The sequence below is a fragment of the Hylobates moloch genome, unplaced genomic scaffold (assembly GCF_009828535.3).
Source record: "Hylobates moloch isolate HMO894 unplaced genomic scaffold, HMol_V3 SCAFFOLD_3, whole genome shotgun sequence".
Classification (NCBI taxonomy): domain Eukaryota; kingdom Metazoa; phylum Chordata; class Mammalia; order Primates; family Hylobatidae; genus Hylobates; species Hylobates moloch.
In genome coordinates this window covers 37,989,178-38,117,561 of record NW_026652278.1, presented here as the reverse complement: position 1 = coordinate 38,117,561, position 128,384 = coordinate 37,989,178, and the positions used below count along the sequence as shown (strand labels likewise).

General features: G+C 42.2%; 2 protein-coding genes across 8 annotated transcripts; both read right to left on the bottom strand.

Moving 5' to 3' along the window:
* Positions 1-9,046: 9,046 nt before the first annotated feature.
* On the bottom strand, positions 9,047-60,115 carry ALDH18A1 (aldehyde dehydrogenase 18 family member A1). 4 transcript variants are annotated; one of them, XM_032135849.2, is made up of 18 exons: positions 59,630-60,110; positions 56,737-56,852; positions 46,767-46,981; positions 41,081-41,230; positions 40,887-40,991; positions 37,242-37,400; positions 36,710-36,800; positions 32,102-32,226; positions 31,176-31,320; positions 30,438-30,511; positions 28,774-28,867; positions 24,570-24,790; positions 19,683-19,820; positions 17,171-17,366; positions 16,947-17,068; positions 14,446-14,632; positions 13,368-13,463; positions 9,047-10,064 (listed from the first exon to the last, which is right to left on the bottom strand). In XM_032135849.2, the coding sequence occupies exons 2-18, from the start codon at positions 56,822-56,824 to the stop codon at positions 9,883-9,885; spliced, it is 2,388 nt and encodes a 795-aa protein (XP_031991740.1). In that variant the 5' UTR covers positions 56,825-56,852; positions 59,630-60,110; the 3' UTR covers positions 9,047-9,882. The 4 variants fall into 4 exon arrangements, 3 of the variants coding, with proteins under 3 accessions (XP_031991740.1, XP_031991732.1, XP_031991752.1); XM_032135841.2 differs by having other exon boundaries at positions 59,914-60,110; XM_032135861.2 differs by having other exon boundaries at positions 37,248-37,400; positions 59,914-60,110.
* A 6,433-nt stretch (positions 60,116-66,548) lies between these two features.
* On the bottom strand, positions 66,549-96,530 carry TCTN3 (tectonic family member 3). 4 transcript variants are annotated; one of them, XM_032135816.2, is made up of 14 exons: positions 96,108-96,527; positions 95,817-95,940; positions 95,385-95,503; positions 90,026-90,153; positions 89,681-89,789; positions 89,478-89,593; positions 88,929-88,964; positions 87,994-88,074; positions 86,888-87,013; positions 85,898-86,005; positions 85,478-85,557; positions 85,025-85,178; positions 82,868-83,005; positions 66,549-67,441 (listed from the first exon to the last, which is right to left on the bottom strand). In XM_032135816.2, exons 1-14 carry the CDS (start codon positions 96,478-96,480, stop codon positions 67,208-67,210), a joined length of 1,926 nt encoding a protein of 641 aa, XP_031991707.2. In that variant the 5' UTR covers positions 96,481-96,527; the 3' UTR covers positions 66,549-67,207. The 4 variants fall into 4 exon arrangements, with proteins under 4 accessions (XP_031991707.2, XP_058292148.1, XP_058292149.1 ...); XM_058436166.1 differs by lacking the exon at positions 66,549-67,441 and adding an exon at positions 80,226-81,244 and having other exon boundaries at positions 96,108-96,530; XM_058436167.1 differs by lacking the exon at positions 66,549-67,441 and adding an exon at positions 81,180-81,293 and having other exon boundaries at positions 96,108-96,530.
* Positions 96,531-128,384: the final 31,854 nt, after the last annotated feature.

The following is a 128,384-nucleotide window of genomic DNA, read 5'->3' as shown; positions in this document are numbered from 1 at the left end:
TTTCTTTCTTTCTTTCTTTCTTTCTTTCTTTCTTTCTTTCTTTCTTTTCTGACTCTCTCCTTCCTTCCTTCCTTCCGTCCTTCTTTCCTTCCTTTCTTTCTTCCTTCCTTCCTTCCTTCCTCTCTCTCTTTTTTCTTTCTTTTTTATTTCTTTCTTTCTTTTTTATTTTTTTCAAGACAGGGTCTCACTCTGTGGCCCAAGCTGGAGTGCAGTGGCATGATCTTGGCCCACTCCTGAGCTCAAGCAATCCTTCCACCTCAGCCTCCCTAGTAGCTAGTAGCTAGGATCACAGATGTGCACCACCACGCTTGGCTACTTTATTTATTTATTTATTTATTTGAGACAGAGTCTTGCTTTTTCACCCAGGCTGGGGTGCAGTGGCGCAATCTCAGCTCACTGCAACCTCCGCCTCCTGGGTTCAAGCAATTCTCCTGCCTCAGGATCTCAAGTAGCTGGGACTACAGGTGTATGCCACCATGCCCGGCTAATTTTTGTATTTTTTTTTTTTAGGAGAGATGGGGTTTCACCATGTTGGCCAGGCTGGTCTCAAATTCCTGACCTTATGATCTGCCCGCTTCAGTCTCCCAAAGTGCTGGGATTATAGGCATGAGCTACCATGCCCGGCCCGTCTTCAGCTACTTTTTGTATTATTTTTCTTTTTGTAGAGACAGGGTCTCACCATATTGCCCAGGCTAGTCTCAAACTCCTGGGCTCAAGCAACCCTCTGCCTAGGCTTCCCAGTGCTGGGATTACAGGTGTGAGCCACCATGCCTGGCCTGCACCAATAATTTCCCATAGAAAGAAATATTAGTAGCTATGAAAATTTTAAAATAAAGTAGAAAACTTAGAAAAGTATAATGACAAATAAAACTCACTTTGTCTCACTGCTCAGGAGAAATCACTCATTAGCCAAGCACGGTGGTGCGTGCCTATAGTCCCAGCTACTCGGGCGGCTGAGGCAGGAGAGTCACTTGAACCCGAGAGGCAGAGGTTGTGGTGAGCCGAGCGAAGATCACGCCACTACACTCCAGCCTGGAAAACAGAGCGAGACTCTCTCTCTCTCTCTCTCTCATATACATACATATATATATACACACACACACACACACACATATATATACACACATACATATATACATACATATATACATATATATACATATATACATACATATATAGATATATACATATATACATACATATATACATATATACACACATATATACATATATACACACATATATACATATATACATACATATACATACATATATACATATATATACATACATATATACATATATATATATATTTTTTTTTTGAGACAGGGTCTCACTCTGTCACCCAGGCTGAAGTGCAATGGCTTAATTATTGCTCACTGTAGCTTCGACCTCCTGGGCTCAGGAGACCCTCCCGCCTCAGCCTCCTAAGCAGCCGGGACTACAGGTACACACAACATGCCTGGCTAAGTAAAAAAACAATTTTGTAGACATAGGGTCTTGATATGTTGCCCAGGTTTGTCTTGAACCCCTGTTCTTAAGTGATACTCCAGCTTCAGCTTCCCAAAGAGCTGGGATTACAGTTGTGAGCCACTGTGCCCAGCCCATAATATTATTTGATACATTGTCTTCCAGTCTTTTTCTAACTAAATATATATAATTGAGAAATTTTAATTATACTGTTTTATAGCTTAGTTTTTTCCTATTCAATATTTTCTAGTGTGTCTCTTCTCCATGTCAGTAAATATTCTTCAAAAACAAGAATTTTGACTGGGTGCGGTGGCTCATGCCTGTAATCCCAGCACTTTGGGAGGCTGAGGTGGGCCGATCACGAGGCTGGGAGCTCAAGACCAACCTGGCCAACATAGTGAAACCCCGTCTCTACTAAAAATACAAAAATTAGCTGAGCGTGGTGGCGCGCACCTGTAGTCCCAGCTACTCAGGAGGCTGAGGCAGAAGAGTCGCTTGAACCCGGGAGGCAGATGTTGCAGTGAGTCAAGATCGCAATACTGCACTCCAGCCTGGGCAACAGAGCGAGACTCAGTCTCAAAAAAAATAAAAAATATAAAAAAATTAGAGACAGGGTCTCACTATATTGCCTAGACTGGTCTCAGACTCCTGGGCTCAAGTGATCCTCCTGCCTTGGCCTCCCAAGATGCTGGAATTACAGGCATGAGCCACCACTCCTGGCCAAGTTATGCATTTACTAGTTAGGGTCAATTTACACCACCAATTTCAATGGAAATCAACATGATTTTTTATATTTGCAAGGAAAATGGTCCACTTCTTACAAATAGACTTCGGGATGAAAAATGAAGACGAGGCAGACACATCTACAGTGAGGAAAAGGATGATGCCTCCTTTTTCCTCATAGGCAACTGTGGGGAGGGGAAAGGAGGTAAGTAAAGGCATGTTGGGGAAGTCAGAGAAGCATCCACACCCGCTCATTGTATCAAGTGTCTAGAGACTCTCTAAATAATTCAGGCACAGTCGGCTCCCTCCAGGGGCAGGTGTTGAGGAGAGTTTCCAGACAAGCAGCTCCTCTTGCAAAACTGGAGCAGACCGAGGATCTGATTACGCGAAAAGGGGTCCAGTTAGTAGCTATGGCAACCTCCTTCTTCAGCCTTACAACTTGCCTTTGGGATAAGGTACAAGAAGCTTCTGGGAAAACGCTACTGCTACGCCCCCTGTGGTGGTGAAGAGTTTTGAAGCTCTGTTGTCTTGGGTTCAAATCCAGGTTCCTCCACTACAGTGCGATCTTGGGGAATTTACTGATCTTTAGGTTCTATACCTGTAAAATAGGGGTAACAATTCCCCTACTCAGATTATTGTGGCATCATACATAATTCATCTAGCCCCCTTACTATGATGCTTAGTACATGGTGCTTAGTACATAGTAGATCTGTCCTAAGAATGTCCTCACATTATGTCCTAGGAATTGATGCTTGGACTTTAAATAAAAGGGAAATGTAGGGCCTGGTGCGGTGGCATGCACTTGTAATCCTAACTATTCAGGAGCTGAGACAGAAGGATTGCTTGAGCCCAGGAGTTGAGTTTGAGACCAGTCTGGGTGACAGAGTGAGACCCCTGTCTCAAAGGGGGAAAAAAAAGCAGTGTCGAAAACTAAGAGAAAGCCATTCCTTCCTTAGAAACATAAATAGTAACAGCCAGTAGTTATTGAAGGTTAACCATATGCTGAATACTGTGCTGAGTGCTTTACATTTACTCTCGCAAAACCATTTATGGATACGTGTTATCAAAATTCAGAGAAGTTAAGACAGTTTCCCGAGGTCAAACAACTAGTAGGTGTTAGAATCAAGGTCCAAACCCTATTCTGCCTCTAAACTGAAAAGGCCTGTGCTCTTACCCTGTAGGTAAGAGGATCTCTGGAAGTTATTTTACTGCTCCCGCACTTCATTTCCTGGAGAGCAGCCTGAGGATCAGGAGGGGATAATTTGCTGGGCATTGAGGAAGAGCAGGCCGACTTCCTTAGGTCCATGGGACCCGACTGCCCTCTAGCGTTAGAGGAATCCTGGGGCCAGATGGAATAAAGAGCGAGTTGGTTTTCTTAAGGCGTGGTGAATCCTCTTGCCTTCAGCATGGGATCATATCTGTCTAGTTTGGTGTTTTCCTATTGGCCAAAGCGTTTCTCCTAGGGATTAGGGTAAAATAGGCTGTAAAGGGCGGGAGTTAAGGATAAGAATTCCTGAGTTTAGAGTAGCAATTCTCAGACAGATCAATGTTTGGACCATCAGGTGGAGGGAATGTCTCTTATCCCCAGCATCTGGCACGTAGTGGGTGCTCACTGGATACTGAATGAGGCTTTAAAATCTCATTCTCACTAATAGCAGAGTTCTGCAAAATAGTAGAGATCTGCAAACTTAAATGAGGTGCCCTTACGAGTGGTTATGAAGTTATTCATCGATTTTTGCCAGAAGTGCTAGTGGAAAAGACATTGTAACATTTAACTCAATGTCTACTGTAGGAGACTCCACAGGGCACTTTCATAAGGAAGAGAGAACAATGACACTCCTCAATGGTTTATAAATAAGTTGGAGTCAGGGAAGACATGATCGTCTTAGACTGCCAGCCTCATACCAGTGTCCCTAATGGTCCATGGATCTCAGAAAAAGCCCCCTCCATCTCTATAGCTCTGCCCAAGTAGCCTGTTTCAAAGCTACTCAGTGAGCATCTGTGTGCATTGCGCCTTGCTGGGCTCAGTGGGGGATACAAAGACAGATATACCAGATGTGGCTAATTGTGGCCAACATGGATGGTGCTTCTTCCGTGAGCTAAGTGTCCAGTCCATTACCTGATTATTTACTGACAGGAATCTTCAAGGTAAGTATTAGCTGTCTACTTTTTTTTGCAAACAAGGAAATTGAGGCTCATTGCAGCAAAAAACAATCCTGCAAGTTCCTACAATTTACAGATGGCAGTGCAAGTCATATGACTCCCAAATGCATACTCTTTCCACTATGCCACTCTGGCCAATTCTTTGAAATATTAGGACTCCTTTTCTAAAACGCAGGTATCTCCAAGACAATTACTCCTGTCTTTGTCTGCTTGGGCTGCCATAACAAAATATCATAGACTAGGTGGACCAGACAACAGAAATTTATTTTTCAGTCTGGAGATTGGGAAGTCCAAGATCAAGGTGCTGGCCAGTTCGGTTCCTGGTGAGGGCCCTGCTTCCTAGCTTGCAGGAGACTGATTTGTCTTCTCACTGTGTCCTCACATGAAGGGCAGGAGGTCAAGGTGTCTAGCGTCTCTTATTTTACTTTTTTTTTTTTGAGACGGAGTCTCGCTCTGTCACCCAGGCTGGAGTGCAGTGGCGCAATCTCGGCTCACTGCAAGCTCCGCCTCCCGGGTTCACGCCATTCTCCTGCCTCAGCCTCTCCGAGTAGCTGGGACTACAGGCGCCCGCCACCACGCCCGGCTAATTTTTTGTATTTTTAGTAGAGACGGGGTTTCACTGTGGTCTCGATCTCCTGACCTCGTGATCCGCCCGCCTCGGTCTCCCAAAGTGCTGGGATTACAAGCGTGAGCCACCGCGCCCGGCTATTTTACTTTTTACCCAACAGTTTGTTGAGAGATGTGGCGTCACTTACGAAAGCACCAATCCCACCACGAGGGCCCCACCCTCATGACCTCTTCTAACCCTAATTACCTTCCAAAGGCCCCATCTCCAAACACCATCACATTGAGGGGTACGGCTTCAATGAAGGAATTTGGGAAGGGCACAAACATTCAGTCCATAACAACCCCCATCAAGCCATCAGTTTAAAAACAGATGGCTTTCCCTGTATTTTTTTTTTTTTTTTTTGAGACATTGTCTTGCTCTGTCACCCAGGCTGGAGTGCAGTGGCGCAATCTCGGCTCACTGCAAGCTCCGCCTCCCGGGTTCACGCCATTCTCTTGCCTCAGCCTCTCCGAGTAGCTGGGACTACAGGCGCCCGCCACCACGCCCGGCTAATTTTTTGTGTTTTTAGTAGAGACGGGGTTTCACCGTGGTCTTGATCTGACCTCGTGATCCGCCCGCCTCGGCCTCCCAAAGTGCTAGGATAACAAGCGTGAGCCACCGCGCCCAGCCTTGTTTCTTACATTTAGCTTTCTCTAGCCTCATTTCCTACTGACCCTTAGTCTGTAGCCTCTGCCTAGGGCAAGTCTACAACTCACTTTTTTTCTTTTTTTTTCTAGATGGAGTTTTGCTCTTGTCACTCAGGCTGGAGTGCAATGGCACGATCTCGTCTCACTGCAACCGCCATCTCCCAGTTCAAGAGATTTTCCTGCTTCAGCCTCCCGAGTAGCTGGGATTACAGGTGGTTGCCACCATGCCCGGCTAATTTTTGTGTTTTTAGTAGAGACAGGGTTTCACCATGTTGGCCAGGCTGGTCTTGAACTGCTGACCTCAGGTGATCCACCCGCCTTGGCCTCCCAAAGTGCTGGGATTACAGGCATGAGCCACTGCACTGGCCTACAACTCACTCTTTCCTCTCCAAAACTGCCTGGGAATTTTGTCTTTTCTCCACCTCTTATGGAGCACTTCAGCTTTCCCATATAAACCTGCATTACAAAACTCATCAATGAGCTCAAGGGAACAAAAGAGCCTTCCAAGAAAATCTACTCTTTGGAAAGTCACTAGGAGTAACTGTACCTAACATTGCTACCCCCTGACGTAGTAGCTTACCCGATTTTTATCTTCTCCTCTTCCTCACAAAGAGGATCTTGATTTTTGTTTGAGCAGGAATGTGCCAAGCTGTAAAACTCTATTTCCCAGTCCTCCCGGCTACAGTTGCTCATGTGGCCACAATAAACAGTTCCTCCTGATGAGATGTAAGGGAAGTCACTGACTGGGGCTTCCAGGAAAGCTCTTTAAATGTGGGTGTGTTGGGCGAACTCAGCTGTGCATGCCTCTTTCCCCTGCCCTTCTTCCTGACTGGGCCGTAGATGGAACACAGGTGTGGAGATAGAACAGCCATCACGGTGCAAGGGAAGCTGCGGAGTTAAGAATGTCAGGGCTGAAAGTTGGAGAGTCTGGGTTCCTAATGGCATCACGGAGTTGCCCTGTTGGTCTTGAGCTACTTCTGGACTTCTCATTATGGGAGAAAAACAAAACTCTCAGGTTACTTATAGTAGTGGTGATGCTGGGATAAATCATATAAGGGGCTTACTAAAAATTCCAATTCCTTGCCCCACTCTCAGAAATTTTGGCTCAGCAGGTCTGGGTGCGGAAATCTACAGTTTTATCTAGCCCCTGTGGTCATTCTGTTACAGTGATCCTTGAACCACAGTTTGAAGTAGTCTGAGGCCCACATATACAGCAAATAGCAGAGGGTGTGTGTGTGTGTGTGTGTGTGTGTGTGTGTGTGTGTGAAGAGCGGGTCAGTGATGTTGGGTTTTGCTTTCAATGCCTACCAAAGACTTGGCCAGCTGTGGATGTCAGATATAAAAAACACCTTGTTCAGCTAATTTGCAACTTAGTGATGAAGAGCTTCCCACACCCCCATCTAACTAGAAAGCTTATCCAAGCTCCCATTTCATGAGTGTGGAAACTGAGGCAAAAATGTTTGAGTAGTTACCCAAGGTCACAATGCCAATCAGTGACAGAGCTGGAAAAAAAATTCTAGAGTCCCAGTTCAGTGCTCCCTCCATTACACTGGGCTGCAAATAGCACCATGAACCTTTAGAGTGTCTGCTTACCTCTCCCTCCCATTTCCTCTCTGTGAGGCAGTGCAATGAGACATTGTGGCTACCTCTCTGGCTGCCATCCCAGCCCTCTTTTGTTCTCCAGCAGCCATACTGTTTAGGTGAATGAATCCTGCTGTCAGCTCCATGAATCAATTAGGATAATCTTCTTCCCCTATCCGATTTTCCTCCTCCCTTACCAATAGAACCCTTACTTTCTTGGAGCTGCAATGTGCCCAAATAAAAAAGCTACACCTCCCAGATCCCTTTTAGAGAGGGTAGGCCATGAGCTAGTTTTGGTCAAGCCATTTGGGATGGGGGGGGTCTTCCTGGAATGTCACTTAGAAGGGGCAGCTGGCAGACACTCCTCTGCCTATGGTTCTTCCTTCTTCCTGCTGGCTGGAATGCAGTCCTGATGGTTGGAATGCCACTACCATGTGGACAAGAGCCTTACCCTAGGACAGAAGAGCATAAACCAAAAGCAGCCCCAGTGCCTGATGGCCTTCATGGAGGCATTACCTCAGCCTTGAAGCTGCCTACCTCCAGAGCTCTTTTTACATGAGAGAAACAGGAATGATCAAGTTCAAGCCCCAATTCTTTGAAGTTTCTGTGGCATGCAGTTCAACTCAATGTGTGCATTTATAGCAATCATTGATGCAGGCCAGTTTAATGAGTGAAGCTTGGGTTTTTTTTTTTTTTTTTTTTTTTTTGAGACGGAGTCTCGCTCTGTCGCTCAGGCTGGAGTGCAGTGGCGCAATCTCGGCTCACTGCAAGCTCCGCCTCCCGGGTTCACGCCATTCTCCTGCCTCAGCCTCTCTGAGTAGCTGGGACTACAGGTGCCCACCACCACGCCCAGCTAATTTTTTGTATTTTTAGTAGAGACGGGGTTTCACCGTGGTCTCGATCTCCTGACCTCATGATCCGCCTGCCTCGGCCTCCCAAAGTGCTAGGATTACAAGCGTGAGCCACCGCGCCCGGCCATCAAAGCTTGGGGTTTCTGTCTGATGATGGTGGTCTTTCTCAGGGCCCAGATGCAGGCCTGCCTTCTCAGTCAGTGGTGTTCCCCAAGGGCCCCAGCTCTCTTGGGCTGCCTTCTATTTAAGATTCCTGGGCATTTGTTGTCTGGTTGGGAGCTCATTGTGGTATTTGTGACACAGTTTCAGGCAGGACTGTTTATAGCCTTTTCAGGCAAGCTATGCCAGAACTCCTCATCCAGAGGGCAGGGCAGTCAGGGTGACTTGCCAGACCATGTAAGGGTCTGGAGAAGAGGCAGGCTGTGCAGCCTGCCTGGGAACATGTTCCACACGACACCATCATTCTTGTGCTGGTAAAACATCCTCAGAGGAAAAGCAGCAGCATTGTAAGCGAGTGCTTATTTCTTTAGGAGGCCCCCATGAGACAAGAAATCTTTCAACTGCAGACTGTCAGGCACCAGGGGCCCTAAGGACAGGAGCTAGATGGAGAGTGGGGGAGGGTCCGAGCTGTCAGGTGATCCTGAGGCAACAGGACTGGCAGGGAGGAGCTGGAGGGACACATTGAACTAAGGATGTCAGCTGGGGCTATATGCCACTGTGGGAGCTCGCTCAGGTTGGACCCCACCAACTTCAGACCCTCACTGTACTTTTAGTCTTCAAGCTCGTGGAGCTTAATCACCTGTTTTCCTTTCCTCTCTCCCCATCTGAGTCCCTCTGTGGGGTCTGCCTATGTTGCTTCCACCAACAAACACTGTTTAGGCAGATGTCTTGTCTCCCCAGACAGCTTCCAGAGAAGAGACCGTGCCCGCAAGCAGGGCACGAGGGTCACAAGAGAGGAAAAGGAAGGGGGTAACAACAAATAAGGGAGAAAACTTTAGTTATGGACAGGCTTTTCATAAAAAACTTTATTTCTCAAAAAAGGGGGAAGAATCCAAAGTATTAAAATAATCCTCTAATTTTTGTTTTGGAGGAAAAGGGTAGGATGACAAAATAATTCACACAAAAATTTCAAGCATCACTGCTGTAGATATTCCTCCGGCTCAGTGGGGAACATCCTGAAACTCACACCTCCTGTCTGCAGCTTGGGTTCCAGCTGCATCACGGGGAACACAGCACAGCATCTCCTGGATGCAGGAAGCTGCAAGCATCTGGAATGCTTATTAATTTACCCCACAAATAAATACAAAAGGTCGATCTTCCCAGTGGAAATGATTCCATCGATTTTTGTGACTTTCTGATGAGAATGCTAAAAAGAAGAGTTGCCCCTTTTCTAAAATTCCAAATCTTCCTTTTTTGAAGATGACTACGTGTGAAAGAAATAAAATGTGAAAAGATTTGTTAAGGATGACTGGCTCTAGTACCAACTAAATGCCAAGGGGGACTGTAACTCACTGAGGTGATACAAAGCAGCCATGGGTTTTCCTCGCCTTTTATATGGGGAAAATGCACCTTTCAATCCTAGAAGACAATTGGACTTGGCAAAGTCCCTATCGGTAGCAATTATTTTCTTACTTAAAAAAAAAAAAGGGTGAGCTGGGAGCCAGACTGTGTACATCAGCCAAGATTGCTATTGCCAAACGGAGCCCAGAAGCATCCAGGTACACTTTCCAACAGGCAGACCCCACCAGGAACTGGGAGACAAGAGCGGGCTCTCTCCTGAGATAAGACAAATTCAACTGTGAAGACCTTTTGGAACATTCCCGGGTTTTCCTGGCTCTTTTCAGTTGGTGTTTCTCTGAGGAATAGGGAGGTTCTCATGAAGATATTTTAAACTTCCATGCTCTGAGAAATCTGAGACCACGTGGTCCTTCCCTCGCAGCAGCCACTTAGTAGTAAGCAGTCCCTCAAGTCCTACTGGTCCCCGGGCGTGGATTCTCGATGTACTGATTCCCACTTCAGCTCCTGTGAAAAAGCATGAATAAAAGATGTAGCTTTTCCCAGCCTCTGCTTCCTGTCCATGCCCCAGACCCACCGTGCTGCTTTCCCCTCACTTGGTACCCTCTCTTCCTGCTAATTCCTCACCCATCCTCCCCAGGAGAGCTGAGTCACCCTGTTCCCATAAACATGTTCTCTGGTTACTACAAATCATGATACACCCCTTCTCGTGAAACAGTGTGTGGACCCCTCTTCTGTATTTTATCCCCAGTGCATTTTGACAATGCTATTAATACAAGCGCTGTCTCTTATATCAGTTTAGCATCTGAATTGTGTACTATATTTTGACATTTGGGCATGTTTTGAGGGGTACGACAATGTTTACCATGATGGTTTCACCTCCTCAAATACTCTTTAAATCTTAGAAAGAAAGAGACATGTTCTTGGTATCCCCTAGAAATCTTAGCACAGGGGACTCATTAGACAGTTACCAAATACATCAAAGGGTTACTGTTCATTCCCTTTCCTCTTGCTCCCAGCTCAGACCTAGGGAACGTCAGGGGTTTTCCTGGGCCTGGCTTGGTGTTCTGCACTGTATACAGTGGAGGCAGGGTTCCCTCATTCATCACAACTTTACCGAGCATGTACTATGTACTAGGCACTGTGTTGAGCCCTGGGGATAAAGTGGTGAATAATAGATACAAGGCCCTGTTTTCGTGGAGTTGATATTACAGCAGGCGAGGCAGCCAAAGGACAGGTGAGTAAATAGTCTCCCGTGGTGCTCAAGTGCAGTGATGGGTGCTATGACAGAGGTTGTGTGGTGGAGCTGGGGACACGCTGGGTAGGATGGCCAGGGAAAGCCTCCCTAAGGAATTGCCTTTTGGTTGGGACCTGAACAGTGAGAAGGAGCTGGCTGGAGAAAACCAGACAGAGGTGCTGCAGGCAGAGAGAAGATCAAGTAGGAGACACGGCGGGGGTGGGATGTGCTTGGGGTAGTGGTTGGCAAGGAGAGTGAAACCAGCAGGATTCAAATTCTGGCTCAATAGCATAGAGACCACATGACTTTGGACACACTACCTAACTTCATGTCTCATGCCTCAGTTTCTTCATCTGGAAAACGAGAATTCATTTTGTAGAATGAAGTGAGAGCATGCTTGCGACACATTTAGCACAGTGCTGGGAATGTAGCAAATGCTCAGTAAAATCTGTTACTGTCATTAATGCATTTTCACAAGGAATTTAACTCAACCAGCTTTCACTCTGAGCTGGTGTTGGAAGGATAATGAAATGATCTTTTGTTCTTCCTTCATCCTGGCTTTTCATCTGAATGCTGGGTGCCCCAGCCCTTAAAAATATGTTGCTATTTCTTTTTCAAGTACATGGAGTATAAAGATCAGTGCAAGTGATGTGATAATTACATCAAAATCCCAACATAATACAAATGGGGAACTAAAAATAAAGAGTATAATGATTAAGAATAACTGAGTTAAATTCCCTTTCATAATCTTTAACAATTTGGTGAGAATTATTTCTCCAGGCAGATCATCTACTCAAAAAGTTCAGAAGGATTAAAATGTGTGTCTTTCTGTTTTGTTTTGTTATACAGATAGGGCCTCACTCTCTCCCAGGCTGGAGTACAGTGGCACCATCTTAGCACACTGCAGCCTCGAACTCCTGGGCTCAAGGGATCCTCTTGCCTCAGCCTCCTGAGTAACTGGGACTACAGGCTCACGCCAACACACCTGGATAATTTTTTCATCTCTGTAGAGAGGAGGTCTCGCTGTGTTGCCCAGGCTGGTCTCGAACTCCCCAACTCATGAGATCCTCCTGCCTCAGCCTCTCAAAGTGCCGGGATTACAGGTGTGAGCCACTGCACGTGGCCTAAAATGTTTTGAGTGGTTGAAATAATTCTCAAATATTCAGAAAACGTGTCATAAATGTATTATTGGAGGGTTTTTTTCTGTTTTTTTTTTTTTTTTTTTTTTTTTTTTTTTTTTTTTTTTTTTTTTTTTTTTTTTTTTTTTTTTGAGATGGAGTTTAGCTCTTGTTGCCCAGGCTAGAGTGCAATGGTGCGGTCTCAGCTCATTGCAACCTCTGCCTCCCGGGTTCAAGCGATTCTCCTGCCACAGCCTCCTGAGGAGCTGGGATTACAGGCAAGCGCCACCATGCTCAGCTAATTTTGTATTTTTAGTAGAGATGGTGTTTCTCTATGTTGGTCACGCTGATCTCGAACTCCCGACCTCAGGTGATCTGCCTGCCTTGGCCTCCCAAAGTGCTGGAATTACAGGCGTGAGCCACTGCACCCGTTCTGGAGTTTTATATACTGGTACCCCTGAAAACCAGAGACTGTCCAAATAACCCCAACATGACAGAGGGCTGGAAATGTTATATCTAATGGAAGGGGACAGAAGTGTCCTTCTGAAGCTTTTAATTTCAAAGTCTGCTACAGAAGGTAACCTTGTACTTCTGGCTGGCCTGTTTGTTTTGATGCTGGTACTTAGGCCCACAGCACCTTCTTTTGTCCTACCATTGTGGGGTTTCCTATCTCTGAGGCAACCTGGCTGTGCCACTTTGATGAAATAAGTCTGTAAAAGGAGTACTCTCAAGGGACGCAGCATGTACCTCTGGCGCAGCCTGTGCAAAAAGGCAGGCTGTGGTCTGCCCACGCTGTAGCGGGAGAACCCAGGCTTTGGACTTGCACAAGTTTGGGTCTGAATGCCAGCTGTGGGACTTTGGGCAAGTTACTACACTTCTCTGAATCTCATTCTCCCTCTATGAAAAACGAATACAAGTACCTGCCTTCTTAGCATGTGAAATGCTTAGAAGATAGGTCTTCTACCAACTCATGGGAGGTTTCATTAATTATTCTCCCTGATAATCCTACCTTGCCAGAAGTCTGTCTCTTTTTTTTTTTTTTTGGAGATGGTGTCTCACTCTGTCCTCCAGGCTGGAGTGCAGTGGCGTAATCTCGGGCTCACCGCAACCTCTGCCTCCCAGGTTCAAGTAATTCTCCTGCCTCAGCCTCCTGAGTAGCTGGGATTACAGGTATCCGCCACCACACCTGGCTAATTTTTTGTATTTTTAGTAGAGACAGGGTTTCACCATGTTGGCCACGCTGGTCTCGAACTCCTGACCTCAGGTGATCCACCCACTTCGGCCTCCCAAAGTGCTGGGATTACAGGCGTGAGCCACCGCACCCAGCCTGTCTCTCTCTTATCTTGACCAAGCATGTGACAGTCAAGGGGAGGTGTCTTCCCCACCTCAACATACACCTGGACCCCACAGTGCTTCACAAGGAACTTCTTTCTTCCCAACCAGAGTCTTTCTTACCCAGTCCAAAGCGGTAACCATCAGAAAAGCGAGTGCTGGCATTCCAGAACACACAGGCACTGTCTACATGCTGCAGGAAGAACTCCGCTGTGTTTTCTGCAGGGTAAAGAAAGAGAAACCAAGTTAGGATGATACCCAGAGAACATCTCCGTTTCCAGCCATTCACTGGTGACAGATCAGGGCAGGGTCTGGGTCCCCACTGGGGCCTCCCCATGTGTTCTCACATATTAAATATTCAGGCTTGTGAAAAATCTCATCAGGAAGAAGACAAGTTAGTTTCATCAATCATAGTGTTGTGGAAAGACTGGGTTGGAATCCAGATCTCCCATGCAGGTGACCTGCCTAAACTTCCTACTTACGGGCTCCAGAGCCAGACTGCCTAGGCCTGAACTCCAGCTGTACACCTGCTAGCTTTGTGACCTTCTGCAGGTGTATAAAACTCTCTGTGTCTGGGTCAAAAGGGACTTACAACATTACCTAGCTGATAGGGTTGTAGAGAGGATGAAACACCTGGGGAGTACTCATCCTAGTGCCTAGCACACAGTGAGTGCTTGGTAAATGCTGGCTGTTAATACGGGCGGTACTGCTCTGGTGCCCAATTAGCTGACTGTAAATTCCTTGAGGGGGCCCTACTGGCATCCTCCACCATTGAGGCTCCAGTATCTGACACCCAGGAGTGTCCCTGCATACACATTTGTGGAATAAATGAATGAATGAATGAATGAATGCGCAGAGTTGGTTCTGCCCTTAATCTCCTGGGCCTTGGTTTCCTCAGCTGTAAAATGGGTTTATTTTAACTACCTTGTAAGATTTGTTGCATGCATTAAATGATAATGCCTCTGACAGGGTTAGTCATCTTCAAAGCAGAGCTAATCATCCCTGCCCCTCCTCCTCCGGCTGTGACAACATAATAAAGTGACGTGAAAGCACTCATCAAAGTACCAAATGCAACCACTACTAAACATTACCATAAGTCTACTCAAATGATGTTTTTCTGCAGCCCAAGATGGGCTAAGAGGAGCAGGATCAGAAAGCAGCAAAGGCAGACACTGTATGTGGGAAGCATCTGGACACTGACCATTCTCTGTGATGATGACATCCGTGTGGGAGCTGCCGTACTTGTGGATGTGGTCAATGGCATCCTGAACGTTGTCCACTACTTCAATGCATAATTCCAGGTCTCCATACTCAGTTCGGAGTGACTTCACTTCGGAGGGGCTGAAGGTCAGATAGGAGGCAAATTTGGGGCCTGCGTGAATTTTTACCTGGAACAGAGGAAGTCCAGGGGCAACAACATAAAAACAACTGAAATAAGCAAGTTCTAGGATAGAACAGAAAGGTGAGCCTGTAAAACCACAGCCCAAAGTGGCTCTTGTGGCCTCGACAACTGAACTAGTCCTACTTTCCTCCCTCCAGCATGATCTGACTGGCCACTTGCCCATTGCTGGCAATGGGCCTCAAGACAGTTGGAACAGGGATTGAAGCAGGAAGCCTTTGAATGTTAAGGATGTGCAAGGTGGGCTGGGCGCGGTGGCTCACACCTGTAATCCCAGCACTTTGGGAGGCTGAGATGGGTGGATAACTTGAGGTCAGGAGTTCAAAACCAACCTGGCCAACATGGTGAAACCCCGTCTTTACTAAAAAAATTAGCAGGGCGTGGTGGCAGGTGCCTGTAATCTCAGCTGCTTGGGAGGCTGAGGCAGGAGAATTGCTTCAACCTGGGAGGCAGAGGTTGCAATGAGCCGATATCGTGCCACTGCACTCCAGCCTGGGTGACTGAGCAAGACGCCGTCTCAAAAAAAAAAAAAAAAAAAGAATAAAAAAGAAGGTGCAAGACGTTTAGTGGGTTATCAACATAAGGCCTTGACTTCTGGCATTTTACTAAAATGAATACTTGATAATAAAGATCCCAGTCCCTGCATATGGTACCTAGGCACTGGACTCGTGTGGAAAAAGGGAGGTGCCACATATACATTCCTAATCCCTGTACCCTGGCGAAATCCCAAGTTTGCTTTAGAGGTAAGCAGTACTTGGTCAGGTTCTTTCAGCACCTCAAACTGTGGCTACTCGTTTGATTTCCAACTGTGTCAGTCTGGCCCCACTTCTAGGTTCATCTCAGCCCCAGGCTCTGGCTCTAATCCTGCTGCTGGTTAGAGGAATTTAAGGATTCTGAGGCTGGTCACTGAGGATCCCAATCACAAGATGGATCCCACTTAAGCCTTGTTCTCTGAGACATCCCCAGGACAGGGTTCATGCCTTGACTTTTTGGGATCAAGCTTTTGCCTTGGCTCAAGTTATAAGTGGTGTCTGCCTTATCCTCATGATTCCCGAGGCCCTGCCATTGTTTCCTAACTGGGATCTCACTTCCGTGTTCCTCAGGGACTGGAACCCCATCCCTGTGCAAGTCATCCTTCTAGCTTTACTTTCTGCCATCCAAAAGTGCTGCATGAAGTACACACAGTGACTCATTTCGATTTGGAATTTCAAGGCCATCCTCATTTTAATGACTGAGGATACCACTGGTGTGTTCAAATTAGGTCGGGGGGGGGGGGGGTTTAGTCCTGGCTAAACGAGAGCTTTCCTCCTGTCTAATCCAGTTCACTGTGGTGCTTGGCAAACACAGGTGCCCAATCAACAGGCTTCCTTACCAAAGTAAAGTAAGGCTCCCGAACATGAATGACCATGTGATCTAACTTCCTTGTAATCCAGGGAGTACAGTTTCATTTTCAAAACAATTCTTTCCAGTTCTCACTGGGACCATGCCACATTTATAAGCCAACGGGAGCCTTCCTTTCCAGTCATAGGATGGAAGTGAAGAGACACATGTTCAGAGTCAAAGCAACCAAGGCCAACAAGCACCTTCTCTACTGCCATGCTGGTTTATACAATTCTGAAAGTGTACTGTGACATCAGAAATTAAAGCTTAAAATGCATCCATGCAGAGAGTTTAACAGATTGTCCATTTTTGCCTTGAGGGCATCTATTATATTTTCTTGCAGGCATGAATTTAGGACACAGCACAACTTTATATTTGAAACTTACGGGCTTTTGGTTTGTTTACAACCTTAACAACATAGTAAAAACATAATCCAGGGAGACATTCTACAAATTACTGAATCCCAAATATCACTGCATTAAGTACACTAATATTGGTAACCAAAGACACTGGGGGCAGGCAGTGAATGTACATAAGTTTTTGGTTTGAAACATTTCTGCACCATCTTTTCAAATCAAATCCAAAAGATAACATATGCTTGGGAACACCTTGACACGTGAATAAAAGGTTGCCAGAAACAATTCAGTCAGCATAGTGCCATGTGGTCTGTCTTACCTTTAAACCCTCTTTAGCACACAACACATTCCACTTTGTAATAAAGCTATTTGTGTATTGGTTTGGTTCGACTACTAGAGGGCAGGGGTTGTGTTTTACTCACCTCTGTACTTAGCATGGAACTTTGTACACAGGAGATATTAAAAAATATTGTTTCTTAAACTGCCTTATATGGTATGGCTGTGCCTGGTCTAATTCCACAGGCTTCTAAGACAGGAAGTAATGTACTAGTCCTGTGGAACTCTTACCTGTTCCACTCTCAGCATATCAATGATCTGGTCAAATAATGGTGTCCTGAGCAGATCCCGGTGGATTAGCAAAGTCTCCAAAGCATTACAGGCAGCTGGATATTCACATTTAGAGTCTCTGACTGAAAGAAGATGAGCAAAGAATTGTTTCCATTGACATGATCCAGAGCTGCAGAGAATGTAATATTTCCCCCTTGTAAAAGAGGAGACCCCATCCAGCTCACCGAGCCTGGTGACCTTATCGACACTGGCCTCGGAATCCACATACATGTGACAGATCCCTTCACTGTGCCCCATCACTGGAATCCCCTTAGCAGCTTTCTGGATGTCTCTGACCAGCTGGGAAGAGCCACGTGGAATGATCAGATCTATCATTTTGTCTAGGCGGCAAAGATCTTCAACTTCTTCTCTGGTATTCACCTTTAGAAGGAAAGAAGAAAAAGATAAAGATGACATCTGACCACACAAAATATAAAAACAGCAGCTTCCCTTTTACAGATAAACATCTGTACACTCTGAGAACTAAGTGAGACACTGTGAAAACTTATTCTAAAAACAAAATTAAGTTCCCGATCATGGGAATCAAAAAGTTGTCCAGCAAATGCTTATCAAACACTATATATTCGGGGCTGTGCTCCACATCACATATCACACAGGACACAGTGTATGCTGTCAAAGAGCTCAGCGTTGAGTAGGGAAGGCAGCACTAGGGTACTGCTAGCCATAATATAGGGCAGACAATTTTTAAAATGCCAGAAGCAGCACAAAGGGGTATCTATGGAGGTTAAATGCAGTACACTACTCCAGGCCATGAAGATCACAAAAGGGAGTGGCTTCTCTGTTGGTTTTCTATTTACAGCATTGAGGAAATGTTGGGTTGGTCTTGCTAGGGAGTCATGGTTCTCATGACTTCTGATGGCAACTTCTACCCTGGGATGTGAATTGGAATGACTTAAAGAGCCTGTGTGAGGATACTGAGATTATGGGCATTTTGTTTCCTCTTGACTTTTAATTTTTCTCCATATGGTCATATTACTTTTATAACAAATATATATGTGTACCAGAATGTTCACAGCAACTTTATTCCACATAGCCGAAGACTGGAAACAACCTAAATATTCATCAACAGAAGAAAAGATGAACTGTAGTATATGCAGGTAAATGGAACACTACCCGGCAATTAAATGAGAAAACTACTGCTACATGCAGCAATGGGAATGAACGCCACAGACATAACGAACAAATGACAGGCAACATAAACGTGTGTTTTGTTTGATCTCATTTATATAAATTTCAAGAATAGGCAAAAGGCTGGGCGTGGTGGCACATTCCCAGCACTTTGGGAGGCTGAGGCAGGCAGATTGCCTGAGCTCAGGAGTTCGAGACCAGCCTGGGCAACATGTCTCTACAAAAAAATAAAAAACAAAAAAACCACAAAAGTTAGCCAGGTCTGGAGGCACACACCTGTAGTCCCAACTATTAGGAAAGTTGAGGTGGGTGGACTGCTTGAGCCTGGGAGGCTGAGGCTGCAGTGAGCCGACAGCCGAGATTGTGCCACTGCATTCCAGTCTGGGCAACAGAGCAAGACCATGTCTCAAAAAAAAAAAAAAAAAAAAAGGCAAAAGTAATTTAATGTGACAGAAGACAAAAAAGTAGTTTGTGGGGAAGGGGACTACATATTGACTGGGAAGGGCACAAGGGGGCCCTCCAGGATGTTGCACTGTTCTATATCTTGATACGGCTGCTGGTTATAGATGTGTGTGTGTGAACAGTCACAGAGTTGTTCACAGGATCTGTATACTTTACTGTATGTATGTTACATATCAATAGGAAGAAAAGGAGGGAGGGCACCTGTGTAAGCTAGGAAGTGGTGGGGCTTGGATTTGAATCCCTAAAATCTGCGCTCTTTCCAACCACTATGTTGGCATAAGAAAAAAACCAGATTCTGGTCATTGAGTGTGTAATGAGCAGGTTTGTAGACATTCTCCCAGTAGCCAACAGAATCCTGCAATGTTGGAGCAAATGAGCCAAAAAAAAAAGGATCTGGAGTCAGCCTAGGTCCAAATCTAAACTCTATCACACACCATGTGACTCTTGGGGAATTACTTTACCTCTGAATCTGTTTTTTCCCAATGTAGAAAATGAGTCTAATAATTAATGATATTTTCCTTATGGGACTGTTGTGACAATCAAATGAGTTAATGGATAAAATGAGCCTTGAACATAGTAGGTACTCAACAAGTAGTAGCTATTATTATCAAACTTCATTTGACAGTTGAGGAGAATGAGAAATGGCCAGTTAAAGTAATGACCTTAATAATAATAGTGATAACAGCATGATCTCATACTCAACACACTGCATGACAGTTTATGACAAACTTTCGTAAAGTTTCTCATCTGACTTACCCTAGATCACTCTGCCAATGACAGGAACCCAGGTCTCACACTCTAGGTCTGGTACTCCTGCTGCCTTGTGACCCAAAGAATGAAGGTCTAATTGACATTCTTGTAAATAAACAGTGCCAAGACGCAGCTATAAGGGAGGGGCCTTCCTAAGCCACTGAGGACCCATCTGGCTCTGCAGAATGGCCTAGTCTGTAGGCTCACAGGCCTGCTGGAGTGTCAAATCAGCTTGTAATAGTGTCTTGGCTCTATGTGGCCTAAGTTTTGCTTTAAATTCCCAAACACCTGATCTGGCCCCTCTGGGCCTGACTTGGTGCATTTCCAGGGACCTACCAGCTGCACGGCCTCCTTGACTCCATGGATTGAGAGAGCCTCCTGGGTCAGGAGGTGGAGAATCCGGTTGCTGTGTGCAGCCTCCTTCCCTCCTTTGAGTAACAAGCCGTTACCACTTGCGATAGCCAAAGCTGCCACCTGCAGATCAAAGGGAGAGCAGTGGATCAAAGGAGACAAACAGTAATAGCAACAGTGATGTTAGCATTCACAAGCACTCCTTCTAAGCTAAGCACTGTGTTCATCATTTTATAAGGCCTATGCTGTTTCATCTTCACAACACTGCAGTGAATTAAGTGCCTGTTTTATCCCCTACTTTACAGATAAGGGCATTGAAGTCCAGACAGGTTGATGACTCCCCAGAGTCACACAGCTTATAAATAACAGGGCTGGGAGCCAGACTGAGGTGGTTTGACTCCAGAACAAACCACTGGATTTTAGCAACTAAACTATATGGCTCCCTTAGCACCATTAGCAAAGAGAACTGAGTTGGCCAGGTGCGGTGGCTCATGCCTGTAATCTCGGCAATTTGGGAGGCCGACGTGGGTGGATCACCTGAGGTCAGAAGTTCGATACCAGCCTGACCAACATGGTGAAACCCCATCTCTACTATAAATACAAAAATTAGCCAGGCATGGTGGCAGGTGCCTGTAGTCCCAGCTACTCAGGAGGCTGAGGCAGGAGACTTTCTTGAGCCTGGGAGGCGGAGGTCGCAGTGAGCCAAGATTGCACCACTTCACTCCAGCCTGGGCAAAAGAGTGAGACTCCATCTCAAACAAACAAACAAACAAATAAAGCAAAGAGAACTGAGTTAAGTGGCCAGGGCCACATGGCACCCCCCACCGTGGAGAACAGGGTCTTCAGCTACCTCTGTAACTAAGGAAGCACTTGCTTCATCTGATCAGGCTGAGGCTGGGCAGCTCCTTTGGCCACATCCTACTCTGGCCTTGGAATTGTTCTGAGAGCTCTAAGTGCTTGGTGCTAAGAACCTGGAGAAGACCAGAGCTCCTGTCAGCCCCTGGGCAGCTGTGGTAGAGACTGCTGAGAACAGAGTCTTTTTCCCACATGCCTGTCTGGGGAGGAAAATGCCTGTCTGGGGAGGAAAGCGTAAACCATCTAGGAGGAGAGCTAGTTGCCTTGTTAGAGCAAAGAGTGAGTGACACTGACCTGATCATCCTACCTCTTATGAAAGTTAAGTAAACTTTCTCCAGACATAAACACACAGAATATTGCACACAATTTTTAGGATTCATGGATTCTGTGAATCCATCCAGGGCTGAGTCCAGATGAGGAGCCTTAGCTGTAGTCAGCTAATGAGGTATCAGCTCCTTGTGAGGTATTAGCTGGTATGGATGAGTGGTAGCAAAGAAAGTTCATGGATACAGTCCACAGAGAGACTTAGGCCCATTTCTACTAGCAGAGATGAGTTTGGCAGTCATCACTGGGGCATTTGTGCAAGACAGGTATGTGGCCAGAGAGGTAGTGTGTCAGCATCGGCCAGGGACTGAGGATAGTCTTCAGTGGTATGGGAGTCCCTTGGTGAACACACTGGTTTTAGGGGATGTCAGAGAGTACCCTTCACAGAGCATTCCAGATTCCATCCACAGTCACCTATGTCTTATAGTAAAGAGGTGCTAGTTTTTTGTTTTTAAAATAGAATTTCCCTTTGAGACTTTGGGGCTAGTGCAAAGGAAGAGCTGGTGTCCTATAGGACAGTCCAGTGGGGGAAATGCTCCCAGAATTCTGGGAGGCAGTTTAGGGTAATAAAGTGGGGCCACTCTCTAATGACACCTTGTGTTTCCCAGCATGGCTGCTTGGCAAGAACTTTAACGCATGCTTTCTCAACCGGAGGCTGTGATATGTCAACTTGCTTAAAGAGGGTTGCATTCTTTTCTCTTTTTTGAGATGGAATCTTGCCCTGTTGCCAGGCTGGAATGCAGTGGCGCGATCTTGACTCACTGCAACCTCTGCCTCCTGGGTTCAAGCGATTCTCCTGTCTCAGCCTCCTGAGTAGCTGGGACTATAGGTCCCACCATGCCCAGCTAATTTTTGTATTTTTTAGTAGAGACAAGGTTTCACCATGTTGGCCAGGATGGTCTCAATCTCTTGACCTCGTGATCCACCTGCCTCAGCCTCCCGAAGTGCTGGGATTACAGGCGTGAGCCACCGTGCCCGGCTGAGGGTTGCATTCTAATTTTCATTAACTACTGAAAGTTCTTTTTCCTAACAGATGTACCTACAGGAAGCCATCAGTGACACTGACAATAAAGGGGTCCTTTTCACATGGGCCAAGCCAGTTATTCATGAATGACAGCAGCAGGCTAACAGAGACCTGTGGTCAGAGAACAAAGTGAACCACAGGCTAAGATATTTGGAAATTTGCTCCTGCACTGTGGTATGGTAGGTTGATTTGGGCTCCAGTCCCAGCTGCACCTTACAAGTGTGACAGGAATATTACCTTCTATGAGGTTCAGTTTCTCCAGCTCTAAAATGGACATATGAACAACTACTTTAGAATACTGGAGGAATCAAGAATGTATATTACCTCAAGAACAACCTGAGAATAAAGTCTCAAAAATTATCTTTTTTTTGGTTAAAAGACATTCACACACACACAACTGTCTTTGGGAAACCTATCTCCAGTATTGAAAATACATTCTTCAGGATACAAAATCAATGTGCAAAAATCACAAGGATTCCTATACACCAATAACAGACAAACAGCCAAATCATGAGTGAACTCCCATTCACAATTGCTACAAAGAGAATAAAATACCTAGGAATCCAACTTACAAGGAATGTGAAGGACCTCTTCAAGGAGAACTACAAACCACTGCTCCACGAAATAAAAGAGGACACAAACAAATGGAAGAACATTCCATGCTCATGGATAGGAAGAATCAATATCATGAAAATGGCCATACTGCCCAAGGTAATTTATAGATTCGATGCCATCCCCATCAAGCTACCAATAGCTTTCTTCACAGAATTGGAAAAAACTACTTTAAAGTTCATACATAACCAAAAAAGAGCCCGCATTGCCAAGACAATCCTAAGCCAAAAGAACAAAGCTGAAGGCATCACGCTACCTGACTTCAAACTACACTATGAGGCTACAGTAACCAAAACAGCATGGTACTGGTACCAAAACAGAGAGACAGACCAATGGAACAGAACAGAGGCCTCAGAAATAACACCACACATCTACAACCATCTGATCTTTGACAAACCTGACAAAAACAAGAAATGGGGAAAGGATTCCCTAGTTAATAAATGGTGCTGGGAAAACTGGCTAGCCGTATGTAGAAAGCTGAAACTGGATCCCTTCCTTACACCTTATACAAAAATTAATTCAAGATGGATTAAAGACTTAAATGTTAGACCTAAAACCATAAAAACCCTAGAAGAAAACCTAGGCAATACCATTTGGGACATAGGCATGGGCAAGGACTTCATGACTAAAACACCAAAAGCAATGACAACAAAAGCCAAAATAGACAAACGGGATATAAATAAACTAAAGAGCTTCTGCACGGCAAAAGAAACTACCATGAGAGTGAACAGGCAACCTACAGAATGGGAGAAATTTTTGCAATCTACCATTTAACAAAGGGCTAATATCCAGAATCTATAAAGAACTTAAATTTACAAGAAAAAAACAACCCCATCAAAAAGTGGGCAAAAGATATGAACAGATGCTTCTCAAAAGAAGACATTTATGCAGCCAACAGACACATGAAAAAATGCTCATCCTCACTGGTCATCAGAGAAATGCAAATCAAAACCACAATGAGATACCACCATCTCATGCCTGTTAGAATGACATTCATGGCCAGGCGTGGTAGCTCACGCTTGTAATCCCAGCACTTTGGGAGGCCAAGGCAGGTGGATCACGAGGTCAGGAGATCGAGACCATGGTGAAACCCTGTCTCTACTAAAAATACAAAAAATTAGCTGGGCGTGGTGGCGGGCGCCTGTAGTCCCAGCTACTTGGAGAGGCTGAGGCAGGAGAATGGCGTGAACCCGGGAGGCGGAGCTTGCAGTGAGCCGAGATTGCGCCACTGCACTCCAGCCTGGCTGACAGAGCAAGACTCCGTCTCAGAAAAAAAAAAAAAAAAAAAGAATGACATTCATTAAAAAGTAAGGAAACAAGATGCTGGAGAGGATGTGGAGAAATAGGAATGCTTTTATACTGTTGAGGGGAGTGTAAACTAGTTCAACCATTGTGGAAGACAGTGTGGTGATTCTTCAAAGATCTAGAACTAGAAATACCATTTGACCCAGTGATCCATTACTGGGTATATACCCAAAGGATGATAAATCATGCTACTGTAAAGACACATGCACACGTATGTTTACTGCAGCACTATTCACAATAGCAAAGACTTGGAACCAACCCAAATGTCCATCAATGATAGACTGGATTAAGAAAATGTGGCACATATACACCATGGAATACTATGCAGCCAAAAAAAGGATGGGTTCATGTCTTTTGCAGGGACATGGATGAAGCTGGAAACCATCATTCTCAGCAAACTCTCACAAGGACAGAAAACCAAACAACACATGTTCTCACTCATAGGTGGGAACTGAACAATGAGAACACTTGGACACAGGGTGGGGAACATCACACACCGGGGCCTGTTGGTGGGTGGGTGACTGGGGGAGGGATAGCATTAGGAGAAATAACTAATGTAAATGACGAATTAATGGGTGCAGCAAACCAATATGGCACATGTATACCTACGTAATAAACCTGCATGTTGTGCACATGTACCCTAGAACTTAAAGTAAAATAAAGTAAAAAAGAAGAAGAAAATATATTCTTCCTCCAATATCCGCACCAGCCCCCAATGGCAGGGTATTTATTCACCCAGGGTATATACACACCTGGGGTAGACAGTCAGGACGAGATTCAAAGATCACCAGCAGAACTCCAATTGGGACAGTCACTTGTTCCAGTTCCAGGTTTTTGGCAATTCGGGTGCGGCGCAAAACACGTCCCACGCTGTCCTGCGAGGAGGCTGCAATCTGTCGCAGACCGATGGCCAGGCTGTTCAATTTGGATGTGGAGAGGCTTAAACGTTTCAGCAGAGGAGCTGCAAGTCTCCCTGAAAAGCCATTAAGAGGATATGATGAAGTAGCAGACCTGGCAGGCTACAGCTACCAACTGATGTGTCTTTTTTTCTTTTGAGACAGGGTCTCACTCTGACGCCCAGGCTGGAGTGCAGTGGCATGATCTAGGCCCAATGCAACCTCTGCCTCCTGGGTTCAAGCGATTCTCCCACCTCAGCCTTCTTAGTAGCTGGGACTACAGGCACGCACCACCAGGCCTGGCTTATTTTTGTAGAGATGGGGTTTCACCAGGTTGGCCAGGCTGATCTTGAACTCCTCACCTCAAGTGATCCGCCCGCCTCGACCTCCCAAAGTGCTGGAATTACAAGTGCGAGCCACCATGCCTGGCCCAGCTGATGTGTCTTGATGTTTTACTGAACATGTGGGACTGCATTAGGAACAGACTCGGGAAGACAATGATATGCCACTTAAACTGTTTTTCTTGGGGGTCCGTTTGGCAATACATAACATCATGTAAAGCTGTGTACCCTGATACCCTTTGTCCCAGCAATTTCAGTTTCAGAAATTTATCATTTGTATGAATAGGTAGGCATGTAATGAAGATACTTACCATGGCATTTTTGTAATACTGAGAAATTGAATTCTACCTAAATATTCAGATAATGGTTTATAATTCAGTTATTATAAATAATATATCTAGGTTCACTGACAGGGAGAGCTGTCTAGGATATAGTCTACAAAAAAGGCAAACTATAAAACAGCATGTATGATATGATCCTATTTATCAAACACTGCACATGTATGTGTGCACAGGAAGAAATCTGGAACGCATCCAGAATAGTAATAATCTCTCCATATTATTTTTTTATAATGAGTGAATTATTTTTATAATCAGAACCAACAAAGATGTTTTCTTCTAAAATAAAATGTTAAATATTTTGAGAAGGAGAACAGAATTTTAAAAAAGAAAACGTTTTTTCTTTTTTTCTTTTAGAGACAGGTTCTCAGTGTGTCGCCCAGGCTAGAGTGCAGTGGTGCAATAACAGCTCATTGCAGCCTTGAACTCTGGGGCTCAAGTGATCCTCCTGCTTCAGTCTCCAGAGTAGCTAGAACTACAGGCATGTATCACTATGGCTGGCTAATTTTAAAACATATTTTGTAGAGATAGGGGTCTCACTATGTTACCCAGGCTGGTCTCGAACTCCTGGGCTAAAGTGATCCTTCTGTCTCCACCTCCCAAAGTGCTGGGATTACAGGCATGAGCGACCATGCTTGGCTGAAAAAAAATAGAATTATGGCAAACTCATATGCAGAATTTTCTTTATTTTTTAATTTTTTTGAGACGGAGTCTCGCTCTGTCGCCCAGGCTGGAGTGCAGTGGCGCGATCTCAGCTCACTGCAAGCTCCGCCTCCCGGGTTCAGGCCACTCTCCTGCCTCAGCCTCCCAAGTAGCTGGGACTACAGGCGCCTGCCACCACGCCTGGCTAAGTTTTTGTATTTTTAGTAGAGACGGGGTTTTACCGTATTAGCCAGGATGGTCTCCATCTCCTGACCTTGTGATCTGCCCACCTCGGCCTCCCAAAGTGCTGGGATTACAGGCGTGAGCCACTGCACCCTGCCCAGAATTTTCTTTAAAAACAGTAGTATGCATGGTGTGATTCCCTCTCTCCACACACAAACATGTACGTACATATTCATATATATACATGTATATACTCAGGAAGACCATTTGAAACCACGTATCACAAATCATTACTGTGGTCAATGTTGAGATTACAAAAATTTTCCCTTTCCTTTCTTTACAGTCACAGCCACCAAGATAAAATAATAAAAGCATTTCCGCCTTGGGGGGAAGCAACTGACCTTATATTAAGAAAAAAAATTAAACCATCTTTCTACCAACCAATCATATAAATTAATTAATTTTCTTTACTTTTCCCCATATGCTAAAAAAACAAGTTTTAATTATAGTGTATGTTAAATGTTACATCCTAGCTTTTCACCTCACAACGCAAGTACATTTTCCATGTTGCAAAAATTATCTTAATTACTACTAAATATTCCATTAATCTGATACAGCTGAATGCACTTAACCACACCTACGTTATTAAATGCTCAGCTTGTTTCCAGTTTTTCAGTGTGATAAATCTTGCTCTAAGAATCTTTAGATAAAGAGCTATTTTCTTTCTTTCTTTTTTTTTTTTTTTTTTAGATGGAGTCTTGCTCTGCCGCTCAGGCTGGAGTGCAGTAGCGCAATCTCGGCTCACTGCAACCTCTGCCTCCTAGGTTCAAGTGATTCTCCTGCCTCAGCCACCCAAGTAGCTGGGATTACAAATGTGAGCTATCACGGCTGGCTTTTTTTTTTTTTTGAAATGGAGTTTTGCTCTTGTTTCCCAGGCTGGAGTGCAAAGGCGCCACCTCAGCTCATGGCAACCTCCGCCTCCCGAGTTCAAGCGATACTCCTTCCTCAGCCTCCTGAGTAGCTGGGATTACAGGCATGTGCCACCATGGCCAGCTAATTTTGTATTTTTAGTAGAGATGAGGTTTCTCCATGTTGGTCAGGCTGGTCTTGAGCTCCCAACCTCAGGTGATCCGCCCACCTCGGCCTCCCAAAGTGCTGGGATTACAGGCGTGAGCCACTGCGCCCAGCTGTAATTTTTGTATTTTTATAGAGACGAGGTTTCACCATACTGGCCAGGCTGGTCTCGAACTCATGATCTCAGGTGATCCGCCCACCTTGGCCTCTCAAAGTGCTGGGATTACAGGCGTGAGCCACTGTGCCTGGTCTAAAGACCTATTTTCTTTACAAATAGTTTTTGAGGATAAATTCCCCGAACTGGGATTGCTAAACGATGCTCATGTACACCCAGGGCTTTGTCCTTAACCCACTGTGTGTCCTTATGCATGTTCAGAGAGGTATAGCTGGGATCAGGAGTCAAAGCAATGCCAACAACAAGCTGTGGAACCTCGGGCAACAACAGCTTTACCCTCTGTGGGTCTTAATTCTTTTACTTTAAATTAATGAGTGGATAGTATCAAAGATTTCTTCCAGTTCTGAAAATCTATTTTACGTTTTGTAATACTATAAAAATGAGATGTAAATTCTAGAGGAAGTTCTAAAACAATGGTTCAAAAATGTTTTAAGGAATGAAAGTAATGTTGTTGAACCTTGCAAAATTTCTTTGAAAGAAACACCATTAATATGGATGTTCAAGATAATGCAAAGGAAATTCAAAACCCCATGAAATCAATCCCTATTATTTTAAGGGGGAAAAGACAGAATTAAGAAAAAGAAGAGAAAGAGTCAGGGCCCTGACTCTCTACATGTCTAGGTGTTCGCAATGTGAATTCAACATCTCATTTTACCATTAGCATCTCAAGGGTATTTCTGGATGGCACCTCGTGCTAACTCAGGGAAGACAAAAGACTGGTTAATTAACTAAGAAACAAGCTATCTTTCTTCACAGTCTGCACAAACTATTTCTACAACTCTTTCACATGTACGGTCCATCTGTGTTTAAATCCTGGTCCATCACTGACCATATGGCTTTGGGCAAGTGACAACTTCTCTGAGCTTCAGTTTCCTTCTCTGTCAAATGGGGATAATAAGTAGTAGCTATCTCAGAGGCACTATGTTATGAAGATTAAATGACATCCTGACTGCATAGCCCTTAGTACAGTGCCTGTCAATACAGAAAGCCTCAATAAATGTTAGCTGTTAGCTGAATGTCTTAAGCAGTGGGGTTCTCAATCTTGTTCTTTTTTGTCCTGACCACCATAGTAGCCACAGCTTTTGACCTGTGGGGAATGAAAAAAACTCCTCTGGGGGTTGTACTAAAGTATCTGGGGAAGGAGAATACCAGCCACCCACCTACCCTCAATAGAAATGATACATAATGTACAATTTCTTTTATAACAATCCTTATCTTTAGGCAGACATAAGAATTATTAGTAAAATTAAAAACCAAAATAACGCACACCCCTCCACAACATTGACTCTAAATTGCCTGGTCTTTACCCTCTGCCTCCTCCAAGTCTTTTTTGTTGGCTAACAGGATCTCATCACGCTGGTCCGTCAACAGATCAGCCAGATGATGGATAATTTCTGCTCTCTAGAAGAAAGGTACACCATTAAAAAAACAGAGATGTTAATCCAAGAAGAATGCACACCACAGTTTTTAAACCTGCTCTTCTGAGAGTGCCAGGCCTTACTCTCACATCCACAGTCATCACCAGCTGAAATCTCCTGACTTCCCATCATTTATTCCCACCACTGCTCCCCTTATTTCTTCCTTCCTCTCTCACTGCCAACCTCTAGGTCACTTCTTACTTTTCCTCCTTTTTTTTTCTTATGACTCCTGATTATTATAATTAGCAAACCATGGCTAATTATAATAATCAGGAGTCATAAGAAAAAAAAGGGGGGGAAGGGGCATGATGGATACAATCTGTAGGAGATTGTGTAATCTGTAGGAGATTATGTAACTGTACAGGGGCCAGTACTTTGAACTAACATGTTACATAGAGTCTTACATATTTAATATCATTAGTTAGTTTATTTCCAGGTAAGTTTTTACATCTGGTTCTTCCTTGTAAATTATTTATTTATTTATTTATTTATTTTTTTTTTTTTTTTTGAGACGGAGTCTTGTTCTGTCGCCCAGGCTGGAGTGCAGTGGCGCGATCTCGGCTCACTGCAAGCTCCGCCTCCTGGGTTCACGCCATTCTCCTGCCTCAGCCTCTCCGAGTAGCTGGGACTACAGGCGCCCGCCACCACGCCTGGCTAATTTTTTTTTTTTTTGTATTTTTAGTAGAGACGGGGTTTCACCGTGGTCTCGATCTCCTGACCTCGTGATCCGCCTGCCTCGGCCTCCCAAAGTGCTGGGATTACAGGCTTGAGCCACCGCGCCTGGCCTTGTAAATTATTTATTTAATGCATTTAATCAAAGTGAAAAAATTCAGTCCTAGGTACTTGAAGACACCCCAAGCCTGACCCTGCTAGATTAGGAAATGTGGCCAATCAGTATGCTGATTATTGGAGGAGCAGAGGGAAGTGGTTTGAAAGGGAAGCTAGGCTCCTCCTTTGCTTTCCTTTCTCTGCCACTGGAGTTACTTTCTCTTTTCTCAGCCCAAAGGATTCACTAGTATAAACCCACATACATCTTCACTCTCAAATCCATCCTTGACAACATAACCCCTGGGGGACTAGCTACCAGCTTCTACTTGACCTCCTCACCACTTCCAGCCTCATCATGTCTGCTACTTAGACTAATTCAAGCCAGACAGGTCAGGGCTACCAACTATGGAGCAGGCTCTCGAGCTTCCCATCTTCTAGGCAAGTCAGGGGATTTGGAATGGGTTGGGATAAGTAATTTTCCCACATTTCCATGCCCAGTATGTGGCAGAATTAGGTAACCTTCCTAATCTCATCATTTTTATGATGCTTTTGATCAAAACATCATAGTGATGAAAAGTTATCTTGGGCCTCTGTCTATGAAAGATAAAATGGAAAATAAAATTAAGAAAAAGAAAAAAGGCAGAGCAAATCTGAATCAGACTTGTAACTCAGATAACCCTGTGGCTCACTAGGAATAAAGATGGAGTCAGCAGGTTTGACTCCTGTAACCATACAGCATGACTCACTCTGAAAACTATAACAATATTATCACCTAAGGTTATTACCTGCTCAGGTTCCAAGGTGGCCAACATCCTTCCTCCAGATCGAGCCATTTCTCCCTGCTGCTCAACAGTAGGGCCTGCAAGAATATGTGCAAATATCAGGTCATGGTCACCTTCGTTCTCTCTCTAGTTCTACTACTAGAGAGAGAACTACCAGCACATGCACAAGCTCATCACGCCCACAGAAGGAACACATGATGTCTTGGTATGCTTGTTTCACACAAGGGATCACCATGACCCATACAATAGCAAAAGAACGTGCCAGATTCACTCAGGTATAAACACAGGAACTTGCCTGTATTTCTGGGGCAGACAATATACTTTGTTTTCTAGAATTCTTCTGAATTCCACTTCGGCGATATTTTTTAATGTGTTTACACTTCTGAATGCAGATTATGAGGCAATTCTGTCCTTTGTGAACACTCGAGAGCACATACTGTATCATATGTATTTTTGCATCTCTAGTGCTTATTAGCACCTGGCATCTAACATAGGCCTAGCAAATGTTTCTTGAGAAAATCAACGCTTATATATTTTAACTGAGTGATTTTGCAGAGAATAGGTCTAGCTAGGCAGGTTAGATAGAATTTTGCAAAAGCAAAGCAAAATCCGATTTTGCAAATAGTGTTCAAAACAATGCCATATTTCATAATATTAGTATATCAATTTTGTGATCTCTAACTAAGCCAGGTGACACTAGTTCCCATCACAGGCCTTGGGACCTTATGAAGAATTATTTACCTGCAGGCTTTACTTCTGAAAAGAAGGTACCAACTTTCTTCCCCTCCACGATGTCTGTGATGACGTGCCCAGACACCTTTGGGTGGGTTCCGTTGGCAATAACAACAGAAGTGCCACCTTGCAAAGCCCAGAGGGCTGCTTTCACCTAATGAGACAGGTTAGATCCGGTAAAGATGAGATTCAGACCTATTCACCCACATTTTAAACTTGCAAAAAGATATAAAATACAAGTTGATATTGAACAACTTAAGTATATGAGAGAATGTTTTTAGAAGCTTAGAAGCTCTGAAAACACATAACAGCTCACACACTTTCCAGCTCAACCTTGGCATGTGTTACTTAAAGGTAAACCAACCTATCCTTTGTTTCCAGTATGTTCTCTCTTCAGTCTCTCTAGTATGGGACTCATAACTTCTACATCTGATTTACTGTGCCTCAACTTAGAAACAACTAAGTAGACCAACCGGCTGGAGTTTGACCAGAGTCTGATCTTGAGCACTTTTGGCTTTCCTAAGTGGGGGTCTTGTCCTCATCTGTGCTGTTGATACATATGATGCCGTACCTTAGGGGTATAACTTCTAAGAACAATTAATGGGACACAATTTTTGAAAGATTTCATCAAGAAGTATTTGAACTGATAAATGAGAGATTTATGAATTATGAAAAATATATAGGCCCTGCCCTTGCAGAGTTTACCACATGCACACACTGTTCATATAATATTAATGAGAAAACCCACATACACAGACATAACTAAATGTTGGAATGCAACACTCATTAAATCTGTATTTAGGTATGTACATATTTAAGTGCGTATGTGCCTACTATCTGAACCATTAACCCCCAAATAATTACAAAAGTAAAAAGGATACAATATAGTTTGGGCTTTAAAATTGTTATAGGCAGTTAAGGCACCAGATTCTTACCTTGGCTTCCATGCCACCCATTCCCACTCTAGACTTGGTTCCAAATGTCACAGACTGCTGATCTCCGGGATAAAATATATCAATAAGCTTTGCATCATCTGACCCTGGGGGGCTGTCAAAAAGGCCTAAAAAATAGACAAGAGTCAGTAATACTGCTTTGATGGAAGTGTCTCCAAGACAGGCCTCCCCAGGGCACCTGCCAATCACTCTGTACTTTACTCATCCAAATGAATTCCACTGCACTACCACCTGCTTTAACCAGAAAAAGAGAACAAAGGATTTGACACTGATAAACAGCTCCAGGAAGACTCACCTTACACATTTCTATAACCTGGCTTAATAAATAAATGTTTCCCAACATCAGACCATGGCCATATCCTCAGCACAACATTTATTAGCCCTGCCCATATTCCTGGCAAGGTGTCCTTAATTCTGCCATTGCTACTTATGATGCTGTGCTTTAAGGACAGAACTGAAAAAGAAGGGTGGCTATTGCAGAAACGGCACAGCAGCCACATACTGTTTAATGTGATTATTTCCAAGCAGGATGAAATGCAACAGAGGTACTCATTAACTCTCACAGTACCCTTTGAAACAGTCACTAATTTACATTCCCAGTTTTATGAGTGAGTCACTGTAGAGGTTAGGCTGAGTCAACAGGAGAGTGCATGACTCTTGGCATTCAGTCTGGATTTATTACCAGAAAGTGTATGTCCCTTTTATAATTAAGTGGAGTGACATAAAATAGTTACCTGAAACGTTACATGCATACAATCCAAGAAGAAAAATCCTCAAAATTTCACTTTGAAAAAGAGTAAGTAGGAGCTTGGACAAGAAAAAGTGGGGGTAAGAAAGGGCTGAGAAACTGGAGTTAAATCAAGACCTAAAGCGGACACAGATGGGGAGGCTGGGGACTGGCTGAAGGACATTTTGGGCGGTGATTTTTCTGGTTTCAAGTTACTGCTTTTCCTGTGCTATAATATACCTCTCCCCTCTATTATTCCAAACCTTTAAGACAGTCTTGCTACATACTACCTCTCTGCAGGAGTAAGTAAATCAGGGAAGTGAGGAAATCAATGCCCATTGTAGAGCAAAGCAGTGGCAACCATAAGCAGTGCAAATTATTACAGGAAAAGAAAAAATAACCTTTCACAATCTGTCAGTCTCAACCCACTACTTCACAACTCTCCAGGATTTAGGGTTAGGATCTTCCCAGAAGATACAGTGCTATGAGATCACAGAGTTAGATTTGGAAGCTGTTTCAGTTTCATATATTAGTATAGGAAAGACTGGACAGTTCTAGCCAAACCTCCTCCAAAGACAGTGAGGGGTTCCTAGCATTCTGATAATGTGCCTACTCCTTTTTTCCTCTTGCCCCACCAAGAGCATAGTTAAAATTCAGATACTGTTCTAAAAAATCAACACTCAGTAGAAAACGAATTAGGATAATTACAATAAGAATGCCAGTCTACCAATGACCTGATTTTGGTGCTTGAAGCTGCATCAAAACGATTTGCTAGAGTCTTGTTCAAACTGGGTTTTATAAATTAATCTCGAAACCTTACATTTTTTTTTTTTTTTTTACCTTGTCAAGCAGTATAAGAGAAAAGAGTGTAGCTTTTTTAATTGAACAGACTCAGATTTGAAACTGGCCTCTGCCAAGCACTTGCTATGTGACTTTAAATATACCATTTAATAGATCCGAATTTGATTTTAAATTAAATTTAAAAAATTATTTCTTCTTCTTTCCCCCCTCCTCTCCCGACAGGGTCTCTGTTTCTGTCACTCAGGCTGCAGTGCAGTAGCATGATCACAGTTGACTGCAGCCTCAACTTCCTGGGCTCAAGTGATCTTACTGCCTCAGCCCTCCCAAGTAGCTGGGATTACAGGCATGTGCCGCCGTGCCAGCTTGAACCTAATTTTTAATTTCTTCATCTGTAAAACTGGGTTAGCCTATCTACTACCTACTTTGTAGGGTTGCTATAAAGACTGAATAAATTACATTTATCAAGCACCTAGCACACTATGTGCTCATACCAGAAATTCAATAAAAATCTGCTGATTGGCCAGGCGCCATGGCTCACGCCTGTAATCCCAGTGCTTTGGGAGGCCAAGGCAGGAGGATCACGAGGTGAGGAGTTCAAGACCAGCCTGGCCAACATGGTGAAACCCCTTCTCTACTAAAAATACAAAAATTAGCCAAGCGTGGTAGTGCGCGCCTGTAATCCCAGCTACTAGGGAGGCTGAGACAGGAGAATCGCTTGAACCCAGGAGGCAGAGGTTGCAGTGAGCCACTGCACTCCAGCCTGGGTGACAGAGCAAGACTCCATCTGGGGTTGGGGGGGGATGAATAAATAGAAAACTTGTTGATTAACCAAAATGCCTTTTTTCTCCAGGGTGGCTCACACTTACCCCAACTTAGCTGTTCCTATCCTAGGACTTCAAATTACAGTGGATAACACAGGACTAAGACTTCTTACAGGTAAAGATACTGACATGTAGGTGTCGTATCTCTGACTTTCCACATGGGCAGAGACAGATCAATTCATCTATGTCTACCCCTGCCTCCACTAGGTAGTCCCTGCCCTTACCTCACAACTGCTTGAGCGTAAAACAGAGAACAGGTCCTGCCACGTTAACCTGCCTTGGTGTGGGCTGGGAATTAAGTAGAGGTTTTCTAACCTTCTGGGAATGTTAACAGGGGACTTTTGGAATCCTAGATTTTGGACACAGCTACTATATTTCTTATGGGTCAGACTGTGAAATGGAAATAGCTTAAGAAAGCTTGAAAAGCTTAAGAAAGCTTGAGAAGAGTGAATGGAAAGACATATTAGAGCCAAGAGTGGCCCCTCCAGGAAGAAGGGAACAGCAGAGAACGGAGTAACATATAAGAATATGGTACCCAGATAGCCTAGACTTCTACAGTGGCTCCAACTTAAAACAATCTGTCCCAACAAAGAAAAAAAACAAAAAACAGAAAACAAAATAAAGCAAAACAAAACAAAAACAAAAAAAATCCACAATCTGTCCTATGGTTTACATTAAAAACTGAAAGTAATCAAAACCACAATAAGATATTACTTCACACCCATTAGGATGGCTATAATAAAAAAGGCAGATAAAAACAACTGAATAGGCTGGGCGCGGTGGCTCACACCTGTAATCCCAGCACTTTGGGAGGCTGAGGCGGGTGGATCACAAGGTCAGGAGTTCAAGACCAGCCTGGCCCAAATGGTGAAACCCCGTCTCTACTAAATATACAAAAATTAGCCAGGTGTGGTGGCAGGCGCCTGTAATCCCAGCTACTCGGGAGGCTGAGGCAGGAGAATTGCTTGGGAGGTGGAGGTTGCAGTGAGCCGATATTGTGCCATTACACTCCTGCCTGGGTGACAGGATAAGACTCCGCCTCAAAAAAAAAAACTGAATGACAGCAATGATGTAAACACATTAGAACCTTCATACAACGCTGGTGAGAATGTGAAATGGTACAGCTACTTTGGAAAACAGTCTAGTAGTTCCTCAAGTCTTTTAAACAGAGTTACCATATGACCCTGCAATTCTACTCTTAGGTGAAATAAAAACATATTCACACAAAAACGTGTCATGAATGTTCATAGCTAATGTCCATCAGTTGATGAACTGATAAATAAAACATGGTATATCCAGAGTGGAATATTATTCAGCAATAAAAACAAATGAAGTATTGACACATGCTGTAAAATGGATGAACCTTGAAAACATGCTAAGTGAAAAAAGCCAGTCACAAAGGGCCACCATAGTATATGATGCCATTTAAATAAAATGTCCAGAACACGTTAATCCATAGAAACAGAAAGTATACTGGAGACTGCCTAGGGATGGGGGGTTTGGGTAGAAGTGGGGAGTGACTGCTAATGGTTATGGAGTTTCTTATTTGGGTGATGAAAGGGAAAGTGTTCTACAGATGACTGTGGTTTTGGTTGCACAATTATGTGAATATACTAAAAATCTCTGAATTGTAAACTTTTATTTATTGATTTATTTCTGAGATAGGGTCTCGCTCTGTAACCCAGGCTGGAGCGCAGTGGCGCGATAACAGCTCACTGCAGCCTGGAACTCCCAGGTCCAAGTGATCCTTCTGCCTCAGCCCTGAATAGCTGGAACTGCAGGTGCATACCACCATGTCCAGCTGACTTTTCTATTTTTTGTAGAAACAGGGACTCACTATATTACCCAGGTTGATCTCGAACTCCCGGGCTCAAGTGATCCTCCTGCTTTGGCCTCCCAAACTGTTGGGATTATAGGTGTGAGCCACCATGCCAGGACAGAATTGTAAATTTCAAATAAGTGAATTGTATGGTATGTGAATTACATCTCCATAAAGCTGTTATTTAAGAAAAACAACTGAAAGCACCTGGAAGTAACATTTCAGGATTCAAACGACATCTCTTAGACTCACCCACACTGTTTTGAGTCATAAAAGCCCTTTGTCAGAACATATGGCTAATGATCTATAGCAAAAAAACATCAAAACATCAGAGGGACTCAAAGAAAGAGGGAAACTCACGTGCTCACATATATAGCATTTAAAACAAAGGGCAGATAAAAGAAAAAAGCATTACTTTGTACCTTCTACATCTGAAAGAACAATCAAGAGATCAGTTTTCATTTCCACAGCCAGTCGGGCAGCCAGGCTATCATTATCTTTAACACTAATAACCTAGAATGCAGATTAAAAAGTCATAAGTGAGTGAGCTAAGCAGTCCAAAAAGAAATTCATGGAAGCACCCAGCCAAGCTCAGGCAAAACCAAGCTAGGATCAGGCAAAACCAATGAACCCAAATATGTAGATGACAGCTCTTGCAGGCCCCTTCTGTCTGCAAAACACACTGTCTACTGGCAATCCCTTTTCCAAACATGCAGTCTTCTAGCCACTGAAATATACAAGCCATGCTCATCGCACCGTCTTAATTGACTATAGCACCTCACCCTGTTGAATGCAACCCCGAGTTCAGAAGAGCTTATGCAGTCACTGCTCCATGACAAGTTTCTCTCACAACTTTTCCATCTTGTTTATGCCAAACTTCCAGTGTTAGTGCATGCAGCATAGCATGGTGTTAGTGTCTCCAGCATGCTAAATCCTTAGAAATACTTTACCCACATTTACCCCCTGCAGGTCACTGTTGGGCTCAGCTGGGGGGACAACAGCATCATTTGTGTTGACAATGGGGACAATGTTCATTCTAAGGAGTTCATGAAGTGTTCCATTGAGGTTCCGGCGCTTCTGCTCATCATGGAAATCCAAATTGGTCACCAAAATCTAAAAGGATTAAATAGATGGAAAATGCATGAGGGAGAAAAATGCTAAACTTCCCAGTATACAAAAGACACTAAGAGTAGGGGAGTTAAACTTTAGGTTTCTGGGGCCCCATACAGATTAGAAGATTAGAATGAAATACACATTTCTGGGTGCTATCCAATTCTTTTTTTTTTTTTTTTTTTGAGACAGGGTCTCACTCTGTCGCTCAGGCTGTAGTGCAGTGGCATAATCTCTGCTCACTGCAACCTCCACCTCCTGGGTTCAAGCAATTCTTATGCCTCAGCTTTCCGAGTAGCTAGGATTACAGGCACACGCAGCTAATTTTTGTATTTTTAGTACAGACGGGGTTTTGCCATGTTGGCCAGGCTGGTCTCGAACTCCTGGCCTCAAGTGATGGGATTACAGGTGTGATCCACTGCACCTGGCCCCAATTCTTGTAGAGATAAAAAAAAAAAAAAATTACAATAATCTGAAAGATTTATTTAAGAATGTTCAAGACTTCTTGCAAAAGTAATTTAATCCTCAGAGAGCTACCAAATCCCAAAATGTCATCCATTTACAAAATTAAGAAAATTAATGTATCTATTTTAGAGGGATACTGGGGGAATCAGCGATTATCCATTAATTTCTTTCCTTTCTTTTCTTTTTTTATAGAGAGGGTCTTGCTCTGTTGTCCAGGCTGGACTTGAACTCCTAGTCTCAAGTGATCCTCCCACCTCAGCCTCCTGAGTAACTGGGACTAAAGATGCACACCGCTGTGCCCCAGCAATTTCTAAAATATCTCTGTACCCTAGGATCTGATTCAGGGCCTGGCCATAGTAGGCCCTTAAATATTTGGCGAGTGAGTGAATAAATTATTTACCCTGCTTAGAAAAGTGTGTTAGACAAAATGGAATAGGGCTGTGTTGTCACTGCTCTTGCTCTGAAGCAGACTATTACTGGAGTTAACTAAGACTGTGTGTGAGCATGTGGGGTTAGTCTGAGAAACTTATGGAAGTTAGTCTTTAGTCACAAGCTGAAAGAGGAGCAGAACACAACTTGGTTCAAGGGAGGAGATGAGCATAAGGTGCTCAAAGGTAGAATGGAGAGCTGGGTGGTGGGCTGGTAAACAGCTCTGCTTTCTAGCTTGAATCAGAATTTTACACAATGTTTAGGAGAAAAAGACAAATGGGTAAATGGAGATAGCAAGAAACTAAATGGCAACAAACCTTGAGGCTCAACAATAAATAATGTAATCTCTAATGTTTACGGAAGAGGGTTCTTGCTATGTAGGGCAGGATGAGGTAGGGAAAGTTGGAAGCAAATAGTAAAGAAAGCAGGCACTGAAACAGTCAAAGTGAGGATGGTTAAGGGTCTGGCTATGGTAACTGAGAAGAATATAGCAATAAAACAGTAGCCTTAATGGTATATAAAACACAGGAAACATATATATAGAAAAATAATTCACTCACTCGATAAAAAATTTGTTGAGTACCTCTGAAATGCCAGGGTCTAGCTGCTGGAATGGAGAATAAGAACGTTGATGTCTCAGGGAAAAATAAAATGGAGCATATTTTTGAAAGGGAAGATCATGAACTCCTTTTCAGAAAAGCTTAGTGCTGTTGGACACAGGACTAGGTCAAAGCTGAACATATAGATTCTAGTCACGATGGTGAAAGATCAAACAATTAATATAAACCCGTGTGTAGGAGAGACAAGCAGGAGGTCTAAAGGTCCAGGAAAAATACCTGTCACCAAAATAGCTTCACAAACATGGTCTGGGGATCTCAGCATGAAAGTAGGAGATAAAGAGTTCCAAGAGGGAAAAGTACGTGTTTAGACAAGCACAATCTGTTGAGGGAAAATCAGTTTCCCTTCTATGAAGAAAAAACAAGCTGTTTTAAGTGTTTAAGTCCTTAACCTGGCAAACTACCTACTGGAAATTTTCAAAAGCCACTGATAATGGTCTTCTATATAGGATTACTGAAGAAAATAAGGAACCACAGGACAAGGTACAAAGGGCAAATATTTTCTGTAGATATGATGGCCTTGGGGGAAGACACAGGTGTGAGAGGAAAACCCAGGGATTGAAGCTTGGTGGGAACCAGAGGGGGCAGGGCTCTTCTTTCACTCAATGTAAATGGAAACAATAGCTGATGCTGCATGAACTCTTAATGCTACTGTCATTCAAAACAAAATAAAACAAAAACAAACTCTCAAAAAGTTTCATCCCAGGGAAAAACCAAACCAAAGCAAAACCATAGCTCCCTGACTTGAGCTTCCTCACCTGGCTCCAGGCACTTTGAAAAAATTAAAGACCAAAATTGTCATTGGACTGTGGAGAAGAGAAAGCAGATAATAAAGAAGAGTGATAGAAATAGAGATTTATATTATATTTATACTAAGAGAAAAAAAGCTAAGACTACAAAAGTGGGGTCCCCAGCCATAGGCAAGGGGACAAGTCCATGCCTTTCTGTTTTACCTCACTGACTTGAAGACACTCTGGTGTAATACCAGAACATCACTGCGGGTACAAACAGGCAAATGATGGAGAAACAAAAAAAAAGTAACAGGAAATGAAGAAGCAAAACCTAAAACAATATATGTATATATAACAATATCACCTGTGTAAAATAACATCTGTGCATGTAGTGCACATGTAAAATAATATCCATAATATAAAATAACAGCTATTTTACATCTTTACAGATAAAGGAGTTTCAAAATAAAATAATTTGGGAGTTAGACTTTTTTTTCAGTTGTTTCCTGAAGTGACTGTTATTTAGATGTCTCTAGTGTGTAGCTGTACAGCTGATCAAGAATATAATTCAAAAAAATTCAGGAGATTTAGGTAAAAATGAAACAATGTAGAAAGAAGGTTCTAGAACATTTAGGGGTAGCCACCAAAAATTCATAAGTCCCATGAGGACTGGAATCATGTCTGATTTGTTCACCACAGTATCCCCAATGCCCAAGACTGCTAGGTACACCGTAGGTGCTCAATAAATATTGGCTGAATGAGTGAAAAACCAACCAATCACCAGCATTCCTCTTTCTCTTCAAAGCTTAATAAATAACTACTATAAAAGGCAACCAACCAGGTGCAAAGAGAAGCAAGCCACCTGAAATCAAAGAAGCCAGTGAAATAAAGACATTTAACTTCTCTGTCTTCAGATGTGTTAGCACTTGTAATCCTAAGAGTTTTAGTGTAACAAGAGCTAATATTCACTGAGAATGTATTATGTACTAAACACTATACTAAAGGCTTTTCATATATTTTCTCACTGAGCCCTTCCAAAAATTATCTGAAATAGGCACTGATATTATCCCCATTTCCAGATAAGGAAACTGAGGCACAAAAAGGTTAGATAAGAAACTTTCTTCAGATTTCTCAAGTAGCAAGTGATGAAGCTGACACCATATTCCAGTAGTCTGGCTCCAGACCCCTTTGTTCCACAAGAACCACCCTCATAGGTCCCACACCCCTTTCAAAGACCAGCCTCTCACCTGGGCAGCACAGATGCTGTACTGGGTAAACATAGCCTCATACAAGGCCATCAGCCCACTCTGTCCAGCAGCTGCACAGGCTCGTGCCTCTAAGACTGGAATTGCCTGTAAAATAACAATGAGACAAGGTGTGGTAGGGAATTAGGGAAGAAGACCTGAAGATCCATTTCAACATGTGGGGAAGCAGCACTCACCATTTCTTTCAGCTGGTTCTGCCCCGAGTGGAGGGCCTGCCGCACGCTCTGAGACAGAAGGATCTCATGGCGCAAGCGTTGTTTGCCAAAGGCTACAGCTCCACTGGTCACCAGCATCATCTCTCTGCCCTGATTCTGCAGCACTGATACCTGGCATTGAGAAAGGAAAGGGGACCACAAGTCACCATACTGTCTCTTTCATCTTTTCACAAGGGATGGAGGTAGGGTGGACTATTGAGTAGATCTCAAATGCTGGTTTATGAACCAGCATGTGGCTGGCTCTGGAAGAATCAACCAGATTGTCTGGTAAAAACACAGATTCCTACATCCTGTCTCAAATTTCTATTTAGCAGGCGGCAGATAAAAATCAGACATTTTAATTTATTTTTTAATTAAAACAATTGGCCTGGCATGGTGGCTCATGCCTGTAATCCCAGCACTTTGGGAGGCCAAGGCAGGCAGAAAGCCTGAGCCCCGGGGCAACATGGCAAGACCCTATCTCTACAAAAAATACAAAATTTAGCCAGGCATGATGGTGCATGCCAGCTACTTGGGAGGCCGAGGTAGGAGGATCACCTGAGCTCAGGGAGGTTGAGGCTGCAGTAACCCATGATGGCACCACCACACTCCAACCTGGGCAATAGAATGAGAGAGATGCTGTCTCACCACCACCACCACCACCAACAACAACAACAAAACACCCTATGAAAAAAATTTTTTTAAGACAGTCTTGCTCTGTTGCCCAGACTGGAGTGCAGTGGCATGAATGTGGCTCACTGCAGCCTTGGCTGCCTAGGCTCAAGTGATCCTCCTGCCTCAGCCTCACAAGTAGCTGGAACTACAGGCTCATGCCACCATGCCCAGCTAATTTTTCTTTTTTAACACATTTTTGTAGAAATGGAGTCTCACTATGTTGCCCAGGCTGGCCTCAAACTTCTGGTCTTAATCCATCCTCCTGCCACAGCCTCCCAATGCATTGGGATTACAGACATGAGCCACCATGCCCGGCCTAAGTAAGACATTTTTAATAAGGAAATTCTGGTGTGTAGCCAAGTTTGACATCTATAGGACTTGACTGTATTAGGTTGGTGCAAAAGTAATTGCAGTTTTACCATTGACAGTAATGGCAAAAACCACAATTACTTTTGTGCCAACCTAATATTTGCAGGGAGTATGTAATGCAGAAGGCCTAGTTGCTCCAAGAAATGAAGCCCAGAATAAAAGTCTGCAGGTAGGAAATGCAATGTAGACTCAGCAGATGGCTTCTCAGGTTCTAAGGCTTAACCCAGGTAAAGGAGGCTGTTCTGGTGACATGTCTAATCCTATGGGTTGCCTCTGCCTACACCAGAGGCAGATGCTGACCTTGTTCTGCTCTGTCTGCCCAGAAACAAATGTGGTCACTTTGTTTCCTACCTTAAGCAGACCTACATGAAAAAATTAAAGACTCAAGATGCAATAAAGTCGATATTCCTAAACTGTCCTTTCCTTCTGATGTCTAAAACCTTTTAACTGGTCCCGGAACTCACAAACAGCTATGATAAACCATGATTTGAAACAATAATAACTTTTTTTTTTTTTGAAACAGGGTCTTGCTTTGTCACCCACGCTGGAGGACAGTGGCACAATCATGGCTCACTGCAGCCCTGACCTCCAGAACTCAAGCAATCCCCCGACCTTAGCCCCCTGAGTGGCCACCTTACCTTCCCAAAGTGCTGGGATTACAGGTGTAAGCCACTGTGCCTGGCCCCAACAATAATATTTTATCACAGAAAGTTTCAGCTGGCTGAGGTGGGATGATTGCTTGAGGCCAGGAATTCGAAACCAGCCTGGGCAAAATAGCAAGACCCCATATCTATGAAAAATGAAAAAAAAATAATAGCCAAGTAGCATGTGCCTGTAGTCCCAGCTACTCAGGAGGCTGAAGAAGGATCCCAACTGAGCCCTGGAGTTCAGGGCTGCAGTGAGCTATGATTACACCACTGCATTCCAGTCTAGGTGACAGAGCAAGACCCTCTCTCTAAAATAAATAAATAAAAATTAAAAAAAAAAGAAAATTTCATACTTAACCAAAGTGCTGAGAATAGTATTATAAATCCCCATGTACATACCACCCAGTTTCACCAACTATCTCTCATGGCCAATTTCCCACTCTCCAATAACCCGTCTATACCCTCACCATTGTTTTAATACAAATTCCAGGCAACAGACATGTTGTTTCATCTGTAAATAGTTCAGTAATAACTGCTAAAAGATAATCATATATTATATATAATATATAATTATATGTATTTCTCTCGCCACAAATCTATTATCATCTGAAATATTTCAATGATTTCCTTCATATCAAATAGCCAGTGTTCATATTTTTCCAATTTTTTTTAGCTTGCTCAAATTGAGATGCAAATTAAACCCTGCATTACAAATTAATTGAAGTGTCTCTCAAGTCTCTTTCATTCATGGGTTCCCCTCTCCATCAGTTTTCTCTCTTGTAATTTTTTGTTAAACTGAGTTGTTTATTTTTTAGGATTTCCCAGCCTACATTTTCCCATTTGTGTCCTTATGGCATTAATACTGTGCTTTGTATACCCTATAAACTGCTGTTTGGTATGAAGGTTTCTTTTTTTTCCCCCAAGAAGTCTTTATAAGTTGTGGTGTACATGTCCATCAAGGGGATATATAACGCCTGGTTATCTTTCTTTTTGTGATGTTAGCATCTGTTGATGATCACTGCCAAGATCCATTATTCCATTAGGAGCTGCAAAATGCTGACACTCTAACTCAATGATTCCTTCTTCATTTATAATCTGGAATAATTCCAAAATGGAAACTCTCCTTTGCCAACTATTTGGTTACCCTGAGGTACAGTTTGTCTATGAAAAGCATGACAAATGTGTGTCTCTTCCCCTTTACTCATCCATTTTCAATATGAGTAGCTTCTCTAGTGCCCTCCAAAAATGGCAAATGAAGTTTTTTTTTTTAAGTATAATTATGAACTCATGGATTTAAACATATTTTGTTGCATTGTGCAGTGATTCCTTTTTTTTTGAGACTGAATCTCACTCTCGCCCAGGCTGGAGTGCAGTGGTGCAATCTCGTCTCACTGCAACCTCCACCTCCCAGGTTCAAGCGATTCTACTGCTTCAGCCTCCCAAGTAGCTAGGATCACAGGCAGGTGCCACCATGCCTGGCTAATTTTTGTATCTTTAGTAGAGATGAGGTTTCACCATGATGGCCAGGCTAGTCTTGAACTCCTGACCTCAGGTGATCTGCCCGCCTTGGCCTCCCAAAGTGTTGGGATTACAGGTGTCAGCCACTGCGCCCAGCTGTGATTCCCTTTCTTGATGTTTAAATCATCCCATTTATGGCCAGTGGAAGCCACTTTAAGTTGGCTCCTGAGTCCATCTGACATGATAAGATGTCTATTAGGCAGGCCCTGATGGAGACAGCTCTTCCATTAGGTCCACACGCAGCCCTAGAAAGAAAGCTGGTAACCTACGCAAACCTTTACCAGGTTTTTCCTACCGTTTTCATCAAGTTTCTCCTCCATTCAAAATCTTCAGTCTGCTTTTGAGACTGAACTCCAACTCACCTAGTTGGCTTCAGAGCTCTGCCTAATGGAATGATCCACTTTATTTTTCATTCTTCCTAATGAGACCACCACCTCTGCTTTCCAGCTTGTCTCCTCCCTGGCCCACAGCATGCCATACTCATTCCTGTCTGTCCTCTATCTGGAATACACCCCTAGAGCCTGTCCCTTCCCCAGAACCACTGGATTGCACAACTGCAGGGGCACCAGTCACACTGTGTGCTTAGTAGCATGGAACTTTTCCCCTCTGTGCAAATCCCATCAGTTGTCAAGGCCCAGGCTGAGTTCCAGCTCTCCTAGGAAGCCCCAGGAACAACCATACTCTCATCTGAGTTTCCCATCTCTGGACTCATTGCTCACTGTCATTTGGGCCCACTTATTTGGATATTTACTGCCCTGAACAGTCACCTTAATGTCTGGGGAGTCCCAGTTCTGGCTCCCAAAGGGTAGAGACTGCTATGTCTCTAAGATGGAGAGGGTAGAGAGGCTAGTGCCCCTCACAGTGTAGGCTCTTGATAAATATTTTTAAAATTTATCTGATGAACTCAATCTGGGAGGTGGGTTTGATCACTGCTGTTGTTTTGGGTGTTTTTTTTTTTTTTCTGCGGGAGGGCGGGGGGTGGTGGTCAGGGTTTCGCTCTGTTGCCCAGGCTGTAGTGCAGTGATGTAGTGCAGTGACTTTATCATAGTTCGTTGCAACCTTGAGCTCCTGGGCTCAAGCAATCCCCTTGTCTCAGCCTACCGAGAAGTTAGAACTTTTTGAGACAGGGTCTTGCTCTGTCACCAAGGCTCGAGTGCATTCACGTGATCACAGCTCATTGCAGCCTCAATCTCCCAGGCTCAAGCAATCCTCCTACCTCAGCCTACCGAGTAGCTGGAGCCACAGGAACGTGCCACCATGCCTGGCTAATTTTTAAAAAAATTTTTGTAGAGATGGGGTCTCACTATGTAGCTTAGGCTGGTCTCGAACTCCTGGGCTCAAGCAATCTTTCCGCCTCAGCCTTCCAAAGTGCTGGGATTACAGGCGCAAGTCACCACGCCCAGCCGATTTTACTTTTGTAGAGACAAGGTCTCACTTTGTTGCTCAGGCTTGATAATTGTTTAGAATAGAAAATATAAGAAAAAAATTGTATCACGTTTCAGCTTAGCAATTTCCCAATATTAACGCCTCAGGAAATTGTTTTTTAAAAACTGCAAATTTAATTACGAGGGTAGTGTAAAATTTCAGCTGCCATGGAAGAGCTCTTGCTTTATCTGTGGGATGCCTGGATGTCTGGATTTTTACTTTTGGCCAAATCTGGCATGCTGCCGGTTTTTGTAAATGAAATTTTATCAGCTCACAGCCATGCTCATTCATTTATGTATTATCTATGGTTGCTTCTGCAGAGCTGTGTAGTTAAGACACAGACCATATAACCTACAAAACTAAAATATTTACTGTCTGGACTCTTGCAGAAAAAGTTTGCAGGCCCAGCACTTTGGGAGGCCAAGGCGGGAGGATCACTTGAGCCCAGCAGTTGGAAACCAGCCTGAGAAACATAGCAAGACCCCCGTCTCTACAAAAAATACAAAAATTTGCTGGGCATAATGGTTTGTGTCTGTAGCTGCAGCTACTTGGGAGGCTGAGGTGGGAGTATCACTTGAGCTCGATAGGTCGAGGCTGCAGTGAGCCATGATCATGCCACAACAGTCCAGCCTGGGTGACAGAGTGAGATCCTCTCAAAACAAACAAACACAGCTGCTCCATCCCAGAGATACTTCTTAAATGGCTAGGTGTGAAGCCCAGGCATCTCCAGGCCCAAGATGATTCTACTGCATAGTCAGAACTAAGAATCTCTGACAGAAACAGCTCTTTATCACTAAGAAGTCTGAGGCATGAACTGCATGAAATCACCCCTACTCCTTAACATCCCCCTTTCTTGCCCTAAGATGCCATCTCTCACTGGCATCTACATTGGGAAACAGTTTTCACATTGGGTTAAATCTACTGCACTGAAATTACAATTATTTTTATAAGTTGATGAGCAACTTAAACCCAATCTGAACTAGCAACTTAAAAACCCAATTTTAGTACAGCATAATTTCTATCTTGGCAGTCACCTGCTCAACAATAGATGCCAAGCGCCCCAGGGCCAGGCCACATTCATCCCCTCGGGTCACCACGGCACTGCCGAGCTTCACCACGATTCTCTTGGCATGCTTCAGCTCACTGCGGTGGGCAAAGGACTTGCCATGTGTACGACTGAGGGGTACAGTGATAAACGGGATGTTGCTCCAAGAACGAACATGTCTGATGACTGAAGGCTGGATACGATCTATAGCCATCAAAGTCAAATGCAAGAAAAAAAGAAATACTCAATATAGTTTTTCAATAAAAATATACACGCTCAGTATTAACCAGTTTAGATACCAAAAAATAGCATTATCATTATTAACTGTGTAAAACTAGCCCAGTATATCAAAAGCTCTATCTAGCATATTCTTATTTTAGCATTGTATAGAGTTTACACCCAGTATGCAGGTCATAGGCACGCTCAAATGCTGTTGGTGAAGAGTACAAACATATTAATCTCTCTTGAAGACAGGCTGGCAAATTTACCAAAAGCCTTAAAAAAAGTTCTCTAAAAAAGAGATTTATCAGAAAGCTATTCATCACTGTGTTATTTATTATCAGAAAAATCAGAAGCAGAGTAAATGTTGGATAAAGGGAAAAAGATGAACATTTTTAGAATTTTTAATAACGTAGAAAAATACTTATATGTTAATTTCACAGACATGTATAAACACATAGATGGATAAAATTAATTAAAAATTAATATTTTATCTCTTGATAGGATTAGAAGCAATTTAAAATTTTCTTCTTTGTTCTTTCTTAGGTTTTCCAAGTTTATGTAGTAAAGATACATTTTTTTTTTATAATCAGAAAAATATGGGTGTTTCTAAAGAAACCATATTACTATAAAAAGAGGAAAGAGCCGGCCAGGCATGGCGGCTCACGCCTATAATCCCAGCACTTTGGGAGGCCGAGGCAGAAGGATCACCTGAGGTCAGGAGTTCGAGACCAGCCTGGACAACATGGTGAAACCCCGTCTCTACTAAAATGCAAAACTTAGCCGAGTGTGGTGATGGGCACCTATAATCCCAGCTACTCAGGTGGCTGAGGCAGGAGAATCGCTTGAACCCGGGAGGCAGAGGTTGCAGTGAGCCAAGATCGTGCCACTGCACTCCAGCCCGGGCAACAGAGCGAGACTGCTTCTCAAAAAAAACAAAAAAAGAGGGAAGAGCCTGATCAGCAAAGACAGTGAAGAACAAAGTAAGTGTATGAATAATACAAAATTTCAACTAGTCTACCTACAATTTCTCCCTTTGATGAATCCAGATGCCTGTAACAATGATCAAAGAAACCAGAGAGCTTTCTGAAGGAAAAGCAATGTTAGAGTCAGATACTTTCTATCCCCTTGGACATCTGCCTCTAACCAATTCTTTCCTGATTCTTTTTCTTGTAACAGTGTACAAGATTACAGATAATTTGTACAGATGAACAAACAAGCAAACAAACAAAAATTGTACAAGATTTCTAAGGAGGAAAAAAATCTTGATTAAAAGCCGAATAGATACCTGCATAAAGCCAAAAGTAAAAGAGTAAAAGCTGAATGTCAGGCACAGAACCCCTTCAATACTTCTTATGGGCCCAACACCTCCTGCTTAGATGCTCACTACTTACCCATTCGCCCTTTCTCACACAATTAACAGATCCCCAATTATTAGCCAGGCACACTGCCACCAGTTGAAAGACTACATTTCCCAGCCTTTCTTGCTCAGGTAGACAGGACAATGTGACCAAGTCTGGCTAACAAGGTACATGTGAAAATGTTACGTGGGATTTCTAGGAACTTAGATGTGCTTTCTTCCCTTCATCCCCACTGCTGCTTGGAACATGGGTATGAAGGCTGGAGCTCATTCATTCATTTTGGATTAGAAGGAACTGTGAAGCAACAAGAAAGAACGAGCAGGGATCCCTGATGATTTCACAGTGCTATTCTGGAAGCCCTGGACTGCCTACCTTCTTGCAGGGCTGCTAGACTTCCTTCAGGAGAAAGACAGAAATACATTTCTATCCTGTTTGAGCCATTATTATTTTGAGTTTCCTGCTACATGCACATAATTGTAACTGACACAGAAAGAGAACGAGTGCATAGGCAGATGGGCTGTGTGAGGCCTACATGGAAGAGAAGATGCTGTCAATCAGTGGGGGTGGAGGAGCACTTAAGCAAATGGACATTACTCCCTGATAGCAAGAAGCAAGACAAGGTGGGTAACATAGGTTCTCAGCAGGACTAAGCTTTAAGCAATTCCCTGCAAAGACTTTTCTATATCTCATTACAAGCAACTCATAAATATTTGAATGAATTACTAAAATAATCATTCCAAGCCACCTTTTGAACCACTGTTCTATAACTTTATTAGAGAGTTAACTACCTTCACTTGAACCATTATCACTTCCCTTTATATTGTCTGTCTATAAATTACAGACAATTTTCTCAAAATTTCTTTAGACCTTCTGACTCTATCTCCTGTCCACTAACTCACTCCCTAACCACAATCTACTGATGGTGGGTAAAGCAGGCAGGACCTTATTCTCATGAATGGGAAGGCGACTATGAGTTCTCCTCCCTTCCTGTCTCCTTCACACACAAATCTTAGAACATTTCTAATGAAGTAGTAGTCATTTCTGCCTTTCCTTAAATAACCATTTTTCAAGTGACTATGTTTCAGGTTTGTGGAGATATAAGAAAGATAATATGATCTTTTTTCACAATAGGCTTGGCATCTAGATCCTGGCACAGGGCTGCTTGGTAAGCCATCATCTGGGATGGAACTGGGATTCTGATGGCATTGCTGGATCCACAGGTGCACCATCTCTTCCTGCTGTGGGAGTCCCTGGGACTAAAAGACTGGTTTGTTGTTGAGGCTAAGTTTTGTGGAGGGCTACTTTCCCTCATTGGGTTAATTATTAATAATATAGGTACCCTACTCTGCTTTCAGGAATATTATCCTAAGCAATATGTACAACTAAGTCTTAAGTTTAAAAGTTGTACACATAATGGTTTGGTCTTACTGATCTGCCAGAGAGAAGAGTGGTGGAGGGACAGGCTTACTCCCCTAGGGTTTGGACCAGGGATCATCAGTGGCTGTTTGCAGAGCTCAGAGCTATGCCAAGTATTATGTATTATCCCTTTGGTAGCTTGTCAGATCTAGGCTTTCTGGCTTTCTCTCCTGTCTGCTGGAGGGCTTATCCTGACCTGGAAGGGTGGTGAGCATGGGTAGAGCAGCCTGAGAGGGTACCTCAGGGACACAGGTAGTGGCATGCATGTCTGTCCAGGTGATCAAATGGTAGAAGCCAATCAGAATCCAGCAGCCAGGCTAGCATGAAGGAGGCTAACCCACAGTCTGTATCAGGAGAAGAGGGTGGGTCGCATGGCTCAGTGCCAGGTAGTCAAGGGTCATTCTGGCTGGAGCAATAGGGTAACAGCAGTAGATAAGGCCTGTTAGGGTTCAAGAGGAGGTCACCACTATCAACAAGGTTTCATGCAGTTGACTCAGTCAAGTCCAGTAGGTTCTAGCACAAAGGAGAGCTTCAGGGGACCCAGGGCTTTTTGGGTTTCCTATTGAACAACGCCTGTTACCTTCCAAGGTTGACCCTACCTTTCTTGGGGGCATTTTTTTAATGTTCTACAGTGTATTATACTTGTTAGGGTCCATATTGAAAACTGAGAAGGCCTTGATTAGTTAGGAAAATTCAATGCTTCTAGAGAAATAATCGTTTCCCATCTTCTAAGGAACTTTCAGGCTCTAAGTTCCAAAGAAAATCTGTCCCCTCCTAGTAGGTATGAGGGCATAGTGAGGTGTATGTGTGTACAGGTGTGGCGTGGTGGGGGATGGGAGGGGTTGTCCATGTTCTTCTTAAGGGCCACGGATTATACTCTTACTACTCTTACAGCGGAGAACCCTTTACTTCTTCAGCATCAGAGTCCTTATGCCTAGTAACCAATGAGGCTGTGTTCCAGGCCTCAACAAGAAGGGACCCTGACATGAGTACTCTTTTTCTCTCTGGCCTTCCATTGCCTTCGCTGTTTGTCTCCATAAGCATTCTCATTTTGCCTTTCTTTTCTTTTCCCCCTGCTATTCTGCTTATCATGGTCAGTGAAAGAGCTCCAGGTTCCAGAAAAATCCAAATCCCAAAATCCAAAAACCTAGGGAAACAATTAGAAAGTGCCTCCTTCTGTGAATGAGCCTAATGAGGCTAAGTATCAATAATAAAAATACTGAAGTGAACACTTACTACATACCAGGAGTTGTGCTAAATATTCACACACCTTCTACAGGGGAAAAAAGGACAAGCGTTGGCTCTGGAGCCAGACTGCCTGAGTGAAATCTCAACCCCTTCACTTACTTGCTGTCTCCTTAACTATCTCATAAGGTTGGTAGGGTGGATAAAACAAGTTCATGCATGAACAAGATTGGCACAAAATACTCAAAGAATATTAACTGGTACTGTAAAAAAAGTGTTACTTATTGTGACATGACATATATATCCATGGTCCCTGGCTTATAACTCTAATAATCCTTTCTACAGTCTTTTGTTATAATGTTGGTGTAAGGAAACAGAATCTCTCTCTCTGATATTCTCCTGAACTCCTTTCACCTGCTAAAGGCAGGACTCTAATTTGATTGTGGGTTGTAAGACCCTCAATCCAGAGAGGGTCCTGCCCTATACCTTGGAGGAAGAAATATTGCACAGGAAGACCAAGACAAAATCTGAACAGACAGGCCTTGCTGGGTTACCCCACTCAGTCTGTTAGTATCAGGTCACATTCTTTTTGTTCAATTACATTTCAACACAGTTGTCCATGCTTCAATCATGCCTATCCAATAAGTCTCCATAAGGGGACAAGGTTCAGAGAGCTTCCAGACAGCTGAACATGTGGAGGTTCCTGGGGGGGGTGTGCCCCGGAAGGGCGTGGAAGATCTGTGCCTCTTACCTCACACCTCACCCTATGTATCTCTTCATCTGTTTCCTTTGTAATAGATTGGTAAATCTAAGCATTTCCCTGAGTTCTCCGCATCACTCTAGCAAATCAATCAAGCCCAAAGAGGGGACTGTGGGAACTCCAACTTGAAGCTGGTCAGTCAGAAGTTCCAGAGGCCTGGACTCAGGACTGGTAGGAAGGTGGGGATGATCTTGTGGGACTGAGCCCTCAACCTGTGGGCTATCCTCAGGGAGACAGTGTCAGAATTGAATTGGAGGACACCCAACTGATGTCCACTGAAACCCCCACACATTTGGTCACAGAAGTCTTCTGTGTTGATTGTTGTTATGGAGTGAGAGCAGAGGAAAAATAGTTTGAGATTTTCCATACTCTACCTTCATCATCATCATCATCATCATCATCATCCTCATCATCTTACTGAATTCTCATGAATTAAGCCTCATAAGTTAGGTATTATTATGAGTTCATTATTATTATTATTATTATTATCCCCATTTTATAAATAAGGAAATTGATACTCAGATTAACTGAGTAATTTACCAGCGTAGCCAGATTACAAAAATGGCCACGATCCTTTTGCAGCTTCTCCATTAACAAGTGAGTCAATTTTCCAAACTTCTTAAATTTGGGCTGGCCCTGTAACTTGCTTTGACAAATGTGGCAGAAGGAACAGTGTATAAATTCTGAGTTTACATCTCAAGAGGACTTGTAGCTACCATGCTTGCTGTTCTTGGGAACCCTGCAAGCATTATGCAAAGAAGCAATGAACAGCCTGCTGGAGGATGAGAAGCCACATGGAATGTAAGTGATGTGTCATCCCAGCAGAGGCCCCTTCATCGCCAACAATCAGCCCTAACTCAATCTGAGACCTGACACAGACACAGAACCACTGTGCAGCTGAGCCCAGTCCAAAATACCATCCCACAGAATTGTGACCTAAACACACAGTTGTTTTAAGCTACTACGTTACTTCATAAGGAGAAGGGCTAGTTTTAAAAACCTAGGACCTGGCTCCAAAACCCGAACTTTTAGCCCTTATACTCTACATGAATAGGAAAGAGATTTTTCTGTCTAATGATAAGCTTGATTAGTTGGTTGGCAAGTCATCTTGCAATGAATCTTGGAAATGGACTACTGATAAGATTTAGGTGATATCAAGGAGCTAGCCAACTCAAAACATCACAAACAGCCTTTCAACAAATGGTGCTGGACAACTAGTATTAAAAGTTGAAAGATGAACGTTGACCTAAACCTCACACCTTATACAAAAATTAACTCAAAATGGATCACGTAGCTGGGTGCAGTGGCTCACACCTGTAATTCCTGCACGTTGGGAGGTCAAGGTGGGAGGATCTTTTGAGCCCAGAAGTTCAAGACCAGCCAGAGCAACATAGACTCCATTTCTACAAAAAATTTTTTAAAAAATTAAATGTGCCAAGACTGGGCAACAAAAAATATAAAAATTAGCTGGATGTGGTGGCGCATACCTATAGTCCCAGCTACTTGGAAGGCTGAGGCAGGAGAATCACTTGAGCCTGGGACGTTGAGGCTGCAGTGAGTAATGACTGCACCACTGCTCTCCAGCCTGGGTGACAGAGCAACACCCTGTCTCAAAAAAATAAAAATTAAAAATAAAAAAACCAAAGAAAAAAATTATCCAGGTGTGGTGGTGCACACCTATAGTCCTAGCTACCTGGGAGGCTGACATAGGAGGATCACTTGAGCCCTGGAGGTTGAGGCTGCAGTGAACCTTGATCATGCCACTATGCTCCAGCCCTGGGTAACAACAGAGCAAGATCTTGTCTCAAGAAAACAAAAAAAATAAATCATGGATTTAAGTATAAAATATAAAACTACCAAACTTTCAGGAAAATAACATAGGAGAAAATCTTCAGAATATAGGGTTATACACAGAGTTCTTTGACTTGACCCCAAAAGTACAATCCATAAAAACAAAAGCTGATAAATTTGACCTCATCAAAAGGAAAACTTTTCCTATATGGAAGACCCTGTTAAGAGAATAAAATGACAAGCTATGAGACTGGGAGAAAACATTTGCAAACCACCTATCCAACAAAGGACTAATACCTGGAAGTGCTATGGCTTGGATATGGTTTGGCCCTTCCAAGTCTCAGGTTGAAATCTGATCCCCAGTGTTGGAGGTGGGGCCTGGTAGGAAGTGTTTGAATTATGGGGGCAGATCCCTGATGAACAGCCTGGTGCCATTCTCAGAGGGAATGCATGAGTCCTCACTCTTAGTTCCCATGAGAAATGGTTGTTAAAAAGAGCCTGGCCCTTTCTTTTCTCTCTCTTGCTTCCTCTCTGGCCATCTGATTTTGCACACACTAGCTCCCCTTCATCTTCTTCCAAGAGCAGCAGCCTGAGGCATTCACCCAATGCAGTTATTGGTGCCATGCTTTTTGTGCAGCCTGCAGAACCATGACAAATAAACCTCTTTTCTTTATACATTACCCAGCCTCAGATATCCCTTTATAGCAATAAAAATGGACTAAGACAGGAAGATATAGAGAATTCTCAAAATTCAATATTTTTTTTAAAAAAACAACTTTCCAATTCAAACTGAGCTGAAGGCCAGGTGTGGAGGCTCATGCCTATAATCCCAGGACTTTGGGAGGCTGAGGTGGGGGGATCACTTGAGGTCAGGAGTTTGACACCAGCCTGGCCAACATGGTAAAACCCTGTTTCTACTAAAAATACAAAAATTAGCTGGACATGGTGGTGGGCACCTGTAATCCCAGCTACTCAGGAACTGAGGCAGGAGAATTGCTCGAACCCAGGAGGCAGAGGTTGCAGTGAGCTGAGATTGCGCCACTACACTCCAGCGTGGGTGACAGAGCAAGACTCCAACTCAAAAACAAAAAAAAAACTGAGCTAAAGACATGAGCTAACATTTCACTGAAGAGGATATAAACACATGAAAAGATGTTCAATATCATTAGCTATTAGGGAAAGGCATATTAAAGCCACAATGTGATATCACTACATACCTATCAAAATGGCTAAAACAAAAAAGAGTGACCACATCAAATGATAGTAAAGATGCAGAGAAAATGCATCACTCATACAGTGCTAGTAGGAATGTAAAATGGTACTGTCACTATGCAAAGACAGTTTGACAGTTTCTTATAAAACTGTGTTAGGCCATTCTTGCATTGCTGTAAAAAATACCTGAGGCTAGGTAATTTATAAAGAAAAGAGGTTTAACTGGCTACAGTTCTGTGGGCTGTACAGGAAGCATGGTGCTGGCATCTGCTCAGCTTCTGGTGAGGCCTCAGGAAGCTTATAATCATGGCAGAAGGCAAAGGGGAAGCAGGCATCTCCAATGGCAAGAGAGGGAACAAGAAGAGAGAGTGAGGGGGTGGTGCCACACACTTAACCAGATCTTCTGAGAAGTCACTCACTATCTCGAGGACAGCACCAAGGCATGAGGGATTCACCCCCCATGACTTAACACCTCCCACAGGCCCCACCTCCAACACTGGGGATTACAATTCAATATGAGATTTGGTAGGGACATACATTCAAACTATATAAAAAACTAAACATGTAGCTACAATCTGACCCAACAACTACACTCTTAGGCATTTATCCCACAGAAATGAAAACTATGTTCACTCAAAATCCTGTACATCAATGATCATACCAGCCTTATTCATAACAGCCAAAAAATGAGAGCAACCCAGATGTCCTTTAATGGGTGAATGGTTACACTGTGATACACTCATAGCATTAAATACTTCTCAGTAATAAAAAGGAACTAACTGATACACACAGCAACTTGAATGAATCTCCAGAGAATTATGCTGAAGAAAACAGAATCCCAAAAGGTCACATATTGGATGATTCCATTTATATAACATTCTTATAATGACAAAATTATAAAAATGTAGACCAGATTAATGTTGGCCAGGGGTTAGTAATAGGGAAGAGGACAGTGGCTGTTAAAGAGAAATAAAAAATCCTGTGGTGATTGAAATGTTCTGTATCTTGATCATATCAATGTCAATACCTTCATTCAGATACTGGGTGAAACTGGGTAAAGGGTATAAGGGACCTCTTTGTACTATTTCTTAAAATTGCAAGTGAATTTATAATTAGCTCAAAATCTAAAACTTAATTACAAAAAAAGAGTAATGAACAAAAATAGCATGGGGCCGGGCACGGTGGCTAACGCCTGTAATCCCAGCACTTTGGGAGGGAGGCCGAGTTGGGCAGATCACCTGAGGTCAGGAGTTTGAGACCAGCCTGGCCAACATGGCAAAACCCCATCTCTACCAAAAATACAAAATTAGGTGGGCGTGGTGATGCACACCTGTAATCCCAGCTAATTGGGAGGGTGAGGCAGAAGAATCGCTTGAACCTGGGAAGCAGAGGTTGCAGTGAGCTGAGATTATGCCACTGCACTCCAGCCTGGGCGACAGAGTGAGACTCAAGAAAAAAAAAAAAAAAAAGCATGTTAAAATTTATTTGGGGGTCAACTTTATTGACACAAACACCGAGAACATTTCACCAGGAGACTACCTCTTTTCCTCCTTGCTATTTGGCAGAATTTTGTCCAATTCTGCCAAATTACATCTTTTTTTTTTTCTCTCTCTTTTAAACCTTTTTTCTTGGCTGGGCATCATGGCTCATGCCTGTAATCCCAGCACTTTGGGAGGCCAAAGCAGGCAGATTGTTTGATCTCAAGAGTTCAAGACCAGCCTGGGCAACATGGCAAAATCCCATCTCGACAAAAAATAAAAAAGTTAGAGTCAGCGTGGTGGTGTGTGCCTGTAGCCGCAAGTACTTGGTGGGCTGAGGCAGGAGGATTGTTTGAGTCCAAGACGTCTGGGCTGCACTGAGCCATGTTTGTGCCACTGCACTCCAGCCTGGGTGACAAAATGAGACCCTATCTGCAAACAAACATACAAACATCTTTTTTCTGTTTGAAAACCTTGTTCGAACATATTTTGACTATCAAACTTCCCACATACTCATAAGTTTTCTATGGTACATACGAGATCTGGAGACGATTGTACACTGGACCCAGGGCAGGAGATGTTGGTTGAAGGGCTGGAACCCACAGCGGTAAACTTGACTCAACATGCTGCGATGTGGTCACTGACCACAGTATCTGCAGAATACATTTTTTAAAAAGTGAGTAATGAAAAATACTGAACAATTCATTTTATTTCCGTCTACTTCCCCTTACCCTCGGAGTAAAAGTCTGACTCTCCTGCTCCAAACTCCTCTGTATTAGGGAAACTCCCACCTCCTCTACATTATAGAAAAGACAGAAAAAGTAAGTGGCTCCTTTCTAGGCCTCAACCATCTTAGTTTTTATGTAAGCAAATAATAATGCAAGGTTAGGAATATTTTGAGACACAAAAAACATCTGCTGTTTTTGGTATCTTCCAAATTAAAAAAAAAAATCTTTCAGGTGCAATGCTTATGTGTTAATACTAAATCTTCATATAATTCCTATAACAGATCCAATATCCTAAAGCAACCATGTCCACCTTTCTGCTAACACCTCCCAACAGAACCGGGAAATGCACCTATTTGAAATGTCAGCTTGATCCTTGCCAGCCAGCCATGAAAAGCAAGAGGAAAGGCCAGAGGCTGCTGCCATGTCTTTCTTCCTGATGCCCACAGGATTACAAAGTAACTCTTGTGCCCTTGGAAGGCAGTGGCAATGCCTACAACTGGCTAACATCTTAATCCTGTGGAGGATGAGAATATGGCTACAATCTTGGTTGAGAACATGAGGCAGTTATGGGCATTTCCTCACCCTGGGTCAAATTTGAGACTTTAGACAAAGATAGTTTATTTCACAAAAAAGTAGGGGACTCCTTCCTATATGTACAGGGAGAACAAGCCATTCATTATTGTAGCTTTTTTTTTTTTTTTAAGATGGAGTCTTGTTCTGTTGCCAGGCTGGAGTACAGTGGAGCGATCTCGGCTCACTGCAACCTCTGCCTCCCGGGTTCAAGCGATTTCCCTGCCTCAGCCTCCCGAGTAGCTGGGACTACAGGCACGCGCTACCACGCCTGGCTAATTTTTTGTATTTTAGTAGAGACGGGGTTTCATCATGTTGGCCAGGATGGTCTCAATCTCCTGACCTCGTGATCCACCCGCCTCAGCCTCCCAATATTGTAGCTCTTTTTATGCTACAGAGACACTGCTGTTTTTACAAGGTAAGAAAAATACTTCACTTTCCTTGTTTGTGGGCCTCCTTTTAACTTTTTTCCCATGGATTGGTGGATATATCTCAGCCCCCTTAAATGTGTCTCAGAAGACTAGCATTTAGCCCCATAGTGAAAAAAATAAGAAATGGTGTTATTGCTTTACAATTTATACTGCAAAAAGGCACCGAAATGGGACAGAGAAGAGACTGGCAGGATACAACTGTTCTAAAACATATGGCATCTAGTAGGCAACGGAAAGTATTAATTGATCTTTGTTATTTCAATTTTTTCATAACACTGAAGTATGATTTTAGCACGTGATCTAAGTTTGCTGCTTATATAAATTCCTTCAATAATGGCTGCTAAACAATTATTTACATGTGAATTCTCCAAAATAACTACAGAAGAGCCAACTACTGCTTTTCCCATCTGGATTACAAACTTTCCATTGACAATATGGCAAAAACGATGAGGAACAAGGCCTTTGAAGTTGGTCAGACTTGGGTTTGAGCTCTGCACTTGCTATCTGTGTGTCTTGTGGAGAGTTACCCAATTTTTCTAAGCCGCTGTTTCCTCACTTATAAATCAGAGATACTAACACTATGGACCTCATGAAATTATAGTGAGAATTAAATGAGATAATGCGTGGAAAGTTCTTGGGTACAACAAATGGTCAGTAAATGTCAGTTTTCCTCCTTTTGTCTTTTAGGCACTAATGATGCCTTACAATTATTTTTTCCTTAATTTCCTTCAAGACCCATCACAGGAACAAAGAATTCAACAAATATTCACTATTAGATACAATAACACACATATATTGACTGACTGTTTACCTCTCTATTAACCAAGAGTGATTGAAAGCTCTGAACACTTACTGTCACTGAAACAGAGATTGAAGACTGACGTAGAAACCAAGCCTCCTGGGCTCTCCCCTGTACCACCATCTCTGACTGACCTCGGAGGTTACATCTACTCTGTCACTGCAATGGATAGCTCACTCTGCCAGAGGGTATTACGCCCTCGAGAAGCACACAGTTGATCCCAAGGAGCAAAGAGTGTGTGTGTGTGTGTGTGTGTGTGTGTGTGTGTGTGTGTGTGTGTGGTGTGTGTGTGTGTGTGTGTGTGTGTGTGTGTGTGTGTGTGTGTGTGTCTAGAGTCGTGTCTAGATTCGTGTGACTGTGTCTAGGCTCTCTGTGTGTGTGTTTAGACTCCATATCATCAGTTGAAAAGAGTTTTCATGTTTTGACTCAAGATATTTCTCAAGTATCTCTTTACAGACTAAACAGAAAGCCCTTATCTAACTGATTTGAACAGAGAAGTGAACTTCAGTCCCAACACAGTTCACCCACAAACACATGATAGGTATATGGCTCACCACTTAAATACAAAGATCCGATGGGCCTCACCACCTCAGAGGGCAGGGGACAATGATGGGGGAAGGATGGGGTGGGGTATCTGGGTGCGCCCTGCTGTAACAGGAAGACCCCAGCATACACAGAATGCCATACTGCAAAGGGAGTCTGGCTTTGAGGAGGGAATCACGAACGCCCGGAGGGCCGCGGGGAACTAGAGACCCAGGCCCCTGAGGGTCGGCGTGTGGCCAGCTAAAACCCGCGGCATCCCGGCGCTGCCACCACCGCCACCCACCACTGCAGGCTCCGAACTCTTGGACCGAGATGGGGCCTGCGGATGCCTGAAGTCTCCACTTGGCCCAGTTCCTTACATGGTGTACCCAGGGGAGGCCGAGGAGGTCAGGGCCCGTAGCCATCCGTAGATCCCGGGGCCGCCGCGCACCGGCATATGGGAGCGCGCCAGGGTCTTGCAGCCGCCATCCCTCGGCCGAGGCCCACACCTACCCACGGGCCAGATCCCCGGGCCCTGGCACCTGCTCCGGCAGTGTCCCCGCTCCAGCGGCCCGGCGCTCACGCCCCTCGCGCCTGAGCCCGGGCGCGCATCAGCTTCCGCAGAGACGCGGGCGCCTAGCCATCCCCGCCGCTCGCCGCGTACCTGCCTCACCGCCGCCGCCGCCGCCGCCGGGCACTACCGCGGGTCCGCACTCCACGCCGCGCTGATTCCGGCGCTCGCTCACTCTCTTTTTTCTTCCGTCCACGTCCCGCACGATGACGTTACGACAGTGGCGTAAGAGTAAACCTAGGCAGCCGGGCCTACGCTGTTGACGTGGGGCGAGGGCCTGGCCTGGGGCTGCGGCGCGGCAATGGCGTAGGCACCTTTCGAGAATCAGGGCCGCGCTCCACGTGGCGGGCCAGCCCACTAGGCCGCTGCAGGCTGGAGGAGGCGGGACTTGAGTTCAGGGGGAACGCCCACGTCCCGGGAGGGGACAGGGGCTGGGGACAGGGGCCAGAGACAGGGGCGAAGACAGCTTCCAAACGCCGCCCCAGCGGGCCTTCCAGGGAGGCAGAAGTGGTGCCTGGCACCCTCGGCTGCTGGTAGATTTCATAAGGTGTGTTTGTCAGTGTTAACCATTTATATCCCGGGCACACCTCGGAAATAGGTTGTATCAACTGACATACCTTAGTTACTCCAGGCACATTCTAGGAATAGACTGGATCAGTTTACACACATTTGCAAACTTTGGCTCCTTAAGTGGAAGCATTTTGGCACTGCAATCAAATTACTTGCCCCCTAGTCATCTGGAGGTTTCCCCAATGGTCCCATCTCAACTCCCTTTCATCAAAGGCAGTTGTAAGAATATTGCATTTTAAAATAGGATATTCAATCTCTGACAACTAGAACTATTCCAAAGGTGAATGCAGACTCACCTTTAAAGAGAGACCACAAAAACCTGGCACTGTCGTGTGTGCCTGTAGTCCCAACTACTGGTAGGTGGAGGCAGGAGAACCACCTGAGCCCAGGAGTTCAAATCCAGCCTGGACAACACAGCAAGACCCCATCTCTTAAAAAAAAAAAAGAAAAAAGGTGAAAACACAGATTTTTCTCCCTCTTTCCTTGATGTGTTTTGCCCAAAGGACACATTGCTGCACAGGCACATAGTGCTGGCTGGTGGGAGGGTAGCACTTGATAGGAGGTTGGGCACAGAAAAGCATCGTGCCCTTCTGTCCCTGATAACACTGCTAAGCCTATTTATTCATTTTCTTGTTTATTAAACACTGGCTACTGCTATGGTCTGAATATGTCCCCCAAAATTCATATATTGGAAACTTAATTCCCAATGCAAGAATATTGGGAGGTGGGGCCTAATGGGAGGCATTTGGGTCAAGAGTGCTCCACCTTTATGAATAGAGTGGCCCTCATGAATAGATTAATGCTACTATCAAAAGGTTTGTGGAGGTGGGTGTCCTCTTTTGCTCTTCTGACCTTCCACCATGTGAGGATCCAGCAAGAAAGCCCTCACCAGATGCTGGCACCTTGATCTTGGACTTCCTAGCCTCTAGAACTGTCAGAAATAAATTTCTATTATTTAAAAATTATCCAGTCTGTGTTATTGTGTTTTAGCAGCACAAAATGGACTGAGACAGCCAAGCATTCCCTGGGTGTGGAAGAAGACATGGTTGAGTTCACAGCCTTATGGAAGAGAGAGATATATGAGCAAATAATTACAATACCATGTGATAAATACTGAAGAATGGGATGGCCAGACATTCAGGGATGGCTGAAATGGTTTGGCTTTGTGTCCCCACCCAAATCTCACCTTGAATTGTAATTCCCATAATCCCCACCTGTGGAGGGTGGGACCTGATGGGAGGTGATTGGATCATGGGGCTGCTTCCCCCATGCTGTTCTCGTGATAGTGAGTTCTTATGAGATCTGATGGTTTTATAAGGGACTCTTCCCCCTTCACTGGTTTGCTCTCTCCTGCCTGCCACCATGTAAGATGTGCCTCTTCCCCTTCCGCCACGATTGTAAGTTTCCTGAGACCTCCCCTGCCATGTAGAACTGTGAATCATCTAAATCTCTTTTCTTTATAAATTACCCAGTCTTGGGTATGTCTTTATAACAGTGTGAAGGCAGACTAATACAATGGCTTTAAAAGAGTTGATATTCAAATTGTGCTGTGAAGCACTGGAAGGGGTTTACCTAAAAGAGGAGAGGAGTATAGGATCTGAGGAAGAGGGAATAAGGCAATGATATATGCAGAGGTGTGAGACACCCTGTGAAAAGAGGCTACTAGCAGTAGGACATGACAGGAGAGGGGTCTGGCTGGTATCCTGACTTACAAAGGCTTTTTTGTGCTATGCTAAAGATTTTGAATTTTATAATCCTTAAAAACAGAAAGACATGACTTTTTAAGTGCTGGAATGGTATGATCTGATTTTTGTGCCAGAAATCAGTAAAGAGGCCTAGAGCTGGAATGTTGGTTAGCCTATTGCAAAGGCCCAGGTAAGAAATGGTGGCCTAAAAAAAGGCTCCAGCAGAGGAATGGGGAACAAAAAGGAGGGAGAGCTGACAGCACTTACTCAAAGTGGGAGAGTGAGAGAAGAAGAGCAGTGCTTGAGAATCTGATGGTGCTGCAATACCATGCATCAGGAAATCTATAAGGTGAGTTTTCATGAGATCTGATGGTTTTATAAGGAACTCTTCCCCATTCACTGGTTTGCTCTCTCATGCCTGCCACCATGTAAGACGTGCCTCTTCCCCTTCCACCATGATTGTAAGTTTCCTGAGACCTCCTCAGCCATGTGGAACTGTGAATGGGGAACAACAGTTCTTTTGGGTGAGGAATGAGAGTACGAAATGTGTTAAATGTGGAGGATTTTGGATTTGCAGTAGGGTAGAAAAACAAATTAAATTTCCCTCAATTAAGTTATATCTGGTACCTCATCTTTTAAGATTCTCATCATGTACTTAGAATGAATTAGATGACTGTGGGTATAGCTAGAACCAAGGGACAGGGGCCTTCACTTTAGAAGGCCTGTTCTCGTTCTTCTCTTAACTCACAGATTACCTTATGGTAATAGCTTATCTGCCTTCCCTGCTAAAAGATAAGCTCCTGAGAACAGGGAAGTATATTCATGGAACATAAGAAATATTCAATAGATATTTGATAAATAAATAAAATTAACTACTTTTGGTTTAGTTTTCTCAAATTAAGAAATTGGGCTAATGACACCATCCTTGTCTATCCCATAGGGTTGTGAAGAGTATAAAAAATGAAAATCCTTTAACATTGTACAGACATTTTCTATTTTATTTATCATTCTTATTTTTATTACTATTTTACTACTAATATTCTATTCCATCAATAAGGAGAAAGGAGTGGGATATGTAACTATGGATTAGGAAAAATTAAATTCCAGACATATGAGCTAGTTTTTCCCTCCACAGAAGTCAAGGAAGTAATTCAGCTATGATATTTTTCTTGTGTATGATAAAAAGACTGATTCTTTTTTTGACTGGAGGGGTTTAACTTTTGTCTTAGCAATTAGAAATAAGGCTGGACATGACCAGACAGTCACATAGGAAGTGGGACATTTAGTATTGGTCTATAAGAATGCAGGATTGAGAAGTGCTTCTTTAGATGCCATCTAAATTGTTTTAGGCTTAAATTATCTTAATCTCAAGTTATTTAATTGTAAAAACAGAAACTCATTCAAACAAGACAATTTAATAGAAGCAGTAACTTATAGTCTTCAAAGGCAGGAGGTAAAATTGGGTCTCACAAGGGGCAGGGACAAGAAACTGGAAAGTAAGTAATCAAGATGGTTCTCCATCTCTAAGTCTCTTGCTAACACTTTTCTTTGCCCATCTGTTTCCTTTTCTCCACTTTTCCTTTAAGATAGAGTCTCCATTAGTGAACATTTGGTGGAAAATGGCTTCCCTAGCTCTAAAAAATCTTTCCAGTTAGTGCCCACTCGTGACTCATTTCAAGTCTTGGTCTAAATTCCAAGTTCCTTGGAAAGAAAATTGTACTGGCCTAGACTGGTTCAGGACTCCATTCTTGGTTCAGTCATCTATGTAACGGAAAGATGGAGGCTGTCCCCTCCCCTCCTTAAGCAAAGCTCTGAGCAGTTGGAATTCTCAGAGAAATAGTGGACATATTCAGGAGCTGGCAATGATGGGACGCTTAAATGAAACCAGTTTCAGCCACACTATGCAACATACATAGTTTCACAAACCAAGCTGCACATCAGAAGCACCTAGAAAACTTTACAAAATACAGATCTTGGAGTCCCCACTTCCTAGCCCTGCCTCTTCCACCAATGATTCAGAATCTCTAGAGGTAGGGCCCAGGAATCAGTATTTTTATAAAGCACCCTAGAAGATTACTTTGTGACTAACCTTTGGGAACCACTGCTTTAAAAGACCCGAATACTAAACAAACAAATACAATGATAAAAAAGGGAAGTTACTCATAGAGTATTACATACAATACACAAGAAGTTGAGTTTTTTGTTTTTTGTTTTTTTTTGAAACAGGGTCTCACTCTGTTACCCAGGCTGGAGTGCAGATCATGGTTCACTGCAGCCTCAACCTCCTGGGCTCAAGCGATCTTCCCATTTCCACCTCACAAATAGTTGGGACTACAGATGTTCTGGTGATGGTTGTGTAACTGTGAATACATTTAAAACCACTGAATTGTACACTTTAAGAGGATGAATTTTATGGTATCTGAATTATACTTGACATATAATTTGTTTAAAGGCACAGAATGGTCTCAAAGCACTTCGGAATGAGGCTAAGGATCTGAATCAGGGAGTAAGAGGGACCAGATTCTGAAAGGGGCAGGTAGTCTGTCAGCAGTGGACTGAATGTCTGCTACCCCACAGATGAGGATGAGTTGTCACATATTATTTTCCTTTAAGAAGCCCAAACTTAAATATTCTATTAGCTTTGTGGTCAGTTTATTACAGGTCTCCTCGGAGGCAGGATTACTGAATTAAATGTCTACGAAATGGACTATGGTGGGATCTGTGCTATCAGCTTCCCAGCTACCGACTTCCCCTTGTACAGAAGCACCTCCTCTAATTTAATAACAACTGCTCAAAACTTTGCCTTTTCTTTCAGGGAAACTGGTTACTTTCCAAGTGTTTTGGAAAAGGGCAAAATGATAAACCAGTCAGAGATGATGTTTACGAATGAGCATTTTCTTCTGATGAATCAGGATTATAACTAAGTATATGCTTTATTAAAAGGCAATTTTAATTTCAGAGCATTAATATGCTGTGAAGAAAACCAAACTATCTCCCAATTCTGTCTGTCTGACTTTCAAGTCCCCACAAAAGGAGCTGCCATCCTGCTTATCTTGGCTGTTTGGCCCATTCAGTGTTTCTACTACAGTCACTTCAGGCCCCGAACCCTCCTGCCCATGAAAAACCCTGGGCCTTCATGAGGGTTGTTCTAGGCTCCTGGGATCACCTCCCTCCCACTCACTCTCCCAATCCCCTACATCCTGCCACGTTAGTTCCAAACTTGCCCCTCACTAGTCTAGGCCACACTGATTGTTTGCTTTTCTGAACAAATGTAGTCTCCTGTGTTACGTCAATCTTCCCCCACTGAGTTGTTAGGTCACTGAGGAGCTGCACCTTACAATTCCACATTTCAGTTTCACTGAAGTTGTTTTAGTACATTCTATTCTTTAGATTCAATTCTTTGTAAAATGGATTTAAAGTTTAAAACAAGTAGATTTGTATCTTCCACCAAAAATTTGCCTTAATTACAAGGCTAGCATAATTCTGCTCCAGGCCTAAACCTTTTAATGTTTTCTATCATAGTTCCCAACCAATTCCTACCTGCCCAAGAATGATAATAGGAAATTACCTTGTTTTCTCTGCAAGCCAGAATCTCTGAATTGGCAGGGCAGGCAAGGCCCTTTGTAAGCTGCCACTGCCTTGTACTAAAAAAAATTTTATGCTGAACTCACTAATGTCAGAGTCGCAAAACTGGGGTCTTCAGAGTGTATCTCCAAGGAAAAGAATCCAAGTCCCCTGATTTAAATGCTATTGTGTATTTATGTTATCCCTCCCTGCATACCCCCCACCCTTTTTTTTGAGTCAGTCTTGCTCTGTTGCCCAGGCTGGAGTACAGTGGCATGATCATGGCTTCCTGCAGCCTTGACTCCCTGGGCTCAAGTGATCCTCCCACCTCAGCTTCCTGAGTAGCTGGGACCACAAGTGTGTGCCACCATGCCGGGCTAAGCTTTTTTCTTTTTCTTTTTAGACGGAGTTTCGCTCTTGTTGCCCAAGCTGGAGAACAATGGCGCAATCTCGGCTCACTGCAACCTCCGTCTCCCTGGTTCAAGTGATTTTCCTGCCTCAGCCTCCTGAGTAGCTGGGATTACAGGCGCCCGCCACCATGCCCGGCTAATTTTTGTATTTTTAGTAGAGACGGGGTTTCACCATGTTGGCCAGGCTGGTGTTGAACTCCTGACCTCATGATCCACCCACCTTGACCTCCCCAAGTGTTGGGATTACAGGCGTGAACCACTGTGCCCAGCCAGCTTTTCATTTTTTGTAGAGATGGAGTCTTGCTACATTGCTCAGGCTGGTCTCGAACTCCTGACCTCAAGCAATCCTCTTGCCTCAGCCTCCCAAAGTGCTGGGATTACAGGAATGAGTCACTCTACCTGGACTTTTTTTCCCCAAACCTCACACACATAGAAGCATAATCAAGAGGCAGACCACAGGTCAGCTGCCTTCTACCATGCTGCTGGAATTAGTACAACAAAGCTCTCAACCAGTTTTATTTTTCCTCACAATGAACAGAAGAAAAAGGCAGAAATAAATGGTAGGGTCATTTGCTAGTAGAAAAGAAAGCTGGGATTCCCCATTTACTTTGGAAACTGAGGAGAAAGAACTGCTTTCCCCACTCGTGTCTGGGCAAAAGGTGTGCCCAGATGTTGGCAAAGGAACCAGACAAACTCAACAGCCAGCAGTTTTCTGTTCCAAACAGTTAGCTCCTCTACAGTCCAGAGGGAAGCTATTCCTGAGTTCACTCAAGGTGACAGCAAAAGTGTTTCTCTCCTTCTGCTTGGCCCAACTGTGCCTGAGGGCAGATGGATCCAGACCTTGTAAACATTCAGCTAGGTGTAGCATAACCAGAAAGGCTGGAGGAAGGCTCTTGGCCTTCCCAGCTTGAGAAGTAGAGGGCCTCATGTGTACCTGGTGGCCTGCAGCAGAACCCAAAGCAGAGAGCTATGATGAATAAAATATGTTTATTGCTTTTCTAAAATAACTCCTTTCATATACAAGGATTCCTTCAGTTAGGTCCTCTATTATCCTAAATGCTCTCTGGTCATGAGCAGGTGAGGATCTATTTAGCCAAGATAAGTGGCTGCCTCAGAGTTTCCCATAGGGAAAACTGAAATCTGATTATTTTCTTTTCTTCACGTAGTCTCTAGGTTGAGAACTCCAAGTAGTAAGAGGCACAGGATAAGGATGGGAGAGACTGAGCATTTTTGAGAGAATACTCCTCTGCTAAATGCCACTTTGAAGGGAAAGAAGTCGAATGGCAATTTCCAGTCCATTTTGGGTTGGCCCCTTGGAGGCTCTGGCTTCTGGGTAATGTCCACAAAGTTCACAAGAGTTGTCAAAGATACTTCTGTAACTTGTTGAGAATCCTACAGGAAGAAAGTCAATGACAGGTCAGTGCTTGGTACCCATTCATATAGCACTCTAACTTGGCTGTTATTATTACTTTCCCTGAAGAGAGAAATGAATTATTCTAAGCAAGATATACCTTTATCTCATATTGGTCCTATGTAGTTCTCTTTCAGTGAGACACAAGGAAATGAATATCTTAGCAACAGTCAATGATAGCAGAACTGAACAGTTACACCTACCTAAACCCTGACTCTAGCTTCCCCTAGCTGGGGAGCTGCCTGATATCAGAGGCCACACGGCAAAACTGCTGCTCTTAGGTGCTTAGCCGCTCTACTCTATCAGAAGGCTCCAGGCTCTGAAACAGTAGATATGTACAAGTGGAAGTAGTAGTAGCAATTCTATTCCTTCTCCAATGGCAGAAAGAAAGGTCACTGACAGACTCTCAGGGTTGGAAGGATCCTTCCACCACCCACCAATTCATGTCAGATAAAACAGATGTTCCTGGAAGAAGGGATCTTGTCAAACTGACTCAAGTATCTGACCTAACAGATGTAGCTTTGGTAGATATGGCTGCAGCCTGATGATGTCTGGAATCATGTTTACCTAAAATGAATTCCCTTGTTTTGACTCAGCTCAACAAGCAAACTTTTGATTATAATTTTTGGACAGTAAATAATTATTTTGTTAAACTTGAAGATTTTCTTCATTCACCTTCCTTCACTCTGATGAACATATTATGCATCTGCTGTGGTCTTTGGCAACAGTAAGTACCAAGCTCTGGGAACATAATTTTGCCTGGAATAACTCTCCTAGGGACTGTCACTTGTTTGTTTTTAGAGACAGGGTCTTGCTCTGTCACCCAGACTGGAGTGGAGTGGTGCAATCATCACTCACTGCAGCCTTGACCTCCTGGGCTCAAGTGATCCTCCTGCCTCAGCCTCCTGAGTAGCTAAGACTATAGGAGTGCATAACCACACCTGGCTAAATTTTTTTTTTTTTTTTTTTGAGATGGAGTCCATTCTGTCACCCAGGCTGAAGTGCAGTGACACAATCTTGGCTCACTGCAACCTCTGCCTCCCGGGTTCAAACGATTCTCGTGCCTCAGCCTCCCGAGTAGCTGGGATTACAGGCACCCATCACCATGCCTAGCTAATTTTTTTGTATTTTTAGTAGAGACGGGGTTTCACCATGTTGGTTGGGCTGGTCTCGAACTCCTGACCTCAAGTGATCCGCCCAGTTCAGCCTCCCAAAGTGCTGGGATTACAGGTGTGAGCCACTGTGCCCGGCCTGGCTAATTTTTATTATTATTTTTTTTGTAGAGGCAGTTGTTAGTGTTGTCTGTAAGTTGATTTAATCAATAAGGTATTCTAACTCATTTCAGAGCCTTTAGGAGGGCATATTTGAAACTGCCCTCTCTGATGCATAATATGTGCATCAGAATGAAGGAGGGCGAATGAAGAAAATCTTCAAGTTTAACAAGGAAAATTTCCATTTAATTTGTATTTGCCAGGTGATCTCGAACACCTGGCCTCAAGTGATCCTCCTGCCTCAGTCCCCAATTTTTTTTAATTGAGATGGAGTCTGTCCCCCAGGCTGGAGTGCAGTAGCGCGATCTCGGCTCACTGCAAGCTCTGCCTCCCAGGTTCACGCCATTCTCCTGCCTCAGCCTCCTGAGTAGCTGGGACTACAGGTGCCCGCCACCACACCTGGCTAATTTTTTGTATTTTTAGTAGAGACAGGATTTCACTATGTTAGCCAGGATGGTCTCGATCTCCTGACCTAGTGATCTGCCTGCCTTGGCCTCCCAAAGTGCTGGGATTACAGGCATGAGCCACCGTGTCCGGCCTTTTTTTTTTTTTTTTTTTTTTTTAAACATAGGCTCATGAGGGACTTGGCATAGGATAAATATAACTTCTGAGGCACTGAAAGAACCACATACATTACAAGGATGGCCAGCCCGGGCTGAAGCTGCCGAGGGATTCCTAACTCCAGCCAGGCATCGAAAACTGGCTGAGACTAATCAGAGAAAGAAAATGGGTAAGAATGTATTACCTATGAGTAAGTAATAAACTTTCTTTTGACTTAAACTTACAAAAGGATTTACTATTAGGACTTTAGCTTTCCTTCAGGAATTTTATAATGGGGAGAGGACATATATTCAATTTTTGGAGCAAATCTTTATAGCTGACATTATTGAAGCATGTTAATATTGTTATGTAAACTCACTGCAAAATGCCTGGTGACCTATACTGGCTGAAATGGTGAGAAATACTTTGGGATGGGAAACGGAATAGGGAATGATTTTTCAGCTATGGGTTCAGTGTTGTCTAGAAGTTGATTGAATCAATGTGTTATTCTAACTTATTTCAGGGCTTTTAGGAGGGGGGCAGATTTGAAACTGCCCACTAGCAGTCCCAGGAGAATTCCCAAAGGAGCTGTGGTTGGAATTGGGATAGTGGTCTCATGATGGAAGAGTGTGGTATTGAACACTGCTATATACCCAAATCATATCCACCTAGCATTAATTAGTAATAAAACTGATATTTGATTATCTTTATCTGACTCCTTTTAATTGGTTTCAAACTTAGGTAGGGAAAAAGAGTATCATTAGCCTCCTTAAACTCCCAAATCAAGGAATTTCTGTATCCTTGAGGTCATCCCATACCCAGAATTGAATTCTAATATAACTATTAACCCAAGAAGGCAAACTTTAGGCCAATGTCTGCTCAAGTATATATACTAATATCTTTATAGTGGTGTTTCAGTGGCTGAGAATCCCCACATGACAAAAATTGTTCGAACTGAGTTGTTCTTTCAGTGTCACTCAGAATATGTGCTCATGAAGAGCTACTACTAGATTTGAAGACAGCAGCATAAAGACATGTCTTCTCTCCCTATATCTTAAAACCACTCCAATCCAACAAGAAACAGATACGAAAACTCCATGTTCACTGGATTGGGGAGACATCATAATATGTGAAAACAGAAAGCAGATGGCAGCAAGGTTTAACAGAGGGAAAGAAGGCCAAACCTGAAAGTTTTCAGAGACTAGACACAAGCAAATTTTCTCTGTGGAACTCTAAAGACTCAGTGACAGGAGGTAACAGAGGAAGGGATGAGGGGCGGATGGAAAATCATTACTGAATGATATCCCTTCAATGCAATCAGCCAACTATTCCTTCTCCCCCTCAACAAGAGACTAAACAACTTAAGCCAGAGAAATTCTGGACTCAGGGACATTGGGCATAGAGAAGGACAGGGTGAGGCATGGAACAAAAAATGGGGAATTATCCCTTCTCTAATTTAGCTCTAAAATGCTTACTTCATTTTACATGAAGATGGTTTTACACCCATACCCTCCAGTCAGGAGACTAGAGAGTTTTCTCTGGAAAAAATTAACAGTTCCAGCAAAGACACAAAGATACTAACTGCTCCACAGTGAAGGCCACAAGTCAGTCAGTGTTACCCACAATCACAGAGCTTTCAGTCAGCTTAACAGCTTAATCTTATTTTGGATTGAGAGTTGAAGATTGACAAACATGGGGAAAGTTTCTCACAATAAAGAGAAAAACTGTACCAAATGAACAGAATAAACAACTCTGAGGAAACACAGACAATGAAAGATGAAGATGCAAAGTTGTTAGTATCTTCAGAGATACATGAAAAAAGATATTATGAAAAGAAACAGAGTAAGAGCTTAGGTATTAAAAATCTGATGGCCAAAATAAAAAATTTAGTAAAAAAGTTAAAAGATAAAGTTGAGAATCTTTTTTCGGAAGAACAAAAAGATAAGGAGATTGACAACGAGAGAAAAGAAAAAGAAATAGAGATTCAATCTAGCGACACCCTAACAGATTAATAAGAGTTCCAAAAAAAAAAAAAAAAAAGAGATAGGAGAAAAGAGTGGGAAGGAAATTATTAATCATGTAATAATAATAGCAAATTCTCAGAACTGAGTTTCAGAGTAAAAAATTCGGTATAATGAATGAAGAAAAGATCTACTTAAGGCAAAAACTTGTGAAAACTTCAGACTATTAAGAATAAAAAGATCTTAAAATGGCTTCTGAACAGCAATATTGGAAACTAGAAGACAATGAAAGAATGCCTTCAAAATTGAGTGAAAATAATTTTCAATCTAGAATGTTCTATCTAACCACATGATCATTTAAGCATAATGATGATGGATGATGATGATTGAATAAAGATATCTTCAGACAATGTGAACTAAAGAAAAAAAATACTTTACATGCATCTTCCCTCCCCAAATTATTAGACTCTAAGCTCCATAAATATAAGAGAATAAACCAAGAAAAAGGAAGAAGTAGTGTTCAGTAAACAGTGAATCTAAGACAAGAATAATTCCCTAGATGGCAGTACAAGAAAGTCCCATGACCACTGCAGGGCAGCAACTAGTCCACACTACATCAGGTTATGGGGTTATAGAGGTCTCCATGAAGAAAATATGCAGGAAAATGTGGAACTGACAGATAATATGGCAAGTTCAACTGTTTGAAAAACTGCATTGAGGGAAATTTTACAGAGCTGTTGAAGAGTGTGAGAAGCCTTAGCTATTAGCTCAAAGAAAACTAAGAGTGAAATAGATAATTACTAATTTCAGAAAAAATAAAAAGTTCCACAAAAATTGAATACTTGCCGCAGCATGCATATTTACATAAACATCATGATGAAACATTGAATACTGATTTAATAATTTGATGCAAATACACTGGGAGAGTGGTGGGAGGGGTAGGAGGAAAATAACCGATCTACAAAAATAGAAAGTCAATACATTATCTGTGAAACAGGTAAGTCAAGGATAACTAAGTGTTCAACAGCATAGTAGGGCGACTGTATTAATAACAATATATTGTGTATTTCAAAATAGCTAGGAGATTTTAAATGTTCCCAACCACAAAGAAATGACAAAAGTTCAAGGTGATGGGTATCCTAAATACCGATTTGATCATCACATAGTGTATGAATTTATCAAAATAACACATGGATCCTTGACTCCTTCCCCCTCAACCTCCACATCTACATAGCCAAGTCTTACCTGTGGCATCTCTAAATCTGAATTCTGTCACTTCTCAAAGCCCTCCAAACTCCCACCCAAGTTCAGGCCTTCAGTATCTGCTAGTGAATTTCTACACAGATTAGAACTGTTCACCTCAGGGGTGTCTCAGACCTTCCATGGATGATGTCTATCTGCTTCACCTCTCTATAACTAGTTCCAGGCATAGTACTTGGCACAGAGTAAGCACTCAATAAAGATTTTTTTTTTAAACAAATGAATGGAGATATTTTTTTTGGAGGTAGGGAACTAACATAATAAGAGATTAATAAATCACAAAGTAGAAGGTATGTCACAGCTATTTAAGAGTTAGCAGTTACAGATCTATTTGACCCCTTTTCCTTCCCATCACATGGTAATTAGGATCTTAATGGTTGTGCTTAATTAATTCATGTATTTATTAACAAATATTTCAAATGAAATGCTTATTCTGCATTTATTTTTAAAATTGCCTCCATAATTGTATAGAAGTTTGGAGTAAATGCAGTCTAGTAGATAGTCCAATTAAAAGGAGCTTAAATTGCACTTACTAGGTAACCAGATAATACCGAATTTTTTATTTAAAAAAATTTATTTTTATTTATTTATTAAGACAGGGTCTCACTCTGATTGCCCAGGCTGGAGTGCAGTGGTGCAATCTTGGCTCACTGCAGCCTTGACCTCTCCTGGCTCAGGTGATTCTTCCACCTCAGCCTCCCGAGTAGCTGAGGCTCAGGCGTGTGCCACCTTGCACAGCTAATTTTCTGTATTTTTTTTTTTTAGTATAGATGGGGTTTTGCCATGTTACCCAGGCTGGTCTCAAATTCCTGGACTCAGGCAATCCACCCGCCTCTGCCTCCCAAAATGCTGGAATTACAAGTATGAGCCATCATGCTTGGCCTATTTTATTTTTTGAGACAGGGTCTCACTCTGTCACCCAAGCTGGAGTGCAGTGGTACGAACACGGCTCATTGTACCCTCGACCTCTTAGAATCAAGCAATCCTCCCACTTCAGCCTCCCGAGTAGCTAGGACTACAGGTGCATGCCACCATGCCCAGCTAATTTTTTGATGTTTTGTAGAGATGGGGTCTCACTATGTTGCCTGGGCTGGTCTTGAATTCCTAGGCTCAAGTGATCCTCCCACCTCAGCCTGCCAAAGTACTGAGATTACAGGTGTGAACCACTGCACCAGCTTATCGACCCATTTTAGAATTTGAGTTTTAGTATCACATGAAGAACAAGGTTCTTTGAGTATATTCAGTGTGTTTTATTTTGATTCTCAAGTCTAAAGTTTTTCCATTTGTGTTTTAAAAGTTATAGATAGGCAAAATTAGATAATTCACTGTTTATTTAGTGTGTGCAACAGGAAGAGCATTGGGGAAAAATAATTCCCTCAAAATCTGGTCACCTCATTTCTTTTATCAAGACAGACAAAAGATACATAGCCCAGTCAGCACATTTCATTTACTGTGGGTCCAGTTCTGTTATGTATGATTGACTTAATTTATTTCTGCTTTAAGCTATATTTCATGATGTTTACTTAAGAAATTACCACCAGCAATTTTGTTTTAACACTTTGTAAAGTTTGGGGAGTTATTTGCTTCAATTCAATTTACGGTACAATAAAATCCTTTGTCCCAAAATAAGATTTACTTTATAACAACATGAAGAGCTTAGGTTACGTTTGGCTTTGGTAATAAGAAGTACACCCTATATATTACATCTGTATGATCACGATTTTTAAACCATTATATGTTAATATCCTATGTAAAATCAGTACAAATAAAAACTATTAAAGAAAAAATTGTGGATACTATCTTTTAGGTGTGTTTTTGTAGCTGCATTCAGTCTATCAACTAGAACAAATTCATTTTTGGTACAAGTGTGTAACTCATTAATGAGCTTTGAGTTCCTTATTTTACATATATAAGAACTTTATCAGACACATATATTACAGACTCAGGCATCTGCCACCTCGCCCAGCTAATTTTTTGTATTTTTTTTTTTAGTAGAGACAAGGTTTCACCATGTTGGTCAGGCTGGTCTCAAACTCCCGACCTCAGGTGATCTGCCCGCCTTAGTCTCCCAAAGTGCTGGGATTACAGGCGTGAGCCACTGTGCCCGGCCTCTCATGTTTTTTTAAATATCTCTTTGTTTGGTTTTAATATTTTTATTGAGGTATAATTTATAAACAATAAAATATATACATCTTTTTAGTTCAATGAGTTTTACCAGTTATATATGCTTTATAGCCAATACCCAAAGCAAGGTCTGGAGTATGTCCATCATTTCAGAGCTCCATCGTGTCCCTTTCCAGTCTATTCTCTGTCCCTTTCCCAGAAGTAACAACTTTTCTGACTTTTATCATTAAAAATTAATTATTATTTGTGTGTGTGTGTGTGTGTGTGTGTGTGTGTGTGTGTGTGTGTGTGTGTGTCTGGCTTCTTTCACTAAAGACAAATGTTTCTGACATTCATCTACATTGTTTTGTGTATCAGTAATGCATTCTGTTTTACTGCTAAGTAGTATTCCATTGTGTGAATGTATCATAATTTGCCCATTCTCCTCAAGATGGATATTCGGGTTGTTTCCAGTTTTGAGCAATTATGAATAGGGCTGTTACAAACTTTCTTGCACAAGCCTTTTTTGGGGCACATGTTTTAATGTCTCTTGGGTAAACACCTAGGAGTAAAATTGCGGATTCATACGGAAGATGCATTTGTAAAAGTTTAGACCAATTTTCATATCTACTAGCAATGTATGAGAATTCCAGTTGTTCTATGTTCTTGGAACATGATTGTCAGTCTTTTTTGTTTTAGCCATTCTTGTGGGCATGAAGTAGTAGCGCACGGTTTTAATTTGCATATCTCTAATGATTAATGATGTTGAATACCTTTCTATGTTTATTGATCAATTGTTTATCTCCATTTGGGAAGTATCTGTTCAAATCTTTTTTTTTTTTTTAAGATGGAGTCTTGCTCTGTCGCCCAGGCTGGAGCGCAGTGGCATGATCTCGGCTCACTGCAATCTCTGCCTCCCGGGTTCAAGCAATTCTCGTGCCTCAGCCTCTGAAGTAGCTGGGACTACAGGCATGCGTCACCATGCCCGGCAAATTTTTGTGTTTTTAGTAGAGATGGGGTTTCACCATATTGGCCAGGCTGGTGTCAAACTCTTGACCTCAAGTGATCCGCCCACCTCAGCTTCTCAAAGTGCTCGGATTACACGTGTAAGCCACTGCACCAGGCTGAAGTATCTGTTCAAATCTTTTGCCTATTTTTAGTTTGTCATTGTATTATTTATTTGTAAAAGGTCTTTTTATATTCTAGATATGAGTCTTTTGTCAGACAAACTGTTGAGAAACTTTTTCTCCCAAACTAGCCTGTTTTCTCATTTTCATAATGGTATCTTTTGGTGAGCAGAGATTTTTAATTTTGCTAACGTCCAATTTATCAATTTTAAAGTTTATGGTCAATGATTTTTTTGTTTCTTGTCTGAGAAATCTTTGCTTTCTTCAAACTTATAAAGATAGTCTCTTATATTTCTTTTAGAAGCTTTATAATTCTGGATTTTATGTATTGGTCTATGATCCAGACATAAGTACTCTATGTATGGACTGTGATACAAGTTAATTTTTCCCCCATGTTTACCCAGTAGTTCCAGTTTCATCCAGTTGTTCCAGCACCAGCTTTTAAAAAATTTCAATAGTTTTTGAGGTACAGATGGTTTTTGGTTACAGGAATGAGCTCTTTAATAGTGAATTCTGAGATTTTAGCAGCACCAACTGTTAAAAAAAGAAACTTTCTTTTTTTTCAGGGTAGGCAGCTCATGCCTGTAATCCCAGAACTTTGAGAAGCTAAGGTTGGAGGAACACTTGAGACCAGGAGTCTGAGACCATCCTGGGCACCATAGTGAGACTTCGTCTCAACAAAAAATTAAACAGCTGGGCATGGTGGCATGTGCCTATAGTCCTAGCTACCTCGGGAGGCTGAGGCAGGAGGATCACTTGAGCCCAGGAATTCAAGGCTGCAGTGAACTATGATGGCACCACTTCACTCCAGCCTGGGCTGTAACACAATAAGACCCTGTCTCTAAGAAGTAAATAGATAAATACTTTTTTAAATTTTTCCCATTGAATTGATGTGATTTATGAACCTATTTTTGAACTCTCTTCTGTCCCATTGGTTTATTTGTTTATCCTTATACTAGAGTACCACTCTGTCTGAGATTTAGAGTAAGTCTTTAAATCAAGTACTGTAAGTCCTCCAACTTTGTTCTTTTTCAAAATTGTTTTGGCTATTCTAAGTCCTTAGCATTTCCATTTAAAATTTAGAATCAGCTCATCAATTTCTATAAAAATGCCTTCCAGGATTTTATTGGGTCTGCATTAAATCTATAGATCCATTTGAGGATAGAAATCTTAATGTTAAGTCCTCTTCATGAACCATTTATTTAGATCTCCTTTATCTCAGTAATGTTTTATAGTGAAGAGATCTTGCATCTTTTCGCTAAATTGTTCCTAAGTAATTTTTCCATGGTATTGTAATCCATGGTATTGTAAATGAAACTGAATAAATTCATTTTTAGATAACATCTAGTTATTTTTAGAGTTTCCTAGTGACTTTAAGTTTAATTTTACAAAAGCAGTAAATTATAAAGTTAAAGAATATAAATAAAAATAATAAAACCATATTTCTACCGCTAAGAATACCATTATTAATATCTATATTTTATCTATACACACAGATATCCATATGTATATTTTTAACCACATGAGATCATACTGTACAGGCTGTTTTGTAATCTGCTTTAAAAAAATAGTGTCTACCTTTTCATGTCAATAACATTTCTTTCTATCTAAAATATAGTCCATATTCAAGTTTCCCTAACTATCCCAAAAGGTGCTTTACATTTCTTTGTCCAAATCAGAATCCTATCCAAAAACATAAACTGAATCTGTATGTTATATCTACAAGTCTCTTTTAATTTAGCACAATCAGATATGGTGATTTCTATTATGAACGTTAGACTTTATTTAATAAAGCATATTGCCACTCCAGCCAGAGTGACAGAGCAAGACCCCATCTCTAGAATGAATGAATGAATAAATAAAGTGTGTTGTAAATGTCCATGTAAAGGTAATTTTTCTTTAAATATCTCCATTTTTTTTCCTTAGGGATAAACATATTTGAGAGAGAAGCCAATGAAAATCTTTAAATTCCCTAACTTATTTTAAAGATGTCAATGAAGTTATCTAAATTTTCAAAGGAGTCACTGAGAATGAATACGTTACAGGATAAAGGTGGTTAAATGTCATGTATCAGGGAGAGATTTCAAGTGGTTATATGTTTTATTTTATTTGAAACAGGGTCTTGCTCCGTTACCCAGGTTGGGGTTCAGTTGCACGATCTCAACTCACTGCAACCTCTGCCTCTCGGGTTCAAGCAATTCTCCTGCCTCAGCCTCCAGAGTAGCTGGGATTACAGGCGTGTGCCACCACGCCCAGCTAATTTTTGTATTTTCAGTAGAGACAGGGTTTTGCTGTTTTGGCCAGGCTGGTCTCAAACTCCTGACCTTAAGTGATCCATCTGTCTCGGCTTCCAAAGTGCTGGGATTACAGGTGTGAGCCACCACGCCTGGCCGGTTATATATTTTAACATAGGAAACATTAAGCAAACTTTGAAAAGTTCTTTAAAAAAAAAAAGGTAATAAAATAGTTAAAAAATAAACCCCAGCTGAATGAACTAGGTTAGTTTCTTCAATGCTAGCTATTAGGAAACAGAAGGAGGCAAAGTACTTCTATAGTCTAATAGTTCATTAAGAGATAAAGGCAAATAGTGGTTGATTGATCCTTGTGAAAGAAAAATTTCAGTGACAGAAACTACTAATGAGTCATGGTTATTAAGTCTACTGGTGGTGCTGCAACTATCCCTTATTGAAAGAGAGGTCAGTTAGTATTCTCCAAGACATTAACAAAAAAGAAAAAGAGAATCCCTTCTTACTAATCCCGTCACTTCCTAGCCCTTACTATTGTAGCAATTATTTCTAAAATCTAACGTTCAATTACTCTTAATTATTGTTCCTTATCTTTCCTAGTATGCTAACCTGTTTAATTACAAGATTGTGGAGAGGTTCTTAGCCTGGCTTCAAAAAATCAATAATCCCTGGAACAATATAAGGAATGTTGCACATCTGCATTTTTCTAGTAAGTCAATAGTGTTAAACAGATTCTCTCAATGGGGTCCATGAGATTCAGAACCACTAACAGACAGCTAGATTGGCAATTTTTCTAGCATATGTTATTTGACCATGGTATAAAACATAGCCAACTTTCAATCATAATAAATAAAAGACATTTATTAAATAAAAGTTATGAAATATAGTCAGAGATGTATCCTCTGAAAGTGTTTTTCAAATTGCAAATTGTGACCCACTAGTGGGTTGTGTCTAGCATTTAAAAAACAAAAACAAAACCAGAATAAACCAGAATAGAAAATATCTTTTTTTTTTTTTTTTTTTGAGAAAAAGTCTTGCTCTGTCGCCCAGGCTGGAGTGCAGTGGCAGGATCTTTGCTCACTGCAACCTCTGTCTCATGGGTTTGAGTAATTTCCAGGTAATTTTTGTATTTTTAGTAGAGGCAAGGTTTCACCATGTTGGCCAGACTTGGTCTTGAACTCCTGAACTTAAGGGATCCACCCACCTTGGCCTCCCAAAATGCTAGGATTACAGGTGTGAGTCACCACACCCGGCCAGAAAATATCACATTTTCTGTTGTGATACTGAAAATCACAAATTGTGGGTGCACTGGGTATAGTAAGGGCATTGTTTCGTAAAACTTTTATGTCTATTTTATGTACATGTGTGTTGTAAACTCGGTCATGATATAAAATACATTTTCTTACCATGGGTGATAGTCAACAAAGGTTGAAAAACATTGCTTTAATACCTGCTTTTCTCTTTTCTGTTTTGCCTCAAAACTTCTTGATATGCCACTTCTATAGAAGCTTGGAACCAAAAAAGTTAATGATGATAAAATTGATAATGATGATATCAAGAGTAATATTTACTGAATATATACTATGTGCCAGGAACTGTGCTGTTTTACTTTAATGATCTCATTTAATCTGTATGACCCAATGAGTATTATTAATTTCCATTTTATAGAAGATAAAACAGATTTAGAGAAGTAAAATAACTTGATTCAGACCTAGGTCTGTCTGGCTCAAAGCCCATGCTTACCATATAAACTGCAGACAATGGATCTCCTAGATAATCTAAAGAGTAGAATGATTCACTTGGTGATAAACATGAATTAAATATTATAATTTTAGAAAGATTTAGAGCCGCGGTCCTGTGACGCTACATTGTCCTTTAAATTCACTTATGGTTTTGGTTTCAATTGATACTGCATATTCCTTAAAACTAGTTGTTTCTTCCTAGAGATATACTTTATTTTTTAATTTAAAAGGTTTATATGTAGACATGACATATGATGTGTTTTATTAATTCTCAAATTTAAAGATCCCTTTAGAATCCTAAATAGTATAAAATTATAAGTGGCAGAATACCATATAAACAAATGCTGTTTACCTTATGGGTTTGTTGTGAGAATTCAACACTTACAAAAAACACTGATAAAAAATACCACTAGTATCTGTCACACAGTAAATGTTCAATAAATGTTTATCTATTATAATAATCATACAAGAAGACAGTGAAGTCTACACAGTTTTTTTTTTTTTTTTTGCTGTATTTTCCCTCTACTTTATTGCTTGTCCTTGGGAATGGTCCAAAAATTTTGCTACTTCACTTTTCATAGAAAGAGGAATTTAAAGTGTTTCTATAGCTGTATATTTACAATGAAAAATCATTCAGATGGTTCAGTTCACAATGCAACTGACCATCTAGCAGCTTGAGTTCAAGGTTTATAAACACAAATGCCTACCAGCCCAAGCAGATAACCTGAAAGCGAAGTGGGATGGTGAAGGGTGGGTTGGCTTAGGTTGTATGAATGCAGAACAGGGTAGAGTACTCTTTCTAAAAGTGGGTATCACCATTCAGTAACTGAAGATTTTATGCCATGCAGGAATATAATAGGGTTTATACTGTCAGATTTTCAATTGAAGTCAGAAATCTGGATGTCTGGGCAAATTCTTGATTCTTAAATGTTGGCATAAACTTAAATAATAAAATGCTTTGTGAGCCAAACAAAACAAGTCTATAGACTAAATGCAGCATATAGACTGGCAGTTTGCCACTCAGCTTTAGTTTTATGCTATCACTTAGATATTCTAAGCTGACCAACACAGCCTAGGTAAGAATATTATAAACTACAAACTTTCAAACGGTGTCCAGTGGAGTAGGGAGAAGCATCCCAGAAGATACACATTCTGCAAGTGTAACTCCTCCTCTTCTTTATTTTAAAAGCTTCAGAAGATGTACACTAGCTTTCTTTGGATAAGCTATTGCTATTCTGAGAAAAAAATTTCACAAGAGGCTGGGCCTGGTGGCTCACGCCTGTAATCCCAGCACTTTGGGAGGTTGAGGTGGGTGGATCACCTGAGGTCAGGAATTCGAGACTAGCCTGGCCAACATGGTGAAACTCTGTCTTTACTAAAAATACAAAAAATTAGCTGGGCGTGGTTGCAGGTGCCTGTAGTCCCAGCTACTCGGGAGGCTGAGGCAGGAAAATCACTTGAACCTGGGAGGCGAAGGTTGCAGTGAGCCGAGATCACACCACTGTACTCCAGGCTGGGAAACAAGAGTGAAACTCTGCCTCAAAAAAAAAAAAAAATTTTCACAAGATGTCCTAGACAAAAGCCTGTGTGGACAGAGAAGTGATTTCAAGTTAAGGACAAATAATCATAAATGCATAAAGAAAAAGTGAGTATGTTTATCTGACTTCTGGAGAAAATTTGCATTCAAGATTGAAGAGGTAAAAAAAATTATTATAGAAGGAAATGCTTGCATTTGATAAACGTTTATGATATAAGTTTCATATAAGTATGAAATGATACTTTTAAGATATGCTTTATTATAAGCTTATTATAAGCATTATAAGATATAAGTATCATTTCATAACTCCTTATACTTTTATAGGAGCATAGCGTCTTTCATGGGGATGAGCTGGTTAGCCCATAAAGTGAAAATTTTTATACAAAATTACCTTTGCAAATCCCTCAAATCACACTTAGTAAAGGAATGTGGTTTTGTGTATACCATACCACCTCTTAATACATTCAAACAATTAATTTTTACTTAATAATTGGGACAGATAATATTTCTTCAATTATGTATGAATGAAGCACAGCTAAAATTCTCAACTCTCGCCCACTTAAGCCAGTTAAAGTGAATGACTGTAGTGGTTTTGTAGAGGGGACAAACTAACCTGAAAAGCTAACCTGCTAAATACTAGAAAAAGATATCAGTTAAAATACCCAGACAAAAAAGAGGCACTGAGTGACTTCAATGCCTAAAGGAACCAGAGATGTGGAAATACACAGTGAACGGTCCTGTGGGTATCTTTCCAAACAACACAGTAACTAAAAAATATAATTGAATGTTCTCATTAATACAGTTTCTGGTAACCTGAGTGCTGACCCCATTTCTAGGCAAAGAGAGATAACTTGCCCAACCCTGTTGTGAGGGAGACCCAAAGGTATTTACTTCTGACCTAAATGTAGTCTTAAGTTGACTTCATTTCTGGGATGTAAGTACAGTGCAACAGGTAAGAATTTAAATCTGTTTGATTTTCATTACAAGTTACTAAATTGGCATACCAGTTTATATGTGAATAATTTCACTAGGACCTAGTCATTTCTAAGTAAAATGAAAATACCATGTTTTTAAACTTCTATAGCTAAAGATTCATTTAAACACCAAGGCAGATGCTAAAGCTCTCCTAAGGCACATAATAAACAATAGGTATATGTTTGCTACAGATTAAAAGTGTTCATTTAATGGAACAGATACAACCAAGAACTGGTGACTATAAACTAGTCACAGCAGTAACTTTAATCACAATCAACAGGCTCAGGGACTCACATAGAACTGTGTGACTGACAGATTGAACAATTATGGAAGGTGTTTTCTGTGGTTGAATCAATCAGAATAGTAATAATGGTAGGATTACTGAAAAGAAATTAACCTGTACTATAATCTGGGGTCAGATTTTTTTTAAAAAAGGATATAAGCTGTATTCATGACATCATGTTAATTTCAGTAATCAGGCAGGGTGAATAGACTTGACAATTAATTATGTCAGCTCACTTTAAACAAACATTGTTGCTAACATAAATTAGCTCTTGGAAGGTAAAAAATGATTGGTTAACAAATGACTGATAAGACAATCTAGGCTTTGCAAGGCTTAGTGGACCTTTATGAGCCATGACTTACCTGTATGGACTGGCACTGGTATAGGAATCGAACTCCTGATACATGAGCTTGCGGGTTGGACAGGAGACCTACATATGCCCACAATACCTGGATCTCCAGGGAAACTGGTATGAGACAGCAGGAAGTACAGTTCATAGCCTGCAGAAGGGTAAAGAAGCATCTGCTTGAATTGCCTGATGGTTGCCTATAGTCAATCACCATGCACTAAGCCATTGTTTCGTAAGCATTATTCAGTAATAAGGAAGGCAATGTAGCTTAGTGGAAGAACACAAAAGTTCACAATAAGACTATGTTATTATTCCTGATTTTTTTTTTTTGAGATGAAGTCTTGCACTGTCGCCCAGGCTGGAGTGCAGGGGCACGATCTCGGCTTACTGCAACCTCTGCCTCCCAGGTTCAAGCGATTCTCCTGCCTCAGCCTCTCAAGTAGCTGGGATTACAGGCGCCCACACTACACCTAATTTTTTTTTATTTATTTTTAGTATAGACGGGGTTTCACCATGTTGGCCAGGCTGGTCTTGAACTCCTGACCTTGTGATTTGCCTGCCTCAGCCTCCCAAAGTGCTGGGATTACAGGCAAGACCCACCACGCCTGACCTCTGGTCTTTTTTTTTTGAGATGGAGTCTCACTCTGTTGCCCAGGCTGGAGTACAGTGGTGTGATTTCAGTTCACTGCAACCTCCGCCTCCTGGACTCAAGTGATTCTCCTGCTTCAGCCTCCCCAGTAGCTGGGATTACAGATGCCCGCCACTACGCTAATTTTTGTATTTTTAGTAGAGACAGGGTTTCACCATGTTGGTCAGTCTGGTCTCAAACTCCCGACCTCAAGTGATCTGCTCGCCTCGGCCTTCCAAAGTGCTGGGATTACAGGTGTGAGCCACGGCACCTGGCTTCATTGATTAATTTAAATAACAGTTACTGAGTATCTCCTATGTGTGAGGTGCTTAGTAGGCACTGGCTTGAGCAGATCATGTGGCTAAAGTAAAGGAGCAGTGTAAAGTCAAAGAAGATGATACCTAAAGGTTAGATTATGAAGTGTATCCAAGTAGTCTGGAAGCCATCAGAGAACCTCGAAAGTTTCTAGAATAGAAACATGGTATACCTAATGCAGTACTCCAGGAGGATTAATTGCAAGATGCAGAAAGGCATATCATTCTACATGGTTTTGATTTTTAACCAGATAATGCATTTTCATGTAAATAATTGTAAAAATGTAAATGTTTATAATTCCAATAGAAAGAGCACCATTTTAACCTCATGAAATTCTATGCTGACCAAATATTCAAGAATATAAAATATTTGAAATATATGAGATTTTCAAACAACAGAAATATGTAGATTATCTGCCTTCAAATTTTTTTCTAAGTAAGGAAAATACATTAGGTATTTTAAACCTAACCTGAAATAACTACTTTAGACTGGGAACAGTGGCTTATGCCTGTAATCCCAGCACTTTGGGAGGCCAAGGCAGGAGGATCACTTGAGCCCAGGAGTTTGAGACCATCTGGACAACCTAGTGAGACCTTGTCTCTATAAAAAAATCAAAAAATTATCTAGGCGTGGTGGCATGTGCCTGTGGTCCCAGCTACTCGAGGGGCTGAGGTGGGAGGATAGCTTGGGCCCAGAAGGTTGAGACTGCAATGAGCCATGATCGTGCCACGGCACTCCAAGCCTAGGTAATAGGGCAAGATCTTGTCTTAGAAAAAAAAAAAAAAAAGGCCAGGCGCGGTGGCTCACGCCTGTAATCCCAGCACTTTGAGAGGCCGAGGCAGGTGGATCAGAAGGTCAGGAGTTCAAGACCAGCCTGGTCAATATGGTGAGACCTTGTCTCTACTAAAAATACAAAAATTAGCTGGGTGGTGGCGGGTGCCCGCAGTCCCAGCTACTCAGGAGGCTGAGTGAGGCAGGAGAATCCCTTGAACCTGGGAGGTGGAGGTTGCAGTGAACCGAGATCTTGCCACCGCACTCGAGCCAGGGCAACACAGCAAGACTCCATCTCAAAAAAAAAAAAGGCTTCAAGTGGGCATGATTTCTTATACTTTTCCTTCTATGACAAACGCATTATCTACGGAGACAAGGCTGGTTTTAAACTTACTATCCATGATTTACAAAGGGGTAAAAATGAGTCTTCATCAGAAAGTATATTTCTCTCCTTACTGAAATGCTGCAGTGCCTGTTGAGGATCGTGGTCCACCCTCCTTTCTGGGCTGGGTCGGCATTACCAAAGATGGCAACACGCTCTGGTCTGGGCCTTCCATGAAGAGTCTGATAAATCTCCTGCTGCAAGTGGCTGCAGTCTGCCTTCTTCAACCTATAATTAAACATCATGGAGGCTGGAGTCCAATGCTAACATAATAATATACCCATATTAGTACTGTATATTAAACCAAACATTGGAAATAATATAAAATAGACCAGAGGGTATAATCTTTAGTAAGTATTAATGACTGCCAGAAAACTCTTAGCAATAGCAACACTATTTAGACTAAAAGACTATTCCTGACTAGCATCTTCCGAACTGTCATTAAAAATATAAAAGTTACCGTGTCAACATATTCCCTACATATTCCCGATGAAATTGCAGGAAATGATGCAGAAGCAAAGAACTACCTGAGCTTGCATCCAGATATTGCATTCACTCCAAACTGTACTTCATGTCTGTTAACGGAGCAACTTCCATTACCCTGGCTCTGTAAGAGGGCCATCCAAGGTGGAAAAGTGATGATCAAGGACATCATAATAGAAAAAAAAAGGAGGCAGCATTGCAAAATTTATGTTCTCATTCTCTTTTAATGCTATTTATTTTGTATTACTATCATAATGTTCGAGTCACAAATTTGTATTTTTTTCCTCAGAAAACCACAGACAGACAACTAGATTCCAAAAATGATTAACCATATATTAGTATATAAGTACCTCATTAAAATGAACAAAAAATTCCTCACCTTTGGCTAGTCTAACATAAGTTTGAAAGCTTTTGCAGCTTTTCTCATTAGGCTGCAACAGGCCACCCAGCTCTAAAAAGGATACTGAGTAACTTATATCACCAGTCAGAGCCAAGAGTGGCTTCCCAACTATATAGCCAGGATTCCCACTTCTAGGACTGGTGAGAGAAGCAGCTGTGCTCTGTTGAAAAGCCTGCAGAAAGAGTGAAGAGAAGTCAATTATGGAGGTAAGCATACTTTCCCACCTCCCACTGCTTGGCTTCACCGTACCCTTCCTTAAGGCAAGGAAATGCAATAAGTGAGCTACACTGAACAATCTGGCTTCTTTCCACAGTGTAGCATTTTGCTTCTTTCACTTTTTTTAATTCACTAAAATAAATCCTTCATGATCTGAATATTGAAATTCACAATGTGCAACTTTTACCAAGGATCACAACCAAGAATCTACTAAGGATCCCTTAACCCTGTTTCTCAAAATTACTAGCAATTTAGCAATAACAACACAGCCTAGTTAAAATCTGAAGAATTTAAATGTAATTAAAAATATATATATTTTAATTAACTATAGATGTTCCAGAGATGAGCTCTGAGAGACACAGTAGTTGGTTGATCACCTGAGGGTAGAGTTGAGAAAATCTATGCTGGGTTCAAAAAGAAGAAAGAAGTAGCAGAAAGCCAAATGGTGGTGATTAAGACTGAACACTCAGATTAAGTGGGAAATGAGTAAAATGCTGACTGCCCAGAAATATGAGAAAAGCTGGTTAAAGAATTTTTGTAGGTGTTGGCTGAATTTATGATTCAAAATGACTATAAAAAAAGTTTTGATTTGAGATTGAAGTCCTGCTTTGTTAGGGGCCAGATAGAGAACTGGAGAAAATTTTAATGAGTAAACACTTGTAGAACAACTACAACTTGTAGTAAAATTATGGAATATTAAATGTTGAGGCCTCAATCGACAGACTGAACTAGGCCTTCATATTCTTATTCTATTTCACATGTATTACAGAAGCAAAGAAATTATTTCTAACCCGATATTTCTTCCCCTCTAAATCCCCTATAAGAGAAGGGCCCTAACCCTGAAGTGAAGGATGAAGTGTTGCTGTAAGGAAGCGCCTGGCTCAACAGTCAGGTTGGTTTGTCCCAAACTGACAGAAACCTTCTGGATTCCAAAAGTCCCATTGGTCTCTATCTCATAGGTGACCTGAAATACAAAAAGAATCAATTAATAAAAAGTAGTTATTGGGCCGAATATGTTTAGGACAGAAGATTTTCTGTCTTCAAGGGTGTTATTATAACTAAACGAGGCAGACTGAAACAGTAATGTTAAAAATGCCAAACACAAATACTATGAAAGATAAAGATGATTTCATATTATATTTGTATATGAAAAAGAAACTGGATAGAGCTCTTTAAAAGGGTTCATGGGTAGGTGAGTTTTTGGTAGGAATTGAAAGGAAAGAAAAATAAGCTGATTACGGACAGAGGAGGGCAAGCAGAAACAGGCAGAGGTGAGCATGGAACAGAAATCTGGTTTACTTGGCTCTCACAATGTTTGAGAATTAATAAAGATAGTTGCTGGGGATACGAGTTGCAGGCAATTTAAAATAACCTTAAATTTCTGAGCATAGTCTTTAAGAAGATGCTTTAAGATAATTCTTTTATTATTATTATTATTATTATTATTATACTTAAAGATAATTCTTACTTTTTAAGGTTAGATTGTTTAGAGAACAGAGGAACAGAAGTTGATTAGTCTACTTCAGAGTTTCAGATGATACTGACTATGTCAAGAGAAGAAAATGTGGTCAGTCAGTAAGAATCAGTAACATACTGCAAGTGGGCAACGGAAGAGGTGTCAGAAATAATTTTAATGTCCTGGACCTGAAATACTGGAGGATGGTGGTGATGGAAATAACTGAAACGTGGTAGGGAGGATAATGGGCTCAATTATTGACAAGTTTAATTTCAAACTTGTTGGGAATTGTTGAAATTCACAATATGCTACTTTTACCAAGGATTACAACCAAGAATCTACCAATATAACAAGTTTGCATTCCCAACATTGTTAGAGAATGCAAACAAAATTCGGTGGGGTCAGTCTGATACTTAATGGAAGATGAGGCACCTCTGGCAGTGTTGATCAACACACATCAGTCCAGAATCTGAGGTCAGTATCCCTACCTGAGAAACTACATTCTGACAAGTGTTTCCAGCCAACAGAGGAGCATTAGCCTGTGAGGTAAGTATTACAGGAACCTGGAACTAGCAATGAAAAGAAGCAAATTAACTAAAACTGAAGGCAGTATTTTGTCTTGTATCTATTAATAGATATCATGCTAAGATGAGTATTTTTCCTTCCCCTTGACCATCCTCTTTCTCTCTTCTTCCACTGCCAGCCAACAACTTAAATTCAAGTCTTTCTAAACCAGCACTTCTCAAAACTTATTTCTCAGAACACTAGTTCTATTAAATATAAAACAAGGGTTCCATAGTCAAATAATTGTTAGAAATACTACATTCAGTATTCCCCTTAGAGATTAATAAGGCCCTTTAGCAAATTAAAGACTCCAGGAGGGGTGAGATGGCTCATGCCTACAATCCCAATACTTTGGGAAGCCAAGTCAGGAGAATTGCTTGAGGCCAGGAGTTCAAGACCAGCCTGGACAACATAGTGAGATCCCCATCTCTACAAAATATTAAAAAATTAGCTGGGCATGGTGGCACATGTCTATAGTCCCAGCTACTTGGGAGGCTGAGGTAGAAGGATTAGTTGAGCCCAGGAGGTTTAGGCTGCAGTGAACTGTGATCGTGCCACTGCACTTCAGCCTGGGTGACAGAGCAAGACCCTGTCTCTAAAAAAAATTAAGAAGCCCACCCTAAATATAGTTTATTTAACCCAATGTTTACAAACTTATCTAACACCTTATGGATCCTGGTTTCATACGAGGCTATTAACTGTATAGGACATACTTCCAAAAGCACCGTTTTAGATCCCTACTTGTTTGCTACATCACGCTTACATTTATCTTTCAACAGTACAACTTAGACTAAAATTGCCTCAGATGCAGAGAAGCCAAATATTCTTCTTCCTTTTTCCTGGTACAACAGTGTCATACCTCCATATTCTGTGGATCAGTCATGCCTCTTGGAACCTAGGAGAACAGCAGGGACATGAGTGTGCATATACCTTACCGAAAATCACCAGGAGCTTGTGGTTTCATATTACCAACAATAGGCTTTGGTTTGGCGGGTGAGGGAGTCAATATATTAGAATGATTTACTTCCTCTATTCCACCTGATTCTTCTTTATACTAGAATGCCAGGAAGTGGAGCCAGGCAGGAGGGTGACAGACTGTGATGCCTATTTACTCTGACAGAGCTCTACTGAATAGCAAAAGCAAGAAGTTTGGTGAAATGGGTGCCTTCCCCCTTCCACCCTCGCAAGCCAATCCCATTAGTAAGAAGGGTGATGATCTCTTATCCTGCATATATATCCCCAATTATTTCATTTGTCTTCAGATGTGGTTTCCAGGCCCTCTGTCTTTTACGTGGCTCCTGGGGATTCTGACTTTTATTCAATGCTCTTTCCACAACTCACAACAGTGAGAAGCATGTTCACTTCAACTTCATAGTAGTGACAGTGTAGGGAGAGAAAGGACACCTACCTTTAAGACTGTGAAGTTATAGTAAGAGGCAGCATTGAGGGCTGAATCCAAGGTACAGCTACTAGCCAGGTTCTTGAAAAAACGAGTGCAAGTTGTACTTTTACTCTCTAGGAAACCTTAAACACAAATAATTAAGAGAGTGGTAAATGAGAAAGCCTGTTTTAAATTGAATGAAAAGGTTGGTACTTTTGGTCTGGATTCACCTGCAGGATTGCTTTCAGCACAGAGTCCCCCAGCTCCAACTCCTGCAGGTTGTCTCAGCAAGCTTATTACAGACCACTTGGGGAAGTAAGTAAGAATGGGGTCCCCAGCCTGAATAAAATATAAAAGAAACTTTGTTCACAGTGAGACTGGACTAAACTACAACAGAAAAGAAAGAGTAGAAACAAGGTTAACTCAAGGGCATGATTATGTGGACAGTACTGCCCTCCAAAGAGCTGACAATGGTTTAGCTAGCTGCAGGGTAGTGCTGCAAAGACACCTTGTCAGCTGTCTGCTATGAGAGTAAAAACCAAACCAAACAATCCCATCCCCTTCCCCAGGCTCACCCTGTAAAAAGATGGTGGTGATTGAGTTTGGAATGTTGAAGTGAATGATTCGCCTCCAAACTCTGCAGCCAGGGCCTGGAAGTTGGTTGCATTGACCTTTTGAAGCTTCTGGAAATAGTTTAAGTTTGCTAAAATGTTTTTTAAAAGAAAAAGGGTTTAGATAAAAGAAAAACATGCCAAGTAACTAATTTTTAAAAATATTTTTTATTGAAGCATAATATACACGGTGCAAATCTTAAGTGTAAACTCAAAGAATTTTTACAAATTTATATACCTGTATTACCACTACCCAGATCAAGTTACAGAATATTTCCCCAGAGGGCTCCCAATCAATACTCCATCTCCAGAAATAACAATTCTGATTTCCATCACTTCTTACTTTATTCACAATCTACTAACTGAATTATTGTTTTAATTTGAAGATCTGAGATAAGAATATGGTCATGAATGCCAGTCAGTTTCAAGTCATTGATGGCCAAGAATGTGTATGATCAGCAATTTGTAACAAAAATAGGAAGCTCAGCCAGGCGTGGTGGCTCAGGCCTGTAATCCTAGCACTTTGAGAGGCCGAGGCAGGTGGATCACCTGAGGTCAGGAGTTTGAGACCAGCCTGGCCAACACAGTGAAACCCCATTGCTACTAAAAATACAAAAAATTAGCTGGGCATGGTGGCAGGCGCCTGTAATCCCAGCTACTCAGGAGGCTAAGGCAGAAGAATCGCTTGAACCTGGTAGGCAGAGGTTGCAGTGAGCCGAGGTCGCACCACTGCACTCCAGCCTGGGCAACAAGAGTGAAACTGTCTCAAAAAAAAAAAAAAAAGAAAGAAAATAGGAAGCTCGATAATGCTCATGTCTGCCCCATACCAGATGAGTCTCTAACAGAATCGCACTATTTCCATAGGAACATGGGACAATTAGAGACAATTATGACAATTATTTGATCTGTCCTTTCCAAATCTTCCTGTTTCCTCTACACTTCAACTGACAAGTCCTAACAACAACTGATGAGTCCTAACAACAACTGACGAGTCCTAACAATGTTTCCATCTCTCAAGTTTAGAGATTCGTTGCATTTTATTCCTTAAGCCTTATAATTCCTCCATTCAAGATTTTAGATACTTCAAATCAGTATTTTCTGGAAGAATTCTATAATTTCTATGATAGCAATGTATAAATCTACTGAAACTCCTGCAGTCATCTCTTTATGGCACTTCAGAACCAGTAGAGAGATGTAGGAAAAGGGCTGTGATGCTGTCCCCTGCCCACAGGATGGCAGGTGATTGACAACACTCTGTCTGCTTTACTACTCCAAGTCTGCTAAATTGAAAAAAGAACATAGGGAAACATGCCCCTTGCCAGTTTCATTCTTCATATAATGAACGGTCATTTGTAAAGAGTAAAAGAGGTTACAATACCTGCATCATTGAAAGCAAATGAGGAGTCCACGTTAAATGAACCTGACCTTTATCCTCTGTGATAATGGATAACATCTTAATTATCTGACTTTTCGGCTTGCTGAAAAGTCAGCATGAATGCAGCTCTCAATTCTGGGGCCTTTCAGCCTACTCACTCTCCACCCATCTCCTAGATACTTCTTATTCAAAGTGGGGTACACACCTTAGTAGCTCCAGCATCACCTGGGAGCTTCTCAGAAATGTAGACTCTCAGGCCACTCCCCAGACTTGAGTCAACATCTTCATGTTAACAAGATCTCCAGGTAATGTGTATGCATATTAGAATTTGAAAAGCATTGCTCTGAAACAGGTGATATTGATGCTGCTGGTCTATGGGCCACTTTCCATCTCTGATCTGAAATCTTCAACCCTAACGCTTCCAAGAGCTATTTAAACATTTCCTTCGGAACTTATACCCTGAAAACCACATGGAAGAGATATTTACTTTATGTAAAATGCAGTTATTTGTATCTTTATAAATGAAATAAAAGTTAAAGTTAAGCTAAGAAAGAAGGTGAACTGAGATGGCAAAATATCTATCTGGCTATTTTTTCATGGCGTAAATGAATAAGAGAAAGTTTACATTTTGTCTCTCACCTCAGTGCAAAGATATTGGCAGTAGTGATGGTAAATATAGGCTAAGTAGAATTTTTGCCTAAAATTTCTACCATCATAGATGATATATTACACCTAAAAGAGCTTAAAGGTATTTATATTTCTATTACAATTTCAGATGTCAAAGGAAGCCTACAGACCATCTGACCTAATCCCATGAGGAAATTTGGATCCTCAGAGGTAAAAGAGTAGCAAAAAGCCAGAGGGCCAGCTTGCAGAGCCAAGAGTAGATTGCAGACCTCCTATTCCTGGTGTTTTTTCCCCATTCCATCATGCTGTACAGACTTTGACTAAAAACATAATTTACTGATGATCATTATCAGTAGATACACTTTTTTTGAATTTTATTTTATTTTGGAGACAGGATCTCACTCTGTTGCCCAGGCTGCAGTACAGCTCACTGCAGCCTCAAACTCCTGGGCTCAAGCAGTCCTCCTACCTCAGCCTCCCAAGTAGCTGGCACTACAGGCATGCGCCACCACACCCAGCTAATTTTCCTATTTTTTGTAAAGACTGGGTCTCGCTATGTTGCCAAGATTGGTCTCAAATTCTTGGGCTCATGCAATCCTCCTGCCCTGACCTCCCAAAGTGCTGGATTACAGGCACGAGCCACCATGCCTGGCTGTACCAATAGATACTAAGCACCATGGGGAAATAAAGATATGGTCCATCCTTTCATGGTGTTGACAATTTACCTGGAAAGACATGATGTTTACATAAACTAGTAACAATATAAGAAATCCTGTAAGTTCTAAGAGGGTGACTCAAACAATAAATGCTTTAGAACTTCTGAGGATGGGCTTACTTCCAATAGATGAGCAAGAAAACACTCATGGAAAGTACAGGTATTTCAAAATGCAAAGAGAAAAAGGAACAAAAGAGTCAGAAAGAAAAGCAAATACAAACTTGGGAAAAATACAGGGCATATCTTGAGGACAACGAGTAGATGAGTTCAGCCGAAGCAGAAGGTCAAGTAGAGAGTAATACTAAAAGAGCCAGGAACACTAAGTTGGATCAATAGGAGATTTGACTGGCCAGCTAAGAAGGTGGACATTATTTTACGGATAGTGGGAAGTAATGGAAGTTTCTCAGTAAGGAAGCAACATAATGCAATGTTATGGAAAGATTTACCTAGTGAGGTGATTCTCCACAACTGTGTATACTGTGTGTATATGCTATGTGTGTATATGTGAGGAAGGTAGGTAAATAATCAGAACCAAAGGGAAGTTTTTGCTTTTTTCATACTAAACATGAATGTACACCCCACCCTTGTTCAGGGAAAAGTTCATTGATGTAATGAACCATAATTACTATTGGAAGTGGCCATATTCCTCCCTCAGGTGTTGTTGGTTAAAGAAAGTTCAGATCCACTGATCCCGAAGGAGTGTACAGGATGGTGTGGGAGGCAGGAGTGGGGATCAAAAGCAGGGAGCACCAGGTAGGTGCCATTGAATAACCCTGGAGCATGATCATAAGGCTGGATTTAAAAGGCAGTAAAATGTTTGGAAAAGAAGAGACAAGTTTATCTTTTTTTGAGACAGACTCTCGCTCTGTCACCCAGGCTGGAGTGCAGTGGTGCAATCTCAGCTCACTGCAACCTCCGCCTCCCAGGCTCTCGCAATTCTCCTGCCTCAGCCTCCCAACTAGCTGAGATTACAGGTGCCCACTATCATGCCTGGATAATTTTTTGTTTTTTTAGTAGAGACAGGGTTTCACCATGTTGGTTAGGCTGGTCTTAAACTCCTGACCTCAAGTGATCTGCCCACCTCAGCCTCCCAAAGTGCTGAGATTACAGGCGTGAGCCACCACGCCAGGCCACAACCTTATCTTAAAATGATGTATTCATCTTGTTCCCTTTACCCTATTACCATCTAAATAACCACAAGCCTCCTGATAACTGCTTTCAAATTCAAGTCCCCCAAAACCAAAAACTGGTTGTTTTCTGAGAGAAATATAGTTTTGCAATTCTTATTAACAGTCAGATGAAATCAGGACGAGGTGACTTCCAGGATGCAAGAGACATTTAAATCCATTTTGTGCAGGAACATTATTTTGCTTCATAGACATTTTTAAAAAGATAGATTAGCTTCATATCTTTAGAAATGTTATAGCCATCACCAACAAATTTCTAAGTCCACTAACCATCCCCGATAATAATAACCTCTAATCTTTATTGTACTCTACAGTTGTAGAGCACTTTCATATACAAAGCCAATGATATTATTTCTCACTTTACAGTTGAAGAAACGAGCCTGGAGATGCTAAGGGATTTGCCCAAGTCTGTATAGCTGGTAAGGAAATGGCAGGACTGAGACCCTAATCTAATGCTCCTCCTAGACTGCTGCCTCATGAAATGAAAATAAGGTTGGCATAGACTCATTTGTCAAAGATGTTCATTCAAAGATTATTTGGTGCTTACTATGTGTTAGGCACTGGGGATTCAGTTAGTACCCTCATGGAGATTGTAGTAAGTGGGGGATATAGTCTATCTGTGATTATCTGAGTTAAGAGGAATGATTAAAAGGATTGAAATTAAAATTCTTTATGAGTTTTCTGATCCACAGCCAATAGAACATAAAAAGTTGCAAATGTGGCCGGGCGTGGTGGCTCACACCTGTAATCCCAGCACTTTGGGAGGTAGAGGTGGGTGGATCATGAGGTCAAGTGATCAAGACCATCCTGGCCAACATTGCGAAACCCTGTCTCTACTAAAAATACAAAAATTAGCTGGTCATGGTGGCACGCACCCATAGTCCCAGCTACTCGGGAGGCTAAGGCAGGAGAATCACTTGAATCTGGGAGGTGGAGGTTGCAGTGAGCTGAGATCATGCCACTGCACTCCAGCCTGGCGATAGGGGGAGGCTCCGTCACAAAAAAAAAAAAAAAAAAAAAAAAATGCAAATGTATTCAGTAATAAGAGAGAAGAGGCAGAAAGAGGCATAGAGATTCAAAGACAAAAAAAAAAAAAATTAAAAAAAAAAGAGAAATGGAAAAAAGGCCAGAATAAAAGCCAATTCTCAATAAATGTTAGACCAAGCTTGTCCAATCTGCAACCCACCGGCCGCATGCAGCCCAGGACGGCTTTGAATGCAGCCCAACAACACAAATTTGTAAACTTTCTTAAAACATTATGACATTTTTTTGCTTTTTTTTTTTTTTTTAACTCATCAGCTATCTTTAGTGTATTTTACGTGTGGCCCAAGACAATTCTTCTTCCAATGTGGCCCAGGGAAGACAAAAGATAACACTCCTGTGTTAGAAAATGAGAACAGCCAACATGTTTCTACTCACAGTTGTTCACATGGACACAAAACTGCCTGATTCCATTAGAATCCATGAAAACTCTTGAAGGAAATGGGGAATTACTCCTGAAGATAAGAGAGTTGTCTACACAAACCCAGCTTGAAGACCTGTGAGGAAAGAGGAGGGAGAAGATATATTTAGAAGGGGCGGGGCAGGTCCAAAAAAGAGTGTCCCAGCAATATCGGCCAGATGCCAAAGACAGGACTCCTTGGGCACCTATAGGACGACACGAAGGTCTTATTCTACTGGCCAGCCCTGCTCTAGAGAATCAGAAAAGGCAATTCCTAGGAAAAACCAAGGGAATGTCCTAGGAGTGGAAGTAGGGGTGGGAGGCACAAAGACTAACTCTTCTTACATCCAAATGTTACCCATTGTAGGCCCCAATCCCCTTTAGAATTCAGTCTGAGCAACGAAGCTCACCTTACGCTGCCAGGAAGGCAGAAGGAGAAAACTGTCCTCGGATGGAGAAGATAGCAGTCCCTGTCGCAGCAGCAATTTATATCGCAGGCTCCAGGAGTCAAGTCACAGACACAGATCGGTAAGACTATGAAAGTACGACACAGAGTGAGTGGGATGAAGATCCCCAAACTCTCCCAGGTGCTCACCCTCCTTCTTCCGACAGCCCCACTCCTGCTTTGTGGCAGCTCAACTTTGCTCACACAATTTTAGATCTCAGAAGTAAGTTTCCACCCCCACAACGTTTTCCCTCACCTGGGAAGAGGTCCACAGTCTTATTTCCAGGCGCCGAGGGAGTCACGAGAGTAGGGACCACTGTAGAGATTCCAGGCACAGCCGGGCGAGTTGCAGTCGCCTCTGAAGGGGCCTGGAGGGTTCCGCCATCCGTCCCTCGCTGCAGCTCCAAAGACGTGGGCACTGCCCCTGATGGGGAGGAAGAGGGCTGAGGCCGGACGCCATCGGGGAACATCAGAAAGAACACCTGCAGGAGCGCGAGCTGTGGGGTGCGCATGGGGCATTCAGGGTCTCCGGGTCCGACGTTAAGCCTCCGCGGTCTCCAGACGCGTTGCCAGAGCGTGGGTGGGAGGAGTCGCATAGCGTCTGACGCCATCCGCGTGCCTCTTCTCATTGGCTCATGAGAAGGCTGAGAGCTCTTCAGCCAATCGAAAGTGGGGTTGTTACAGCTCTTTCAGTGTCCTTCGGTCTGCGCCCCCCTCCTTAACGCGGGACGGGCCGTGCCTCCGTTGCCTGGCAACCGCCAGTGACGAAGGAGCCCTTGCGCCTTCCCTCCGCTAGGTGGCGGTAGGAGTTCGGTGGACCGAGAGGTTCCGCGCCCACTTCGCGGCCCAGAGGACTGAGCCCGGCCTCCGGTGCAAGGAAACCCCAGAGGCCAGAACTAGAATTGCAAATTTTTTTTCACCCTGGATTCCAACGGTGAGAAACCTTTTCTTTGGAAGAATAATGTTCTCAGGTGGGGGAAACACACCTAAGGTCACATACCTTAAAAAACAGCCTCCTCTAAATATGGCTTTTTTTTAAAGAAAAAAACACACTAGAAATAATGTTCATTCAGCTCCTTACATTTTAACGTTGAGAAATTTTAAAAACCCTAAAGAAATGCATCAAATCATTAAAGACGGACTGCATGTTTGTTGTTAGAAAAAGTAGTGAGAGAAAAATAAGAAAAAAGGGTAGGGAAAATGTGAGAAAAGAGGGAGAGAAAAAATAAAAAAAAAAACATTGTCTAGGAGGTGAGAAAATAAGATGGAGGAATGGAAATAGAAGATTTTTTTTTCCGTGTTAATGGCGAATTTTTTAAGCCTCTCTAGGAGGTTTTTGTTCTTGCCAGGAATGGCGTGCCTCTTCTGATTCCCCACAGCAGCGCGGGCCATGGGACTTTCCTGCGGTATTGGAAATGTACCGTAGCTGCACTGTCCAGCATGGTAGTCACCGGCCTTATGTGGCAATTGTGCGCTTGAAATATGGCTAGTGTGACTGAGGAGCTGATTTTTTTTTTTTTTTTTTGAGACGGAGTTTCGCTCTGTCGCCCAGGCTGGAGTGCAGTGGTGTGATCTCAGCTTACTGCAACCTCCGCCTCCAGGATTCAGGTGATTCTCCTGTTTCAGCCTTCCGAGTAGCTGGGATGTCAGGCGCGTGCCACCACGCCCGGCTAATTTTATTTTTATTTTCATTTTTATTTTTATTTTTAGTAGAGATGGGGTTTCACCATGTTGTCCAGGCTGGTCTCGAACTCCTGACCTCAAGTGACCCGCCCACCTTGGCCTCCTAAAGTGCTGGGATTACAGCTGTGAGTCGCTGTGCCGGGCCTGAATTTTTAATTTTTAAGTTGTAATTAATTCAAAGTTAACCACAGACGTGAGTAGCTACCATATTGTACAGTGGGACTGTAGGTGATCAAAATCTTACTCCTCCTAGACCCAGTATTTTCCTGTGTCCACAGTTCTGACATCTGGATTATTTTGGATATTTAGTTTTAGCATATGAACTAACAACTGTTAAGAGTTACCTAAAATCTGGTCATTACCTCCCTTTACAAGTGAATCATTTAACTCAGGTAAGTTTTAGGACATTTGACTTGCATTCTCTTACAAGATCTTTATTTTCTAATGTTTTGAAGTCAGTAGCTAAATGTATCTCTGTATTATAAATATTTTCAAATATGTTTTTATGTTGTTGTGTGATAGCTATGGGAGATATGTGTTTGGTCTTAAAACATTTATTTACCTTATTAGTAATTTCTATAGGAAAAGGCCAAGTTCATATTTTCAGATTATATGATCATATGTATATACTAGAATGTAAATTCCAAAAAACAGTGAGTTTTGTCTGTTTTTTTCATTGAAATATCCCCATGCCTATAACAGTGTCTGGGACATGTTAGATGTGCATTAAATATTTTAAAAATATATTAAAAATTGTTTTGTTGAACTCCTTAGAATTAATCCTTAGGAATATTTTTAGTTTATTTTATTTCAGGATTGTATTTCTTTCACACTTGATCTTAGCCAAAAGGCCGAGAAACGATGATTGTATTTCTTTCTATAAAATTTCTTCTTTTTGCAACCAATTTACCATGTAATGATCTTTCTGTAAAATTTCCATTGTACATCTGATCAGAGACTATTTTAGATTTCAAAGTTTGGAATTTAAATGGCAACTCTCAAATAGTGTTAAATTATTTCTGAATTTATTAGCGTTGGCAAAAGACTGTTGGTTGAAGTAATTTTAGGGATAAGTGATAAGGAAATAATGTTTCAGGATCTCTTTGAGTTGCTTTTTCTTATTTTTGAATTTTAACACAATTTTTTTAAGAAAAGTTATTTTTTCTCTTTTGTTACAGTTAAGCAAAAAGATTATTTGTATTGCTGTTTTCTAAACTTGTTTTATTTATTGATTTAATTAATTAATTAATTATTTGAGAGAGTCTTGCCCTGTCACCCAGGCTGGAGTGCAGTGGCGCCATCTTGGCTCACTGCAACCTCCACTCCCAGGTTCAAGCAATTTTCCTGCCTCAGCCTCCCTAGTAGCTGGGACTACAGGTGTACCCACCATGCCCAGCTAATTTTTGCATTTGTAGTAGAGATGGAGTTTCACCGTGTTGGCCAGGCTGGTCTCAAACTCCTGACCTCAAGTGATCTGCCTGCCTGAGTCTCCTGAAGTGTTGGGATTACAGGCATGAGCCACCGTGCCTGGCATGTATTGCTGTTTTGTATTTGTAAGAATCTCTGTAATATAGAACTCTCAATACTTTTGAGATCCAATATTAAAATCTGAAAGATAATTTTGTGGATGAAGAATGAAATTTATTCACGTGTCTTGCAGATGTCAGGTTTAGTATGGGGACCAAGTCTTACATTGAGATCATATAACATCATCTCAGAAGCAGAGATTTCCAAATTAGATCATATGATACTAGCAGTGGTCTGTGTTTGGGATTAAAAGAGTTTAATATGTAATCGGAAATTTAGCAAGGAGATTGTATTGAGATGGCAGACAAAGAACAAGTTCTATCCTTTTCCCACTTCTCCCCCCTTTTTCAAAAATCTCTGAAAATTACAGAAAACTTAGATACACACATACTTGTACATACATGAACATGCCCATAATTGAAATACATGAAGGTATGCTCTCATGGGCCAGACATTATAAGAATACTTGAAAAATAGGCTGGGCGCGGTGGTTCACGCCTGTAATCCCAGCACTTCGGGAGGCCGAGGCGGGCGGATCACGAGGTCAGGAGATTGAGACCATCCTAACACAGAGAAACCCCGTCTCTACTAAAAATACGAAAAATTAGCCTGGCGAGGTGGTGGGTGCCTGTAGTCCCAGCTACTCGGGAGGCTGAGGCAGGAGAATGGCGTGAACCCCGGGGGGCGGAGCCTGCAGTGAGCCGAAATCGCGCCACTGCACTCCAGCCTGGGTGACAGAGAGACTCCGTCTCAAAAAAAAAAAAAAAAAAAAGAATACTTGAAAAATAGAAGGCACATGGGATTGAATTGAAGGTGGACAAACAACAGTTGCATAATAAAGGCCTTATACAGAGATGGAAGTGACTCTTGGAGTGCTCTAAGCACACAGAAAGAAGGTATTGGTTATCAATAGTGGCCTTTAGACAATTCTATGAGTTATTGATTGAAGTACCACTGTAGGAAGAGCCAGGTCAGCCTCTCAAGCTTATCCCTACTTGTGCTTGCAGTGGATAGCAGAAGAATTTTCCCCTAAAGGTGGTGGTGGGGGTGGCGGGAGGCAGTCCATGTATACTTTTACTGAAAAGGCAGGACAGTGCCCTGGATGGCTTCTGACATTTAGGAGGAAGAGAGAGGCCCCACACGTTGAGACTGGTCCTAGCCCATTGCTAGGTTTGCGTGTCTCCTCCAAAATTCATTTCAAAACTTAATCCCCAATGTGCAGTATTGAGAGGTGGGACCTTTAAGAGGTGATTTGATCATGAGGTCTCTGCCTTCATGAATGGACTAATCCATTCACGGGTTAATGGATTAATGTGTTGTCATGAGAGAGGAACTGGTGGCTTTACAAGAAGAGGAACAGAGACCTGAGTTAGCAAGTTAACATGCTCAGCTTCCTCACCATGTGATGCCCTGTGCCACCTTGGGATGCTACAGAGAGTTGCCACCAGCAAGAAGGTTGTTAAGAGATGACCCCTTGACCTTGGGCTTCCCAGCCTCCACAACTGTAAGAAATGAATTCCTTTTCTTTATAACTTATCCTGTTTCAGGCATTCTGTTATAAGCAACAGAAAATGAATGAAGACAGAAAATTGGAACCAAGAAGTGGGATTTTGCTGATGACGAATACCTGAAAATGGGGAAGCAGCTTTGGAACTAGGTAATGAGCAGGGCCTGGAAGATTTTGGAGGAGCGGGCTATAAAGTGACTGTATTTCAGTGAATGGAGTATTAAGGGTGATTCTGGCGAGACTCAGAAAACAAAAAGACAAGGGAACATTTGGAACTTCTTAGAGATTTGTTAAATGATTGTAACCAGAATACGGATAGAAATATGGACAGTAAAGGCCATTCTGCTGAAATTTGAGATGGAACTGAGGAAGGTGGTATTGGAAAATGGAGTAAAGGCCATCCTTGTTATAAATTGGCAAAGAACTTGGCTGAACTGTGTCCATGCCTGAGGGCATTGTGGAGGGCCAAACTTGAGATTAATGAACTATGGTATCTGGCAAAAGAAATTCCTAAGCCAAATATAGAAGGAGCTACATGATTACATTTGACAACTTATGCTGACATTCAGGAGCAAAGGAATAATTTAAAGGTAGAATTTATCATGAAAAGGGAAGCAGAGTGGAAGGATTTGGATAACTCTCAGCCTGACCACATAAAGAGTAAAAAAGCATGTTCAGCAGAGGAAACCAAGGGTGCAGCCCAGTGACTGCTAAAGAGATTAGTTTGGATAAAAGGGAGACAGGTGCCATTCCTTTAGACAAGGGAAGAAAGATCCCAAAGGCATTTCAAAGATCTTAGAGGGTGCCCCTCCCATCAGAGGCCCAGAGGCATAGGAGGACAGAATAGTTTCAGATGACAGGTCAGGGTACTCTCCACAGGCTCACTGCCCAGGGCCACCTCAAGGGAGTCCCACCAGCAAGATGGCTCTCACCAGGTATGCCTCTTTGACCTTGGACTTCCCAGGCTTCATAACTGTAAGAAATAAATTTTTTTCTTTATAAATTACCCAGTTTTAGTTATTCTGTTATAAGCAACAGAAAATGGACTAAGATACACACCTCGTCAAACTCCACATCTACCATTTTCTTCTTCAAAAATCCTGCAGGTGGAATGCAATAAGCAGATCCCACCTGTTCATAGGCTAACAGGGAATCTCAGTTACCAAGGTGGACCCACACTCAAAAGATCTACATTTGAAAAAGAAAAAACCCAGCAAACAAAAAAAGGGTATAATATTCAAGAAACACCAAAACCTGAGGCTGGGTACAGTGGCTCACACCTAGCATTTGGGAAGCAGAAGCAGGAGGATTGCTTGAGCCAGGGAGGTTGAGGCTGCAGTGAGCCATGATCACACTAGTGATCATGGTGACAAAGTCTCTAAGTAAAGGAAAAAGGAAAAAAAAATTTAAAAAGGACAAGTTAGAAAAATAGTTTAGAACAAATATAATTAACATTTATAGAGAGACACGAGAATTTTGCATCTATTAAAGAGGAATCAACTAGGAATTGTGATTAAAGATGGAAGAAAAATGCACATTTGGGCCAAGTGTGGTGGCTCATGCCTGTAATCCCAGCAGTTTGGGAGGCTGAGGCAGGGTGATCGCCTAAGTTCAGGAGTTAGAGACCAGCTTGGGCAACATGGTGAAACCCTGTCTCTACAAAAAATAAAAATTAGCCAGGTGTGGTAGCGCACACCTGTAGTTCCAGCTACCCAGGAGGCTGAGGTGGGAGGATCACTTGAGCCCAAGAGGTTGAGGCTGCAGTGAGCCTTGATTGCACTACTGCACTCCAGCCTGGGTGACAGAGCAAAATCCTGTCCAAAAAAAAAAAGAAAGAGAGAGATTGAGAGAGAGAGAGAGAAGAAAGGAGGTAAGAAGGAAAGATGCACATTTGACCCCTCTTTTGAAATTTTATGAAAATACCTGTTAAAAGACTTAAAAGGGTATATATTTATAAAAACAAAAAGTAGGAGGTGTGGTTGACCATCAGCATGGTCAGTATGGAAGATTTTTCATACATTTTTGAAGAAATCGGAAGGATGTTGACTGAAGAAGCAGCAGCCTAGAATATCCATGGAAAGGGACTGCAGCCAAAGGAGGCAGCTGCTTTCCAGCAGAATACCACAGAGTAGCCAGAACTAGCGATAGCAAGTAAGAGAGAAGATAAAAGGTAAAGTTGATGGAAATCAAGAAAATACATTGAAGGTCTACATGGTATATGGAATAGTTTGCCTTTGTACTCAAAAGGACCTATAACTAGATATTTTCTTTCAGGAAAAAATAGAGAATTCTTTCTAGAAATTGATACACTGTTTAGTTAATATCCTCAGAGAGATTTGAGAAGTAATTAATAAAACATTCATGAGAGCAGAATATTTGGCAAAGGAGCAATCAGAATAAGAGAGAGCTCTTGGAAATTAAAACTATTAATATGATTACTGACCTTAATTTTTTGTTTAAAATTTTGGAAGATAAATATAAGGACATCTAATCTATTGAACAAAAGGATAAATAAATAGAAAATATGAGACACTGAGGATTAAATCTACAAGTCCAACGTTTGATTAACATGAGTTCCAGGAAAAAAAAAGAAAATGGAAGAATTAAATTGGTTAAAGAAATATCAGGGGCTCACACCTGTAGTCTCAGCACTTTGAGAGGCTGAGGCAGGAGGATCACTTGAGGCTGGAGGATCACTTGAGGCCAGGAGTTTGAGACCAACCTGGGCAACATAGTGAGACTCCATTCCTACAAGAAATGAAAAAAATACCTGGGCATGGTGGCATGTGCCTATAGTCCTAGCTACACAAGAGGCTGAGTTGGGAAGATCGCTTGCACCCAGGAAACTGAGGTTACAGTGACCTATGATCACAGCACTGCACTCCAGCCTGGACAATAGAGCAAATCTCTGTCTCTATTAAAAAGAAAAGAAAATGGAAAAACAATAAAACAAATAAGTCCAAATATATAAATAATTACAATAAATATGAATAAGTTTAATTCATCTATTAAGAAGCATATTCTTTTTTTTTTTTTTTTTTGAGACAGAGTTTCGCTCTTGGTGCCCAGGCTGAAGTGCAGTGGCATGATCTCAGCTCACTGCAGCCTCCATCTCCCTGGCTCAAGCAATTCTCCTGCCTCAGCCTCCCAAGTAGCTGGGATTACAGGTGCCCACCACCACGCCTGGCTAACGTTTTGTATTTTTAGTAGAGACGAGGTTTTGCCATGTTGGCCAGGCTGGTCTTGAACTCCTGGCCTCAGGTGATCTACCCGCCTCAGCCTCCCAAAGTGCTGGGATTACAGGCCTGAGCCACGGTGCCCAGCCAGAAATAAATTCTTAATAGGCAAATGCTAATAAGGAGGAAACAGATGTGGTAATAGTAATGACAGTCAAAATAGAATTCCAGCCTAGTGCAGTGGCTTGTGCCTGTAATTTCAGCTACTCAGGAAGGGAAGCTGAAGCAGAAGGACTGCTTGAGACCAGGAGTTCAAGACCAGCCAGGCAACATAGTGAGACCTTATCTCTAAAAATATAAAGATAAAAATAAAATTCTAAGTGAATTACATTTAAGGGCAATATATATTTCATCTTTATAAAAGTTACAGACTACCTAGAAGATGTTAAATTAATGAATCCTTGTGGATCTAAAGACATTGTTTTAAAATATAAAAGCAAATAACTAGTGGAAAGAGTAGACTAGGTAAATCCACCATTGGAGTAAAAGATTTTTATCATACCTCTTCCATAAATAGATAGATTAAACAATAAAAATAGAGAAAAAGATTTAAATAAGTGATTTTAAAATTCTCAATTTAATAGCTATCGATGGTGTAGAACTTGAACCCAATAAGCAAATAGTACTAATTATTTTCAATCATACTTGGAGCATTGACAAAAATTGACCATGTATTATGTCACAAAGGAAATCTCAATGAAGAGAAAAAAGGCAAAGATTTTATAGTACATTCTGCTTACCACAATGCATTAAAATTAGAAATTAACATAAAAGGACAGCAAAAATATTCTCTTGGAAATTAAGGGAAAAAATCACATTTTTGAATAAATCTTGAGTTAAAAGAAAATAAACACAAAAATTACAAACTAATTAAAAATGAAAGTTAAACAACTAGAATACATAGAACAAAGCCAATAGAACTTAGAGAACTTTTATATTTTCAAGTACTTTTATTTTTCAAAAAGAAATATTTAAAATAATCCTAAACTTAATCTTACAATTTAGTAAGCAAACAAATTACAAATTAAAGGATAATGAAAGAAGAGAATTCATAAAGATAATAGAGGAAATTAAAAATTAAAAACAAATAAAAAATCAGTAGAGTGATAAAACCAATAGCTGGTTATGTGAAAAGATAAACAGACAAATGTTTAGAAGATCAAATTTAAAAACACAAATTAATAATATTAGGACCCAATAAGAGGTCATAACAATTGGTATAGACTTAAAAGATATATATGATTAATATATATTCAGTAAAATAGCTGACAAGATGGAGAATTTCACCAGAGACTGAAACCTATGAAAATGCATCAAATGTAAATCCTAGAACTGAAAAATACAATAATGGAAATTGAGAACTCTTAGATTGGTTTAACAGTGGATTAAACACAGCAGAAGGCAGGATTAGTGAACTGAAAAACTAGATTATTCATTAAGATCTAGTATAAAACATGGGAAAATGTGTTGAAAATTCAGAAAAGAATGTAAGAGACAATGCCGGGAGAGTGGTAGAAATACTGATATGTAATTGGGCCCCAGAAGGAAAGGAGAGAGATAATGGGGTAGACACAGCAATATATTAGGATATTTTGGCTGAATATTTTCCCAAATAAATGAATGTTACCAATCTGTAGATTCCAGCTCTACAAAACCCAAACAAGATAAATTTAAAAGAAGATAATACATGGGGATATCTTACTCAAATCCCAAAAATTGACAGAGAAAATCTTTAAAAAGTATAGCTTAAAAAGACATATTACCTTCAAAAGAGCAACAATAACACCTGACTTTTCTTGAGACAGAGTCTCACTCTGTCGCCCATGCTGGAGTGCAATGGTGCGATCTCGGTTCACTGCAAACTCCGCCTATGGGTTCAAGCAATTCTCTGCCTCAGCCTCCTGAGTAGCTGGGATTACAGGCACCTGCCACCACGCCAGGATAAATTTTTTATTTTTTATTTTTAGTAGAAATGGGGATTCACCATCTTGGCCAGGCTGGTTTTGAATTCCTCACCTCGTGATCCACCCGCCTCGGCCTCCCAAAGTGCTGGGATTACAGGCGTGAGCCACCACGCCCGGCCTACACCTGACTTTTCAACAAAAATAATGGAAGTTATAAAAAGTCGAATATCTTTAAGGAAGCTAACCTAAAATTGTATACCCAGCAAAAGATTCCTCAAAAATGAAGATAAGATAAAAATGTATTTATAAACCAAAAACTGAGGGAAAAATTACCACTAACAGACCCACACAAAGAATTGCTAAAGGGAATTCTTCATGCTAAAGAGAAAATGATCTCAGATGGATGTACAGAAATGCAGAAATAAATGGGGAGCAATGGAAAGAATAAATACAATGTCAATATAGGAAATTCAATTGTATTCCTATATTATAGCCATAATAAAGTAAAACTTTTAGATGATAAAATGTACAATTAGTGAAGAGACATTAAATACACAGGAATAAATCTGAAATAGTATAAGATCTCTACATATCACTGGGCACGATGGCTCATGCCTGTAATCCCAGCACTTTGGGAGGCCAAGTTAGGTGGATCACTTGAGGTTAGGAGTTTGAGGCCAGCCTGGCCAACATGGTGAAACCCTGTCTCTACTGAAAATACAAAAATTAGCCAGGCATGGTGGCAGGCACCTGTAATCCCAGCCACTCAGGAGGCTGAGGCAGGAGAATCACTTGAACGCAGGAGGCAGAGATTGCAGTGAGCTGAGATCGTGCCACTGCACTCCAGCCTGGGCGACAGAGCGAGACTCTTGTCTCAAAAAAAAAAAAAAAAATCTGGCTGGGCGTGGTGGCTCACACCTGTAATCCCAGCACTTTGTGAGGCTGAGGTGGGTGGATCCCCTGAGGTCAGGAGTTCATGACCAGCCTGGACAACATGGTGAAACCCCATCTCTACTAAAATACAAAAAATTAGCCAGGCGTGGTGGTGCATGCCTGTAGTCTCAGCTACTCAGGAGGCTGAGGCAGGGGAATTGCTTGAACCCGGGAGGCAGAGATTGCAGTGAGCTGAGATCGCGCCACTGCACTCCAACCTGGCAACAGAGCAAGACTCTGTCAAAAAAACAAAACAAAACAAAACTACATATCAAAATATATAATATTTCTGAGAGGAATAATAGAAAACCTAAATAAATTGAGAGCTGCACCAAATTCATGGCTAGAAAGACTTATTAATGAAAACATGTGAAGTCTTCCCAAATTCATGTATAGATTCATACAGTCCAGTAAAAATTTCAACATTTTTGGGTAAAAATTGACGTGCTGATTTCAAATTTACATGTAGTTTCAAAAAGTCAAAAATAACCAAGAGAATCTTAAAGAAGAACAAGGCTAGAAGGCCTCTACCTACTAGATATCACATCTTATTATTAAGATAAAATAATTGTTAGAATAAAATGGTATCGCTTTGGTTCCAAGATCGACAAATAGATCAATGGAATAGTGTCCAGAAAAAGACCCACACATATGTAGTCACTTGATTTGTGACAAAGGTAATATTACAGTACAGTGAGGAAAGGGTGATTTTGTCAATCAACTGTGCTGTACCAATTGGATATTTATAGGGATGACAGTGTGTCTGTACTCCTACCTTACCTATTCCCAAACATCAATTTTACATAGATCTTATACTTAGGGAAAAAATAAAGCTTCTAGAAAATAATGTAAGATAATATGATCCTGGGGTAGGCAAAGAGTTTTTAAGCTGGACAAAAATCACTGATAATAAAGAAAAAGATTGTTTAATTGTATCTTGTTAACACTGAGAATTTCTCTAAATAAAAAGACAGTATTAAGAGAGTAAAAAGGCAAGCTACTCAATGGTAAAATATTATATATGTATATATATGTAAATATACACATACTCACATATAAAACAAAGGATTTGTACCCAGAATATATAAAGAATCCATGTACAACCCCCCAAAAAATTGACCAAAATTTTGACCAGACTTTTTATAAAGGAGGATTTTTAAATGAGTAATAAACATAAAAGAGCAACTCAACATCATTATCAAAGAAGTTCAAATGAAGACAATAATAAGATAGAATTCCATATCTTTTAAAGTAGTTAAACTTTTTAAAGGTGGAGGATATGGAGTTGCTGGATATTTCATTTGCTACTGGTAGGGATATAAATTGGGGCTACCATTTACTGTTGGGCTTCATATAATAAAGCTAAACATATACATACCCTATGACCCAGCAAAATATACACTTTTAGGTGTATACCCAGTAGAAAATGTGTGTGTGTGTGTGTGTGTGTGTATGGTAAATATATATATTTAACAAAAGACTTGCATGACAACATTTATAGTGGCATGATTTAAAATAGCACCAAACTACAATCAACCTTATTATCCATCAAAATCAAAATGTATATAAATTGTAGTATACTCATACAATGGAATAATAATATTGCAATGAACATGAACAAAGTTCTGCCACACAACAATTTTTTTTTGTTGTTGTTTTTTGAGACAGAGTCTAAGTTTGACACCCAGGCTGGAGTGCAATGGTGTGAACTCGGCTCACTGCAACCTCCACCTCCCGGGTTCAAGCAATTCTCCTGCCTCAGCCTCCTGAGTACCTGGGATTACAGGCACCTGCCACCACATCTGGCTAATTTTTGTATTTTTAGTAGAGATGGGGTTTCACCATTTTGGCCAGGCTGGTCTTGAACTTCTGACCTCAGGTGATCTGCCCACCTTGGCCTCCCAAAGTGCTGGGATTACAGGCATAAGCCACTGTGCCAGGCCAACTTGGACAATCTAAATGATAATCATGTTGATTTGGCCAGGCATGGTGGCTCATGGCACTTTGGGAGGCCAAGGTGGTTGAATTTGCTTTAGCTCAGGAGTTTGAGGCCAGCCTAGGCGATGTAGTGAGACCTTGTCTCTATGAAAAATTAAAAAATTTAGTTGGGTGTGATGGCATGCACCTAAAGTTCCAGCCACTTGGGAAACTGAGGTGGGAAGTTCACTTGAGCCTGGGAGGTCAAGGCTGCAGTGAGCAGTGATCACGCCACTGCATTCCTGCCTGAGTGAGTGAGACCTTGTCTCAAAACAAAAACAAATATAATGTTGACGTAAAGCAAGATACACAAAAGAACACATTATATTATTTCATTTATATAATATTCAAAAAGTAGGCAAAACTGCCTTATATTATTAGAACGTTGGACAGTGGTTATGTTATGGGATCTTTGGGTTGTCGATTTTCTTCCTAGAAACCTCTGTGGCCAGTAGTGCCTTTGTTCAAGTTCTTGTCCTGCGTCCAGGAAGAATGAGGTACACAGACAAGTGAAGGATGAACAAGGCAAAGATAAGCTTTATTAAGTGTTAGAACAGCTCAGAGACCCTCAGTGGGTGGCTCCTCTCTGCAGGTCCTCCTGTCAAGTGTTCAGCTCTCAGCATAGAGGAGGCCCTGGAGAGGGTAGCTCCTCTCTGCCCACTGGTTGTCCCATCATCTGCTGCTCTCAGCAGAGAGGAGGCCCTGGAGAGGGTGGCTCTTCTCTGCGGGTAGGTTGTTTGGAGGTCTCTTCAGGCCTCTCAAACTGTCAGCAGATGGTAGCTCTTCTCTGCAGCTGGTCGTCCCCTCATCTCTGTCCTCTGCATCCTCTGTCCTGCTCTGGCCATCCTCTCTAGTCCTGTGGCTGAGCCCCTGGCTTTTATGGACCTCATAGGGTAGTAAGTGCATGCAGATTGGTCCATGGGTGGCCATAGGCAGCAGGGAGTCCCCACTCTGGTGTGTGGGACTGGTGGCCTGGCCCTCAGCTTTCAGGCCCTCCATGGCTTGAAGGTGGTGCTTTACTGGGGACCCCACCCCCTTCTGCCCAGCAACCTGTCTGCCTCCTGCTGCCATTCATGGCCCAGGTGTTCAGCCCAACCCCACTTGGAGAGATCTGAGCAGGCGCTGGGAGAGAAGAGAGGTCAGGCAGTGGGAGCAGACACTCCTAAGCCTGCAAGGATGAGGGGGGCGCCTTCCTGGGCACCCAAGGGTGCAGGCTACAGAGATGCCTGGGTCCTGTGCCTGGGAGGGTGGCCACAGCTGTACCTGGGAGCTCCTGCCCTGCCAACTCAAGGATCCCGCTTGTTCCCAACTCCTGCCTGCTCCATGCAGTGGGGCCCTGGTCTGCAGCTGTTGGTCATGGGGGCTGCAGCTGCACCTGGGAGGGCAGATCCTGCCTGCTCCTGGCCTCCTCCAAGAACACAAGGAGGCTCGGATGCACAGCCATGGTTTGGGCAGCTGCAGCCCTGCCTAGGAGGGCGAGGCTTCTACCTGCTCCATAGAGCATGAGGCCTGGGTCTGCAGCCGCAGTTTTGGGGGCTGCAGTGGCACCTGGGTAGCTCCCACCCCAATTCAGAAAGGGCAGGCCTCCCACCGGCTCCATGGAGTGCCCAGCCCCAGTGGGGCCTCCCTGCTGCAGCTGGTGTGATGGTAGCAGCCGCTGCCATCAGTTATGTTTGAGAGGAGTAATGACTGGGTAGGAATGCAATGGAGATTTCTGAGCTGGTGGTAATCATGTCTTCAAATGGGCTAGGGTTACATGGGCAGGCTCACTTTTTTTGTTGTTTGTTTTGTTTTGTTTTTTGAGACAGAGTCTTGTTCTGTGTCTCAGGCTGAAGTGCAGTGGTACAATCTTGGCTCACTGCAGCCTCCACTTCCTGCCTTCAAGCAATTCTTGTGCTTCAGCCTCCTGAGTAGCTGGGATTATAGGCATGTGCCACTATGCCCAGCTAATTATTGTATTTGTAATAGAAACGGAGTTTCGCCGTGCTAGCCAGGCTAGTCTTGAACTCCTGACCTCAAGTGATCTGCCCACCTCAGCATCCCAAAGTGCTGGGATTACAGGCATGAGCCACCTCTCCCAGGCATCACTTTGTAAAAATTAGTTGAGCTATATATACATTTGATTTATGCATTGTTCTGTATTCATGTTTATACTTCAACAAAAAAGTTTACTTAAAAAAAGATACTAGATTTTTCCAAATTAGATTGTCAACAATGAAAAAGTTTGATGACATCAAATGATGATATAAAAAAATGGGTACACTGCATTAGGAATGTAAACTGTTATAGCCTTTTTTGGAGGGCCATAGGTCAGTATCTATTAAGTTTTTATATGCATATGCCCCTTTATTCAGGGATTTAACTTCTTTTTTAATTTTTATTATTTTTTATTTTATTATTATTTTTTTGAGACGGAGTCTCACTCTGTCCCTAGGTTGGAGTGCAGTGCCGTGACTTCGGCTCACTACAACCTCCGACTCCCTGGTTCAAGTGATTATCCTGCCTCAGCCTCCCGAGTAGCTGGGATTACAGGCATGTGCCATCACACCCAGCTAATTTTTGTATTTTTAGTACAGACAGGGTTTCACTATGTTGGCCTGGATGGTCTCAATCTCCTGACCTTGTGATCCGCCTGCCTCGGCCTCCCAAAGTGCTGGGATTACAGGCATGAGCCACTGCGCCCGGCCCAGGGATTTAACTTCTTGATAGCTATTCTGGAGAAATCCACACAAGTGTAGAAGAGGCAAATAAAAGCATATATATTGGAAACAATGTAAATGTCTATCAGTAGCAGAGTGGATAAATAAACTATGATGCGTTCATTATGGAATACTCTGCAACAGCAAGAATGAGGTAGTTCTTTATTTAGTGAAATGGAAATATCTCCAAGACAAATACATGAAAAAACCAAGTTACAGAACGGTACACAGAGCATACTATCATTTACACTAAAAAAGGCACATTTAAACTCTTAACCCAGTGTCTAATAAAAAGTTAAACAATGTTTGTGTGGTAGTATGTATGTTGTGTGGTAGTTAGATTTTGAAAAACAGTTAATAATTTCATGAAAAAGATTCTGCTCTGGTAGCAAAAGAACAGCGGTGAGAGTTCTCTCAATACAATAATTACAAATTGAGCATTTTCTCATTTTTAAAAAATTAACTGAATACTTGTAGAATCATTTTCATCAGCTGAGACTTTTTAAAATTAAATTTTCTATTTCATGATAGATGAAGTTGTGGGTAATGTAACCTACAACCTTCAGGTAGATGCATGAACTTACAGGAAATTGAGAATACGCAGAGCAATCCTGTGTACCCTCAAAGGTAACACTTCGCAAAACTATCATACAATATCACAAGTGGAATAATGGCATTGATACAACCCACCAATCTTCAAGATTTCCCCAGTTTTATTTGTATGTGTGTGTATATTTAGTTCATGAAATTTTAATGCATGTGTAGTCTCATGTTTCCACCACCACGGTAAAGATACAGAGCAGTTCTGTCTCCCTGAAAATCTCTCCTCTTTTCTTTTTTTTTTTTTTTGTTTGTTTTTTTGAGACGAAGTTTCCCTTTTGTTGCCCAGGCTGGAGTGCAATGGCCTGGTCTCGGCTCACTGCAACCTCCGCCTCCCGGGTTCAAGTGATTTTCCTGCGTCAGCCTCCCGAGTACCTGGGATTACAGGTGTCTGCCACCACACCTGGCTAATTTTTGTATTTTTAGTAGAGACGAAGTTTCACCATGTTGGTCAGGCTGGTCTCAAACTCATGACCTCAGGCAATCCGCCCACCTTGGCCTCCCAAGTGCTGGGATTACAGGCCTGAGCCACCGTGCTCAGGCCTCTTGTCTTTTCATAACCAAACCCACCTTTCTTTTCCCACTTCTGCTCCCCTAGATGCAGTGTTTTTTTTGTTGTTGTTCATTTGTTTTTGAGTCTCCCTCTGTCGTCCAGGCTGGAGTGCAGTTGTGCCATCTCAGATCACTGCAACCACCACCTCCTGGGTTCAAGCGATTCTCCTGCCTCAGCCCCGGCCCCTCCCACCAGTAGCTGGGATTACAGGCATGTGCCACCACGCCCAGCTAGTTTTTGTATTTTTAGTAGAGAGGGGGGGTTTCACTATGTTGGCCAGGCTGGTCTCGAACTCCTGACCTCAGGTGATCCACCCCCCTCGGCCTCCCAGAGTGCTGGGATTACAGGCGTAAGCCACTGTGCACAGCCCCCAAGATGTAATTTTAAACCATCATTAATTTTTATTTTTTATTTTTTATTTATTTATTTATTTATTTTTTTTGGAGACAGAGTCTCGCTCTGTCACCCAGGCTGGAGTGCAGTGGCGCAATCTCGGCTCACTGCAAGCTCCGCCTCCCGGGTTCACGCCATTCTCCTGCCTCAGCCTCTCCGAGTAGCTGGGTCTACAGGTGCCCGCCACCACGCCTGGCTAATTTGTATTTTTAGTAGAGATGGGGTTTCACCGTGGTCTCGATCTCCTGACCTCGTGATCCGCCCGCCTTGGCCTTCCAAAGTGCTGGGATTACAAGCGTGAGCCACCGCACCCGGCCACCATCATTAATTTTTATAATAACCATGATAGGCCAGGCACGGTGGCTCATGCCTGTAATCCCAGCACTTTGGGAGACGGAGGCGGACAGATCACTTGAGGTCAGGAGTTCCAGACTAGCTTGGCCAATATGGTGAAACCCTGTCTCTACTAAAAATACAAAAATTAGCCGGGTGTGGTGGTGCGGGTCTGTAATCCCAGCTACTCAGGAGGCTGATGCAGGAGAATCACTTGAACAGAGGAGGTGGAGGTTGCAGTGAGCAGAGATTACACCACTACATTCCAGCTTGGGCAACAGAGCCAGACTGTTAAAAAAAATTTTTTTTAAATGATACTCATGATTAAAATAACTATGTAATTTATCTAAATTATTGTTTACAAGCATTTATCTAAGTAAATTGAATAAGCCGCGTCTACATGTTTAGTAGAAAACAAATGTTTAGTAGCTCTGGCAGAATTCATCTCCTTGCTTTTTAAGAGATTAATAAACAATGAATACATTGTAGAGGAAAGAAGTATGTTTTCACTTTGAAACCTTTTTAAAAATTTTTCTTTAGCCATTTAGTATTAATAGCAAGTGAAGAGGGGTTTCTACTCCTTTTCTTTTTTTCTTTGCTCTTCTTCCTCATTTCATCCTTTGGAGACTGTCTATAGTCCCACATTTTGTCCAGTTCTGAATCTGTGTAACTTTGACTCTATGGCAGAAACTGTTTATTGCTGACTATATATTTGTTCTCTCTTCTCTCAAATAAACAGAGCCCCAACTTTTTACTGAGCACAATATAGCCAAAAGATGACATTGCCCGGCCTCTTTCGCAGATAGCTGTGGCTATTCCAGGATCCCAGAAAACGGTAGCCACAAATGAAGGCCTCTGAAGCAGAACTGCCCTGGATCTTTACTGTGCTGGTGCCCTTTCAGACTTTCTCTTGCTCTTCTGTCTCTGGCCTCTCATTCTCCCCTGAGGCATGGAAACTAGAATTCCTCTTCCCCCAGGTGGGTCATAGAAGCCAGCAACAAAACCTAAAAATATCACTTTAACTTTATCTTTCTCCCAGCCTTTCTGTATAAAAACTGGCCATAAAGAAATGATCTGACCTGCCTCGTTTGACTGTTCCAGATTGTTGAAACCCATTCCGGAGAGGCTTCTACCCCACATTTAGACTGTTGAATCCCATTCCAGAGCGGGTCCTATCCCACATCCAGAAGGAAGGAATGCACAGAGGTCAGGAAGAATCTAGATAAACAGCATTGCTGAGTTTCTCCCACTCAGTCTATAGCATTAGATCATGCTCTTTTTTTATCCCATCATATTTCTACATGGCTGTCCATACTTGGTTGAACCTAAGCATAAAAGTGGACAATTTCCCCTGTATCTTTTATTTATTTTATTTATTTTCATTTTTTTAGGGACAGGGTCTCACACTGTCACCCGAGCTGGAGCTCAGTGGCACAATCACAGCTCACGCAGCCTCAAACTCCTGGGCCCAGCATACCTGGCTAATTTTAAAATTTTTTGTACAGATGGAATCTTGCTTTGTTCCTAAGGCTGACCTTAAATTCTTGGCCCCAAGGCATACTCCCTCCTCAGCCTCCCAAAGTGCTGAGGTCACAGGCATGTGACACTGTGCCCAGCCTCCCCTTCAGGTCTGCATTCTGAAGTCTCCTGTGTATGTGTAAAATTATGATCAAATAAATTTGTATGCCTTTTCTCCTATTAACCTGCCTTTTTTGTCAGCAATTTTCAGTGAAACTTCAGAGGGCAAAGGGGAAGTTTTCCTTGGCCCCTCCAGTTTTGGTGCTGTGAACAGGATACTAAAGCTGCTCTGCTCTTCTGGAAGCTGCAATGAAGGGAACCAAAGACCTGACAAGCCAGCAGAAGGGTAAGAAATTCTTACCAGTCAGGCTCCCGGCCTCTCTCCCTCTGTGGAATCTGGTAGAGCTGATGGTAAAAATCACTGTTTGTCTCATTTTCATCTCCAAAACCTTGATTAATGGGAAAAAAGGATTTGTGTGACTAGTTTTGGGTGTAGCGACTCTGGTGTCCTTTTTTGGTATGAATATTCACATTGTTCGGTCCCTTTCCTTCCAGAAATAGTCTTTGTCTTTCCGTGTTGTTCTGTCATAAAGAAGGATGCCATAGGGCAGGACATGGGCCTAAACCCCCATAAACTCTCTATTTGAGCTGGCACTGCAGACTGATCAGTTTTGCGGTTCTGACTAGACCTGTGTCTATAAACTTTGCTGTAGTCCCCAAAATAAAAACCAGATGAAGTTCTCCTATTGTCTTGTTTCATGTCCATATAAGACCTTGACTTTTGAGAGCATTTTCTCTGGGTCCCTGCTATTTTGGGGAGCATGATTTTTGGGTCACATTAGGTGACCAGTCTAAAAATGGCTGGTCACATAAGATTTTAAGCAGTATAGTTGTTGTTCCAACTATGTCAAGCTCTCAGGGGAGTTTGTCTTAATAAGTTCCATCTGTAAGGGGCTCCTGTTGCCTGGTTAGGCTGGGAAAATTCCAATCCCAGGAGGGCCTACCTGGTGCCAGTGGATTAAAGGGTCTGTGACTGGTGGCCCCTGGCAAATTTGTTGGTTACTAGTGGCACCATATGCACAAACACCAGCCTTAATAGTCTGTGGCGGGCCAGGCGCAGTGGCTGACACCTGTAATCCCAGCATTTGGGAGGCCGAGGTGGGCGGATCATGAAGTCAGGAGATCGAGACCATCCTGGCTAACACGATGAAACCCATCTCTACTAAAAATACAAAAAATTAGCCAGGCATGGTGGCGGGTGCCTGTAGTCCCGGCTACTTGGGAGGCTGAGGCAGGAGAATGGCATGAACCCGGGAGGCGGAGCTTGCAGTGAGCTGAGATCGCGCCACTGCACTCCAGCCTGGGCAACAGAGCAAGACTCCGGTCGGCCGGGGTGGTCAGTTGTAATCCAGATTTTGAGGCCGGGGGGGGATCAGAGGTCAGAGATTGAGACCAGGTGAAACCCCGTCTCTATAAAATACAAAAAATTAGCAGGGTGGTGGGGGCCTGTAGTCCAGTATCGAGAGGTGAGGCAGAAAAAGGCTAACCGGAGGGGGTTGCAGTGAGCCGTTCCATGATCCAGCCTGGTCAAAAAAAAAAAAAAAAAAAAGTCTGTGGCAACAAGAGCCTTTGTTATCTTAAGTCTACTTCTGAGTGAATTTTTGGGGATCATGGAGACTGTCTCCTGTATATGATCTCAAGGAACACCTCTTGTTTATATAGTAAAAACTTATTCTAAACCTGGAAAATTATCTCCTGGACTTTTCATGAAGAGGCTTACTGTTGAGTCGCTACTGGAATTTGTAAACCATCGGAAATTCTAATAATCAGTGGCCAAAAGATGGATCCTTTAAATTAGAAAGAACTTTAATTTTTTTTTAAAAAAGAAGATTTTAGAGATCTCTTATTCTAAACAATTGTCTTACTTGTATTTATGGGACAATCAAAGAAAGACAGTGTCTTGGTTTAGAAATTCTCTTGACAAAATTAAAATGCAAAAATCTAACCCAAAACAAAATTAAAATCCTTTGTTCTGCTCACACTGTCATAGAAGTACCGTGCGCTAGAATAGCTAAGCAATTGCGCCACTGGAGCTCCAGTTAAAATCCTTTGTACATTCAAACTAACTGCTTTGAATTCCCTGTGCGATTTACAAATACGGTATTCCACCTTGTGGTGTAGTGGCTAAGATTCTGTGCTTTCACACCTGTGGCCTGGGTTTGATTCCTTGTCAGAGAATCAGTCCCTGTAGTACACGTCAGCTCTTTAACTCAATAGCACAAACGTTTATAAAACTTGGTTTAATATTTGTGTGACTCTTGACTTTTGGGGTACCCATTTGTTATTGATGGACAAATGTCCACAAAAAAGGTAGTAGACAGGATATCCACTGCAGCTGGAGTAAGAGACAAGGGGTGGGTTAGCTCTACCATGAAGCAGCAGCAGAAAGGAAAAAAAAAAATCTATCAACTATTTTTATATCCATCCATATAGCCATCCATCCATTCATCAATTTAAATAGTTACAGCTATTTTGGCATAAATCCAAATTTTTGTACAGATCAAAGTGTAGTAAGTCTCTATTTTATTTATTTATTTACAGTCTAGAATAATGGCACCATTATCACAGAAATGACATCTACATTTTTCTTAAGTTAAAGTTTGAGGCCTGGGCATGATGGCTCACTCCTGTAATCCCAGCACTTTGGGAGGCAGATTGCTTGAGCTCGGGAGTTCAAGATCAGCCTGGGCAGCATGGTGAAACCCCATCTCTACAAAAAATACAAAAATTAGCCGGATGTGGTGCCATGGGCCTGTGGTCCTGGCTACTTGGGAGGCTGAGGTGGGAGAATCCCTTGAGCCTGGGAGGATGAGGCTGCAGTGAACTATGATTGCACCACTACTACTGCAGCTCGGGCAATAGAATGAGACCCTGTCTCGAAAAAGGAATAAAAATAAAATTTACATAAATAAATAAACGTTAAAGTTTGAAAACTTAATTTACCAGTTATTTTTCTTATTTAATTAGTAATCGATTACTTCTTTTCAGGTCTCAGTTTTGGATTGTAACTAACCACTGTTCTCTTTTGGAGGCATAGTGCCTTAATAAATGTATTATTTTGTCTACTAAACCATGTGTTTGTTGCCAACCTGCAGTCTAGCAGTAAAGAAGCTAATTTTTTCCTGAGTTTAAGATTATGCTGAAAAATAGAATAGCTTATAACACTTTATGATATTATGTATTATACCAAACAGAGATGAAACTAAATAAGTTTACAACCTCTTAACCTTTGCACAAATGCTATCATTTATTTATTCATTTGTGCATTACTTTACTTCATGGAAGGAATATATTTATCATTTATTTATTTATTTTTCAAACAGTTTCAAAACTTTTTTTTTTAGAATATGCAGTGTTTGTAAAACTACAACAGCAGCAGCAACAACAGTTTAAGAATAAGATTAGCCCACATATTATCAAAATAGTATTTTCAGGTCTGCTTTCTTACATCTTGTGAGAATGTACATTCTGGATACTATCTTACTGTTTCAGTAAGCCTTGGAATTGTTTCGCAAAAGGACGACGGGAATGAAAAGAATCATTAAGTTTTCACTGGAGAGGGTTATTCCCCTCGGTTATCCCTGGAATCTGGAAACGTTATAGTTTATAAACTTGTTTAAATTAAAGGTTTATGCAGTGATTCTTGTTATGCCTTTTTGATTTCTCCTGGAACTTCACGATAATAATATTTATTTTTTGTGAATGTTACTTAATCAGGAGTCATTTCAGATAACTGAGTCATACCCTCTTGTCTCCTTCTCCTTTCAATTCTGTCAGTATTTGCTTTATGTATTTTGGGGCTCTGTGGTTAGGTGTTATATGTCTATAATTGTTATATTTTCCAGATGTATTAACCTTTTTATTATGATTAGGTGTCCTTCCTTGTCTTTTTTTTTTTTTGAGACGGAGTCTCGCTGTCGCCCAGGCTGGAGTGCAGTGGCGCAATCTCGGCTCACTGCAAGCTCCGCCTCCCGGGTTCACGCCATTCTCCTGCCTCAGCCTCTCCGAGTAGCTGGGACTACAGGCGCCCGCCACCACGCCCGGCTAATTTTTTTGTAGTTTTAGTAGAGACGGGGTTTCACCGTGGTCTCGATCTCCTGACCTCGTGATCCGCCCGCCTCGGCCTCCCAAAGTGCTGGGATTACAAGCGTGAGCCTTCCTTGTCTTAATGTGCCTTGTCATAAAGTCTATTTCGTCTTATATTCATATAGCCATTCCAGCTCTTTCATAGCAGCTATTTATGCATGCTATTCAACCTACTGTATATTTTAATCTAAACTGTGTTTCTTTTAGGCAACATGTAGTTAGATCTTATTTTTTTTAATACATCCTGACAATTTTTGTCTTTTGATTGAACTGTTTGTTTAGTTCATTCACATTCAATGTAGTTATTGGTACGTTTGGATTTGTCTATTTTGCTATTTCCTTTCTATATGTCTTATTTCTTCTTTTTCCTCCGTTCCCCTTTTACTGCCTTCTTTTGTTTTAAATCAATATTTTAATTCATTTAGTGAGATATAATTCATGTGTCATTAAATTCACCCCTTTAAAGTGTACAATTCAGTGGTTTTTAGTATATTTATAGAGTCATTATCTAATTTCAGAACATTTTAATTACTCCCAAAAGAAATCCTGTATCTATAAGTTGTCACTCCCATTTCCCTCTCCCTCATTCCCTGACAACTACTTATTTGTATTTGTATTTTTGTTTGCTTGTTTGAGACAGGGTTTCATTCTGTCACTGGCTGAAGTGCAGTGGTGTGATCATGGATCACTGCAGCCTTGACCTCCCAGGCTCAAGTGATCCTTCCACCTCATCCTCCTGAGTAGCTGGGACTACAGGTGTGTGACATCACATCCAGCTAATTTAAAAAATTTTTGTGCAGTCGGGGTCCCACTATGTGGCCCATGCTGGTCTTGAAGTCTTGGTCTCTAGCAATCCTCCTGCCTTGGCCTCCCAAAGTGTTGGTACTGCAGGTATGAACCACTGTGCTCAGCTCATTTTTAAGCATATTTTTAAAGTTCATTTTTCAGTGGTTACTCTAGGGATTTTTATTTTTCTTGAACTTCGTAACTTTAACTTAAAATCCACTTCAGGTTAATGGTGGTTTACTTGTGATAAGATATGGCAACTTTGCTTCACTATAGCTCAGTTCTCTCCTTTTGGTTTTGGTTGCGAAAGGCAGTCCTTTGGTTCCTATTTGTTCCTGCATTGCTGTGGTTTGAATATGGTTTGTCCCCACCAAAACTCATGGTGAGGCTTGGTCCCCATTGTAACGGGTTGAGAGGTGGTAAGACTTTAAAAGGTATTTGAGTCATGAGAGATCTGCTCTTATGAAAGGATTAATGCCATATTGTGAGAGTGAGTGAGTTCTGTCTCTTGCAGGACTGGATTAATTACTGAGAGAGCAGGTGGTTATAAAGTGAGGTTTCCTTTCATGTTTTGTCTCTTTTGCACATACATGCTTGCCACTGTCATGTGTGCTTCTGCCATGTGATGCCATCTGCTATGTTATGATGCAATGTGAGGCCCTTGTCGGACGTGGTTTCCCAGTCTTAAACTTCCCAGTCTCCAGAACCATGAGCTAAATAAACTTCTTTTTAAAATCAATTACCCAGTCTCAGGTATTCCATTATAGCAATGTAAAATGAACTAAAACATGCATATTCTTGCTGAGCATGACAGACTGCAAGCTTTATTCATCTTCTGACACTGAGCCATTTCTGTAGCTAGTCATATAGTCAACTAGCTGGTCAAGGTGACCATAGAGTGGTACTGTGTCCCTGCTCACTGCCTAAGGAGAGGGAGGGAAACTGGATTTGTTCCTTGCTCAAAAAGTGTTGGGCCCTTTGCCTGGGTTGCAACCCACTGTGTGGGTAGGCATGGGCCCTGTGGGATTTAGGCATAAGGAACTTAGGCAAATATGTTGATGTGCATTCTTCTTGCTGTTCTGTGAGTAATAAAGTCTTTTGTTTATGATGAAGGAATCTTGTGTCTTTTGCCTGTTTCCATGAGACAGTGTCAGGATAACTGTAAGCTTTAAGTAAGCTACAATCCCAAATCCTTCACCTTTTAAATTTGTTTTCAGCAATTTGCCTAGCTATCTAGATGTGGTCCTCTTTGTGTTTATCTTACACACATTGTTCATTGAGGTTCATTGAGGTTCTTGGATCTGCAGGTTTTTTTTTTTTTTTTTTTTTTTTTTTTACAGTTGCAAGATTTAATAGAGTGAAAACAAGAGCTCCCATAAAATGGGAGGGGACCCAAAGGGGCTTGCCGCTCCCTGCTCGAATGCCTGGGTTTATGTCCTGATCATTGTCTCTCCACCTGTGCTCTCAGGCGATATATGATTTAACTATTTCTTTACCTCCTGCTTTAGCCTAATTTGTATTCTAGTGAGCCTTCTTTACTACCTGATTGGTCGGGTGTGAGCCGAGTTACAAGCCCCATGTTTAAAGGTGGGTGTGGTCACCTTTCCCAGCTAGGCTTAGGAATTCTCAGTCGGCCTAGGAAATCCAGCTTGTCCTGTCTCTCAGTCCCCCCTCTCAAGAGGAAAACCCAAGTGCTGTTGGGGAGGTTGGCCGACGACTGCTCTTAACTGCTTCCCGCTGAATTGGGGCACAGTAGGGGTCATGCAGTTGAGATTTCCTCAGGAGGGGTGCCTTCAATGTCATTAACATCAGAGCATGAGCTAGCAGGCCGGTCCAGGGGTCTGCAGTAGATCTTAGTCATGGACTACATCTGGGGCTCCATTTGAAGAACGATTTGTAATTTTACAGCTTTGATTCTGGAAGAGGCAAACTTAGCAAGGAGGTTAAACATACAGGGATTGAAATGTATGGCCTGAAGTGCAGGGGCATATATGGGTGTGGACAGTGAAAGTGGGGTTTCCTTTAGAAAAACTCGTATAAGATGGGGCATCAATATTTCCAGGAAGCTGCATTCTCCATGGAAGCTCTTGGTAAGGGGAGCTACTGGTAGTACAGCGGCATGGAGGAGGTGCAGTGAGAGTGAAATGTTTGGTGAAGGGTTTTAAGTAATTTCCATTGGTTAGCTGCAAGCAAAAGTATTTTTCCTTCTTCGGTGGCTAGCCATCCTGAGGGGAGGAAACTATGTCCTCGTGAGGTTACCCATTCTATTTCTTCTGCTGAGTACTGGGGCTTGGTTTCCTGGAGGGGATTACCCCATACTAGGGGTCCTTCTATAAGCATTTCTAGTGGAGGGGGTCCTGCCTTGCAGCTCTTCTGGCTTCAATATCCTCTTGGTGGTTCTGTTCTATTTCTCTTTCCTTTCCTTTCTGGTGACCCCAGCAGTGTAAGACTGCCACCTCTTTAAGTTTCTCTGTACAGCCAAGAATAATCTCCTAATGGCTTCCTAATGTTTGATAGGTGTTCCCTCGGAAGTTAGGAATTTCCTTTCTCTCCATATTGCTGCATGGGCATGGAGGACTAGGTGAGCATACTTAGAGTCTGTATATATATTTACCCTTTTTCCTTCTTCTAATTCTAGTGCCCGAGTGAGGGCTATTAGTTCTGCCAGCTGAGCACTAGTTCTTGGAGTGAGGGGATTACTTTCAAGTATTCCATTATTACTGACCACTGCATACCCCACTTTTCAAAGTCCTTTTTCTACAAAGGAACTTCCATTAGTATACAAGTTGAGGTTGGGATCAGTTAAGGGAACCTCTAGAAGGTCCCCTCGAGTGGCATAGGTTTGAGCAATCACCTGTTGACAGTTATGTTCTATCTTTTCTTTATTATTTGGAAGAAATGTGGCTGGGTTAAGAGTTGCACAAGTGCGCAGTTGCAGCACTGGCCCTTTAAGTAATAGAGCCTGATATTTAAGCAAATGGTTGTCTGACAGCCACAAGTCTCCTTTAGCAGTGAGTATGCCGTTCACATCATGAGATGTCCACACAATAAGATCTCTTCCCTGTATCATTTTAACTGCTTCAGATGCTAAGACTGCTACTGCTGCCACTACCCATAAACAATGAGGCCAACCCTTTGCCACTACCTCAATTTCCTTACTTAGGTAAGCCAGGGGTTGCAAGCTGGTCTCTCGGACCTGTGTAAGGATTCCTAGAGCTATTCCTCTTTTTTCTGTGACATATAAAGAAAAGTCTCGCTCTGTTGGCAAGCTTAACACTGGGGCTTGGGTTAGGGCCTTCTTTTAGGGCCTGGAAAGCCACTTCTGCTTCAGGTGTCCTTCTTACTAAATGGGTATTGGCTGTCTGAGTTTCCTTAATTAGTGTATATACTGACCTGGCTATTTTGCTGTACCTGGGAATCCATATTTGGCAGAAGCCTGTTATGCCGAGGAACCCTAGTAGTTGCTTTAGGGTTTTGGGATGAGGATAAGCCAGTATAGGCTGGATACATTCCTTACTGAAGGCCCTGGTGCCTTTGGATAATTTTAGCCCTAAGTATTTAACCTGCTGTGAGCAGAGCTGAGCCTTTGGTTTGGAAACCTTGTAGCCACAGGTGGCAAGGAAATTTAAGAGCGTTTGGGTGGCTTGATGGCACAAGGTTTCCGAACAGGCAGCTAAAAGTAAATCATTCACGTACCAAAGGACAAGAGTGTCCAGGTATGAGAACTGGCTTAACTCTTGGGCTTGGCCACATAGATGGGGGCTATCCCTGAACCCTTGGGGTAAAACAATCCAGGTGAGTTGAGACATTGGGTTCGAAGGATCTTCAAAGGCAAACAAGAATTGAGAGTCAGGATGTACAGGGATGCAGAAAAAGGCATCCTTAAGGTCCAGGACTGTAAACCGCTCTGCTTTCTCTGGTATTTGGGAAAGCAGAGTATAAGGGTTAGGTAGCGCTGAGTATGGAGGGACAACGGCCTCATTGATAATCCTGAGATCTTGCACTAACCTCCACTGTCTGTTGGGTTTCTGTACTCCTAAAATTGGAGTATTGCAGGGGCTATTGCATGGTTTTACTAGGCCTTGGGCTTTTGGTTTCTTAACAATCTGTTGGAGTCCTTGTTGGGCCTCGGGTGTAAGGGGGTACTGCCTTTGGTAGGGAAAGGAGGCAGAATCCTTTAGTTTAACTTGAACAGGACAGGCATTCTTTGCTCATCCATATTGTCCTTCTGTTGCCCAGACTTCAGGATTAATTCCTTCCTCAAGCAGGGGGCAACAAATGGGTGTTCCTTTTCCTATGTTCAGGTGTATAATGGCCCCTGCTTTTGCTAGAATGTCTCTCCCTAACAAGGGAGTGGGGCTTTCAGGCATAATTAGAAAAGCATGTGAAAGAGTAATGTTCCCCAGTCACAACTTAGTGGCTGAGAGAAGTATCTAGTGACTAGCTGTCCTAGGACCCCTCGGATAGTAACAGATCTGGAGGACAGTTGTCCGGGACAAGAGAGTAAGACTGAGAAGGCCGTGCCAGTGTCCAGGAGACAGTTAACCTCCTGGCCCTCAATGGTCAAACATACCCGGGGCTCTGTGAGGGTGATGGCATGGGCTGGGGCTTGCCCCAGGCACCCTCATTCCTGCTGCTGGATCATCTGGTTAGTGGCTTCTGACTCAGAGGACCTTCATCCCCTGGGGCAGTGGGCCTTCCAGTGATTGCCTTGACATAAGGGGCATGGATGAGGGGGCAGCTTATTTCTATTTGGACAATCTGTTTTAAAGTGTCCTTGTAGACCACACTGGAAGCAAGCCCTATTAGGCATTCAATTTGCTCAGCCTTTCTGTGTTCCAGAGCCTCCAAAGTCCGCTTGCCCGAGGGCCGTGACTAAAGCAGTGGTCTTTTTCTTATCTCATTTGTCCAGTTCCGCCTGCTCCTCCTGATCTCTATTATAAAAAACCGATGTTGCCAAGTTCAATAGGGTTTTTAAGTCTTGCTCCGGGCCTAAGGCAGACTTTTGAAGTGTTTTTTTTATGTCTACAGCTGACTGAGTGATAAACTTATCCTTTAAGATTAGTTGGACTTCAATAGAGTCAGGTGACAGAGAGGTATGCTTCCTCAATGCCTCCCTTAGTCTCTCCAGAAAGGCAGTAGTATTTTCTTCCTTTCCCTGTGTTATAGTGAACATCATTGAATAATTTATAGGCTTCTTCCTAGATTTCTTTAGTCCTTCTAGCACACAAGTTAGCAAATTTCTGCTGCACCAATCTCCATGTTCTGATTCTGCATCCCAGTGAGGGTTTACACTGGGAACTGCCTGCTGGCCTGTGGGGAATCGTTCTCTTTACTCTGTTGTCATCCTATCATTGACCGGACTGAGATACCAGAGATTGCCAAACTCTCGGGCTGCAGTTATGGCGGCACTTCTCTCATTTGGGGTTAGTGTCTGATTTAGCAGTAACATTATATTTCTCCATGTCAGATTAAAGGATTGTCGTAACCCTTGTAAAACATCAATATAGCCATCAGGGTTATTTGAGAATTTACCTAGGTCTATTTTAATTTGCTTTAAGTCTGACAGGGAAAAAGGTACGTACACTCTGACTGGGCCGAATTCTCTAGAATACATCTCAGGGGCGTTTTTGCCTTAGGGGTAACGTTTCCCATCTGAAAAAAAAAAAAAAACACACAGGGATGCCAGCACCCCTAGTCATTTTCCAATGAGCATTAGTCCTAGAGCATCCTCTATGGTCCTAATGCTTATTCCTTTCCAGGGTGCGTAACCACCCATGGACCTCTGCTTATTGGATTAGTTACACTCACCGATGTAGCAGTCCTGTACCCCTTTTCCTGACTTTCTTGACCACAAAGAAAAGGGTCTGGGCTGCTGGATTCTAGTAGTCCTTTACCAGCATGCCCAACATCGCCTTTGTGCTCAGGGGTGAGTTGTAGAGCTGGGCTGGGTTCCTGAGTATTTCATAACAACCCAGTTGCCCCATCAAGATGCATTCCAATAAATAAAACAGTTCTTATGCAAATTTGTGTCAGAGAGGGTGTAGGTAACCTTTTGAGTCCGGATTGAGATAGATTTTTTTGATTCTATAAGTGCTTTAAGACTTGATTGAGTGAAAACAGCTCGAACGTTTGAGCAAACCAATTTTTAGGCATTTCTCCTAACTCTGCTTCCACAAGTCTCCCTATGAATTACTGAATACCCATTGTGGTTTTTTTCTCAATCACCTGGGAGGAACCATTTATGTCCTGTCCTGAAGGGAGTTCCTCCTAGGTCTGGTCGGACCTTTGTATGGTAATTAAGATTTAAATCCCCTGTTAGGAAATCTGCTGGGTTAAGGGAATTTTCAGTGGTTAAGGTTAAATCACCCTTTTCTAACAGAATAGCCCCACATGAGTAAGATTTGAGTTAGTAAGCTACCTTTTTGCTTTTTTGACTTAGGATAATTCTGAACTGGTGAGGTGTGCTTACAATGAGGTTTCCTCTAAAAGTTATTTTTCTACTTTCTTCTGTTAACAAAGCAGTTGCCACTACAGATTGAATGCATTTGGGCCATCGGGGGTTACTGGGTTAAGGATTTTTGATAGGAAGGCTGCCGGTTGTCAGTGGTCTCAGTGTTTTCAGGCTGTTACGCCCTTGTTTACACTGACAACAAGGTAGTATTGGAGTGTTATAGGGTTATGGAGAAGACCTTCAATGATCAATTATAGGTTTTAAATTTACCCTGGCTTTTAAAGGAATAGGGCACACTGTTTTTTCTTTACTACTTCTTTCTCTTTCTTTCTCTCTTTGACTCCGTTTGTCTCTCTTTCTTTCTCTCCCCTCTGTCTCTTTCTCTCTCTTTTCTCCTAGTCCTTTACAAACTTGGGGCCCTGGCAAGGGTGGTGGGGAACGGGTCTCACATAACTGCCCATGTCAAGAGCTGTATGCCTAAATTGGGAGGGATACCAGGGACAAGACTCTCTGGGTTCATAGCCTAGGGGCCTAAGGATGCAGTGTAGAGCTCCCTTAGATCCCTTGGAGATACAACTTGCTAGAGGAAATGAAAGTCTGAACCATTAGTACCTAGGAGGCAGGGATGGGAGGAAGTAGATTCAGAGGTAAGGAGAATTTTGGGGCTACACTTTCAAGAAAGTCGTGGTCAGGACCCAGGAGGTATGGGTCAGAAGGAAAGGTAGGGGCACACACATGGGCAACTGTTGAGTAGAGACTTCTGGCTGCGCCATGATCTGAACCAGCTAACACTGGGAGTTCGGGACAACAGCTTTCTGCCTCTAGTTGGCCCTCAGCTTCCCCAGGAAAATTGAAAGTGGAAGCTGGTTCTAGGCAGACCAACACTCCCAACCCACAAGGATTGGGGGTTGTTAGAAAGCCCTTTCCCAGGACAGGGATGGTGGCTCATGCCTGTAATCCCAGCACTTTGGGAGGCTGAGGCAGGTGGATCATGAAGTTAGGAGATCAAGACCATCCTAGCTAACACGGTGAAACCCCGTCTCTACTAAAAATACAAAAAAAATAGCCGGGTGTTGTGGTGGGCACCTGTAGTCCCAGCTACTGGGGAAGCTGAGGCAGGAGAATGGTGTGAACCTGGGAGGTGGAGCTTGCAGTGAGCCAAGATTGTACCACTGTACTCCAGCCTGGGTGACAGAGCAAGACTCCGTCTCAAAAAAAAAAAAAAAAAAAAAGAAAGCCCTTTCCCAGATAGCCTCACACCTGAGTCTTAAGTCCAGCGGCCACGCTAATTGTTTTTAACTGGCCAACAGGTGCCTGGTATTTTCCTCCAATTCTAAGGAAGGATAGGACAGAATAGCAAGTGAAAGTGGTCCAATATTACCGCTTTGGATGTCCCTTCATGGTCGCCAAAATGTTACCAGGGCAGGGGGGGTCCTTGTTCTTAGAGCTCCCAAGATGATGGGCCACTTCCAAGATGGCAGCAAGCCTCTTGTTCTCTGACCTGGGGTTCTTGGCCTCACGGATTCCAAGGAATGGAATCTTGGGCCATGTGGTGAGTGTTATAACTCTATTAGAAGCCGTGGGTCATGGAAGAGAACCATGGAACCCAGCGACTAGTGTTCAGCTCGATTAGGACGAACCTGGGCACTTAGCCGTGCAGGAACAATGGCGAGCCTTTAGCCTGATTGGGAGTGGCAATGGGCGCCTCGCTGGATCAGGAGTGCAGCAGACACCCTGCTGGATCCAGAGGGGTGGAAGTCAGTGGTGGGTCTTCGACGGTGGCAAACAGCAGTGGTGGATGGCAAGCGAAAGCTCAGCTCGAGCCGTAACAAACACGGACCAGAAGAGTGTGCAGTTGCAAGATTTAATAGAGTGAAAACAGAGCTCCCATAAAATGGGAGGGGACCCAAAGGGAGTTGCCCAGGTTAATTTTTAAAAGTAAAATTTGAGAAGTTTTGGGCCTTTATTTCTTCCAGTACGTTTTCTGCTCATTTTTTCTCTCTCCTCTTTGTCTGGGACACCTCTTACATGTGTGTTGGGACACTTGAAATGGTCCCATAGATCTCTGAGGCTCTTTTTATTTTTCATCAATCTATTTCCTCTCTGTTACTTGAATCAGATCCTTTCTATTGATGTCTTGTTAAATTAACTGATTCCTTATTCTGATATCTTCAATCTATTATACTTTTGGGCCCATCTAGTGAATTTTTCATATCAGTTATTTTGCTTTTCTTCTCTAGAATTTTTATTTGATTCTTTGCTATGGCTTTTGTTTCTTGTTGAT

Coding starts and splice junctions, on each gene's coding strand:
- ALDH18A1 (XM_032135849.2), bottom strand. CDS start 56,824: ATGTTGAGTCAAGTTTACCGCTGTGGGTTCCAGCCCTTCAACCAACAT. Junction 28,868..30,437: donor CCACCTTGGAACCTGAGCAG/GTAATAACCTTA, acceptor CCTTTCTTCTAG/AGAGCAGAAATTATCCATCA. Junction 10,065..13,367: donor TGGTTACCGCTTTGGACTGG/GTAAGAAAGACT, acceptor GCTTTTTCACAG/GAGCTGAAGTGGGAATCAGT.
- TCTN3 (XM_032135816.2), bottom strand. CDS start 96,480: ATGAGAAGAGGCACGCGGATGGCGTCAGACGCTATGCGACTCCTCCCA. Junction 90,154..95,384: donor TTGTGTCCATGTGAACAACT/GTGAGTAGAAAC, acceptor AAAACATTTTAG/CAAACTTAAACTATTTCCAG. Junction 83,006..85,024: donor ACAGGCACTGCAGCATTTCA/GTAAGGAGAGAA, acceptor ACCCTTCTGCAG/GCTATGAACTGTACTTCCTG.